The sequence below is a fragment of the Macaca fascicularis genome, chromosome 19, assembly GCF_037993035.2.
Source record: "Macaca fascicularis isolate 582-1 chromosome 19, T2T-MFA8v1.1".
NCBI lineage: Eukaryota > Metazoa > Chordata > Mammalia > Primates > Cercopithecidae > Macaca > Macaca fascicularis.
Genome location: NC_088393.1, coordinates 65,800,781 through 65,906,045, shown reverse-complemented (window position 1 = coordinate 65,906,045; position 105,265 = coordinate 65,800,781). Strand labels below are relative to the sequence as shown.

The following is a 105,265-nucleotide window of genomic DNA, read 5'->3' as shown; positions in this document are numbered from 1 at the left end:
TTTTCTCTGATGAGAACTGACTCCCATCTTTCTTGAGTCTTTTTCTTATTTACTCCTCTGTTCAACAACCATGGAGGATACACACATCGAAAATGAAAGAAATCTGCTCTCAGCAGTATTGAACATTTTCCAGATATTCTTGTTACTACAAATAAAGTATGAGACCAGGCTCATACTTACAATCCCAGCACTTTGGGATGCCAAAGCAGGAGGATCACCTGAGCTCAGAAGTTCAAGACCAACCTGAGCAACATAGCAAAACGTCGTCTGTATTAAAAAAGCAAAAAACTTAGCTGGGTGTGTTGGCACACTCCTATAGTCTTAGCTACACAGGAGGCTGAAGTAGGAGGATCTTGAGCTAAGGAAGTTGAAGCTGCAGTGAGCCCTGATTATGCCACTGCACTCCAGCCTGGGTGACAGAGCTTGACCTTGTCTTAATAAATAAATCAATTTGATATGAAATAGACCTAAGTGCTGTAATAATTGGGAAAGGAAACCTAAAAATGCATTTATTAACATTAACATACTTTAAAAACCCAATTGAAAAATTAAAAAATCAAGATTACAATAAGCCAGGCAGAATAAAAAAGATGGACAAATCAACACCATAAAGCAATGCACAAAATCTATACCTGCAATGGGTATATTGAAATGGAGGTTCCTTTCACAATAGAATCATAAAAACATAAAATGTCTGAAATTAGTTTGCTGGGAAATGTGAAGATAAGTTTTGGAAGAATTACAAGTAAACTTACATAAATGAAAATGCTTATCAAGTTCGAGGATGGATGGCCAAAGAGTAAAGTGTCAGTTACCCAAATTCATCACTAGATACGATGAAAGAGCGCATAGGATTACAACAGAGCCTTTTGGGAGGCTTGACCCTTGAACTTTCGTTTCTGCTTCTCCCTCCTCCAGTGTGAGAGAAAGAACTGATTGCTATTCTTCACATAACCAATTGGCTTCAAACTCATCTTAAAGAGAAACACCTGCAGAAATGACTGGTTCAGGCGTGTTCTTTGCTTTTGCCAAAATTTGGACTTCAGATCCATCAATAGCATACAGTTCTTATTACAGAGCTCTTTAGGGGCCATGGCGAGGGAATCATTTTGTGGTTCAGCAGGTTGACACAATTTATTTTGAATGGAAGTGTGTGATTCTGGGCACCTATTTTCACGCAGAGAGGACCCATGCCACACTCTATGAAGAACAGAGAAAGAGAGACAGCACCCACATCTGCATGGATCTCTTTGAGTCCACCACATCCCAGAGAGTGCTTCCATGTCACATCCTTGGACCTGTGGAATATCTTCTTTCCATTGTTGCAGCCCCTTGGCTGTGCCTCTGAGGCTACCAGGCCCTTCCTTCTGACTGTAGTGGCCTCTGCTCTGCATGAGATGTCTGCCTTACAGGAAGTGTCTCTGAGTCAGGGCAGCAGGGGCCATCCTGAGCCGGCAGAACTGGTTACCTGTGATGGCTGCTTCTAGGAGACCCCAAACCGTGGCTCAGCAAGACCAAACGAGAATTGAGAGCAGAAGCTGGTGGAGAGCAAGAAAGGGTTATCATGTAAGGTGTAGTTTTGGCAGAAGTGACACTACACCACCATTCATTATCTTCAATTTCACTGACTGGACACAGTGGCTCACATCTGTAATCCTAGAGGCTGAGGTGGGTGGACTGCTTGAGGTCAAGAGTTTGAGACCAGCCTGGCTGATATGGCAAAAACCTGTCTCTACTAAAAATACAAAAATTAGCCAGGTGGGGTGATGTATGCCTGTAATCCCAGCTTCTTGGGAGGCTGAGGCATAAGAATTAATTGAACCCAGGAGGCAGAGGTTGTAGTGAGCTGAGATCATACCACTGCACTGCAGCCTGGATGACAAAGCAAGACTCTGACTCAAAAAAAAAAGTTTGTTTTTTTTTTTCATTAAGTCCAGGCTGGGCGCAGTGGCTCATGCCTGTAAGCCCAACGCTATGAGCCCAAGATGGGAGGATCGCTTGAGCCCAGGAGTTCAAGACCAGCCTGAGCAACATACTTGCCCAGTTGTTTGTGTGAGATTCCATCTCTACGAAAACAAACAAAAACACGAGTTGCGCATGGTGGTGTATACCTGTAATCTCAGGTACTCAGGAGGCTGAGGTGGGAGGCTCGCCTGAGCCTAGGAAGTCGAGGCTGTAATCGCACCACTGCACTCCTGCCTGGGCAACAGAGCAAGAGACCCTGTCTCAGCACAAACAAAAATAAAAGTCACAAAACAAAAAATGTAATTAAATCCAGATGTAAGGGCTTCTAGGGCTGACTCCTGGGCTCAAGTATGAGCTGTAGCCAGGCACTGTCCATCCTTTAACTCAGCCCTCCCCAGTGTATGGCCTTGGTTTTTTCGGAGGCACACATCTTTGCAGTCTTAAGATGGTGATTGCAGTTCCAAGTCTAGCATGTAGCCATGCAACATTTGGCTAAAGAAGGTGGCATCAGGAAGTGTATTTGTTTTCTATTGCCACTGTAACAAATTACCAAAACTTTGTGTCTTAAAACAACAACAAATTTGTTGGCTCACAGCTCTGGAAGTCAGAAGTCCAAAATGGGTCTTACTAGGCTAAAATGTCAGCAGGACTGTGGTCCTTCTGGGGGGTCTAGGAGAGAATCCATTTATTGGCTTTTTCCAGCTTCTAGAGACTACCTGCACTCCTTGGCTTATGGCCCCTTCCTGCATTTTTAAAGGCAGCAGTGTAGCTTCTTCAAATCTCTCATTCCATTATCACATCATCTACTCTGATTCCTGCTTCAAGTTATACAAAGACATTTGATTAAATAGGGCCCACCCCAAGTAATCCAGAATAATCTACCCATCTCAAGAATCTGGCCAGGCATGGTGGCTCATACCTGTAATCCCAACAATTTGGGAGGCTGAGGCAGGAAGATCGCTTGGGCCAAGGAGTTCGAGACCGGTCTGGGCAACAGAGCAAGACCCCTGTCTTAACAACAACAACAAAAGTAGCTGGGTGTGGTGGCATGCACCTGTGGACCCAGCTACTCAGGAAGCTGAGGCAGGAATATCGCTTGAGCCCAGGAGTTCCAGGCTACAGTGAGCCATGATCACACCACTGCACTCCAGCCTGGATGACAGAGACCCTGTCCCTAAAACAAACAAAAACAGATCCTTAGTGGCATCTTCAATGTCCCCTTTGCCATGTGAAGGTAACATATATATAGGTTCCAGGGTTTGGAATGTGGACATCTCTGAAGGAAAGGGGGCATTACTCTCCCTACCACAAAGAAGTAATACAACATTTTGGCTGCGCGCAGCAGCTCATGCCTGTAATCCCAGCACTTTGGGAGGCTGAGACAGGTGGATCACAAGGTCAGGCATTCAAGACCAGCCCGGTCAACACGGTGAAACCCCGTCTCTACTAAAAATACAAAAAATTAGCCGGGCGTGGTGGCGGGCGCCTGTAGTCCCAGCTACTCGGGAGGCTGAGGCAGGAGAATCGCTTGAACCGGGAGGTGGAGGTTTCAGTGAGCCAAGATCACACCACTGCACTCCAGCCTGGGCAACAGAGCAAGACAACGTCTCAAAAAAAAAAAAAAAAAAAAAAAAAAAAAAAAAAAAAGAAGTAATACAAAATTTTCAGAAGACTTCTCTGTTGTTGACTTGCTCTGACCCTGTTAGCCAGGATTAACACATGCATCCATGTCCTGGCTGTGAGAAAAGCTGGAAAAGAGTGTAGCTGGTTTTTTTGTCATCCATAGAAGGCGCCGGACTGTGCTGCAATGAAGGTGGGTGGCACAGCCACAGTAGCTGGCACAAAAGTCAGCTTGGGTGGAGCCCATCTACCCCAGAGACCTCTCCTCACATTAAGTTATAAGGCCACAAACCAGATCTGCGCGGAAGTTTCTGGACTTGCTGCCAGCAAAGATCTGGAACTGAGGGTCGACAGCTCATGCCTGCAATCCCAGCACTTTAGGAGGCTGAGGCAGGAGGATCACGTGAGACCAGGAGTTAAAGACCAGCCTGGGCAACATAGTGAGACTCCATCTCTACCAAAAAAATTAAAAAATTAGCTGGGCATGGTGACATGTGCCTGTAATCCCAGCTACTCAGGAGGCTTAGGTGGGAGGATTTCTCGAACCCGGGAGATTAAGGCTGCAGTGAGTTATGATCAGGCCACTGCACTCCAGCCTGGGCAACAGAGTGAGACCCTGTCTAAAAAACAAAAAACAAAACAAAACAAAACAAAAAATCTGGAACTGAGTGAAGTCCCAATATCCAGGGAGCAGCTAGCTACCAGGACATGGGGACCCTGGTGTAGGATTGAATGGGGTGCTGGAAGGGAAAGATGGCATTCCACTGAGGTAAGGGAGAAGTGTAAGCTCTCCCTTGGGTATAGGAGGGAATCTAGAATTTCAAAACATGAGAGAGAGAGAAGAGACAGAGACAGACAGAGACAGAAAGAGACTGAGAAATTGAGAGAAAAGTCTTCATGTGAGGCTGTGCGGTGGCTCACGTCTGTAATCCCAGCACTTTGGGAGGCCAAGGCAGGTGAATCACCTGAGGTCGGGAGTTTGAGATCAGCCTGACCAACATGGAGAAACCCTGTCTCTACTAAAAATACAAAATTAGCCGGGCGTGGTGGCACATGCCTGTAATCCCAGCTCCTCGGGAGGCTGAGCAGGAGAATCACTTGAACCCAGGAAACTGAGGTTGTGGTGAGCTGAGATCGTGCCACTGCACTTTAGCCTGGGCAACAAGAGTGAAATGCCATCTCAAAAAAAGAAAAAAAAAAAAGATTCATTTATGAGACCTTTCCACTCATCCCTTTCCTCAAATACACCCCAGAGCATCCTCAGAACACCCCAGATACCCTTTTGGGCAGCTATGGGTGAAGTTGCCCATCAATCTCAGCTCCAGGGGATGGCCCACTGACCTCATTCTGTCTCCGTTGCTGCAGTGATTAATCCACGGGCATCGAAGCACTGGTCCAAGCCAGTCAGTGCAAGGCACCCTCCTGTCCATGACAAGTGTCAAAGCAATGAACATGAACGGAGAGTGAAGCCCAGGACTTTGATTAAAAGTTAGGAGAGTGTGTTAGGCTGAAAAATGGCCCCCAAAGATGTCAGGCCCGAATTCTGGGAACCTATGAATGTTGCCTTATATAGGGACAGGGGCTGCATATGTATTTAAAGATCTTGAGAGGGGAGATGATCCTGGATTGTGCATGTAATCACATGTATCTTTACAAGAGGGAGGCAGAGACAGATGAGACCGCACATACGCAGAAAAGGAGAAGGTGATGGGACTGTGGAGGCGGACACCAGAGTTGTGCAGCCACAAGTCAAAACATGCCAGCAGGCCGGGTGTGGTGACTCACGCTTGTAATCCCAGCACTTTGGGTGGCTGAGGCAGGAGGATCACCTGAAGTCAGGAGTCTGAGACCAGCCTGGCCAACATGATGAAACCCCGTCTCTACTAAAAATACAAAAGCTGGCTGGGCACAGTGGCCCACGCCTGTAATCCCAGCACTTTGGGAGGCTGAGGTGGGTGAATCACAAGGTCAGGAGTTCAAGACCAGTCTGGCCAACATGGTGAAACCCCATCTCTACTAAAAACACAAAAATTAGCCAGGCATGGTGGCAGGTGCCTGTAATCCCAGCTACTCGGGAGGCTGAGGCAGAGAATTGCTTGAAGCTGGGAGACAGAGGTTGCAGTGAGCCGATATCATGCCACTGCACTCCAGCCTGGGTAACAGAGTGAGACTCCCTCTCAAAAAAATAAAAATAAAATAAAAATAGGCCAGGCGTGGTACCTCACACTTGTAATCCCAGCATTTTGGGAGTCCAAGGCGGGTGGATCACGAGGTCTGGAGTTCGAGACCAGCCTGGCCAATATGGTGAAACTCGGTCTCTACTAAAAATTTAAAAATTAGCTGGGCATGGTGTTGTGCGCCTGTAACCCCAGTCACTGGGGAGGCTGAGGCAGGAGAATGGCTTGAACCCAGGAGGCAGAGGTTGCAGTGAGCTGAGATTGTGCTACTGCACTCCAGACTGGGTGATGGAGCAAGACTCTGTCTCAAAAAATAAATAAATAATAAAATAAAATTAAAAATACAAATACAAAAATTACCTGGGTTTGGTGGCATGTGCATGTCATGCCCCCTACTTGGGAGGCTGAGGCAGGAGAATTGCTTGAACCTGGGAGGTGGAGATTGCAGTGAGCCAAGATCACGCCGCTGCACTCCAGCCTGGGCAACAGAGTAAGATTCTGTCTCAGAAAAAAAAAAAAAAAAGGAAAAAGCCAGCAGCCACCATAAGCTGGAAGAAGCAAGGAATGAATTATCTCCTGGAGCCTCCAAGAGAAGTACAACCTGTCCAATAGCTTGATTTTGGCCCAGGTATGGATTTCATGCTTCTGGCCTTCAGAAATGAGAGAATCTATTTGTCTTATTTTAATATTTATTTTATCTCTTGTTTTAAGACACTGAGTTTGTAGTGATTTGTTACAGTGGTGATAGGAAACTAATACAGAAAACAAAGCCCAGTCTCTTGAAAGAAGCCGAGCCACATTGGCCGGGCGCAGTGGCTTACGCCTGTAATCCCAGCACTTTGGGCAGCCAAGCCGGGTGGATCACCTGAGGTCAGAAGTTCAAGACCAGTCTGGTCAACATGGTGAAACCCTGTCTCCACTAAATAGACAAAAATTAGCCAGGCGTGGTGGTGGGTGCCTGTAATCCCAGCTACTCAGGAGGCTGAGACAGGAGAATCACTTGAACCCGGGAGGCAGAGGTTGCAGTGAGCCGAGATCGTGCCATTGCGCTCCAGCCTGGGTAACAAGAGTGAAACTTCATTCCAAGAAAAAAGAAGCAGCAGCTGAGCCATATTGCTGTCAATGGGAGCCAATTTAAGAATAATCAATATTGCAGACCGCTGATGGGAAAGGTGGAAGGAAACTAAGTATTTGAAGACATTGTTGAACTGCTGGATCATACTGATCCTGAAGCTATTCTGGCTGTCTAACTCTCCAGGCATGTGAATAAAAATTATCTGATGAGGTGGGCTAGTTGCTACCAGCCCAGCAAGCATCCTGACTCATAGCACAGCAGCGGCAGATTCATTTGCTTTATCTTTTCTTTTGAGACTGTTTAAAATGGCAGCATAAGTCCTTTGGATCCCATCATCCCATCAGCTTGATATAGGTCTCTCTCTCTCTCTCTCTCTTTCTTTCTTTCCAGACAGACTCTCGCTCTGTCACCAGGCTGGAGTGCAGTGGTGCAATATCGGTTCACTGCAACCTCCGCCTCCTGGGTTCAGGTGATTCTCCTGCCTCAGCCTGCCAAGTACCTGGGACTTCAGGCGCTCGCCACCATGCCCAGCTCATTTTTGTATTTTTAGTAGAGACAAGGTTTCACCATGTTGGCCAGGATGGTCTCCAGCTCTTGATCTCATGATCCACCCACCTCGGCCTCCCAAAGTGCTGGGATTACAGGCATGAGCCACTGCACCCGGCCAGCTTGCATATAGTTTTAAAACTGTTATTTATTTATTTATTTTTTTATTTTTTTATTATTTTTTTTTTTTTTTGAGACGGAGTCTCGCTCTGTCGCCCAGGCTGAAGTGCAGTGGCCGGATCTCAGCTCACTGCAAGCTCCGCCTCCCGGGTTCACGCCATTCTCCTGCCTCAGCCTCCCGAGTAGCTGGGACTACAGGCGCCTGCCACCTCGCCCGGCTAGTTTTTTTTTTGTATTTTTAGTAGAGACGGGGTTTCACCGTGTTAGCCAGGATGGTCTCGATCTCCTGACCTCGTGATCCACCCGTCTCGGCCTCCCAAAGTGCTGGGATTACAGGCTTGAGCCACCGCGTCCGGCCTATTTATTTATTTTTGAGACAGAGTCTCGCTCTGTCTCCCAGGCTGGAGTGCAGTGGCACGATCTCAGCTCACTGCAACCTCCACCTCCTGGATTCAAGCGATTCTCCTGCCTCAGCCTCCGAGTAGCTGGGACTATAGGCATGGGCCGTCTCGCCTGGTTAATTTGTGTATTTTTTAGTAGAGTCGGGGTTTCACCGTGTTGGCCAGGATGGTCTTGATCTCCTGACCTCGTGATCCGCCCATCTCAGCCTCCCAAAGTGCTGAGATTACAGGCACGAGTAACCACGCTCGGCTGTTTTAAAACTTTTAAAATTAAAGTTTAGTCCAGGCATGGCGACTCACACCTGTAATCCCAGCACTTTGGGAGGTCAAGGCATTAGGATCACTTGAGGTCAAGAGTTCCAGACCAGCCTGGCCAACATGGTGAAACGCTGTCCACTAAAAATACAAAAACTAGCCAGGTGTGGTGGTACTTGCCTGTAATCCCAGCTCCTCAGGTGGTTGAGGCAGGAGAATCACTTAAACCCAGGAGGCAGAGGCTGGAGTGAGCAGAGATCACACGACTGCACTCCAGCCTGGGCAACAGAGTGAGACTGTGTCTCAAAACATTAATTAAATTAAAGTTTGTATATAAACTTTATATACATAAACTATATAAACTTTAAACATATATATACATATATATAGGCATAAAGTCCAAATTGTCACAGCTTGATGAGATTTTTTATGTATGTCTAAATATATAAATATTTAATACCCATATATAAAAATCCATCACACAGGTCAACAGAAAATATCTTTCCAAAACCCTGTACCACTTCCTGGTTAATATCTCCCAGAGTTAACTACTATCCTGATTATCATCCTAAGTTTGTTTCTGTCCTCAAACTTCCTATCAATGGAATCATATAGTCTATGGTTTCCTGTGTCTGGCTTCTTCCAGTCAGCACAATGTGTTTGAGAGTCATCTAAGTTGCTGCATGTATCAGTAGTTCATGTTTGGTAAATTGCTGAGTAGAATTCCACTATGGATGGACCACAGTTTGTCCATTTTATTATTGATGGACTGCTGGGCTGTATCCAGTTTTGGCCGCTTATGACTAATGCTTCTACGAATGTCCTTTTAGATGTCTTTTGGGGACATGGCTCATACTTCCATTGTGAGAAATTACTATTATGTTCTCTTGGGCAATTTTTCCAGAAAGAATACAAATTTTGAATGCTAACAGGTCTGTAGTGCTTACTCTCTCCTCATATATGTGAATGATATATTTGCTGAGCATCAAATCCTGAAATCAGAGTCTTCTTGTTTCTGGAATCTTCACTTATCTTCTGATGTCCAGGGTTTCAGAAGAGAAACCAATGCTGCTTATCTCCTGTGCCCTTTGTAAGAGATTTTCAATGAAAGTTGGGAAGTTTGCACTAGTTTTGGAGTATGGGTACTTCACCAGGCTACGATGTCTTTTTAACCCTGCCAAGACACTGGACATGCCCTTAGAAATGTGAACATACATACAACTTTTTCTTTTTTTTTTAGACGGAGTTTTGCTCTTGTCACCCAGGCTGGAGTGCAATGGCACAATCTCGGCTCACTGCAACCTTCGCCTCCCGGGATCAACGGATTCTCCTGCCTCGGCCTCCAGAGTAGCTAGGATTACAGGCATGTGCCACCACACCCACCTAATTTTTGTATTTTTAGTAGAGACAGGGTTTCACCATGTTGGCCAGGTTTGTCTCAAACTCCTGACCTCAGGTGATCCTCCTGCCTCGGTCTCCCAAAGTGCTGGGATTACAGGTGTGAGCCACCGTGCCCGGCCAACATACAACTCTTTATGATGCCTCTATTTAAGTAAGTAGCAGAATGCCATTGGCAAAGTATTGGCAAGTTAGTATAAAGCTCTCTGATTTGTTTGGAGTGATAATATTTGGATTATGCAGGAAAAAAACTGATAGCATATCCTTTAGCCCTCATCTAGGACTATCATAAAATCATACACATAATGACACCCATGACGCTAAAAGGTGTATGATTTCTGCACCACTCTTCAAGGTTGGTGGTTCTTCTATTCATATGTGATGTAGAAAAATAGAAAAGCTGTTGCCATTGATAACATTTACATGTGATTACCTATGACAACCATTTCTCTTCTTTTTTCATTTTTTAGACAGGGTCTCATTTAGTCACCCAGGCTGGAGTGCAGTGGTACCATCTTAGCTCACTGTAGCCTTGACCTCCTCAAGCAATCATCACTTCCCAAGTAGCTGGGACTACAGGAATGCACCACCACGCACAGCTAATTTTTGTATTTTTATTAGAGATGGGGTCTCTCCATGTTGCACAGGCTAGTCTTGGACTCCTGAGCTCAAGTGATCCACCTGCCTTGCCCTCCGAAAGTGCTGGGATTACAGGTGTGAGCCACCGTGCCCAGCCGTGATTATCTACGGCAACCTTTTTTTTTTTTTTTTTTTTTTGAGATGGAGTCTTGCTCTGTCGCCCAGGCTGGAGTGCAGTGGTGTGATCTCGGTTCACTGCAACCTCCACCTCCTGGGTTCAGCTATTCTGCCTTAGCCTCCTAAGTAGCTGGGATTACAGGCATATGGCAGACATTTCTTTTTCTTTTTCTTTTTCTTTTTCTTTTGAAATGGAGTCTCGCTCTGTCCCCCAGGCTGGAGTGCAGTGGCGTGATCTGGGCTCACTGCAAGCTATGCCTCCCAAGTTCACACCATTCTCCTGCCTCAGCCTCCCAAGTAGCTGGGACTAGAGGCGCCCGCCACCGCACCTGGCTAATTTTTTTTTGTATTTTTAGTAGAGACGGGGTTTCACCTTGTTAGCCAGGATGGTCTTGATCTCCTGACCTTGTGGTCCACCCGCCTCGGCCTTCCAAATGCTGGGATTATAGGCGTGAACCACTGAGCCCGGCCGTGTATATGACAGACATTTCTATCAGACATTGTTTATCAGGCCTAGACCCTGAGTCCCCATCAAATGGGTGTTTCTATGGCAAATTAGGGACATATGTAGAGTAGAACTTATCCCTGCTGATCTGTGGCTGCAGGGAGTCACAAGTTTGCAGTCTGGTTACATTCAGGTACTTAAGAGTTAAAAAGGCCGGGTGCGGTGGCTCAAGCCTGTAATCCCAGCACTTTGGGAGGCCGAGACGGGCGGATCACGAGGTCAGGAGATCGAGACCATCCTGGCTGACACAGTGAAACCCCGTCTCTACTAAAAAATACAAAAAAAAAAAAACTAGCCGGGCGAGGTGGCGGGCGCCTGTAGTCCCAGCTACTCGGGAGGCTGAGGCAGGAGAATGGCGTGAACCCGGGAGGCGGAGCTTGCAGTGAGCCAAGATCACGCCACTGCACTCCAGCCTGGGCGGCAGAGCGAGACTCTGTCTCAAAAAAAAAAAAAAAAAAAAAAAGAGTTAAAAAACAGATGGTGGCTTTTGCCTCCTTTATAATTTATCCCTGATGTCAAATAAAATGGAATTCCAACCAATAGCTTTTCCACATTGATTTTTTTTCAATGAGTTTTTCTAATTTGTATGAATTTCCTGGTGTCAAATAAGGTAAAAGCCATGGTTGAAAGCTTGCCAACACTGACTACATTCATAGTGTTCTCCAGTATGAGTCCTCTTATGTTCAATAATATGAGAAAAACTCCCAAATGCTCTTCACGCAAATTACATGTACGGGGTTTTCCTCAGTATGAGTCCTCTGATGTCACATCATAAGGGCTAGGCTGCATCTGAAGCCTTTCCCATGATGACTATATCCATCGCTTTGCTCTCCAGTGTGTCTTCTGTGATTTTTGAGTAGTGGAGGAGCAAAGTGTAAAACCTTTCCCTGAATGATCACCTTCATAAGGTGTCTCTATAGATTCTTACCTATAGGGTAAAACTGTTCACTTCTTTAGAAGAATTTCCTAAATTCACAGCAAATATATAATTTCCCACAAGTATAAATTGTCTCATATTGAATAAGGTATAATTTGTGTCTACAGCCTTTGCTACAGCGATTACATTTATAGTATCGTTCTCCTGTATAAGTTCTGAAACATACTGAAAGAAATATTTCTCCATAAAGACTCTCCAACACTCAACACCTTTGTAAGGTCTATTTACTGAGAGAGTTTACTCATACGCCACTGGGGTTGAGCTCTGTTTAAAGACTTCTCTACACATATTACATTTATATGGTCTCTCTCCAGTATGACTTCTCTGATATCAGAAAGTATTTACCATAAACAGGGATTTCTCACAATTCAGAACATCTGTAGGGCTTGTCACCTGTGTGAGTGCTCTCAAACCAAAGATGAGAGGAGCTCTGAATAGACTTTCCCACATTCCTGACATTCAACTGAACTCTCTCTAACCTGAATTCTCTTACATTGACTGAGGCTTGTGCTACACTTAAAAAATTTACTACGTATATTTCATATATAAGGCTTTTCTGCACTGAACTATTTGCAAGTCTAAGAAGTTGAGTGTTTTGACCAAAAGCATTCCCAAAATCATGATTTTCAGGGTTTTTTCCCTGTGCATTTGTGGTTTATTAAATCTGAACTTTGTTTTACAATGAATCATGTATGTAGTGGTGTTTTCTGATAAGAATATTGATTAGTGGGCTTGGCACGGTCGCTCACACCTGTAATCCCAACACTTTGGGAGGCCAAGGAGGGTGGATCACGAGGTCAGGAGTTCAAGACCAGCCTGGCCAAGATGGTGACACTTCCATCTCTCCTAAAAATACAAAAATTAGCCAGGCGTGGTGGCAGGTGCCTGTAATCCCAGCTACTTGAGAGGCTGAGGCAGAGAATTGCTTGAACCCAGGAGGTGGAGGTTGCAGTGAGCCAAGAACATGCCACTGCACTCCAGCTTGGGTGACAGAGTGAGACTCTGTCTCAAAAAACAACAAAGCTGGGTGCAGTGGCTCACGCCTGTAATCCCAGCACTTTGAGAGGCCGAGGCGGGCAGATCACGAGGTCAGGAGATGGAGACCATCCTGGCTAACATGGTGAAACCCTGTCTCTACTAAAACTACAAAAAATTAGTCGGGCTTGGTGGCGGCGCCTGTAGTCCCAGCTACTCAGGAGGCTGAGGCAGGAGAATGGCGTGAACCCAGGAGGCGGAGCTTGCAGTTAGCCAAGATTGCGCCACTGCACTCCAGCCTGGGTGACAGAGTGAGACTCCATCTCAAAAACAAAACAAAACAAAATGAAACAAAACAAAACAGAATATTGTTTAGTGGAAGAAGGCTTGAATTCTACTTGACATTAGCTGCACATTTCTTATTATTTCAGCCTCCCTCCCGAATCAGTGTTGCTCAAGCATCATTTGTTCCACCCATCCCTCCTGGTCTTCCTTCTGCTTCTCTAAGTGGACCTTACAGTCCTGGTTTCTTCCAAATGTGAAGAAATGAGTTCATTCTTTGTGAATCTTTCCATTTTCAGGATGGCATTTTTGTTGTTGTTGTTGTTTTTGGTTTTGTTTGTTTTTGAGACGGAGTCTCACTCTGTCACCCAGGCTGTAGTGCAGTGGCGCAATCTCGGCTCACTGCAACCTCTGCCTCCTGGGTTCAAACAATTCTCCTGCCTCAGCCTCCCAAGTAGCTGGGATTACGACACACACCACCATGCCCAGCTAAGTTTTGTGTGTGTGTGTGTGTGTGTGTGTGTGTGTGTGTGTGTATATATATATATATATTTTTTTTTTTTTTTAGTAGAGACGGGGTTTCACCATGTTGGCCAAGCTGGTCTCAAACTCCTGACCTTGTGATCCACCCACCTCACCCTCCCAAAGTGCTGGGATTACAGGCATGAGCCACCATGCCTGGCCTGGGATATGGTTTTAAGATAAATGTCTTCCTTCCTGGTTATCTCTTTACTTTTGATGATAGTTTCACAATCTGGAAAAAAATCAGATAAATTTTTACACTTCTACAATTGTTTATTGAACAAATAAATTATGGCTTGTTCAGTCTATTTAAAAACCATAATTTTAAGAGCTGGAGAGAAAATGCTGGGATTCAGCAGATCCAAAGCATGTGGATTGGTTTCCAAATCTGTCTTGCCAGGAGTGATTGAGCAAATAAGAATAAGCCCAGTCTCTCCAGGTGGCTGATGAGAAAACAGATCAATATCTGCTACTAGTCACTCCTCACTCTCTTTTCTTGTCTTGTCTTTTTTTTTTTTTTTTGAGATGGAGTCTCGCTCTGTCGCCCAGGCTGGAGTGCAGTGGCATGATCTCGGCTCACTGCAAGCTCCACCTCCCGGGTTCACACCATTCTCCTGCCTCAGTCTCCCGAGTAGCTGGAACTACAGGCGCCCGCCACCACGCCTGGCTAATTTTTTGTATTTTTAGTAGAGACAGGGCTTCACTGTGTTAGCCAGAATGGTCTCAATCTCCTGACCTCGTGATCTGCCCACCTCGGCCTCCCAAAGTGCTGGGATTACAGGTGTGAGCCACCGCACCCGGCCCCTGTTTTTGGTTTTGTTTTTGTGACAGGGTCTCACTCTGTTGCCCAGGCTGGAGTGCAATGACACAGTCTTGGTCACTGCAACCTCTGCTTCCGGGGTTCAAATGATTCTCCTGCCTCAGCCTCCCGAGTAGCTGGAATTACAGGAGAGCACCACCATGCTTTGCTAATTTGTTTTAGTAGAGATGGGGTTTTATCATGTTGGCCAGGCTGGTCTTGAGCCACCGCACCCGGCCTAAGCTGCTATGTTTTGGGGTAATTTCTTACAAAGCAGTGGATAATTAACACAGAACCTCTCCCTGTTCCTTGCCTTGGGACTAAAACACATGAGACTAGCTTTAACAAACAGGATGTTAGCTCATGTGTGTGAATAGAGGTGTGAGGTATGCCCCCCAATAAACCTTTTGCAGTTCCAACTCCATCTCAGTATCTACTGATCCTTAACTGTGACGCCTGGAGAAGCCAAACAGAAAAAAATCAGAGGAAAAGGAAGCAGGGAGCTGTTACATAAAACTTAATGCGCAGCTGTGAGACAGACTCCAGCACAGACATGGGTGAACTATATGAAGTGGCCAGTCTCCTCAACAATTGGGTAGCTAATGAACAGACTTACAGGACATGTGCAAATTTGCTGGTTATTAAGAACATGCAGGCCGGGCGCAGTGGCTCAAGCCTGTAATCCCAGCACTTTGGGAGGCTGAGACGGGCGGATCACGAGGTCAGGAGATTGAGACCACCCTGGCTAACACGGTGAAGCCCCATCTCTACTAAAAAATACAATAAAACTAGCCAGGCGAGGTGGCGGGTGCCTGTAGTCCCAGCTACTCGGGAGGCTGAGGCAGGAGAATGGCGTAAACCCGGGAGGAGGAGCTTGCAGTGAGCTGAGATCCGGCAACTGCACTCCAGCCTGGGCGACAGAGCGAGACGCCGTCTCAAAAAAAAAAAAAAAAAAAGAAGAACAACAACATGCAAGTTAGGCCAGGCGTGGTGGCTCAAGCCTGTAATTCCAGCACTTTGCAAGGCTGAGGCAGACAGATCACCTGAGGTCAGGAGTTTGAGACCAGCGTGGCCAGTATGGAGAAACTCTGTCTCTACTTAAAAAAAAAAAAATTAGCCAGGCATGGTGGCATGCACCTGTAATCCCAACTACTAGGGAGGCTGAGACAGGAGAATCACTTGAACCTGGGAGGCGGAGGTTGCAGTGAGCCAAGATTGTGCCACTGCACTCCAGCCTGGGCGACACAGCAAGCCTCCATCTCAAACAAACAAACCAACCATGCAATTTAAATGAACAATACATTTCAATTTCTGGGTTGTATACTGTGACAGAAAAAATTCTATGGTGGTACCTGTGGCACTTCCTATTGTGACACTATGATTAGTTTAGGTTATCTGGCAAAGCTGAGGGATTTTGCAGATGTTCCAAAACAGTTGAAAGTCTTTGAAACAGGGCTTGGCCGATGGTAGTGGCTCACACCTGTAATCCCAATACTTTGTAGGCTGAGGCCAGTGGATCACTTAAGGCCAGAAGTTTGAGACCAGCCCGGGCAACATAGTGAGGACTGGTCTCCACTTTTTTTTTTTTTTTTGAGACAGAATCTCATTCCGTCACCCAGGCTGGAGTGCAATGGTGCAATCTCGGCTCACTGCAACCTCCACCTCCTGGGTTCAAGTGATTCTCCTGCCTCAGCCTCCCAAGTAACTGGGACTATAGGTGCATACTACCATGCCCGGCTAAACAAAAAAATTTTTTTAAATTAGCCAGGCATGGTGGTGTGTATGCCTGTAATCCCAGCTATTTGAGATGCTGAGGCAGGAGGAATGCTTGAGCCCAGGAAGTTGAGGCTGTAGTAAAGTATGATTGCGCCACTGCAGTCCAGCCTGGATTACAAAGTATGGTGAGGTTCTGTCTAAATAAATAAATGAGAAGGCTTAGTTACCGACTCTTGCTGGTGGCCTGAAAAAAGGAACCTACTGTGAGCTCTACAGCTGCAAAGAAATGGATTCAGCCAACTGAATGAACGTGAAAGTAGATTCTTCTACAATCAAGTCTACAGATGTGAATGTAGCCAGCTGATAGCTAGATTGCTACTTCTGGAGATCCTAAATGGAGGGCCCAGTTAAGCTATGCCCAGACTCTTGACTCACAAGAACAGTGAGATAATAAATACATGTGGTTTTTCCCGGGAGGTGGAGCTTGCAGTGAACCGAGATGGTGCCACTGCACTCCAGCCTGGGCAACACAGCGAGACTCTGTTTCCAAAAAAGAGCAGAAAAAAATATGGTTTTTAAGCTGTTAATTTTGTGGTAAGATGTTACACAAAAACAGAAAACAGGCCAGGCATGGTGGCTCACGCCTGTAATCCTAGCGCTTTGGGAGGCTGAGGCAGGTGTATCACGAGGTCAGGAGTTCGAGACCAACCTGGCCAATATGGCGAAACTCTGTATCCACTAAAAATACAAAAAATAGCTGGGTGTGGTGGTGCATGCCTGTAGTCCCAGCTACTCAGGAGGCTGAGGCAGGAGAATCGCTTGAACCCAGGAGGTGAAGGTTTCAGTGAGTCGAGATCGTGCCACTACATTCCAGCCTGGGTGACAGAGCAAGACTCCATCTCAAAAAAACAAAACAAAAAACCAGAAAACAATAGAGACATGCAAAGCTTAGAGAACATGAGTCTCTGCTGGGTGAACGTGGGTGGCAGTGACCTTCTCACACTGATGGTAGAAGACGTATGAAAGGAAATTTCATAGTATATGACTAAAACTATTTTAAATGTTTATGACATTCTTTCTAGCTTCTAGGAATTGTACTTGTAGCAGTTCTTCCAAAATGTGCTTCAGTAATTAAACAGCGGATTTGCATTGAAGGTTTACCATGCAGAGCACACAGGTATTAGCTAATGCAGTCCTCATACAGCAATGTATGTTATACTCTGCTCTGATGGTTAAATGACAAAGTTTTAGAGAAATGAAATCTTTTGACTCAGTTTATGCAACTAGAAAGCATATGTGCTAATAAGCAGATGCTAATTGGCTTGAATCCATTAGTCACTCTTTTTTTGTTTGTTTGTTTTCTCTTGTGAGACAGGGTCTCACTCTGTCACTCAGGCTGAAGTGCAATCACAGCTCACTGCAGCATTGATCTCCTGTGCTCCAGTGATTCTCCTGCCTCACCCTCTCAAAGTGTGGGATTACAAGCATGAGCCTCCACGGCTGGCCCATAGTCACTCAGTCCCCTGTTTAATTACTATCGAAATAAATGCAATAATGGATACTTGGCTCAAGCATATATTGTTGAATATTAATTATCTAACCCAGGGGCTGGATACAATTCTTTTTTTTTTTTTCTTGTGAGACAGAGTCTCACTCTGTCATCCAGGCTAGAGTGCAGTGGTACAATCATGCCTCAACATCCCAGGGCTCAGGGGATTCTCCTGCCTCAGTCTCCTGAGTAGCTGGGACTACAGGTGCGTGCCACAAAGCCCGGTTAATTAAAAAAAAATTTTTTTTTAGAAATGAGGTCTCACTATGTTGCCCAGACTGTTCTCGAACTCCTGAGCTCAAGCGACCCTCCCTTCCCAGCCTCCCAAAGTGCAGAAAGCACAGGTGTGAGCCACTGGGCCGGGCCCACACAATTGTTTCAAATTTTCTGCCTGTTTGAAAATGTTCTTAATATAATGTTGGGGTAAGGTAAATGCAATATTTATTTTGCAGTTCTTACCTCTTTGGCTGAGGGAATTGCTTGCTCCTCAGAGACTCTTTCTTTCTCTTTTCTTCCTTCCTTCCTTCCTCCCTCTCTTTCTCCCTTTCTCCCTTTCTTTCGCGACTGAGTTTCACTCTTGTTGCCCAGGCTGGAGCGCAATGGCACGATTTCGGCTCACCGCAACCTCCGCCTCCCGAGTTCAAGCGATTCTCTTGTCTCAGCCTTCCTGAGTAGCTGGGACTACAGGTGCCCGCCACCACGCCCGGCTAATTTTTTGTATTTTTGGTAGAGACTATTTTTTGTATTTTTAGTAGTTTCACCATGTTGGCCAGGCTACTCTTGAACTCCTGACCTCAGGCGATCCGCCCGCCTCGGCCTCCCAAAGTGCTGGGATTACAGGCGCGAGCCACCGCGCCCGGCCCTCCTCAGGGAGTTTCTAAACTGTCAGTAAGCCACTGGTTTTCCCTGTATTCATAAAAAAACTGACAGGAACGCCCAGGATCCTAAAGTGAGCTTCAGTCTCAAGATAGTCAGCGACCGCCCTCCGGGCCAGCGTCGGGGCCTTGAGGGGCCTCTGGAAAGTGAATCACAGGGAGCATCTCGGGGTTTCAGGATTTTGGCTGTCCGCTGCCCAAGCCTTGGCATCACGGGCGTTTTTCCCTCTCACGTTCAGGTCCCTTCAAGGTCGGCGCCAGGTATCCTCCCAGAACACGGGCACACAGCCACGCCCAGGACCCCCACTGCCTACCTGCTGCCGCTAGAGGGCGCCATCGTCGCGGCTAACGCAACCTGAGGAAGGAAGCGGTGGAGCACTACATCGCGGGGTTTTCTGGGAGATGGCGGCGGTGGAAGCATACGCATGCGCAGCGACTGCGCCGCAGTGGGCGCGCATGTGCAGCGGAGGGTCCGGCGTCCGCCTTGGCGTAGGGGCGTGATGACCCGGAGTCTCCAAGCCACCGCAGAGTAGTGCGGGGCGGGGGCTCTAAGGGGTAGCCGCAACCTGGACAGCCCGGGACACAGCTGCGGGTTCCGGCCAACAGGCCCGGAGTCGCGGCCTCGGCTCCGCTGTGGGTGCACGGGCTGGGGCTGCGGCGACTCCTGTGCGCTCCGCGTCTGCGGCTGGTAGGAATGGGGATCGTCCCCAAATCCCGCCTTCCGGGCAGGGCCTCCCCTGCCAGCGATCCTGCCCACAGTCCAAGCACCCTCCTCGCTTCTCGTGGACTGCGGTGTCAGCCGCCCGAGCCGGTCCCCGGACACCTGGCCAGGTGACGGCCCCCAACCTCCGCCTGGCGGGGGGTGGTCTGCGAGTCCCCCTCATCCCCGGCAGACGTTCCCGAGCTCCGGAGGGAAAAAAAGGACGAGGAAGGGGCTGCTTATGAGTCTGTCGGTGTTGATTTAGTAGTTGTGGAATGTGAGCCCTGGGGAAATAAGTGGAAGAGGCATGGACCGTGTGGCTCCACTGGGGCGTTCGCGAATGCCTCCTGGAGGAGGAGACCAACCAGAAAGAAGAGGCAGCGTCCAGCAACTGGACAAAGGCCAGAGGGCCTTTCTGGCAAGAGGACTGGGGTGAGCAGAAGCTGATCCGGCTCTTTATCCCTGGGCGCAAGTGCCGTGTGGCATAGGTCAGTGAAGGCCTGAAAGGGGTGTTGAGCCAGCAACAAAATGCCTTGAGTGCACCATTAAAGAAGCAACAACTATGGCTCACGCCTGTAATCCCAGCACTTTGGGTGGCCCAAGCGGGCGGATTGCCTGAGCTCAGGGGTCCAAGACCAGCCTGGCCAACATGGTGAAACTCCGTCTCTACTAAAAATACAAAAATTAGCCACGCTTGGTGGCACGGGCCTATAATCTCTGCTACTGGGAAGGCCGAGACAGGAGAATCGCTTGAACCGGAGATGCAGAGGTTGGAGGCTGCAGTGAGCCGAGATCACGCCACTGCACTGCAGCCTGGGCTATAGAGCTAGACTATCAAAAAAAAAAAAACAAAAAACCAAAAACGGAAAAAGATCACATATGTTGGCCAGACAAGGTGGCTCATGCCTGTAACCCCAGCACTTTGGGAGGCTGAGGATTACTTGAGCCCTGGAGTTTGAGAGCAGCCTGGGTAAAATAGTGAGACCCCATCTCTACTAAAAAAATTAGAGGCATGGTGGTGTACACCTGTAGCCCCAGCAACTGGGGAGGTTGAGATGGGAGGATTGCTTGAGCCCATGAGGTTAAGGCTGCAGTGAGCTATGATCATGTCACTGGACTACATCCTAGACAACAAAGACTCCATCCCTAAGAAAAAAAAAAAAAAAGTCATTTTGTAAATGACTTCTTCTGGGATGCTTATCTTGATGTAGAAAATCTCCTACCCCAAGAACAAACACATAATTCCTGAACAAGGATTGGCAAACAATGGCCTCAGTGGGCCTTCTGTTTCTGTAAAGTTTTATTGGAATGCAGTCACACTCGTTTGTTTAGTATTATCTAGGCTGCTATCTGGCAGAGTTGGGTAGTCATGGCAGAGACCTTATGGTCTGCAAAGCTGAAAATATTTATTACTGTGCTTTTTACAGAAAAAGATAGCCTACCTGTGACCTAGAAGAATATACACTTGTGGCCGGGCGCAGTGTCTCACGCCTGTCATCCCAACACTTTGGGAGGCTGAGGTGGGTGGATCACCTGAGGTCAGGAGTTCGAGACCAGCCTGGCCAACAAGGTGAAACCCCGTCTCTACTAAAAATAGCAAAATTAGCTGGGTGTGGTGGTGTGCGCCTGTAATCCCAGCTATTCTGGAGGCTGAGGCAGGAGAATCACTTGAACGTGGGAGGTGGAGGTTGCAGTGAGCTGAGATCTTGTCACTGCACTCCAGCCTGGAGGACAGAGTGAGACCCAGTCTCAAAAACTACAAAAAAGAATATACACTTGTGCCAGCACAATACTTAGCACTAAGGATTTCTTTTTTTTTTTTTGAGACGGAGTCTCGCTCTGTAGCCCAGGCTGGAGTGCAGTGGCTGGATCTCAGCTCACTGCAAGCTCCGCCTCCCGGGTTCACGCCATTCTCCTGCCTCAGCCTCCCGAGTAGCTGGGACTACAGGCGCCCGCCACCTCGCCCGGCTAGTTTTTTGTATTTCTTAGTAGAGACGGGGTTTCACCGTGTTAGCCAGGATGGTCTCGATCTCCTGACCTCGTGATCCGCCCATCTCGGCCTCCCAAAGTGCTGGGATTACAGGCTTGAGCCACCGCGCCCGGCCAGCACTAAGGATTTCTCTTTGCCACTGAACAGAAAAAACACCCTTGTTGTTATTAATGATGTTATGCTTTATTGTTAACTTTATTACTAGATGATTACTTTTACTCATCTCTTCTTTCATACTCTTCTATTCTTCTGATATTTGTGTGTTTTAGTGCCTGTTTTAGCCCATCTGCTTAATATGGTACATTTTAGTATCTAATAAAGGGTGCCTGACTTTTTTTTTTTTTTGGAGACAGAGTATCGCGTTGTCACCCAGGCTGGAGTGCAGTGGTGCGATCTCAGCTCACTGCAACCTCCGCCTCCCAGGTTCAGGCAATTCTCCTGCCTCAGCCTCTTGAGTAGCTAGGATTACAGGTGCCCGTCACCACACCTGGCTAATTTTTGTATTTTTAGTACAGGTGGGTTTCACCATGTTCACTAGGCTGGTCTTGAATTCCAGACCTTAAGTGATCTACCCACCTCGGCCTCCCAAAGTGCTGGGATTATAGTCGTGAGCCACCGTATCCGGCCTCTGACTATTTTAACCAGATACTGTTGGACTTTTTATATGATCTTTAAGTTGTTTTGTTCTGTGAGCTGGCAGGGGCGGCGGGGGGAGTCTTTGAATTGGAACTGCTATAATTTTGTTTAGTAGTTTTGTGAAGATCTTTTTTTTTTTTTTTTTTTTTTTTTTGAGACCGAGTGCTAGGAATGCAGGCGTGAGCCACCATGCCCAGCCAATTTTTATATTTTTAGAGATGGGGTTTTACCATGTTGGCCAGGCTCATCTTGAACTCCTGACCTCAGGTGATTCCCCCAGCCTGGCCTCCCAAAGTGTTAGGATTACAGGCGTGAGCCACTGTGCCCGGTCTGATATTTTAATACTTTAAAAAAATATGTAGGCCTTCATGGAGAAATTTTAAAAAAATACTTTCCATTCAGGAATAATATGTCAGTGTGTTCTGAACTTAACTTTAGGTCTGTTAATGAGGTTTTTGTATTTTCTTCATGAAAATCCTTTATTGCTTTTGCTAATTGATTTCCAAGTTGCTCCCAGCATCACTATTGTGAGTGACAATTTAATCACTATTCTGGATTACAATTTTTTTTCCAATTTTCATTTCAAAATTGTGAAGTATTTCAACCTGCGGAGAGGTTTGGAGAGTAATAGAATAATATATAAATAATAAAGATGACACCCATGTATCATCGAGATTTTACCTGTGTTAACATATAGTCAGATTTTCAGATTTTGATTTGTTTTTTCATATCAAGCATCACAGGTGTAACTTTGTCTCTTCCCCAACTCTTTCCCCTCTCTCCCCTCAGGTGCTACTTTCTTGAGGTTGGGCAATCGATCTAGTCCATGTTATTGTTACTTTACTACTTATGTATGAATCTCTGTATAACGTAGAGATTTTGTGTCTTTTATTTCCACGTAAATTGTATCATGTGGATAAGTGCACAGTTTACTTTTTGCACTCAGTTTTTGGAGAACTGTCCATCTTGTATATATGTTAGTCTTTTTTTTTTTTTTCTTTTGAGATGAAGTCTCTCTTGTCCCCCAGGCTGGAGTGTGATGGTGCGATCTCCGCTCACTGCAACCTCTGCCTCCCGGGTTCAAGCGATTCTCTTACCTCAGCCTCGCGAGGAGCTGAGATTACAGGCGCCTGCCACCACGCCTGGATAATTTTTGTATTTTTGGTGGAGACGGGGTTTCCCCATGTTGGCCAGGCTGGTCTGGAACTCCTGACCTTAGGTGAGCCCAGTCCGTTTGTTTTAACCACCCCCTATTGCTCCTTTTCTCATACCACAATTTCTTTCTTCCCTGCCACTAAATATTTAGGCTTACAATTTTCCCATGCTAAAGTTTAAGAGAATCACTGAAAGAATGAAAACAATGTGTAGTTTTCATTTTCAACCGGCTGTTACTACAGAGGAAAGTTACTGGCTTTGTTTACATTTCTTAGATCTAGTCATTTTAACAAATTAGTCCTCCCAAAATGCTGGGATTACAGGCGTGAGCCACGCACCCAGTAAATAATTATATTGCCAATGAATAATGAGTGTACTTATTCTGAATTTTAACATTATCTCAAAAAAAAGGTTATAGATATAGAAATATTTTAGGAAATTATGCAGTAAGTAAAAGGAAGGCTCTATAACAAAATAATGATAGCATCGGGTTAAAAATCAGCGGAGGCCATAGGAGAAAGTAAACTCCTGCGCGTCCGCCCCCAGGCAAGTCCACGGGGCTAATAACCCAGTACCCGCGGCAGCTCCAGCGTTGGGCTGGGGAAGCTCGGGGACTCCGCGCACGCGCACATCCGTGTCCCGGCAGCCGCGCAAGCGCAATCGCCATTGCCCGAACATGGCTGCCGCCGGCCGCCAACTGTAAGTGCCGACACATCTCAGAGCCCTGCGCTGGCTTCGTTTCCCCCGGGGGGACGGCTTGGCGGGTGGAGGCCCGCCGGGTCCTTGTGGGGAGGCGAGGGTCGCGTCCGCGGGTGGGTTTCACGTGGGTAGTGGGCATGTCGGGCTCGCTAGGGCGAGGGTCTGGCCGGGGGCGTAGTTGTCCTGGCGGGTGGGGACGCTCTGTGGCGATTGGGGTCACTCCTCTGAGGGCGAGGTCGCTCCCGGGCTGGTCTGGACGCCCCCGCTCTTTCCTTAGAGTCACCCGTGAGTTCCGTGCTCGCATCTCTAGCCCGCCCTACCATAGAGACAGTTTTGCCGCGCCTGCTGGGGTCCTGGTCCGTCCCTGGGGTAACCCCCGAGTCTACCGCTTTTCTACTGGCTGGTGGGAGGGGCAGTGTAGGCTTGGGTCGGCCTCCGGCTGAATTGGTGGCCGTGAGCCAGGGGGCTGAGCTGCTTCCCCTTTCAGTCTCGCAGGTGTTAGATCACCTGTGTGTTTTTCCATTTGATATTGCAAAATCATGTTTTACCGCAGTTCTCAGTGAGGGCCGCATTTTTGCACCTGTTTAGTGACCATTTCGCTGTCTTTTTCCTTGGTTTAGTGGCTTATTTCCTTTGTGCACTCTCCCAGTCTCAATATTTTATGACAGAAAATGTTGGTTTAGATAGAGAAGCTGAAAGACTCGTGCAGTGAAAGACCCCGTTAACATCTGCTGAATTTACTGTATCCCTTACCTTTCCTTCTGTCCATCCTTTCAGCCATCCATTAATCCACCTATTTTTGGAAACATGTCAAAGTAAGCCGCATATATCACAATACTTCTCCCTCAGACAGCTCACTATGCTTACCATGAATTAGAGTTCAATAGTGCTTTTTAAAATTTTTTGAGCCAAAATTGACTTTCAGTGAAATGCACAGATCTTCACTGTACCATTGATGAGTTTTGACAAATGCAACCTAAACCTTTATTAAAATTACCATCAGCCCGAAAAGGTCCCTTATTTTTTGCCAAGTAAAAAAATTTGGCTGTTGGAACTTGGGCTTGTTAAAGTACGTTTTGAATACCCAGCTTTTGTCTGTTTTTCTTTTCCCACAGCAAGTGACTTTCCTCTATTCTACTGCTTGTTTCCCTCTCTCTTCACCCAGCTTTTCATTTTGAAAAGTTCCACAGTTGCATAAAAGTTGCAGGAATAGTTTAACACTTGTAAAACCATCCAGATTCTCAAATTATTAACACTTTTTGCCACATCAGCTTTCTCTTCTCCCTGCCTCAAACACATGCATAGGTGTTACCAGAAAGGGGGACCGGAGCTATACCCCAAGAAAGGGTTCTTATATCTTGGGAAAGAAAATTCAGGGCGAGTCCACAGAGTAAAGTGAAAGCAAGTTTATTAAGAAAGTAAAGGAATAAAAGAATGGCTACTCTATAGATAGAGCAGCCCCAAGAACTGCTGGTTGCCCATTTTTATGGTTATTTCTTGATTCTGTGCTAAACAAGGGGTGGATTATTCATGCCTACAATTTTTAGGCCATGTAGGGTAACTTCTGATGTTACTATGACATTTGTAAACTGTCATGGTGCTAGCGGGAGCAGGACTAGAGGTCACTCTCGTCGCCGTCTTGGTTTTGGTGGGTTTTAGCTGCCTTCTTTACTGCAAGCTGTTTTATCAACAAGGTCATTATGACCTGTATCTTTTGCCAATCTCCTGTCTCATCCTGTGTCCTAGAATGCCTTAACTGTCTGGAAATGCAGCCCAGTAGGTCTCAGCCTTATTTTACCCAGTCCCCATTTAAGATGGAGGTTTGCTTTGGTTCAAACACCTCTGACATAGGGTTCTCTTTTTTTTTTTTTTTTTTTTTGAGATGGAGTCTGGCCCAGGCTGGAGTGTAATGGCACGATCTCCGCTCATTGCAAACCCTGTCTCCTGGGTTCACACCATTCTCCTGCCTCAGCCTCCTGAGTAGCCGGAACTACAGGCGCCCGCCATCATGCCCAGCTAATTTTTTGTATTTTTAGTAGAGATGGGATTTCACTGTTTTAGCCAGGATGGTCTCGATCTCCTGACCTCGTGATCCGCCCACCTCAGCCTTCCAAAGTGCTGGGATTACAGGCGTGAACCACCACGCCCGGCCAAAGATAGAATCTTACCCCGTCATCCAGGGTAGAGTCCGGTGGTGCAATCTTGGCTCACTGCAACCTCCACCTCCCAGGCTCAAGTGATTTTCCTGCCTCAGCCTCCCGAGTAGCTGGAATTACAGGCGTTGTGCCACTATGCCCAGCTAATATTTGTCTTTTTAGTAGACATGGGGTTCTGCCACGTTGGCCAGGTTGGTCTTCAACTCCTGACCTCAAATGATCTGCCTACCTCGGCCTCCCACAGTGCTGGGATTACAGGAGTGAGCCACTGCGCCTGGCCCCAGGTACTTTATTATCGATACAGAACTCTTGTCTGATATAGTTTGTATGTAGCTGATATAGTTTGTATGATTTTTTGGGTATTTCTTTTGATCCAGGATCCTGTGTTACATTTACTTGTCATGTTATTTTAGTCTCCCTCAACCTTGAATGGCACTCCCCTTTCTTTTTTTTTTTTTTTTTCATGAAATTAATATATTTTTAAAAGACCCAGCTGGTGGTTGTGTAGATTGTCACTTGATGTTCAGTTGATGTTCCCAATATTAAATTCAGACTCTCATCTTCGGCAGGGTGATGTCACATGGTGTCTGAGTGACATCATGTTCTTCTTGGTGTGTCATGTCAGGAAGCATGTGAGGCTGGTGGTGATCAGACTTCTGTCATGTGGTTAAAGTGCTCTCGCCGGGATCCTCCACTTTTTCCCTTCTGTAATTGATAAGCCATTCTAGAGATGGTACTTTGAATGTTCTTTTATGTTCATGATGTATTACTCATTTTGATATAGTAAGATGTTTCAAATCTTTTTCTTTATGTTTTGTTACTTTTATGAGTTGTTTAAGAAATTCTTTGGCTTGGCGCGGTGGCTCACGCCTATAATCCTAGCACCTTGCAAAGCTGAGGCAGGCAGATGACTTGAGGTCATGAGTTCAACACCAGCCTGGCCAACATGGTGAAACCCCGTGTCTACTAAAAATATAAAAATTAGGCGGGTGTGGTGGCAGGCACATGCAATCCAAGCTATTCGGGAGGCTGAGGCAGGAGAATCGCTTAAACCCAGGAGGCGGAGGTTGCAGTGAGCCGAGATCATGCCACTACACTCCAGCCTGGGTGACAGAGTGAGACACTGTCTCAAAAAAAAAAAAAAAAAAAAAGGGAAGAAAAAAAATTTTTTTGGCTTGATGCAGTGGCTCATGCCTTAATCCCAGCACTTTGGGAGTCTGAGGCTGGAGGATCACTTGAGCTCAGGAGTTTGAAACCGGCCTGGGCAACATAGTGAGACCCAATCTCTGCAAAACATTAAAAAAAAAAATGGCTGGGCGTGGTGGCTCACGCCTGTAATCCCAGCACTTTGGGAGGCCAAGGCGGGCAGATCACGAGGTTGGGAGATCGAGACCATCCTGGCTAACATGGTGAAACCCCGTCTCTACTAAAAATACAAAAAATTAGCCAGACATGGGGGAGGGCGCCTGTAGTCCCAGCTACTAGGGAGGCTGAGGCAGGAGAATGGTGTGAACCCAGGAGGCGGGGTTTGCAATGAGCCAAGATCGTGCCACAACACTCCAGCCTGGGCGACAGAGCAAGACTCAGTCTCAAAAAAATTAAAATAAAGTAAAAAGTTAAAGTAAAGTAAGGTAAGGTAAGGTAAAAGTAAAATACAGCCAGATGTGATGGCATACTCCTATGGTCATAGCTGCTGAGTCCAGGAGTTCAAGATTGCAGTGAGTCATGATCATGCTACTGCATTGAAGCCTGGGCATCAAAGCAAGACTCTGTCTCTTGTTTTTTTTTTTGTTTTTTTTTTTTGAGACGGAGTCTCACTCTGTCGCCCAGGCTGGAGTGCAGTGGCCAGATCTCAGCTCACTGCAAGCTCCGCCTCCCGGGTTTACGCCATTCTCCTGCCTCAGCCTCCCGAGTAGCTGGGACTACAGGCACCCGCCACCTCGCCCGGCTAGTTTTTTGTATTTTTTAGTAGAGATGGGGTTTCACCGTGTTAGCCAGGATGGTCTCGATCTCCTGACCTCGTGATCCACCCGTCTCGGCCTCCCAAAGTGCTGGGATTACAGGCTTGAGCCACCGCGCCCGGCCAACTCTGTCTCTTTAAAAAAAAACAACAAAACAAATTCTTGGCTGTGCGCTATGGCTCCTGAGGTCAGGAGTTCGAGATCAGCCTGGCCAATTTGGTGAAGCCCCATCTCTATTAAAAATATAAACAATTGCCGGGCGCGGTGGCTCAAGCCTGTAATCCCAGCACTTTGGGAGGCCGAGACGGGCGGATCATAAGGTCAGGAGATCGAGACCATCCTGGCTAATATGGTGAAACCCCATCTCTACTAAAAAATACAAAAAACTAGCCGGGCGAGGTAGTGGGTGCCTGTAGTCCCAGCTACTCGGGAGGCTGAGGCAGGAGAATGGCGTAAACCCGGGAGGCGGAGCTTGCAGTGAGCTGAGATCCGGCCACTGCACTCCAGCCTGGGTGACAGAGAGAGACTCCATCTCAAAAAAATATATATATATATATAAACAATTACCTGAGTGTGGTGGCGCATGCCTGTAATCCCAACTACTTGGGAGGCTGAGGCACGAGAGTCACTTGAAACCAGGAGGCGGAGGTCGCAGTGAGCCGAGATCGTGCCACTGCACTCCAGCCCAGCTACAGAACGAGACTCTGTCTCAAAAAAAATAGATAGGTAGATAGATATAGATATAGATATAAAATTAGCTGCATGTGGTGGCAGGTACATGTAGTCCTGGCTACTCAGGAGGCTGAGGCAAGAGAATCACTTGAACCCAGGAGGTGGAGGTTGCAGTGAGTCGTCATCACACCGCTGCACTCCAGCCTGGGCCACAGCGAGACTCCATCTGATAAAAAACAAACAAAACAACAACAACAACATTTTTCTACTCTGATAACTCAAAGATGTAGTTCTATATTTCTTTTTCTTTTCTTTTTTTTTTTTTTTGAGACGGAATTTCACTGTTGTTGCCCGGGCTGGAGTGCAGTGGCACAATCTCGGCTCACTGCAAGCTTCACCTCCCGGGTTCCAGCAATTCTCCTGCCTCAGCCTCCCGAGTAGCTGAGATTACAGGCACCTGCCCCCATGCCCAGCTAATTTTTGTATTTTTAGTAGAGGCAGGGTTTCACTGTGTTGGCCAGGCTGATCTCGAACTCCTGACCTCAGGTGATCCACCTGCCTTGGCATCCCAAAGTCCTGGGATTATAAGCGTGAGCCACTGCGCCTAGCCTAGTTCTATATTTCTAATCATTCAAAAAAATTTTTTTCTCACATACTATGTAGGTCTTATAAGCATGTGGGCGAGTGTGAGTGAATTTGGAATTGTAATTATTTTTCCGTCCGAAAAGACAGCAAGAGATATACTTACTTGTGCTAATGTGTGAGGCCACCTTTCCCACCTTCTAAATTATTATATGCCTCCAAGTCTTTTTGGGGCTCTGTCCTTCCTGTACCTTCACTGGGTTGCTTGCTTACTGGAACTTTAAGGAGAAGCGTTGACTTTTGGCAAAACAACTACTCCCAGCTCTTCTTCTTCTCTTCCTTTTGTTTTTTAAGGAGTTGTCATGGATATTCAGGAGCTGTCGTCTTCAATGTGAATTTTGTCATGCTTCAGTAAAATTATTCCAGAGATTTGCTTGGAAGGCATTGCTTTTACAGGTCTAGTGAGAGTTGTCCTGGTTTCAGTACCTGGCCCTTTCATCTGTGTACCTGGTCTAGCTCCTCACTTACTCAAATGCCCTTTGAGGTCTTGAGTAAACTTTTTCAAGTTGATACTACATAATTTTTTTTTTTTTTTTTTTTTTTTTGAGACGGAGTCTCGCTCTGTCGCCCAGGCTGGAGTGCAGTGGCACGATCTCAGCTCACTGCAAGCTCCAATGCCCAGGTTCACGCCATTCTCCTGCCTCAGCCTCCCGAGTAGCTGGGACTACAGGCGCCCACTACCGCGCCCAGCTAATTTTTTGAAGTTTTCAGTAGAGACAGGGTTTCACCATGTTAGCCAGGACGGTCTCGATCTCCCGATCTCGTGATTCACCCGCCTCGGCCTCCCAAAGTGCTGGGATTACAGGCGTGAGCCACTGCGCCTGGCCGATACTATATAATTTTTGTTAGTTTTTGTTTTCTCTTTTTTGAGACAAGGTCTTGCTGTCTCACCCAGGCTGGAGTGCAGTGGCACAATCACAGCTCACTGCAGCCTTGAGCTCCTGGACTCCCAAGTAGCTGGGACTTCAGGTATGCACCATCACGCCTGGCTAAAGGCGTTTCACTACATTGTCCAAGCTGGCCTTGAACTCCTAGGCTCAAGCGATTCTCCTGCCTTGACCTCCCAAAGTGCTGGGATTACAGGTGTAAGCCAGTGCACCCGGCCTTGGCTGGGCTTTCTTTGTGATTAGATATTGGGGTTGGGGTTGGGGCTTGCATAGTTTGAACTTCCTGCTGGCACCAAGGAGGAAACATTCATACTTTCTTGTTAGCATGCCCAGATGAGAGGGAGAAAGAGAAAGGGGTGGGGGCTTGAAAGCTGTCAGCAACCATCCAAAATGGAATCAGACTATCGCACTTGTAATCACGTGACTGACTTTATCAGGATGGGAGTCAAGTTGGTAAATGATTTATTTTTGTTAAAAAGTTGTGAACAAGTAAAGTAAACATTATTATGGGTGTTCCACAGAGATGGCTGGAGCCGTGTGGATGGGCGTAAATGGCTAATGTCCAGCGGCCATCGATGTCAAGTATCCACGCACCTGGCCTGAGTGGATCCCTCTGCCTTTCAGAGGTGAGTGCCAGAGAATGGAAGTCTACATGAACTCAGCACAGCCCTGCAAGGACTGTTATTTCCCTCATAAAGTCCTAAAATACCGGAAATATGGCAGATGGGGTCTAGACCAGGGATTCTGACCCTTACAGACTCGACACATAGTTACTCTTTTAAATAGCTTTATTGAAATATAATTCACATAGCGTACAATTTACACTTTTAAGTGTACAATTCAGTGGTTTTTTAATTATATTAACTAACTTGTATATCCATTGCCACAGTCAGTCTTCGAGTGTTTTCATCACCCCTGAAAAAGAAAACCCATACCATTAGCAGTTACTCCCCCATCTTTCCCATCCCTTCCAGCCCTAGCTAATCACTAATCTACTTTCTGTCTGATAGATTTGCCTATTATGGACATTTCATGTAAATAGCCTACAATATGTGGTCTTTTGTATGTGACTTCTTACTCTTAGGAAAATGTTTCATGTTGTAGCATGGATCTTTTTTTTTTGAGATGGAGTCTTGCTCTGTCACTCAGGCTGGAGTGCAGTAGAGCTATCTGGGCTCACTGCAAACTCTACTTCCCAGGTTCAAGCAATTCTCCTGCCTCAGCCTCCCCAGTAGCTGGGATTACAGGCGAGGGCCACCACACCTGGCTAATTTTTTTTTTTTTTTTTTTTTTTGAGATGGAAGTTTGTTCTTGTTGCCCAGGCTGGAGTCCAATGGCACAATCTCGACTCATTGCAACCTCCGCCTCCTGGTTCAAGTGATTCTCCTGCCTCAGCCTCCTGAGTAGCTGGGATTATAAGCATGTGCCACCATACCCGGCTAATTTTGTATTTTTAGTAGAGATGGGGTTTCTCCATGTTGGTCAGGCTGGTCTCGAACTCCCAACCTCAGGTGATCCAATTTTCTAGGCCTCCCAAAGTGCTGGAATTACAGGTGTGAGCCACCTTGTCCAACCTATGCCCGGCTAATTTTTTTGTATTTTTTAGATAGAGACAGAGTTTCACCATGTTGGTCAGGCTGGTCTTGAACTCCTGACCTCAAATGATCCACCCACCTCAGCTTCCCAAACTTCTGGGATTGCAGGAGTGAGCCACCATGCCTGGCCAGCATGTGAAGAATACTCCATTGTTGCCGGGCATGGTAGCTCACGCTGCACTCCAGCCTATGTGAAAGAGTGAGACTTTGTCTCAAAAAAAAAAAAGAATATTCCATTGTGTAGACAGAACATATTTTGCTTATCCATTCATCTGTTGATGGACATTTAATTGTTTCCACTTTTTTTTTTTTTTTTGAAATGGAGTCTCACTTTGTCACACAGGCTAGAGTGCAGTGGCACGACCACAGCTCGCTGCAGCCTTTGCTTCTGGCTCAAGCGATCCTCCCACCTCAGCCTCCTGAGTAGCTGGGACTACAGGTGTGCATCACCATGCCTGGCTAATTTTTGTATTTTTTGTATGGAAGAGGGTTCGCCATGTTGCCCAGGCTAGTCTCGAACTCCTGGGCTCAAGCAATCTGCCTGCCTTGGCCTCCCGAAGTTCTGGGATTACAAGCATGAGCCACTGCCCAGCCAAGAGTACATGTTTTAATTTCTTTTGGGATAGCTACCTAGGAGTAGAACTGATTACAGCTATCTTACTGGGTGTGAAGTTGTATCTTATTGTGGTTTAGATTTATATTTTGGCCAGATGTAGTGGCTCATGCCTGTAATCCCAGCACTTTGGGAGGCCAAGGCAGGGGACTGGCTTGAGCCCAGGAGTTCAAGATCAGCCTGGGCAACATGGTAAAACCCCATCTCTATCAAAAAATACAAAAATTAGCCAAGTGTGGTGGCACATGCCTGTAGTCCTAGCTACTCAGGAGGCTGTGACAGGAGGCTCGCTTGAGCCCTGAAGGTGGAGGTTGCAGTGAGCTGAGATCGTGCCACTGCACTCCAGCCTAGGAGACAGGGCAAGGCTCTGTCTCAAAAAAAAAAAAAAGATTTTAATTTCTATGATGGTTAATGATATTGAGCATTTTTATTTATTGAATATTGTCTATTCAGACCTTTTGTCCATTTATTAAATGAGTTTTGTGGTTTTTTTGTTTTTGTTTTTTGAGACAGAGTCTCCCTCTGTTGCCTAGGCTGGAGAGCAGTGGTGCGATCTCGGCTCACTGAAACCTCCTCCTCTCGGGTTCAAGCGATTCTCCTGCCTCAGCCTCCTGAGTAGCTGGGACTACAGGCGCATGCCACCATGCCTGGCTAATTTTTTGTATTTTTAGTAGCGATGGGTTTCACCGTGTTAGCCAGGATGGTCTTGATCTGACCTCGTGATCCGCCTGCCTCGGACTCCCAAAGTGCTAGGATTATAGGCGGGAGCCACCGCGCCTGGCCTGAGTTTTTTTTAATTATCGAATTGTGACACTTATATTCTGAATACTAGTCCCTTATCCTATATGTGATTTGCAAATATTTTCTCCCAATCTGTGGGTTGCCTTTAACTTTCTTGGTGATATTCTTTGAACCACAAAGTTGTTTTTTTTTTTTTTTAATTTAAATTTAATTTTTTTTCTTTTTTCTTTTTTCTTTTTTTTGAGACAGATATTTACTCTGTTGCCCAGGCTGGAATGCAGCAGCATGATCTCAGCTTACTGCAACCTCTGCCTTCTGGGCTCAAGTGATCTTCCTGCCTCAGCCTTCCAAGTAGCTGGGACGACAGGTGCGTGCCACCATGTCTGGCTAGTTTTTGTATTTTTAGTAGAGATGGGGTTTCACTGTGTTACCCAGGCTGGTCTCGAATTCCTGAGCTCAAGTGATCCACCTGTCTCAGCCACCCAAAGTGCTGGGATTACAGGCATGAGCCACTGCTCCCGTCCAAGAGCGTTAGGCCAGGCCAGGTACGGTGGCTCGTGCCTATAATCGCAGCACTTTGGGAGGCCAAGGCAGGCTGATCACCTTGGGTCAGGAGTTCAAGACTAGCCTCACCAACATGCAGAAACCCCATCTCTACTGAAAATACAAAAATTAGCTGGGCGTGGTGGTGCATGCCTGTAATCCCAGCTACTCGGGAGGCTGAGTCAGGAGAATCGCTTGAACCTGGGAGGAGGAGGTTGCAGTGAACTGAGATCACTCCACTGCACTTCAGTCTGGGCAACACAGTGAGACTATCTCTCAGGAAAAAAAAAAAAAAAAAAAAAAGTGTTAGGCCAGGCGTGGTAGCTCACAACTGTAATCCCAGCACTTTGGAAGGCTGAGGTGGGAGGATTGCTTGAGCCCAGGAGTTCAAGACCAGCCTGGCCCATAGAGTGAGACCTCATCTCTACCAAAAAAAAAAAATTTAGGCTTGGTGTGGTGGCTCATGTCTGTAATCCCAGCACTTTGGGAGGCTGAGGCATGCAGATCACTTGAAGTTAGGAGTTTGGGACCAACCTGGCCAACATGGTGAAACCCTGTCTACTAAAAATACAAAAATTAGCTGGGCATGGTGGTGTGTGCCACTTAGGAGGCTGAGGCAAGAGAATCGCTTTAGCCCAGGAGGTGGAGGTTGCAGTGAGCTGAGATCATGCCACTGTACTCCAACCTGAGACAGAGTGAGACTCTTTTTCAAAAAAAAAAAAAAAAAAAACATTAGGTGTGATGGTGTGCACCTGTGGTCCCAGCTACTCAGGAGGCTGAGGTGGGAGGATCACTTGAGCCCATGAGATTGAGGCTGTGTTGAGCCGTGATTGCACCTTGCAGTCCAGGCTGGACAAAAGAGTGAGACCCTGTCTCTTAAGAAAGAAAAAAAGGGCCAGGCGTGGTGGCTTATGCCTGTAATCCCAGCACTTTGGGAGGCCGAGGCAGGCAGATCACGAGGTCAGGAGATCGAGACCATCCTGGCTAACACAGTGAAACCCCGTCTCTACTAAAAAAAAAAGTACAAAAAATTAGCCAGGCATGGTGGCAGGTGCCTGTAGTCCCAGCTACTCGGGAGGCTGAGGCAGGAGAATGGCGTGAACCCGGGAGGCAGAGCTTGCAGTGAGCCGAGATCGCACCACTGCACTCCAGCCTGGGCGACCGAGTGAGACTCCGTCTCGAAAAAAAACAAAAAAGAAAAGAAAAAAAGAGTTTTATAGTTTTAGCTTTTATGTTTAGGCTGATCCATTTTGAGTTAATTTTTATGTAATGTGCACTGTTTATAATCTGTTTTGCAGTGCACTCTTAATTTACTGGTATTATCAAATATCCATATAATTTTTAAAATTCTAAAGCCCTAAGTTTGTGTAAAGAATCAATAAAAAAAAGACATTTGTATTAAAAATTCATGTTTCTGTTTTTAAATGCTTGGACATAGCTACCCCAGAAGACATAGGAAGCATTTAGTTGTTGGATACTATGTTTGGAATAAGAGAAATAGAACAGTCAGAATTCACTGTCTCCAGTGGAACTGGATGAAGTGAGTGAAGAATAAGTAGATGCGGCTAAAACAGTGAATGTTAGGGAAATGGATGCAGACCAGGTGGATTAAGTAGGAAAGGAAGAGAGACAGTACCTTGGTGAAAACAGGTTCTAAGTACTAAGCAGGTTGCAGCAAGACAAACAGGTTGTCTTTTCAACAGGCAATGAGTCAGTCGCTCCTTGTGTTCTGACCTGGAACAGCACTGGGGCAACTTCTCACACAAAACAGTTCTCTCCTGAAGTCTCTGCGTGTGCTGGGACAGTATTCGGTGTGTAGAAATTCTTGGAGATAGCCGGTCACAGTGGCTCACGCCTGTAATCCCAGCACTTTGGGAGGCCGAGGCAGGTGTCTAAGTTGAGACCAGGAGTTTGAGACCAGCCTGGACAACATGGTAAAGCCCCGTCTCTACAAAACATAACAAAACATTAGCTGGGTGTGGTAGTGCATGCCTGTAGTCCCAGCTACTTGGGAGGTTGAGGTGGAAGGATTGTCTGCGCCTGAGAGGTCGAGGCTGTAGTGAGCGGTGATCACACGACTGCAGTTGCAACAGAGTGCAACTCTGTCTCAGAAAAAAAAGGAAGGGAAGGGAAGGGCAGGGCAGGGGGACGTGGGGTGGGGCGGGGGAGCATTGGAGATCACTTCCACTAATGACAATAGGGAAGAGGACAAATTGGGGAAAGAATCAGTAATACTGGGGGCTTCAGAGAGTGTATGTGATGGAGAGTGTCAGAGGAAGAGGGAGAAAATAGGAAACCCCCAAAATATGTGAGCTACCATCAAGATGAATTTTTTACAACATAATTTTTGTACTGGCCAAGTGTGGTTGGTGGCTCACACCTGTAATCCCAGTACTTTGGGAGGCCTAAGCGGAAGAACTGCTTGAAGCCAGCAGTTCCAGACTAGCCTGGGCAACATAGTGAGACCCTCTTTCTACAGGAAAAAAAAAAAAAAAAAATTAGCTGAGCATGGTGGCACACACTTATAGTCCCAGCCGCTTGACAGGCTGAGGTGGGAGGGTCGCTTGGGCTGAGGAGGGTGAGGCCGCAGTGAGCTGTGATCTTGCCACTGCACTCCAGTGAATATAATAATATTCACAATCATAATTTTTTTTTTTTGCCATTGTATGGCTAAAAATAATAGATATTTTTAAATAATCCTAATTAAATTGAGATTTTTATATTAAATGTCCTAATTTACACTATTTTCCTTAAGCCTGTCCTGATGTTCTCCTGTGTACGTGTGATCATCTGTTACTTCACGATGGCACTCAGGCCCTCATCGATTGACAATGTCTTAATCTGTTCAGGCTGCTGTAACAAAATACAATAAACTGGGTAGCTTATGAACTACAAAAATTGATTTTTTACATATCGGGAAGCTGGGAAGTCTTAAGATCAAGGCACTAGAAGATTCAGTGTCTAGTGAGTGCCCTTGCTCACTTTCTGCTTCATAGATGATGCCTTCTAACCGTCCTCATGGGATGGAAGGAGCAAGGGAGCTCTCTGGGGCCTCCTAAGTGCACTGATCCCAATAGTGAGGGCCCTACCTCCATGATATGATCACCACACAAGACCCACCTCCTAATGCCATGCGTTCGGGAGTCAGGATTTCAATATGAATTCTGGGGAGGGACACAGACATTCAGACTATAGCAAGGGATGTAGTTGGAATAGCCAAGTTTCAACAAGAAGAGAGAATTTAGAGTGGGATATGAGTCCATGAATTCAGGGCAGCATCTGGATTTGCTATATGCTTCCTTCTCCTAAAAAGGAAGGCACCTTCCCCCAATGTCTTGTATAGCCCATGTGATGTTCTGTTCTCAAGTACCTTAGGTGGCTACCTGCAGGAACCTTGGTCCACAGGATGGTCAGGCATCATGTGGGCTGGTCCTGAGCATGGTACGCTGTCTGGTATCCTCAGCCCAGGCTCATCAGATCGTAGCAGCTCCCCCTGCCTCAGTCTTTGTGACAACCTAACACCTCTGGAGATAACCAACCATATGCCCTTCTGGGTAATACTGCCAAGGTGAGAAAGAGTTGCAAGTCAGGCTGAAGGAGACTTGCCCGCCTACAGGGCACATGTGCGTAGCATTCCTAGCACTATTCTTGAACGCTTCTATGCACTTACTACAGATTTGTGGAGATACTCATATACTATATGATTCACCCATTCAAAGTGCACAATTCCGTGGTTTTTAGTGTGTTCATAGAGTTGTGCAACCATAACCACCATCTAATTTCAGAACATTTTAATCAGTCCAAAAAGAAACCTGTACCCATTGGCAGTTAATCCCTGTTCTCCCCACATCTCCCCCAGCCCCTGACAACAACTGGCCTACTTTCTGTCTATGTAGATTTGCCTGTTCTTGACAATTCATGTAAATGAGATCCTACAATATATGGTCTTTTGTGTCTGGCTTCTTTCATGGACCTTAATGTTTTCAAGATTCATCTGTGTTAGAACAGGGATTAGTACTTTATTCTTTTTTTATGGCTGTTGTATTCCATTGTGTGGATATATCACATTTTGTTTATCTGTTCATCCATTCATCCGTTGTTGGGCATTTATTTGGATTGTTTCCTCTCTTTTGTTTTTTATGAATAGCACTGCCATGAACATCCATCTACAAGTTTATCTGTGGACATATTTTTGCTTTTTTCTTGAGTAGATACGTGAGAGTGTAGGTACGAAAACTTAGTCCATTTTGTGTTGCAATAAAGGAATACCTGAGGCTGGGTAATTTACGAAGAAAAGAGGTTTATTCAGCTCATAGTTCTGCTTAGTTTCTGGTGAGGGCTTTTATGTTACATCAAAATATGGCAGAAAAGGTCAGAGGGGAAGTGGGCACATACTAACGGGAGCCAAACCCAAGGGATGTCCTGGCCTTATAACAGCCTATTGTTGGGGGCACTAATTCATTCCCCCCAGAACCAATCCAGTCTCATGAGAGCAAGAACTCACTACTGTGAGAACAGCACCAAGCCATTCATGAGGGTTCCACCTCCATGACCCAAACCCTTCCCGGTAGGCTGCATGTCCCCACACCACCATGGTAGGGATTAAATTTCAGCATGAGATTTGGTGTGGACAAACAAACCATATCGAACCCATAGCAGGCGGAATAGCTGCATCATGTGATAACTCCATATTTTCCTTTTTGAGAATCATCAGACTGGTTTCCAAAGTAGCTACACTGTTTTACATTTGCACCAGCAGTGAATAAAGATTCCAGTTTTTTCATATCCTTGCCAATACTTGCTACTGTTTTTGTTTTTAAATATTGAACATACTAGTGAGTGTAAAGTGATGTCTCACTATGGTTTTGATCAGCATTTCCCTAATACCTAATGATGTTGATCATTTCATGTGCTCATTGGCCATTTGTATGTCTTCTTTGGGGAAATACCTATTCAGAACTCATATGGGGTAAATGTAGTATCCCCTCAGAATTCGTGTGTTGATGCCTTATCCCCACTGTGATGGTATTTGAAGAGGAGGCCTGTGGGAGGTAATGAGGTCACGAGGGTAGAATCTTTTTGAATGAAATCAGTGCTCTTATAAGAGGAGACAGGAGAGCTCTCAGGAGCTCCTGCTTCCTGCTCTGCCCTGTGAAGGCACACTGAGAAGGTGGCCATCTGCAAACCAGGAAGAGGACTCTCACCAGAACCAATCATACTGACACGCTGATTTTGGATCTCCTAGCCTCCAGAACTGAGAGAAATAGATTTCTGTTGTTTAAGCCACCCAGTGTATTTGTTGTAGCAGCCTGAACTAAGACACGATCCTTTGCCCATTTCTAAAAGTTGGGTTTTTGTGTTTTTATTATTGAATTGTAAGAGTTTTCTATATTCTAGATACACATATATAAATCTTTTCTCCCATTTGATGGGTTGTGTTTTCACTTTCTTGGTGGTGTTTTCTCCCGGCCCGCGGGATAGTCGAAGCAGGCCCTGGAGGAGGGGGTGGGAATTTGGGGAACAAGAGATACGAGAAATGGAGACAAGACAGTGCTCTGATCAAGTCTCTTTTAATGGCGGTAATGCAGTGCCTTATATACACTTGGAGGGAAAGGGGTTGGGCCAGAGGCGGAGATGATCTCATCGCAAAAGGCGTGACCAAGTAGGTATTGGTTTCTCTGGTCGAACGTCATGTTGCACCTGCGCTGTCAGGTAGTAATTTTCGCGGGCGCGGGAAAAATGGGTGAAGAAGAAGCAGGAAGAGCGCCATCTTTTATGAGGTATTAATACAGGGAAAAAAGGCAGATCTAGGGAGAAGGCGTGGGGTGGAAATGAATAGAGCTCAGGCGTTCCCAGTCGTCAGCTATCATTCGCTATGGCCGGGGCGCACAGCTCCGGACAGGTCCCCCTTTTAATTATTTTATGATGAGAAAACGACCCCTCGGGAACTGCGCCTGTCTTAGGTTGGGTCAACTCATCCCCACCTTCTAGGCCCGTCATGGGATAAGGCAGCAGCAAAGGCGGCCCTCCTGTCTTAGGCTCCGATGGAGATAGTGTCCTCTTACCCGTCATTGACTGTCCAGTTCAGCACACAGGGGAGGTGGTCTTATTAAGGCAAATAAGACTCACCATTTTCAGTCATCTCAAGGCGATGATAATGGACCTGTATAGGTTTGGCCTGGAAGGCCTCGATTTGTTGTCTGACGAATGCCATAAGCTTATTAAAGATTATAGGCCCGAGAGTGAGAAAGAGTAGAAGAGTAGGTAAAGGACCAAGAAATGGCAGGAGATAGGGGAGAAGTCCATCGAGTCCAGTCCACAAGGGATTAGCGACCAGACCTTTTCTGCGCTCTTCTAGTTCTTCCTGTAAAGTCTTTATCTTATCTCTGACGATTCCGGATTTGTTGGCATAAAAACAGCACTTTTCATTTCCATGAGTGGTCTGGCATTAGGTAAGCTGTCTTGCCCGAGCAAGTCACCTGGGTGATTCTGTCTGACGGAGGTTCAGATACCTGTCCCCCTCTGCAATCACAAGGCTGGCCGTATTGTTTTCGTAATAATTCTCTTGCCTTACGAGGGTCACCAAAACCTGCATAGACTGTCACTATGTTATATAGAGCGATTATTCTCCAAAGGAATCTCATGTTAGGCTTCATTTTCTGAAAAACAAAAAGGAAAGAACTTCTCAGGGAGATTTATCTTCCCTGGACTGACAATGGTTATGATTTATTTGTCTTACCAATCTTTCAGGCAGCCATCTGGCTGCATCATTTTTTTGTGAGAAGATGCATACTGAACCTCTTCCCCAAATTAAAACTGGATCGGGGCCATGCCATGAATTATCAAGTGGATCTTTCCATTTTACCATTGCAAACTGTTTTTGAGATTCAGGATGCCAGAAACGATCGGCAGCCGATTTTCCATGACTGTCCAAATTTTTAAAAATTAAGGATAAACAGGGCATGATTGAGTATGTTTCTAGGGGTACCCTTCACGGGGTACCAGCTCCCCCCTTTTAATTTTGTGATAACAGTTTTTAAAGACAGATGAGCTCTTTCTACTATACCTTGTCCTTGGGGATTGTAGGGAATACCTGTGGTATGTTTAATTTGTAGGGTATTACAGAATTGTAAAAAGGTTTTGGCTATATAACCAGGGCCATTGTCTGTTTTGATTTGTTTGGGTATTCCTAAAATAGAAAAGCAATGTAATAAATGAGCTATGACATGTTTGGTGGCCTCTCCTGTTTGGAGAGTTGCAATAATGAATCCACTATAGGTGTCTATGCATACATGGATATATTTTAGCTGACCGAATTCTAAGTGGTGAGTAACGTCCATTTGCCAAATTTCGTTGGGGATGAGTCCTCGGGGGTTAACTCCTAGATAGGGAACAGGTAAATACGTTATGCAGTTGGCGCATTGTTTAACTATTTGTCGAGCTTGTTCTCTGGTAAGTTTAAACATGAGTCTTAAGGTTTGGGCGTTTAAATGATGCAAGGCATGTGCTTTTTGTGCTTGTTGTAAATTGTCTGTAGTGACTGTGGCTATGATTTTTGTTGCCGCGTCAGCTGTTGCGTTACCTTGTGTTAAAGGTCCCGGTAATCCTGAATGTGCTCTAATATGCCCAAGAAAAAAGGGAGTAGTCCTTTTTCGAATAAGTTGTTGACATTGTAAAAATAGGTCAGCTGTGTCTGAAATATGTTTAATTTGAGGCACAGTCTCTAAGAGGGGTATTGAATGAGCCAGGTAGGTGCTGTCTGTATAAATGTTAAGTGGCTGACAAGGAAAAGCTGATAGTGCTGCAATTATAGCTTGCAATTCGACCAGCTGAGCTGATGTATAAGCGGTCTGGAATTCAACGACTACATTATTGTAGGTGTAAGCGGCAAGTCCTGTGGAAGATCCATCAGTGAAAATTAATAATGCGTCATTGAGAGGTTCTTTACTGGTAATATGGGGAAACACAAACGCATGAAGTTTGCAAAATTGAATGAGTTTGTTAGGTGGGTAATGGTTGTCAATTGAGCCAGTATAAGAAGCGCAAGCAATTGGCCAGGCTTCCGTATTTTGTAATAGCCAATGAATGTGTGATTGAGTGTAGGGCTGTATAATGGTAGAGGGTTCTATTCCAAAGTATTTTCTACTGTTTTCTCTTCCCAAGATAATTAGATCAGCTATGGCATCATAATAAGGCAACAAAACCTTTTTAGGGGAGGAGGGCAGGTGTACCCACATAATGGGATTGTTCTGCCAAAATAGGCCAGTAGGGGTTATTGTTGTGTTAAAAATAAGGAATATTAATGGCTGAGAATAATCAATACTGGTAACAAATTGTGTTACAATGGCATGTTCTACCTGTTGGAGTGCCATTAATGCTTCTTTAGTAATGGACCTAGGAGATTTTGGATTAGAGTCTCCTTTTAATATATCGAAAAGAGGTTTTAACTCTCCTGTAGTGAGTTTTAAGTACGGCCGAAGCCAATTTATGTCTCCCAGTAATTTTTGGAAATCATTTAAAGTTTTTAAATGATCACGACGTATAACGGCCTTTTGATTAATAATTTTGGGTCCATTAATTTGAAAACCAAGATAGGTGTATGGATCTTGTAATTGTACCTTTTCTGGGGCTATTTGTAGTCCAGCTGCTGCTAACTCTTGTTTGAGTTGAGCAAAGCACTGTAAGACTTGTTCGCCAATTTCTCCTGCTATTAAAATATCATCCATATAATGTATAATATACATTTGTGCCCACGTTTTTCTGACTGGCTCTATAGCGGCAGCTACATATTTTTGACACAAGGTAGGACTATTAGCCATACCCTGAGGTAAGACTTTCCATTGATAGCGTTTCATTGGTTGTTTAAAATTTGTAGATGGAAGACTAAAGGCAAATCTTTTCTGGTCAGCAGGGTGAAGGGGAATTGTAAAAAAGCAATCTTTAAGGTCAATAATGATTTTAAAATATTTTTGAGGAATCGCAACCGGTGAAGGTAATCCTGGTTGTAAGGCACCCATAAGGATCATAGTGATATTTACTGCTCTTAAATCTTGCAAGAGCCTCCATCTACCAGACTTCTTTCTAATAACAAAAATAGGTGTATTCCAAGGAGAATTACTCTCTACAATATGTCCTGCTATCAGCTGTTCCTGCACTAACTGTTGAGCAGCACTTAGTTTATCATTGAGTAAAGGCCACTGATCAACCCAAACGGGCTCATCTGACTTCCAAGTAATGGGGTCAGCGCACCTTTGGGGTGCAGGTATGTCAGTGGCCTGAGCTAAAAATTTCCAAACCCCTTTTTATCAAGTTGTCCTGAAACCAATAGAGGCTGTGGGATACCGTTTTCTCCTTTTCCAAGACCCTTACCAGGGGTGTATCCTTGAGTTAACATTTGTGCAGTAACTACCTCATTTGGACTACACATTATAATTTTCATTTGAGAGAGCAGATCTCGCCCCCAAAGGTTAACAGGTAGGTAAGGGATGACAAATGGCTTAATAAGGCCTGAATTGTTTTCTTTATCTGTCCATGTTAGGTATTTAGAACTTTGTTTAGGATTACTGCTTTGTCCAATTCCTCTCAAGTGAGTTAAAGTCTCTGTAGTAGGCCAATGAGAGGGCCAATCCTCCTGCTTAATGATCGTTACATCAGCCCCTGTGTCTATTAGTCCAGTGAATGCCTTCCCGTCCAACCATAAGGTTAGAGAGGGTTTTTTATTTGTAATTGGTTGCACCCAATATATATCTGATGATCCGAAACCTTTTATATCTCTATTAGAATATTGAATATTATTATCTGTTTTAACCAAAGGTAGCAGGATTAACTGAGCTATTCTAACTCCTTGAGGGACAGTAATAATATTATCAATAGCTCTAGCCATAATTTTAATTTCTCCTTCATAATCATTATCGATAACTCCAGGGAGGACTTGTAAGCCTCTCATGGTGACACTACTTCTTCCTAAAAGTAGCCCAAAAGTGTTAGGTGGTAAGGGTCCATATATTCCGGTACTTAAGGTTTGCGGTCCCATTTCAGGTGTTAATACTGTGTGAGAAGTGGAACTGAGGTCCAATCCTGCACTTCCTGGGGTTGCTCTACTGTTTTGAAATGGATTGCTGTTGCTGGCTGGAACAAAGCTGACTGCCCCATATGCTTGTTTCGGGGCCTGGGGCTGGCCCCTCATCCCGTTTCCCTGCCTGGGGGATAAAGGATTTCCTTTACTGTCAATTTTAGATTTACATTCGTTTGCCCAGTGCCTTCCTCTTTTACACCTTGGGCAAAGGCCTGGGATTTTTGCTTCTGGACTCTTATTTTGGTTTTCACAGCAATCTTTTGCAAAGTGTCCCCTTTTACCGCATCTAAAACATCCCCCTTTATCTTTACCTTTGTTAATGAGGAAGTCTCTTACTGTTTGGCCTCTAAAAGCGGCGGCCATTGCTAGGCCTTGTTGATATGAGGGCCCAATATCTGAACAAAGGCGAATGTATCCTGTTAAATCTGTTTTCTTTCGATAGGGTCTGATTGCCGCTTGGCAGGCGGGGTTAGCATTTTCATAAGCCAACTGTTTAACATAATCTACACCCGTTTCTGCATTTCCAAAGATTCCACCTGCCGTGGTCATAAGTCTATGCACAAAGTCTGAAAATGGCTCATCAGGTCCTTGTTTAACCGCTGTGAGCGAGGCCCCTGGATCTCCTTTAATGGGAAGTTTTCTCCAGGCTTTTGTAGCAGCAGCCTGGATTTGTGAGAACAATCCAGGATCATATTGCATTTGAACCTGAGTGTCCACATAATTACCTGAACCAGTTAACATATCAAAATCCCAACCATTTCCTGCCTGTTGATTTCTTTTAGCTGTATCTCTACAATTTTCAAAGAACTCTGACTTCCAAATTAAGTGGTCTCCCCCAGAAAGGACTGCCCTAAGGTATTCCAGTCTGTAGGAGTGAGCCAATTCTCAGCTACAGATTCCACTATAGCAAGAGTATATGGAGCAGTAGCCCCATACTGAGAGGCAGCAATTTTCAACTCTTTTATAATAGTAAAATCAAATCCAGTATGATGCCTCCAAGCCTGTCCCTGCTCATCTATGGTTTCAGTGACCGGAAAAACATCTTTGGGGGAGGAGTCTTCTCTATGTCGGCTAGCAACTAACCCCCCTCTTAGAACATGTTGTCCAGGCCACTGAGGTGGGCGCAAGGAACCCTCCATAGCGTCTGAGTTAGGTACTTTTTCATTTCCTGTTTTTAGCTTTTGGAGCCTAATTATCAACGATTGATGTAACTCTTCAAGTTTAATTTGTTCTTCTAGTTGAGCAATTTTTTGTTTTAATTCTTCTTTGGGATCTATTGCTGCCATAACAATGGGCGCAGAAGCCTCATTATGTGTTTTATTATATGGAGGCAGGTATGAAATAAAGGGAGGCAAATCAGGGCTGTGATATTTAGCCGCCTCTTCCTCCAAATCATCCCAATTTATATCCGATTGATTAGGCTTATTAATTTCCTCCTCTTTTTCAAGCATCTGTAAAATTGGGTATTTTTTTGGTTTGTTTTCGCGTGGCATTTCTTTATCTGTTACAGAAGGAGACTTGATTTCCTCATGATCACTTTCGAGGGAAATGAGATCCTCCTCCGTATCTTGCGGAGGCTTTGCAAGGTTAGAACAAGAGCTCACCTTTAAAATATGCTCTGTCTGAGCGACCGCAGCCATGACTTGCGGATCGACCTCCTTCCTATCTATTAAATCTCTAATGAGGTTCCAATAAGAGAAAACGGTCACAGGAATTTTTTCTGGCCCAAAAGTATTATAATAGTCCTGAAGACAATCCCCTACTCTACGCCATATTTTGATATCAATAGTTCCTTCCTGTGGGAACCAAGGGCAAGTATCTTTTACAAAATCAAAAAATTTAAACAAGTCATTACCTTTAACCTTTACTCCTCGTATCTTTAAAGCCTCTTTTAATTGTCCTACATATATTTGATGCTGGCTTAATTCTTGTCCCATTTCGGATGCCTCACTTACCTTCGATCCTGACGCGGCAGGTTCCCGCGGTGATCAGTTTAATTCCTTTTGTCTTTGTTAGCGGTCAACCATCCTTTGGCGTCCTCTTCCTCACAGTGTCCCTCGTTTCCAGGTCCCTGTTCGGGCGCCACGTCTCCCGGCCCGCGGGATAGTCGAAGCAGGCCCTGGAGGAGGGGGTGGGAATTTGGGGAACAAGAGATACGAGAAATGGAGACAAGACAGTGCTCTGATCAAGTCTCTTTTAATGGCGGTAATGCAGTGCCTTATATACACTTGGAGGGAAAGGGGTTGGGCCAGAGGCGGAGATGATCTCATCGCAAAAGGCGTGACCAAGTAGGTATTGGTTTCTCTGGTCGAACGTCATGTTGCACCTGCGCTGTCAGGTAGTAATTTTCGCGGGCGCGGGAAAAATGGGTGAAGAAGAAGCAGGAAGAGCGCCATCTTTTATGAAGTATTAATACAGGGAAAAAAGGCAGATCTAGGGAGAAGGCGTGGGGTGGAAATGAATAGAGCTCAGGCGTTCCCAATCGTCAGCTATCATTCGCTATGGCCGGGGCGCGCAGCTCCGGACAGTGTTTAAGTTTTGTTTCAACAAAGGAAGTATCTGTTATTGATGAAATGGACATGCCTTTTGTTCCTCAAGGTGAGTTAGCCTCCCTACCCCCAAGAGAGACATAATCGAAGTCTTGGCTGGTGTCTTACCAAGGCATTGCTGTATTTTTATTTATAAGAGAATATTTTATGTGTCTGAAAAATTTCCATAAATGATACCACCCTGTATATGTCTGATTTATCTTATCTTTTATTTCCTTTCTTTTTTTTTAAATTTTGAGACACAGTCTTGCTCTATCTCCTGGTCTGGAATGTAGTGGCACAATCTTGGCTCACTGCGACCTCCACCTCCTGGGTTTAAGCAATTCTCGTGTCTCAGCCTCCTGAGTAGCTGGGATTACAGATGTGTACCACCATGCCCAGCTAATTTCTGTATATTTACTGGAGATGGGGTTTCACCATGTCAGCCAGGCTGTTCTTAAACTCCTGGCCTCATGTGATCAGCCTGCCTCAGCCTCCCAAAGTGCTGGGATTACAGGCGTGAGCCACCGCGCCCGGCCTGTTTTATTTCTTTTAACTGTACATGTGCATCCTCGCTTCACAAACCTTCAGGGAGGTGCTTTCAAGTCTCTTGTTTTCACAGGATGGCCACAGACCATGCCAGACCCCAGTCTATGCAGAAGGTTCAGAACAGGAAGCATGTCATGTGGCAGGGCAGCTTCAGGAGCCCTTTCCACAGGAGAGGTCCTTGCAGCACCCAGGGGTGACAGCTGGGAGCATGGTCCTCCTGACTGGCTGACCCCTGCACATCACTGCCGAATGCTGTGCACATAGCAAGTGTCCAAGGTCTTGGCCTGGACTTGAAAGTAAATGATTCTGATGTTTCCTGTTTTCTGATGTTTAAGGTGTGATGTTCACATTAATTCCCTGTGACCCTAATTGTGAAGAATTTTCCTTAGGAGTCTGAGGTTTCCTTAAAGTACTTTTTGAATTTATTGAGTTAAAGGATCCATTACTTGAATCTGAGAGTATTTTGATCATGTGTCTTGGTGAGATTTTCTTATATTACTTTCTGAATGTATTGGGATAAGGTGTAAGGGAGCTGTCTTCTACTTTAATCTGGTAATATGGGGAATTAATAGATGTTCCAGTGTTTCCTAGTCCTTACATTCCTAGGATAAATCCAACGTTGCCATTTTGCTAACCTTCCACTGTTAGTTAAACCTCCGTCTGACAATTAATATCACTTAGTTGTTCATTTTTGCTTTTTAAAACATTTTATTTATTTATCGAGACAGGATCTTGCTCTGTCACCTAGGCTGGAGTTCACTGCAACCTCTGACCCCCAGGCTCAAGCAATCGTCCCACCTCAGCTTCCCAAGTAGCTGGGACCGCAGCACATACCAGCACGCCCAGCTTTTTTTTTTTTTTTTTTTTTTTTGTATTTTTTGCAGAGATGGGGTCTCGCTATGTTGCCCAGGGTGGTCTCAAACTCCTGACCTCAAGCAGTTCACCTGCCTCAGCCTCCCAAAGTGTTGGGATTACAGGTATGAGCTACCATGTCTGGCCTTTTTCTTGCTGTTTTTTAATGGCGTCTTTCATTAGTCTTTTCAAATGACAGACTTGGTTTTCTTCATGTTCTCAACTGGTTTCTTGTTTTTAGTTTCCATAATTTCTGCTGCAATTTTTTTTTTTCCCCGAGACAGAGTCTTGCTCTGTCAGCCAGGCTGGAGTGCAGTGCTAGGATCTCGGCTCACTGCAACCTCCGCCTCCTGGGTTCAAGTGGTTCTCCTGTCTCAGCCTCCTGCGTAGCTGGGACTACAGGCGCCCACCACCACGCCCGGCTAATTTTTATGTTTTTTTGTAGAGACGGGGTATCATCTTGTTGATCAGGCTGGTCTCGAATGCCTGACCTCAGGTGATCCACCCGCCTCAGCCTCCCAGAGTGCTGGGATTATAGGCGTGAGCTGCCGCTCCCAGCCTCTGCTGTGATTTTTGTTAATACTTTCTTTCCACCTCCCATTGGTTTAGTCCATAGTTCTGTCCCATAAGTTGTAAATTGAACAGTGAGGTCACTAGTCTTCCGTCTTCTTTTCTTTTAGTCAATTATAATCAAGTTAATGATGAGCCCTAAAAGTACAAATACATAAAAAGTCCCATTTTTTACATGTTTAAACTGTTTTTTTATCATCTGTACTTACAAGGTGTTGAAGGTGGGACTTACTCCTGAATCTTCTTTCTAGTGGTGGAATAAGGTACATGTTGTTCTGGAGTGTCTCTCACTTTGACTTTATGGCTTGTCCAATGAGTTTACAAGCAGTAGATTGTTTATTGTTGGGGGATCATCAGTCATACAGTGAAGCCAACAAGACCATTCTGAGGGCACTATGCATTACCCACATCCCAGAATGTGTTATTGCCATTCATTTCAACACCATGACTGTTGACTTGCTGCCATCTGAAGCTTCAGGACCCACAGTACTTCATCTTTAGTCCTTTTTTTTTTTTTTTTTTTTTTTTTCTTTTTCTTTTTTTGGAGAGAGGTCTTACTCTGTCACCCAGGCTGGAGTGCAGTGATGCGATCAGGACTCACTGCAGCTTTGAACTCCTGAACTTCTGGGCCCAAGTGATATTCCTGCCTCAGCTTCCCCACTACCTAGGACTAAAGGCCAGTGACACTACCACACCCAGCTAATTTTTTTTTTTCTTTCATAGAGACACAGTCTTACTATGATCATCAGGCTGGTTTCAAACTCCTGGCCTCAAGTGATCTTCCTACCTCAGCCTCTAAAAGTTCTGGGATTACAGATGTGAGCCACCATGCCTGACCGAGCCTTCTTTTTAAAATACAGGCATTAAAGACCAGCATTTTCAGTCTAGGAACTGTTAGCTGCATTCTGCATTCTCATTTGCCACGTGTTTTGAGATGTGCTGTTTTCTTTTTTTTTTTTTTTTTTTTTTTTGAGAGGGAGTCTCGCTTTGTCGCCCAGGCTGGAGTGCGGTGGCGCCATCTCGGCTCACTGCAAGCTCCGCCTCCTGGGTTCATGCCATTCTCCTGCCTCAGCTTCCAAGTAGCTGGGACTACAGGTGCCCGCTACCGCGCCCAGCTAATTTTTTTTGTATTTTTAGTAGAGACGGGGTTTCACCGTGTTAGCCAGGATGGTCTCGATCTCCTGACCTCGTGATCCACCCGCCTCGGCCTCCCAAAGTGCTGGGATTACAGGCGTGAGCCACCGCGCCCGGCGAGATGTGCTGTTTTCATCATTGTGTAGTTGTAGGTGTTTTCTTTTTCTTTTTTTTTTTTTTTTTGAGACGGAGTCTTGCTCTGTCACCCAGACTGGAGTCAGTGGCACAATCTCAGCTCACTGTAACCTCTGCCTCCCAGGTTCAAGCGATTCTCCTGCCGCAGCCTCGCGAGTAGCTGGGACTACAGGTGCATGCCATCACGCCTGGCTAATTTTTGTATTTTTAGTAGAGATGGGGTTTTACTATATTGGCCAGGCTGATCTTGAACTCCTGACCTCGTGATCCACCTGCCTCTGCCCCGCAAAGTGCTGAGATTACAAGGCATGAGCCACTGCGCCTGCCCTGTTCTAGGTGTTTTCTAATTTCTGTCAATTTTTTTCTTTGATCTGTCAATTACTGAGAAACAAGTTTTTATTTTTCCAAATAAATAGGGGTTTGCTTTACTTGTTGTTTTCTTGTATTTGGTTTTCTTTCTGTTACTGGCTTTTAACTTGCTGCCTTGAAGTCAAGAGGCTGTAGTCTGGGCTTTGCTGAACTTTTTCTTTGACCTGGTCAGTGTTCGCAAATGTTCCACTTGTGCTTAGAAAGCATTTTATTCTAATTGGTACGTAGATTTTCATCCAGCTGTGTGATCAGATTGGCTAACTACATTCTGGCCTGCATAACTCTTTTCTGTTCTTCTGAGTTTTCATTTCTAAAAGAGGTTCATTAAAACCTCCCACCTGCCAGGTGCAATGGCTTATGCCTATAATCCCAGCACTTTGGGGGGCCGAGGCAGGCGGATCATGTGAGGCCAGTAGTTTGAGACCAGCCTGGTCAACATGATGTTAACCCCTCTCTACTAAAAATACAAAAATTAGCCAGGCGTGGTGGTGGGCACCAGTAATCCCAGCTCCTCGGGAGGCTGAGGCAGGAGAATTGATTGAACCTGGGAGGTAAGGTAGAGGTTGCAATGAGCCGAGCTCACGCCACTGCACTCTAGCCTCGGTGACAAGAGTGAGACTCCGTCTCAAAAAAAAAAAAAAAATTAGGCCGGGCATGGTGGCTCACGCCTGTAATCCTAGCACTTTGGGAGGCCGAGACAGGCGGATCACGAGGTCAGGAGATCGAGACCATCCTGGCTAACACGGTGAAACCCCATCTCCACTAAAAATACAAAAAATTAGCCGGGCATGGTGGCGGGCGCCTGTAGTCCCAGCTACTCGGGAGGCTAAGGCAGGAGAATGGCGTGAACCCGGGAGGCAGAGGTTGCAGTGAGCCGAGATTGCGCCACTGCACTCCAGCTTGGGCAACAGAGCGAGACTCCGTCTCAAAAAAAAAAAAAAAAATTAAATAAATAAAACCTCCCGCTATGGCTGGTTGCAGTGGCATGTGCCTGTAGTCCCAGCTACTCATGAAGCTGAGACAGGAGGATAACTTGTGCTCTGGTGTTTGAGGCTAGCCTGGGCAACATACTGAGACCCCCATTATAAAAATTAAACAGTTACATTAAAACATTTTTTAAAATTTAAATACAATCTGAAGTATTTGATCAGGAAAAAAACTCAAAAAACAGATAAATAAAATTTCCCACTATGCTTTGATTTGCTATTTTCTTCCTACAAACCTGCCTGGCTTTGCTGCATATTTTTTTGTTGTTGTTTGTTTTTGTTTGTGTTTTGAGTCGGAGTCTCGCTCTGCTGCCCAGGCTGGAGTTCAGTGGCTCGATCTTGGCTCACTGCAACCTCTGCCTCCCAGGTTCAAGCAATTCTCCTGCCTCAACATCCTGAGTAGCTGGGATCACAGGCATGTGCCACCTTGCCTGGCTAATTTTTGTGTTTTTGTAGAGACAGGGTTTCACCATGTTGGCCAGGCTGATCTTGAACTCTGACTTCAAGTGATCATCCGCCTGCCTCAGCCTACCAAAGTGCTGGGATTACAGGTGTGAGCCACCGCACCTGGCCTGCTCTGTGTTTTGAGGCACATTGTTACTGGTACATTGCCCTGTGATCGTTACTTCAAATTTTTCTTTGATTTGTAAAGAGCCATAAAACCCGTCTTCGGTTGGCATTGACCTGTCCCATCCTTTCGCTTTTGGCTTTTATGTCCTTTTGCTTTAGGGATGCCTGTTACAAACATGTTTTTTATTTTATTTATTTATTTTTTTGAGACGGAGTCTCGCTCTGTTGCCCAGGCTGGAGTGCAGTGGCCAGATCTCAGCTCACTGCAAGCTCCGCCTCCCGGGTTTACACCATTCTCCTGCCTCAGCCTCCCGAGTAGCTGGGACTACAGGCGCCTACCACCTCGCCCAGCTAGTTTTTTGTATTTTTTAGTGGAGACAGGGTTTCACCGTGTTAGCCAGTATGGTCTCGATCTCCTGACCTCGTGATCCACCTGTCTCGGCCTCCCAAAGTGCTGGGATTACAGGCTTGAGCCACCGCGCCCGGCCACAAACATGTTTTTTAATACAGTCTAATGCAGTCTTTATCTTACCTATCAAGGCCATTTATGTTTATTGTAATTGCTGATACCTTACTTTATACTTTCTATTTAGCCTGTCCTTTTTGTGCTGTTTTTTACCCCGTGCCAGCTTTCTGGATTGATCGTGTTTTTTATTTGTTTGTTTTTGTTTTTAATTCTGACCCCTACAATGTTTTTCAACTTCAGTACTATGGACATTTGGGGCTGGATCATTTTGTGTTGTGGAAGGCCATCCTGTGCATTATAGGATATTTAGTAGCATCCCTGGCCCCTGGGAACATCTGCCCCCTAGTCAGACTGACAACCAAAGTCATCTCCAAACATTGCCAAGTATCTTCTGGAAGTAGAATCATCCCTGGTTAAAAACCACTGCTTTGTGGGCTTAGAAGTTTTATACTACATTTATTCTTTTATTTCTGACATGAGCAGGTCTGACATGAATCATGAAAAACCTGAGGACTTCAGAACACTTGATTTTGTTGCCGCATTCCCACCTCATTGGCCGCTGTTGTCCAGTATATTAGTCTATTCCATTAATTCTAAGTCATGATTTCTGCATTTCATATGGTCATCACTGGATTTGATTTAAATATACATTAATCAATTTTTTTTTTTAAGGAGATGACATCTCACTATGTTGCCCAGACTAGTGGTAAATGCCTGGGCTCAAGTGATCCCCCACCTTGACCTCCCGAAGTGCTGGGATTACAGGTGTGTGAGTCACCACACCCAGCCCACATTCATCATATTCATCAATTCCTTTGTTTTTCCTTCCTTTGTTCTTGGGATTTTTTTGAAGACCAACATTTTCTAATTCCTCTGACTAGTATCCTTGGAAATGAACTCTGCTTTTGCTTTTCTGAATTTTTTTTTTTTTTTTTTTTTTGAAACAGAGTCTCACTCTGTTGTCCAGGCTGGAGTGAATCATAGCTTACTGCAGCCTCAATCCCCAGAGCTCAAGCAGTTCTCCTGCCTCAACCTCCCAAGTAGCTGGGACTAACAGGCACATGCCACTATACCCGGCTAATTTTTGTATCTTTTGTAGAGATGGGGTGTCACCATGTTGCCCAGGCTGGTCTCAGACTCTTGGGCTCAAGTGACCCATCCACTTTGGCCTACCAAAGTGTTGAGATTACAGGCATGAGCCACCACACCCAGCCTCTGAAACAGTCTTTATCTCACCCTTACTCTTGAATGATAGTGTGATTGATAGATTTTTCCTTCAGCACTTTGAAAGTAGCCTTCTATTACCTTTGGTTTTCCAGTTTTTCTGCTAAGTGATCTGTTGTAATAATTTTTGTCAGTCACTGGTGGTTTGTCTTCTCCCTGCTTGCCTTTAAAACCACCTATCGGCTGGACGTGGTAGCTCACGCCTGTAATCCCAGCACTTTGGGAGGTCGAGACGGGCAGATCACAAGATCAGGAGATCCGAGACCATCCTGGCTACTAACATGGTGAAACCCTGTCTCTACTAAAAGTACAAAAAATTAGCAGCTAATTTTTGTATTTTTAGTAAAGATGGGGTTTCACCTTGTTAGCCAGGATGGTCTCAATCTCCTGACCTCGTGATACACCCGCCTCGGCCTCCCAAAGTGCTAGGATTACAGGTGTGAGCCACCACGCCTGGCCAGTGTTTTCACGACATTTCTATTTTCCCTTCATGTAGTACATCTTTGATTACTTTGCCCATTTTTTTCTTTTTTTGTACTGTTCTCTAAGAATCCTCTATAGCTCTTCGGCAGTAATTCTTTCTGCATTTAAATCTTATTTTCTCTCTATCTGCCACTTGCATTTTGTCTCTTATTGTGTCTTTTTTTTTTTTTTTTTTTTTTTTTTTGAGACAGAGTCTTGCTCTGTTGTTGCCCAGGCTGGAGTGCAGTGGCGCAGTCTCGGCTCATTGCAAGATCCGCCTCCCGGGTTCACGCCATTTTCCTGCCTCAGCCTCCTGAGTAGCTGGGGCTACAGGCGGCCACCACCACGCCCGGCTAGTTTTTTGTATTTTTTAGTAGAGACGGGGTTCACCTTTTTAGCCAGGATGGTCTGGATCTCCTGACCTCGTGATCCACCCACCTCGGCCTCCCAGAGTGCTGGGATTACAGGCGTGAGCCACCGTGCCCAGCCTTATTGTGTCTTTTATTGGACGGAAAATTTGAATGCTGATATCAGACTTGTTATTCCTTGTCTGTTTTTTATTTTTTGGTTTTTGTTTTTTGTTTTTAAGACACGGTCTCTTTTGCCCAATCTGGAATGCAGTGGCACAATTACAGCTCACTGCAACCTCAGCCTTCTGTGTGGGCTCAAGTGGTAACTCCCACCTCAGCCTCCCAGAGTGCTAGGATTACAGGCATGACCCCCAATGCTTGACCATATGGTTTTTTGGTTAAGCTTTGTTGATCAAAGTCTGTCACACTTATGGCGGCATACTGCATCATTTAAACTTTGACTTTCTGTTGCAGCCGGTATCATTCTGAAATTTAAATACATGCACACACATATATATACACATATACAAGTATATATATTTAAATTGCCTAGAATGTAGATACATATGTATGTGTGTATTCTGAGGCAAGGGTCTATTTTCATTTTACCTTTAGAAAGAAGGCTGGGCACAGTGGCTTATGCCTGTATTTGCAGCATTTTGGGAGGCCGAGGTGGGATAATTGCTTGAAGTTTTTGTGATTGAGGCTTCAGTGAACCAAGATTACACCACTACACTTCAGCCTGGATGACAGAGCAAGACCCCATCCCACCGAATGAATGAACGAATGAATGAATGGACAACCATTTGTCTTAATAGTGTGAAGTCTGGGCCGGGCGCAGTGGCTCAAGCCTGTAATCCCAGCACTTTGGGAGGCCGAGACGGGCGGATCACGAGGTCAGGAGATGGAGACCATCCTGGCTAACACGGTGAAACCCCGTCTCTAGTAAAAAATACAAAAAACTAGCCGGGCGAGGTGGCGGGCGCCTGTAGTCCCAGCTACTCGGGAGGCTGAGGCAGGAGAATGGCGTGAACCCGGGAGGCGGAGCTTGCAGTGAGCTGAGATCCGGCCACTGCACTCCAGCCTGGGTGACAGAGTGAGACTCCGTCTCAAAAAAAAAAAAAAAAAAAAAAAATGGCCAAGCGCGGTGGCTCACGCCTGTAATCCCAGCATTTTGGGAGGCCGAGGCGGGTGGATCACAAGGTCAGGAGATCGAGACCATGGTGAAACCCCGTCTCTACTAAAAATAGAAAAAATTAGCCGGGCGTGGTGGCGGGCGCCTGTGGTCCCAGCTACTCGGGAAGCTGAGGCAGGAGAATGGCGGGAACCCGGGAGGCGGAGCTTGCAGTGAGCCGAGATTGCGCCACTGCACTCCAGCCTGGGTGACAGACCGAGACTCCGTCTCAAAAAAAAAAAAAAAAAAAAAAAAGTATTGTGAAGTCTGAGTGGACAAAGGATGGTGACAGGAAGATTGATATGCATGAAGACACATGCAGCCATTTACAGAATGCCCTTCATCCCCTAGCCTTGGAGACTGCTTCATACATGATCCAGTTGTTTTTTGTTTGTTTTTGTTTGTTTGTTTTTGAGATGGAGTCTCACTCTGTCACCTCACCTCCCTGGTGATCCACCTCCCTCAGCCTCCCAGAGTGCTGGGATTACAGGCGTGAGTAACCGCACCTGGCTGACATGATCCATTTTTTATAACAACCCTGCAGGGCAGTCATTGACAGTTTTTGTTTTGTTTTGTTTTGTTTTTTGAGATGGAGTCTCACTCTGTCGCCCAGGCTGGAGTGTAGTGGTACGACCTCAGCTCACTGCAACCTCCGCCTACCAGGTTGAAGCAATTCTTCTGCCTCAGCCTGCAGAGTAGCTGGAACTACAGGCATGTGCCTCCATGCCTGGCTAATTTTTTTGTATTTTTAGTAGAGACGGTGTTTCACCATGTTGGTCAGGCTGGTCTCGAACTCCTGACCTCAAATGATCCACCTGCCTCGGCTTCCCAAAATGCTGGGATTACAGGCGTGAACCACTGTGCCCAACTAGGTCATTGACAGTTCTAAGACTTAGACCCAGAACTTTTAGGTCACCAAGCCTGTGCTTTGTCCTATCCATGAATGCAGAACTCTGATCACAGAGCTGGGGTGAGAACTGCTACTTCAGTGCTGTTGTAAGCTCATTGTGAAGTCAGAGCTTTGGAAATGTGTATTGATGGGCAGTGTATGACAGGGACAAGAATGCAGTTGCTGGGATGGAATTCTAGGGGGAGCAGGGATGCTTGGCCTCTGGTCTCCCACATCTCAAACTAATCCTTTTGGTGATGATTTATCCCCAGGACCCTTCCTCCTGCCCGCTCTCTAGGAAGATGAAAATGCTACATGGCTCTTTTGAAATGTGTTCTTGGTTCCATTCCTTGGCTATCATTTTACCTCTTCCATGTATACATTTGAATTTAAAAGAGAAAACAAGTAAAAAAAAAATCTTCACACCTAGCCCATCATCATTGTCTGTTTCTCTTACAGATAGAGCTTCATGTACCTAAGCCTGCATTTTTCTTTTTGCAGTTTGGGATATGAGATTGAAAATGACAACTCGGAATATTCCTGAGAGAGAAGTACCCTGTGATGTAGAAATGGAAGGATTCACAAGGGAAGCTCCCTGCTTGTCCATTTTAGGTGATGGTTGGGACTGTGAGAACCAGGAGGGAGACTTGAGTCAATCAGCTTTAACTCTGGAGAAACCAGGGACTCAGGAAGCAATTTGTGAATATCCTGGTTTTGGGGAGCATTTGATTGTAAGCTCAGACCTTCCACCATCTCAGAGAGTTCTGGCAACCAATGGTTTCCATGCACATGACTCAAATGTTGGTGGTCTGGATTGTGACCCTGCCTTACCCAGCTGTCCTAAAAGTTATGCAGCTAAGAGAACTGGTGGCAGTGATGCCTGTGGAAAAACCTTCAACCATTCCATGGAAGTTATTCATGGAAGAAATCCAGTGAGAGAGAAGCCCTACAAATATCCTGAAAGTGTTAAGTCTTTTAATCATTTTACCTCTCTTGGTCATCAAAAAATAACGAAAAGAGGCAAGAAACTGTATGAAGGTAAGAATTTTGAGGACATCTTGACCCTGAGCTCATCGCTTAATGAAAACCAGAGAAATCTCCCTGGAGAGAAACAGTATAGATGTACTGAATGTGGCAAATGCTTCAAACGGAACTCTTCTCTTGTTTTGCATCACCGAACTCACACCGGAGAGAAGCCTTATACTTGTAATGAGTGTGGAAAGTCCTTCTCCAAGAACTACAACCTGATTGTGCATCAAAGGATCCACACAGGAGAGAAGCCCTATAAATGTAGTAAGTGTGGGAAAGCTTTCAGTGATGGGTCAGCTCTGACGCAGCACCAGAGAATTCACACAGGCGAGAAACCTTACGAATGCCTGGAATGTGGAAAAACCTTCAACCGAAATTCATCCTTAATTTTGCACCAAAGAACTCATACAGGGGAAAAACCATACAGATGTAACGAGTGCGGAAAACCCTTCACGGACATCTCCCACCTTACAGTGCATCTCAGAATCCACACCGGTGAGAAGCCCTATGAGTGTAGCAAATGTGGAAAGGCTTTCCGGGACGGCTCGTACCTCACCCAGCACGAGAGGACTCACACTGGAGAAAAGCCCTTTGAGTGTGCAGAGTGTGGGAAATCCTTCAACAGAAACTCTCACCTCATTGTGCATCAAAAGATCCATTCTGGGGAGAAACCCTATGAATGTAAAGAATGTGGCAAGACTTTCATCGAGAGTGCATACCTCATCCGGCACCAGAGGATTCATACTGGCGAGAAGCCCTATGGCTGCAACCAGTGTCAGAAACTTTTCAGGAATATCGCTGGCCTCATTAGGCACCAGAGGACTCATACTGGTGAGAAGCCCTATGAGTGTAATCAGTGTGGCAAAGCCTTCAGGGACAGCTCCTGTCTGACCAAGCACCAGAGAATTCACACTAAGGAAACCCCGTATCAGTGTCCAGAATGTGGGAAGTCCTTCAAGCAGAACTCTCACCTGGCAGTACATCAGAGACTCCATAGCAGGGAGGGTCCCAGCCAGTGTCCTCAGTGTGGAAAAACGTTCCGAAAGAGCTCATCCCTTGTTCGACATCAAAGAGCACACCTAGGAGAGCAACCCATGGAAACATAATAGTTTGGGGCCACATGAGTCTTCCAGTTAGCGCTCATGCCTGTGTTTAGGAGGCGTGTCTTACATCTGACTCCTCTCTGGTCAGTAGAAAAGAATCCTTTAAGCTAACCAGTGAATTGATGAATGTGAGACATTGCTGAGCCACACTGTTAAGTCTGCTCATTGGGGAACTCAGGAGACACCTTAGGATGGTAGTAAATGCAGAAAAGTCTTTGGGGATGATTTAGTCTGTACCAGACAGGACAGCACACACACTGGAATGAAACGTGCAAACATGGGGGTGACACTTCCTACAGAGAGAGCCTGTGAATGCATTCAGAACATGATTGGAATGAAGAGCCCTGTAGTAGGGAGTTTCCACCTTGTACATAAGCAAACACTGAATCAACTTTTTTTTTTTTTTTTTTCCAGATGGAGTCTAGCTGTGTCACGCAGGATGAAGTGCAGTGGCATGATCTCCACTCACAGCAACCTCTGCCTCCCAGGTTCAAGCAGTTCTCCTGCCTCAGCCTCCCAAGTGGCTAGGATTACAGGTGCCTGCCACTATGCCTGGCTAATTTTTTGTATATTTAGTAGAGACAGGGTTTCACTATGTTGGCCAGGCTGGTCTTGAACTCCTGACCTCATGATCCGCCCACCTCAGCCTCCCAAAGCACTGGGATTACAGGCGTGAGACACGGTGCCCGGCCTGAATCAGCCTTTTTAAGTGTAATCAGAAAGAGAGGCTTTGGCAGGGGCTCTTACTCTGTTTTCTGTATCAACAAAGGTGTACAATGAGAGAGTCCACACAGTGCTGTACCATACACTGCCACAGAATGTGTGAGATTTTCCTGTTTAAATGTATGTCTGCATTATACTTCTGCAATAATGCTGAGGACTTGTTGCAGGAGGGTAAACTAGGTGAATAAATTACCTGTGAATGAACAATGAAGTCGTTCCTCTTAAGACTGAAACAAGCAGGCCGGGTGTGGTGGCTCATGCCTGTGATCCCAGCACTTTGGGAGGCGGAGGCGGCTGGATCACGAGGTTAGGAGTTGAAGACCAGCCTGGCCAGCGTAGTGAAACCCCATCTCTACCAAAAATACAGAAAATTAGCTGGGCATAGTGGTGTGTGCCTGTAATCCCAGCTACTTGGGAAGCTGAGGCAGGAGAATTGCTTGAACCTGGGAGGCGGAGGTTGCAGTGAGCTAAGCGCACCACTACACTCCAGCCTGGGTGACAGAGCGAGACTCCATCTCAAGAGAGAAAAAAAAAGACTGAAACAAGCTTTTGCTAAGATGGAAAGCACTGCTTCCAACAGATGTGGTTTGTTGCTTTAGTTGTTGAAGCAAAAATACTGACTTGTTATGTTTTTGTTATCACCCCACCACTACCTCCATGGTTGTTCATTTAGGATGCTTCTGATTCAGCCACTGTAAACCATTATAAAGGTTTTATTGCCATGTTGAAAATGTTTATAATATGGCAAAAAGGGGCATAACATAAAAGATTTACTATTATTACAGCCATGTAAAGATATGTGCACATATGGATGTGGGTTGAAAGTGGATGATGAGAAATAAAATGTGGTTTTCTTTGGGGACTGGAATTTTGTATCATGTTTTTTCTCTGTTACAGATACTTGTTGGCATAATAATTTGGTAATAAATTAAAAAGTGAAGCCAAAAGGAGGTTAATTTGGGGTTTCTCTGGACCTTTAGTAGTAAGGACTGGATCAGGGCAACAGGGAAGCTTAAGTGTGGATGGAGGGGCATTGGGCAGTAGTGTCTCTGGAATTGGCATCCCAAAGCCCAGGGCATGAGAATAACTTCCTTCTTTGGGACTTGGGTTATAAGGGGGTGTCAGTGTAGAAGAGAGAGTGAGTCTCAGAGAATGGAGAACAGGAAGCCTGTAGGAAAATTTGGGATGACTTTGGAGTGGCCCTTCTGAGGCAGTGCAGTGCTGGCCGAGTAAAAGCCAGTCAGTGTGGCTGACACAGCCTTGAAGCCCCATGAGGGGATCCCCTTGGGATTTTGCCTCTAGACAATTTCCTCTCCTGGGGGAAGGGACAGGTGTGATGATAGTGAAGATTAGTGATGAGTCAGTCCAGGACTGGTGTCTGCCAGGCCCATTGTATTAGCTGGATCAAGGTTCATGTGTGTGTGACGTGGCGTCTCCATGGTGCTGGTATTCTGAGGTCTGGGCCCTCAGGCCAGTCAGTGCTTCAAGCACCCATGCCTCCTTCCATGTGTGTCTTCTCTTTTGTCCGATATCAGCTGTGGCCTCCATGGCACTTGCTCTCTCCTATGAGGCAGCCAACCTTGGTAGGCCTCTGTTAGCTGTGTCATGGGGAGGGTGGGCAGCCAGTCCTGAGAGAGGAATGAGTAGGTAGGTAATGGAGGCATAGAGTGGAGAAGGGAAGAGTGGCCCTGAAAGAGCATTTGGAGAAATAAAGGCCCCCACACACATTCGGATATGGTGATCTCATGGTGAGACGTGCGTGAGCACGGAGGACCAGCAGGGACCCTGGTTGAACCCTCTGGAGTCAGGATGGGGTGGTGCTGTGTCCCAGGGTGTGCTGATGGATGAAAGGGGACCAGGCTGACTTGTGTTCTCCAGAGAGTTGCATTTAAGTATAGCCAACCTACAGAAAAGTGCACTGCAGACTCTCCTTGACCCAACTTAAATCAGGATCCCCTGAGCCCTCTGACCTTGGGCTTCTCCCTTTCCTTGTAGGATCCAGGGAAGATGTTTGAATGGGCACAGTGGCTCACACCTGTAATTTCACCACTTTGGGAGGCTGACGCAGGAGGATTGCTTGAGCCTAGGAGTTCAAGACCAGCCTGGGCAACATAGCAAGACCCTCATCTCTGCAAATAATAATGTAAAAATTAGCCAGGTGTGATGGCATGTGCCTTAAGTTACAGCTTCTCAGGAGGGAGAGTCAGGAAGAAGGCAGAAGAATCTCTTAAGCCTGGGAGTTGGAGGCTACAGTGAGCTGTGATCACACCGCGGTACTGTGGACTGGATAATGGAGTAAGACCCTGTCTCAAAACAGAATCTGATATGGTTTGGCTCTGTGTCCCCACCCAAATCTCATGTCGAATTGTAATTCCCACTGTTAGGGGAGGGACCTGGTAGGAGATGAATGGATCATGGGGGCAGATTTCCTCCTTGCTGTTCTCATGATAGTGAGTTCCCATGAGACCTGCTTGTTTAAACGTGTGTAGCACTTCCTTCTTCATTCACCCTCTTTCCTGCTCTGCCATGGTAAGACATGCTTACTTCTTCACCTTCTGCCATGATTGTAAGTTTCCTGAGGCCTCCCAGCCATGCTTCATGTACAGCCTGTGGAATTGTGAGTCAATAAAACCTATTTTCTTCATAAATTACCCAGTCTTAGGTAGTTCCTTACAGCAGTGTGAGAATGGACTAATACAGAAAGTTGGTAACAGGAGTGGGGCACTGCTATAAAGATACCTGAAGCTACTTTGGAGTTGGGTAATGGGCAGAGGTTGGAACAGTTTGAAGGAATCAGAAGAAGACAGGAAGTTGAGGGAAAGTGTGGAACCTCCTAGAGACTTAAATGGTTGTGACCAAAATGCTAATAATATGGACAGGGAAGTCTGGGCTGCAGTAGTCTCGGATGGAGATGAGGAACTTATTGGTAACTGGAGTAAAGGTCACTCTCACTGTGCTTTAGCAAAAAGACTGGCAGCATTGTGCTCCTGCTCTAGAGATCTGTAAGAGACAGAACTTGAGTTTGAGAGATTGTTTAGTGTCTGGCAGAATAAATTTCTAAGCAGCACAGTGTTGGAGAGGTCACCTGGCTGCTTCTAAAAGTCTGCGCTCAATTGCATAATCAAAGAAATGACCTAAAACTATAACTTATATTAACTGGAAGCAGAGCATGAACATTTGAAAATTTGCTGCCCATTTTCCGGCAGGAATCAAAGGCTGCAGAAATGTACATAAGTAAAGAAGAGCTGAATGTTAATAGCCAAGACAATGAGGAAAATGCCTGCAGGGCATTTCAGAGACTTTCACAGCAGCCCCTCCCATCACAAGCCTAGAGACCTAGGAGAGAAAAATGGTTTTGTGGACCAGGGTCCAGGGCCCCACTGTTCTGTGCATCCTCAAGACTTGGCACCCTGCATCTCAGCTGCTTCAGTTCTAACTGTGGCTAAAAGGGGCCAATGTACAGCTTGGTTCATTGCTTCAGAGGGTGCAAGTCCCAAGCCTTGGCAGCTTCCACGTGGTGTTGGATCTGTGCGTGCACAGAAGGCAAGAGTTGAAGTTTGGGAGCCTCTGCCTAGATTTCAGAGGATGTATGGAAACACCTGGACGTCCAGGCAAAAGTCTGCTGCATGGGTAGAGCCCTCGTGGAGAACCTCTACTAAGGCAGTATGATGGGGAAATGTGGGGTTGGAACCCCCACACAAAGTCCCCACTGGGGCACTACCTAGTGGAGCTGTGAGAAGAGGGTCATCATCCTCCAGACTCCAGAATGGTAGGTCCGCCGTTAGTTTGCACCGTGTGCCTGGAAAAGCCACAGGCACTCAATGCCAGCCTGTGAAAGCAGCCACAGGGGCCGTACCCTGCATTGCCACAGGAGTGGAGTGCCCAAGGCCTTGGGAGCCCACCCCTTGCATCAGTGTGACCTGGATGTGAGACATGGAGTCAAAGAAGATTATTTTGGAGCTTTAAGATTTAATGACTGCCCTGCTGGTATTCAGACTTGCATAGGACCTGTAGCCCCTTTGTTTTGACCAATTTCTCCCTTTTGGAATAGGGGAATTTACCCAATGCCTGTACTCTCCATTGTACCTCAGAAGTAACTCAGTTGCTTTTAATTTTACAGACTCATAGGTGAAAGGGACTTGCCTTGTCTCAGATGAATCTTTGGACTTGCACTTTTGAGTTAATGCTGGCATGAGTTAAAACTTTGGGGGACTCTTGGGAAGGCATGATTACATTTTGCAGTAAGAGAAGAATATGAGATTTGGGGGTGGGACAGGGATAGAATGATATGGGTTAGCTCTGTGTTTCTGCCAAAATCTCATGTCGAATTGTAATTTCCAGTGTTGGGGGACAGACCTGGTGGGAGGTGATTGGATCATGGGGGCGGATTTCCCCTTTTGCTGTTCTCATGATAGTGAGTGTGTCTTCATGAAACCTGGTTGTTTAAAAGTGTGTAGCACTCCCCACTCCACTCGCTCTGCCGCAGTAAGGCGTGCTTCCTTCCCCACCCTCTGTGATGATTGTAAGTTTCTTGAGGCCTTCCTGCCATGCTTCCTGTACAGCCTGTGGAACTGTGAGTCAATGAAACCTCTTTTCTTCATGAATTACCCAGTCTCAGGTAGTCCTTTATAGCAGTGTGAGAATGGACTAATACATAATCCTACTAAGTCATGTTAGCAAAAAATCTTCCCCTTCCTCTTGATATCTGATCAAATTCCTTGTCCCCCACCTTCAATGTCTTCTTCCCTTGGCCTGCCTTCAGGAAAACTTTTCTTGAGTTGGTCTGGCAAGAATTCACCCCTTATCTCTGAGGGTTTGCACTTGATAATTTTTCATCCTCCAGATACCCTGCTGCTTCTCGGCTTTAAGCCTTCACTTGTTCTTGTCCAAGCTGGAGTTGAGTCTGGCCTCCCAAGCCCCTCTGTAGTAGCTTACGGAATAAAGCCTGCCTCACCATGTGTTTGTATGAATGGAATTAGATGCCTGCCTGTTGCACAACATTGTGTAGGTTAGACTCATCCATGTTGCTGCAGGCAGCTGTGGATCCTTCTCTGTGCTGTGTAATATTCCATGGTGTGGGCAGACTTGAACATATGGATCTATTCACTGTGAGCAGTGGTTCTCATCCAGGGGCAATTTTGCCCCCAGGGGACATATGGAGACATCTGAGTGGTCATAATGAAGGGTGGTGTCTGGCAGGTGGAGGCTGGGGCTGCAAGGCTCACAATGGCCCCCACAGCAGAGTTATCCAGCCCAGGTGTGAGCTGTGCCAAGGCTAAAGTGTGTATGTTTCCTGTTCATACTTTCAAAAGAATGAACCCCATTATTGGGGGGGGAAGTCTCACATTCCCAGCATATGTATAGTTATAAGTTACAGATTTGTGTGTCTGTAGAAATGTGTGTATCATAAGACACAAGTTCCTAGTGGACTGTCAGGAACACCCGGGCTGGGCACTTCACTTTGGTGTCTGCAGCTCTCAAGTAAAATATGCAGGGATTGCAGTGTTAGTGTCAGCAGCATCTCCACCTCTTGGTTCCACCTTTCAGATTCTGGGATGGACTCATCCCCTGACCAGTTGTGGTCAGAGAGTAAGCATCCTGAAGAAGTGGTGTCAACTATGATATTGGTATGAGCCTCATGGTTTTGTGTGAATTGTATTCCTCTTGATCTTTAGTGAAAAAAATTTCCTAGCCTGGGCACTGTGGCTCACACTGTGGCCCAGCACGTCAGGAGGCTGAGGTGGGAGGACCACTTGAGTCCAGGAGTTCGGGACCAGCCTGGGCAACAGACAGAGACCCTAACTCTACAAAATGAAATAATAAAAAACAAAAATTTCTTAAATTAGCAGGAATCACTGCTGTAATGAACATATAGTAGTCCTCCCCACCAAATCCAAGGGGGATACATTCCAGTACCATGGTGGATGCCTAAAACCTCATATGACACCAAACCGTATATACAGTTGTCCCTCCATATTTGTGGGAGATTGATTCCAAAACTGCCCTCAGACACCAAATCAGATGATGCTCAAGTCCCTGATATAAGATGGTGTGTACTTGCATATAACCTACATACATCTTCCAGTGTACTTTAAGTAATGTCTAGGCCAGGCACAGTGGCTCATGCCTGTAATCCCAACACTTTGGGAGGCCAAGGCAGGCAGATCACCTGAGGTCAGGAGTTCGAGACTAGCCTGGCCAACATGGCAAAACCCCGTCTCTACTAAAAATACAAAAATTAGCTGGGTGTGGTAGCGTGCACCTGTAATCCCAGCTACTAGAGAGGCTGAGGGAGGAGAATCACTTGAACACGGGAGGTGGAGGTTGCAGTGAGCCAAGATCACGCCACTGCACTCCATTCTGGGAGACAGAGTAAGACTCCATCTCCCAAAAAAAAAAAAAAAAAAATAGTCTAGATTACTTGTGTTCCCTAATACAATGTAAATACTTTGTAATTTTTATACTGTATTGTTTAGGAGGTGATGATGAGGGAAAAAGTCTGCACACGCTCAGTACAGATGCAGTGTTTTTTCAAATACTTTCAATCCAAAGTTGGTTGACTATACAAATGTGAAACCCATGCATATGGAGGGCTAACTGTATACTGTTTTTTCTTTTTCTTTTTTTTTTGAGATGGAGCCTCGCTCTGTCGCCCAGGCTGGAGTGCAGTGGCCGGATCTCAGCTCACTGCAAGCTCCGCCTCCCGGGTTTACGCCATTCTCCTGCCTCAGCCTCCCCAGTAGCTGGGACTACAGGCGCCCGCCACCTCGCCCGACTAGTTTTTTTGTATTTTTTAGTAGAGACGGGGTTTCACCGTGTTAGCCAGGATGGTCTCGATCTCCTGACCTCGTGATCCGCCCGTCTCGGCCTCCCAAAGTGCTGGTATTACAGGCTTGAGCCACCGCGCCCGGCCACTGTTTTTTCTTATACTTACCTATGATGAGGTTTAATTTATAAAATAATTTTTAAAGTAAGGGTTACTTGAACACAAGTACTGTGATACCATGATGGTTGATCTAATAACCAAGGTGGCTCTTAAAAGTGACTGATGGCGGGTAAACAGTGTGGACACACTGGACAAATGCCTGGTTCCCATCCTGGGCGGGATGGTGTGGTACAGCCTGGAATTTCATCATGCTCCTCAGAACAGTGTGCAATGTGAAACTTATGAATTGTTTATTTCTGGATTTTCCATTTAAAATTTTCAGACCACAGTTGACCTTGGGTAACAAAGGTGGAGAAGTGAAACTGCCAATCAGGAGAGGCTACTGTAATTCAATCACAGAGGATAGAAACTCCTGACCAAAGAGGATATGAGATGTGGACTAGGTGAGTTCCAGATGGATTCTGGGGTAGCCTGGGCCATTGCAAGTGTGGCTGAAATGAGTGGGACACAGGATAGAGAAGAAGGTATCCTGGATTTATGTGGATGGTCCCAATCTAGCACACATGCCCTTAAAAGCAGAGATTACAGGCTGGAGTCAGATGCTGAGGAAGGAGCAAGTAGAGAGCTGAAGTGTGAGGACTCTACTCCCTGTTCCTGGCTTTAAAACTGGAAAGGGGCCGGGCACAGTGGCTCACAACTGTAATCCCAGCACTTTGGGAGGCCGAGGTGGATGGATCATGTGAGGTCAGGAGTTTGAGACCAGCCTGGCCAACATGGCAAAACCCATTTCTGCTAAAAATATAAAAATTAACTGGGCATGATGTCATGCACCTATAATCCCAATTGCTTGGGAGGCTGAGGCAGGAGAATTGCTTGAACCTGGGAGGCAGAGGTTGCAATGAGCCAAGATCGTACCACTGCACTCCAGCCTGGGCAAACAGAGCAAGACTCTGTCTCAAAAAAAAAAAAAAAAAAAAACACACACACACAAAAACAAAACAAAACAAAACAAAAACTTGTGTTCATCAGAAAGCAATATTATGCAAGTGAAAGAAGGGCAAGTGACAGAGTGGGAGAAGACCGTTGTAGAGCCAACAAAGGACTGGCCTCCAAATATATAAAGAACTCAGCATCTCAATAAGAATGAAACTTAATAGAAAAGTTGGCAAATGACTTGAACCAGCCCCCTCATAAACAAGGAAAAGTCCAAATGGCCAATAAGTGCATGCAAATGTGCCCAACTTTACCACTCATCAGAGAAACCACACTAATGGCTAAAATGAAAATAACAGTACCAAGTGTTGACAAGAATGTGCAGCAACTGGGAATCTTATACACCACTGTAGGGGGCACTGTAAACTAGTGTTATCTCCTAACCTGAACATGTGCACCCATGAAGAGACAGCTGCAGTCCTAGGCATTCACCCAACAGAAATACAAACCTGCTTATCAAAAGATACACACACAATGTTCATAGCAGTTTCCTTTGTAGTAACTCCCAACTGGAAACAGCCCAAATATCCATTGACAGGAAGGAAAATGAGCAAATGGTGTATTCACAGTGGAACATTTTATATGATCACATAAAATGATTATTGTGCCCTGGAGGATTACACAACCAAGTGAAGTGGTTATTGCACCATGGAAGATTACACAACCACATGAAAGGGTTATTGTGCCATGGAGTATTACACAGCCTTGTAAAGTGGATATTGTGCCATAGAGTGTTACGCAATGGCGTAAAGTGGTTGTTCTGGCACGGAACGTTATGCATGGCAATGGGTTATTGTGCCATGGAGAGTTACACAACCGCATGAAGAGGTTATTGTGCCATGGAGTCTTACATAACCGCGTAGAGGGGCTATTGTGTCGTGGAGTCTTATACAGCGTGTAAATGGGTTATTTTCGATGCAGCATCACACAACCGAGTAAAATGGTTATTGTGCACGGAGCGTTAAACGACCGCATGAAGGTGTCAATGTCCATTGGGTCATTCCACACCCCAGTAGAGAAGTGACTCCAGGCCCCAGTCCCCTACGCCGTGAGAGGAAGGAGACACAGCAGCCTACGAATGGGACCCGTGTGAACGAGATTCTGCTGCGACCACGCGCGACCAGGGTGGTGCAGGCTCGCAAGGGGATGTAGGGCTGGTCAATCTGAGAGACAAGGTGCTCGTCCGCGGCGGCTCAAGGGCAGTCCACAGGCGCTCCCGGCGTTTTTTCGTCTGTTAAACCTCACCTACCAGCAGAGGCGAAGGGCAAAGGACCCTGAAAGGTAACAGTGCGCGCGCTCCCAGGTTCTGGCTGCCAGGCAGCTGCGGACACGGCCCTGCCCCCCCCGACACACTAGGCTTCGCCCCCAGTGTCCGGTGTCGCCGGAAATGTCGCATCCGGGAACTCTGCGCGCCCATACGCAGAGCCCGAGAGCGCGCCGAGGTGGACGCTGCGGCCGCGGGAAGTGAATTCTGTGCTCTCGCGGCCTCTCGGGTCTCAGTTTCCTCCATTCCCGCCCACCAGTCGCGGAGCCGAGACCTAGTGAAGGTGGCGTCAAGGACTCCAGAGCGGCTGGGGCTGGGCCGTGGCTGCGTGGCTGCTCTTTCTGTCTGGGAGGGTACGCGGCAGCCCTGCTCTGGGCAGGGACTTGTTAGGGGCGCCGGCTTGTGGTTCCGGGCGGGGCGGGCGTGAGGAACTGTCTCCGTCAGGCGCGGACCCTCCCGCGTGTCTTCTCCCCTTGGGGCTCGGGCGTTCTACGCGCATCTCCTCGCCGGGCGCGAACCCCTTAACGCCTCTCCCCGCAGGGCGCGAGCCCCCTACTCCCTCCTCTTCATGGGGCGTGGGCCCCCTATCCCCTTCTCCCCAGTGGGATGCAAACCCCGAATCTCCTCCCCTCTCCGCGTGGAGTGCGGACCCTCTAATTCCCTCTCCTGGTGGGCGCAGACCACCTATTCTCTCCGTTTGGGGCGGGGACTCATTTCTCTTCCTCTCCCCTCCCACTGGAGCGGATCCCTTTTTTTTTCTCCCTTCCCTTAACCCCGGACTCACCAGTATTCTTTTTTTTTTTTTTTTCCCTGCAGGCACAGATGGCCTTTTCTAATCTTCCCAGGGTGTGGACCCCTCGTCTCTTCCTGCACAGGTGCGGACGCCCCTCCCTTCTCCCTCTCCTCTCCTCACAAGATTTGGACTTGAACAACCTATTCTGCTTCCCGTGTCTTACTCCCTAGGACGTTTTCCCCATTTTTCATCCTACTGTCCCTGACAACCCTGTTCTTCCTCCTTTTCCTTCCCCCAAGAGATGGCTTCCTCCTCTGCCCCTTTAGGGTTGGTGCGGATGCTTCCTTCCCCTTTCTACCCACTGTGAACATTCCCTGCCAGGCTTCCTCCCTTCCCTGCTGGGTTCTGACTCCACTGACTTGCCCTTCCTCGCTTCCCTGCGGTTGTATACTGGGCTGGCCTCTCCACAAACCTCTGATGCCCGAATGCTGATCCCCAGGGACAGGCCTCTCAGACTTTGGTATCCTCAGCTGAGCATCTGCTCTCCCTCAAACTCAGTCTTTCTAGTCTCCGTAAGGAGTGACTCCTTCCACCCACAATCCTCTTCGTCCACCTGGGTATTTCTCTTTTCCCCAATCCCCACATCGTCTCTGTCCAAAATGCCATGCCTTAACCTTTAAGATATTTCCAGAATTCAGTTAGCTGGGCATTTTACAATGACATAAATAAAAATTCAAAAGTAGTATCAGAGGATCTCACATTTAGTGAGCATAGTTTCATCAAACTTTTGTGCCAGTTAGATATGTATGCAGGTCATCATGTACATGTGTTTCTTTCAACGCTTGTGTGAAAATTTTGAAAACCTCCAGGCTAGAGAAACCCGTACAAGGATACACATTCAACATGTCTCCTAAAGCATGCACTTATAATCCCAGCTGCTCGGGAGGCTGAGGCAGGAGGATCGCTTGAACCTGGGAGGTGGAGGTTGCAGTGAGCCAAGATCGTGCCACTGTACTCCAGCACTGACAGAGCGAGGCTCTGTCTCAAAATAAATAAATAAAATAAAATAAATAAATAACATAACATAACATAACATAATTCCAGAATTCAGCCACATCACCACACCTCTTCTCCCTGGTACAGGTATCTTCTTGCTCCCCTGCCTCTGGCCTCCTCACGATTCAGTGGAAGCCTGTCAGGTCATATCTGTCCTCTAAACACTCTCCTTACTCAGTGACAGGCAGAATCCTCACATGCCCTAGGACTGGGGCTGCCGGGCTAAGGACTGTTTGCTGCTGGGTTGTAGGTGATGATAGAGCTTGCATCAGAGTGAATTTCCGTGCCCTAGCTTCTTCCTTGGGCAGTTCATTCTCTGAGGTTGCTTGGTTTTTGGGTTGTAGGCAGTGGATAGAGATTGGGACGGTCTGGGGCTCTAACTCAGAAACTGGATTGCTGGTCTGTGTGCTTCCTCAGTTTGCAGAGAGTGAGCATTTGATAGTGACAAGATTCTGCAGTTCTTTGCCTATTCCCATACTAGAATGCCTACTCTGAGGTTGAGGTCTTCATCTGTCTGATCCACTGCTGAATTATTGGTGCCTAGAACAGGGCCTGGCATACAGGACGTGTTCAGTAAATATTTGCAGAATGAAAGAAAAAGGGCCATCCCTGTGATTACAGGAAGCTGGCCCTTTTCCCACAGACTTAAGATCACAGAGGAGGTGTGTGATGCATCCACTGCACATCTATCTAGTGTGCCCAGGCCATTTTTTTGTTTTTTTTAGAGCATTTTCCTTTGTAATACCAGTGCCTCAGGCAATATGGAGTATGGGGTGTTTGTGTGTGCTTGCGTGCATATGTTTGAAATTGGCATGCTTTCCGTGTTATGAAACTTTGCAACCTGCTTCTCTCCCCAACCTTGTACTAGGTGAAGCTTTCAGCACACCGGCTTTCATTGCTCTATAGTATCCTACCTTGTGAAAATGCCACAGTTTTTTGTTTGTTTTTTTTTTTGCCTTTCCTGTTGATGAACATCTTGGAAATTTCCAGGTTTTCAGCGTTTCCACCAGTGCTTTAGGGGACATGTTGAATGTGTATCCTTGTAAGGGTTTCTCTATCCTGGAGGTTTTCAAAATTTTCACACAAGCGTTGAGAGAAACACATGTACATGATGACTTGCATACATATCTAACTGGAACAAAAGTTTGATGAAACCATGCTTACTAAATGTGAGATCCTCTGATACTACTTTTGAATTTTGATTTATGTCATTGTAAAAAGGATGCCAGTGTTGATCCACCACATCTCTTAGCATTTAGGATTTTTTATTTCAACCTAGTTCTTCTGAATTGTTGTTCAGAGAGGCTGTGGTATGTCTTACACTAATAAAGACATGTCAACGTTGTGGGAACTACCCATAATATAATGTTAACTAGGAAAAACAAAAAAGGATCCAAGTTATATATACAGGTTGACTCCACCTGTTTCAAAATGATTCTCTGTGAAGAAAAGAGGAAGTAAATGCACCCAAGGCTCAACAGTGGGATTATAGATTATTATCGTTGTACTTATTTATGTTTTCCAGATTTTCTGCAATGAACATGCATTAATTTTGCAGTGATATCTTTAATATAAAATATTTAAACAGAATTTGAAGTTTTATTTAAATAGTAAGCTCCCTGCTGGATCCAGAGTAGAATTCTATTTGCCGTATTTTCACTTAACTTGTCTTCTCAGAAACATACTTAGCTCGCAAAGAGATTAAACGAGATTGAATTTGTATCAGCTGCCAACCACTGGGAGCAGCTAGAGGGCCAGTTAATTCCAGGGTTTGCCACAGGAACCTGTGAGTGCTTTGGACAGCTTTGCCTTGCCCTGACTCCAGTTCTTAGAGGCTGACACTTCTGGCCTTCCTTTACTGTCCTGCAACAAAACCTATTGCCTGGAAAGGGCCTTATAAGTTAGCATTTTCCCAGGTGGTAACTCCATAGTTGTTTTTTAACAGCTTCTGGCTAGCATCATATTTTCCCCCCTTGAACACTTAACAACCATCTCTTGAATGCCTTTTGAGAAACCTGTTATAAGTTCACCTCACCAAGGTGTTAATGAATGATGATCCTGGAATATCTCTCCAGGAGGCATTTCTATTTCCCTTGCCTACTTTATGTTTTGACAAGTTTCTAAAATACTCTAACAGAGAAGTTGAAAAAAAAGAGTATCGTGAATGCCCATCACCCACTCCAAGATTCACCAATTAATGTTTTGCCATATTTGTTTTATATGCCTGTAATATATAACACAATTATATATTATGTATTAATGTATATTTGTGCATATGTGTATACATATTTGTGTATGTATATATTTGTGTGGGGGCATATATGTGTATATATGTATTTTTGTATGATATATGTGTATATTTTGTGTATATATGAGTATGTATATTTGTATATATATCTGTGCATATATGTATTTTTGTGTGTGCATATGTTTATGTATGTGTATGTCTACATGTATATATATTTATTACAAGTATGACACTTTGCTGATAAATATGTTGGGTCATATATTCTAATAATAAAGACATTCTTTTGCATAACCATAATACCATATCACACCTAAGAAAATGAGCAATAATTTCCTGTTATCATGTGATAACCCATCCTTTTCAAAATTTCCCAATTCCTAATTATATTATAGCGTTATTATTATCATCTTTTTTTTGAGACAGAGTCTCAGCCTGTTGCCTAGGCTGGAGTGCAGTGGCACGATCTTGGCTCAGTGCAAACTCTGCCTCCCGGGTTCAAGTGATTCTTCTGCCTCAGCCTCCCGAGTAGCTGGGATTACAAGTGCATGCCACCATGCCCGGCTAATTTTGTATTTTTAGTAGCGACAGAGTGTCACTGTGTTCCCTGGGCTGGTCTCGAACTCCTGACCTCGAGTGATCCAGCCACCTCAGTCTCCCAAAATCCTGGGATTATAGTCATGAGCCACTGCACCCAGCCATTATGGTATTATTTTTGAGCCAAGTCTTGCCACGGTTGTGAAAAGAAATTAAATGTTGGGACTCCAAACTCACTTAGCCAAAGAGAAAAGTCAAGTTGGGAACTGGGTCAAACAAACCTGCCTCCCCTGTTCCTAAATAAGATGGCTACAAGATGAAATGCTACAGGCCTCCCCCATATTTCGCCCACAAGGAAATTCCAGGTGAGCTGTTGTTAAAACTTAACCATGGCAATGCACATTGATATCTTTACAAGTGCAGTCACCCCGGCCTGCCAGACACAAATGCATATCTGATTGTTCTCTTACCCCATTTTGTCTATGTTACCGTAATGTACATTCCCCACATTTTTCCCCTGCCCTTTTTTTTTTTGGAGACAGAGTGTCACCCAGGCTGGAGTGCGGTGGCATGATTTCCGCTCATGCAAGCTCCACCTCCTGGGTTCACACCATTCTCCTGCCTCAGCCTCCTGAATAGCTGGGACTACAGGTGCCTGCCACCACGGCTAATTCTTTGCATTTTTAGTAGAGATGGGGTTTCACCGTGTTAGTAAGGATGGTCTCGATCTGAACTCATGATCCACCTGCCTCGGCCTCCCAAAGTGCTGGGATTACACGCGTGAGCCACCATACCCGGCCCCTGACCCTTTTCTTTACATGAAAATTGTGTTTCTCAATATCCAGCCCGCTCCCCTTTAAATTTTTTTTTTTTTTTTTTTTTTTTTTGAGAAGGAGTCTCACTCTGTCACCCAGGCTAGAGTGCAGTGGCATGATCTCTGCTCACTGCAACCTCCCTCTCCTGGGTTCAAGCATTTCTACCTCAGCCTCCCCAGTAACTGGGATTACAGGCATGTGCCACCATGCCCGGCTAATTTTTTTATATTTTTAGTGGAGACGGAGTTTCACCATGTTGGCCAGGCTGATCTCAAATTCCTGACGTCAAGTTATCCACCTGCCTTGGATAACCCAGCCCCCTTTAAATTTGGAGCCCTTGGCCGGGCACAGTACCTCATGCCTATAACCCCAGCACTTCAGGAGGCCAAGGCGGGCAGATCACGAGGTCAGGAGATTGAGACCATCCTGGTCAACATGGTGAAACCCTGTCTACTAAAAATACGAAAATTAGCCGGGCGTGGTGGTGGGTGCCTGTAATCCCAGCTACTCCGGAGGCTGAGGCAGGAGAATTGCTTGAACCTGGGAGACGAAGATTGCAGTGAGCCGAGATTGCGCCACTGCCCTCCAGCCTGGCAACAGAGCGGGACTCCATGTCAAAAAATAAATAGATAAATTAATTAAATAATTTGGAGCCCTCAAAATCACTTTTGGAGAAAGCCATAGACCTGTCTACTGGACGCATCCTTAACTTTAGCAAATAAATTTCCTAAGATGATTGAGACTTGTCTCATCATTTTCCTCTATTGACAAGGTTTTTGCACTGTTGTGGTTTTTTGCTTTTTATTTTGAAATAATTAGGATTCACAGGAGGTTACAAAGAAACATATAGAGAGGTACTGTACACCTTTCAACTAGCCTCTCCCAGTGTTAATATTTTTCATATGGGATGCAGTGATTTGTTGTATCAAAACCAGGAAATTGACATTGGAACAACCTACAGAGCTTATCAGATTTCACTAATTATATATGCACTCATTTGTGTATGTTGTCGTTGTGTGAAATTTTATGCTGTGAAGCTTTGTGTAACCACCATAATCAAGATTCTTGACAGTAGCTCACTGCAGGACCCCTTTGTGCTCCTCTTGGGTAGCCATCCTCACACTCCCATCCCCAACCCCTAACTAAAAAGCAAAAAACTTCTTTTTTGTTTTTGTTTTTGTTTTTTTGTTTTTGTGTTTGAGACAGAATCTCGCTCTGTCGCCCAGGCTGGAGTATAGTGGTGTGATCTTGGCTCACTGCAACCTCCACTTCCTGGCCTCAAACAATTCTCCTGCCTCAGCCTCCCGAATAGCTGGGATTACAGGCATGTGCCACCACAGCCAGCTAATTTTTTTGTATTTTTACTAGAGATGGGGTTTCACCCTGTTGGCCAGACTGGTCTCGAACTCCTAACCTCAAATGATCTACCCACCTTGGCCTCCCAAAGTGCTGGGATTACAGGCATAAGCGCCTGGCCCTGTCGACTATTAGTCTGTGCTGCGTCTCTGTAATTACGTTATTTGGTAAATGTTAGGAAAGTGGAATCATGAAGTATATATATTTTTGAGATCGGCTTCTTTTTACTCAGAATTTCCTTGAGGTCCATCCAAGTTACTGTATCAGTAGTTCCTTTTTACTGACAAGTATTCTATGGTATCTTAGTTTATTTTTTACTGCTATAACAATACCTGAGACTGAGTAATTTACAAAGAACAGAAATTTGTTTTTTGTAGTTCTGGAGGCTGAAAGTGCAAGATCAAGGCACAGGTATTTGGTCTGGTGAAGGTCTGCTTGCTGTGTCCTCACATGGCAGAAGGAAGAAAGCAAACTCCTCCTGCAAGCCCTTTTTGTAATTGCATTAATCCTTTCATGAGAGCAGACCTCTGAGACCCCTCATGACCTAAACGCTTCCCAGAAGGCTACACCTCCCAACACTCTTGCATTGGGAATTTAATTTTCCAGCACATGGAGCCAGGTGTGGTGGCTCATGCCCACAATCCCAGCACTTTGGGAGGTTGAGGTAGGAGCATCACTTAAGCCCAGGAGTTGAAACCAGACTGGGCAACATAGGGAGACCTAGTCTCTAACAGTAACAACAAAACATCTACGTATCTATCTATATTTATATATACATACACACATATGTATATATTTTTCCCAACTTTGGAGGGCATGCATTCAAATCATTGCACATGGTATGAGTGTACCAAGGTTTGTTTAACCATTCATTCATTGGAAGACATCAGGATAGTTTCTAGTTACTGGCCATTGTGAATAAAGTGACCATAACTTTAGTGGACAGGTGTTTGTGTGAGCCTTTGTAAGTCTTCTATGAACGTGTGACGTCTTTTTGTTTATTTGTATCATCTTTAACTTCATTGAGCAGTGTTTTGTAGTTTCCAGTGTATAAGTTTTTTGTCTCTTTAGTTAAGATACTATTATAAATGCAATTTTTTCTTAATTTTCTTTTTGGATTGTTCATTGTTAGTGTATAGAAATGCAACAGATTTTTCTGTGTTGGTTTTCTTTTTCTTTTTCTTTTTTTTTTTTTTTTTTGAGACAGAGTCTTCCTCTGTCGCCCAGGCTGGAGTGCAGTGGCTGGATCTCAGCTCACTGCAAGCTCCCCTCCCGGGTTTATGCCATTCTCCTGCCTCAGCCTCCCGAGTTGTTGGGACTACAGGCACCCGCCACCTCGCCAGGCTAGTTTTTTGTATTTTTTAGTAGAGACGGGGTTTCACCGTGTTAACCAGGATGGTCTTGATCTCCTGACCTCGTGATCCACCCGTGTTGGCCTCCCAAAGTGCTAGGATTACAGGCTTGAGCCACTACGCCTGGCGTCTGTGTTGGTTTTCTATTCTGCAACATTGCTGAATTTGTTAGTTTCAACAGGTTTGTGCGTGTTGTAATCGTCGGTGTTTTCCCTATGTAAAATCACATTATCTGTGAATTGAGATAATTTTACTTCCTCTTTTCCTTTTGTAGATGTCTTTTATTTGTTTTTCTTGCCTAATTGTTCTGGCCAGAACTTCCAATACATACTACGTTGAATAGAAGTGGTGAAGGCGGCCATAATTCTCTTGTTTCCGATCTTAGAAGAAAGTTTTATTTATTTTGTGTTTTAGACAGGGTGTCACTGTGTCCAGACTGGAGTGCACGGGTGCCATCATTGCTCACTATAGCCTCGAACTCAGCCTCAAGTGATCCTCCTACCTTGGCCTCCTGAACAGCTGCCACTGCAGATGCATGCCACCATGCCCAGCTAATTTTTTTACTTTTTGTAGAGACAGTGTCTCACTCTGTTGCCCACATTAGTCTCAAACTCCTAGGCTCAAGCATTCCTCTCACCTCAGCCTCTCGAAGCACTAGGGTTACAGGCATGAGTCACTGCACCCAGCCAAGTTTTATTAATGTCCTTCACCATTGAGCATGATGTAAGATGTGAATTTTTCATATGTGTCCTTTATTATTTTGAGGTAGTTTCCTTCCACACCTAGTTTATTGAGTGTTTTATTTTAATCATGCCAGGGTGTTAGGGCTGGGTGCAATGGCTCACACCTGTAATCTGGGCATTTTGGGAGGCTGAGATGGGCATATCGCTTAAGCACAGGAATTTGAGACCAGATTAAGCAAGGTGGCAAAACCCCATCTGTGCAAAAAATAAAAAATTACCGGGAGTCATGACTTGTGCATGTAGTCCCAGCTATGGGGAGACTGAGGTAGGAGGGTCACCTTACCCCAGGGCAGTCAAGGCTTCAGGGAGCCATGATTGCACCACTGCACTCCAGCCTGGGTCACAGAGTAAGACTGGTCTCAAAAAAATGAAATAAAAAGTAAAGAAAGGCAGGGGTCGGGTGCTGAATTTTGTGCAGTGCTTTTAATGCATCATTTGAGATGGTCATGTTGTTTTCTTTATCCTGTTACTGTGATGTATTACATTAATTAATTTTCATATGTTGAAATATCCTTGGATTCCATGAATAAGTCCTACTTGGTCATGGGGTGTAATCCTTGCAATACACTGATGAATTCGGTTTCCTAGTATTTTGATGAAGATTTTCCATGAACATTTAAGGGATATGGTTTCTAGGTTTCTTGTAGTGTGCTTGCCTGGCTTTGGTATCAAGGTAATGCTAGCCTCATAGGATGAGTTAGGAAGTGTTCCCTCTTCATGTTTTGGAAGAGTCTGAGAGGAATTGGTATTAATTATTTTTTAATTGTTTGGTACATGCTGGTCATGGTGGCTCATGCCAGTAATCCCAGGACTTCGGGAGGCCAAGGTGGGAGGATTGCTTGAGGCCAGGAGTTCAGGACCAGCCTGGACAACATAGTGAGACCATGTCTCTATTTAAAAAAACTTTATAAGTAGCTGCACATGGTGGCGCATACCTATAGTCCCAGCTACTCTGGAGACTGAGGCAGGAGGATTGATTGAGCCCAGGAGTTGGAGGCCACTGTGAGCTGTGATCACACCACTGCACCCCTGCTGGGGTAGCAGAATGAGACCCTGTCTTAAAAAATTTTTTTTCGGGGGGTTCAGTTTTAACCATGCAAACAACCCTGAGAGCTACTGTTGAATGCCACAGGTCCAAGACAAGAGCATGTGGATGGTGCAGTCCTGCTTACGTGGAGTTCAGGGCCAATCAAAGCAGTCTGTAGTAATGGTAGTAATGGAGGTTAGAGCAGTGATTACCTCCAGAAAATGGGAATTTTTTTTTTTTTTTTTTTGGGACGGAGTCTCGCTCTGTCCCCCAGGCTGGAGTGCAGTGGCGCGATCTTGGCTCACTGCAAGCTCCACCTTCCAGGTTCACACCATTCTCCTGCCTCAGCCTCCCGAATAGCCGGGACTACAGGTGCTTGCCACCACGCCCGGCTAATATTTTGTATTTTTAGTAGAGACAGGGTTTCACCATGTGGATGAGGATGGTCTCAATCTCCTAACCTTGTGATCCACCCGCCTTGGCCTCCCAAAGTGCTGGGATTGCAGGTGTGAGCCACCGCGCCTGGCCTAAAAATGGGAATGTTTTATATCATGGATTGTCCTGGTTGCCCAGCTGTGTACACATATGAAAACTCATGAAAATACATCTAAAGACTCAGTGAGTCATCCACTTTGAATTTATTCTGTTTAAATTATGCTTCAGTTTATAATAAAAAGGTGGTTACAGCTTGGACCACAGTGGTGGAGGAAGTGTAAATTGGTAGGATACTGGGTGTATTTGAAAGTCAGAGCTGACAGCATAGGTGTGACTTTTGAGAAGAGGGAGAGTGGAGAATGGAGGATGTCCATCCCAGTGGAGCAGGTTTCTAGTCCCTTCCACTGAGAAAATGGGGTGGCTGTGTACTGGGATAGGGAAGACTCAGGGAGAAGCAGCATGGGCCATGCCACAGCCTTTGGTCTCTTCAGGGTGTAATGACGGGCAGAGTTCTAAGGGTTGGGAGGCCTAGACAGTCCAGTATGCATATCTGGATTCAGAGGAGGCAAGTGGGTGGGACAGGTGAAGTGAGAATGGTAATGGGAGTGGAGAGGAGAGTGGAAGATGATTTGTATTTGGATAGACAGAAAAGCAAAGCATCAGGAGACACTGAAGAAGCATCTTGGGGACAGTTGGAGATCAAGTTCTCTTCAGTGAAGGGACTTCAGAAATACAGCTAGAGGATGGGCATGATGGCTCACGCCTATACTCGCAGAACTCTGGAAAGCTGAAGCCAGAGGATCACTTGAGACCTGGAGTTTGAGACCAACCTGGGCAAAATAGACCTATCTCTACAGAAAATAATTGTTTAAAAATTAGCTGGGAGTGGCCGGGCGTTGTGGTTCATTCCTGTAGTCCCAGCACTTTGAGAGGCCAAGGCAGGGGGATCACGAGGTCAGGAGATTGGAACCATCCTGGCTAGCATGGTGAAACCCTGTCTCTACTAAAAATACAAAAAAACTAGCCGGGCATGGTGGCGGGTGCCTGTAGTCCCAGCTACTCGGAAGGCTGAGGCAGGAGAATGGCATGAACCCCGGAGGTGGAGCTTGCAGTGAGCTGAGACTGCGCCACTGCACTCCAGCCTGGGTGACAGAGCGAGACTCCATCTCAAAAAAAAAAAAAATTAGCTGGGAGCGCTAACATGCACCTGTGGTCTCAGCTACTTAGGAGGCTGAGGTGGGAGGAGCCTAGGAGATTGAGTTTAGGCTGGGCAACATAGCTAGACCCTGTCCCTTTTTAAAAATCATAATATCTAAAGTGATATTTATTTGCTATCCTTCATCCATCTTCATATTCTCTTCCTACCATGCAAGTGTATAACTCAAAATCTGTATATACCTGGTTAATTTATTTTGGTAGGATGTGTGTGTGTGCACATATGATTTTGTAAAAGCTTTCTTTGGAAATACGATATACATGCTAAAAAAATACATAAACATAAAACTAAAAGTTTTCACAAAGTAAATATACTGTACACTTTCAGTAAATATACTTCCTCTTTCATATGCCTAAGAAATGTACCCATATTTTTGTGTACTCTTAGTTTATTCACTTTTGTAAATGTGTGGTATTTTACCATTCCCCAGTTGGTGACATTTGGGTAGTGTCTAGTCTCAGGCTATTATGAAGAAGGTTTCTATGAACATACATACACATTTCTCTTTGTTGTACACTTGCAAGTGGAATTGCTGTGTCACAGAATGGGCACAGCATCAGATATAGTAGATACTGGCCTGGCTGATGTTAATATTTACACACTACCATTCTAACTCTAGCAGCTTCTCTAAGGATTCACAAATTTTCCCCTTTTCCTGTTCAGCCTGGGAAACAAAAGTCAAATGGAAACATTAACTCGGGATGTTTTTGGGAAAGAACCATCCAATTTTGTGAACATGAAAAGGTTCTTCGGGGATGATTCATGTTTATCTGCATTAGGAGAAGTCTGGGAATGTGAGGACCAGGTAGAAATGCTCCATAGAAATCCAGAGGTGCATTTGAGGCAAACGGCATCCACGCACAAGGACCCAGAGCATCTGTGAGGGGCTGTGGTCACCGTGACCATTGTGGTCATCTGCTCAGTCCTAGCTGCATGTCAAAGAGGTCCTTGAACAACAGGTTTATGTGAACATGATTCAAAGGTTAAATATATTAGTTACATACATAATTGTCAGAAAGGCTCTAAAGGTCAAATTCTTGAGGAAAATGATGACTGTAGAGCAGCCATCAGCCAGGGTGGACAACCTAGGCACCTGGATGAAGATCTAACAAGGAGATGAGCCTTCAAAATGTAACGAAGGTGGTAACTCCTTCAGCCTTTCTGCGCACCTTAGTGAACATGTAATTGCCAGAGAAAGGAACAACACAAAGGAGAAGGACATGAGGTGGTGTTTGATAAGGACACATGTCCTTATGAACACAATGGCAGTATCTCTGAAAATGAATAAAATGACTGCAGTGAATGTAGACTATCTGTTAGAAATCTCATTTCATCAGTGACCAGAGGACTCATACTGAAGAGAGCCCTTATACCTGTAATGACTGCAGAAAATCCCTCTCTAAGAATTACAACCTGATCGTACATAAAAAAATCACAGGAGAGAAATCCCATAAATGCAATCAGTGGGAAAGCCTTCAATGCTGGTCCGCCTTTACCAAGCATGAGAAGACCCACATAGGAGAGAAGCCCTGTGAAAGGAATCCCAGCTGTGGGAAGGCCTTCAGCTGCCACTCTTCCCTTGTTTTGCATCTCAGAAGTCATACTGGGGAAAAACTATTCAAATGTAATGAATGTGAAAAATCCTTTTCTGATGTCTCCCACCTTATTGTCCATCTGAGAATTCACACGTGAGGAGATCCCTGTGTATGCACTGGTTGGAGAAAGGCCTTCACTGATCACACATAACTTATTAAACATGGGAGGATTCACATTGGAAAGAAACCCTCTATGTGTATGGAGTGTGGAAAATTCTCCAACCACAGCGGTCACCTCTTTTGCATCCAAAAAATCATTCTGGAAAGAAATCTCGTGAGTTAAACAATGTGAAAAAACTTTCATCGGGATTATGTACCTCATAAGGCACAAGAGGATTCATACTGGTGAGAAGGTCTGTGGCTGTAACCAGTGTCAAACTTTTCAGGAACATCATGGGCCTCATCTGTCACCGGAGGACTCATACTGGTGAGAAGCCCTACAAGTGTAATCAGTGTGGCAAAGCCTTCAGGGACAGCTCCTGTCTGACCAAGTACAGGAAGGTACGTGCTCAGGCAACCTTGTACCAGTGTGTCTAGTGTGGGAAAGTTCCCAAGTATCTGTGCTCTTGCTGGACACCAGAGTTGACACACTGGACTGACACCTATGGGGATTCAGTGAGCATGTGTGGCAGTGACTGATCTGATTCTCTTTACTTACGCGTTGTCAGAGACTTCATGTTGAAGAGTTTATGTTGTTTGAAAATAACGAATCTGTTTTTCCCTGTATAAATGGAAGAACAAAGCCTGGATGACAGCACGTGTTTACAGCATGGTGCACTCAATATTTTATTTTATTTATTTTTAAGATGGAGTTTCACCCTTGTCACCCAGACTGCAGTGCAATGGTGCGATCTCAGCTCCCTGCAGCCTCTGCCTCCTGGGTTCAAGTGATTCTCCTGCCTCAGACCCCTGAGCAAGTAGCTGGGATTACAGGTACCCACCATCACACTAATTTTTTTGTATTTTTTTAAGTAGAGACACAGTTTCACCATGTTGGTCAGGCTGGTCTTGAACTCCTGACCTGAAGTGATCTGCCCACCTTGACCTCCCAAAGTGATGGGATTACAGGTATGAGCCACTGTGCCCGGCCTGTACTGAATATTTTAAACCCGCTGTTGAGACTTCCTCAGAATAAAGATTCCTTTCTTTTTTTGTAGGGGGACGGAATCTCACTCTGTCACCCTAGCTGGAGTGCAGTGGCACAATCTTGGCTCACTGCAAGCTCCGCCTCCCAGGTTCATGCCATTCTCCTGCCTCAGCCTCCTGAGTAGCTGCAACTACAGGCGCCCGCCACCACACCCGGCTAATTTTTTTGTGTTTTTAGTAGAGACGGGGTTTCACCGTGTTAGCCAGGATGGTCGCGATCTCCTGACCTCATGATCCACTAATTTTGACTTTTCAGTCTTATTATTTAAGAACAGATGTCTTGGCCAGGCACGGTGGCTCACGACTGTAATCCCAGCACCTTGGGAGGCCAAGGTGGGCAGATCACGAGGTCAGGAGTTCAAGACCAGCCTGACCAACATGCTGAAACTCCATCTCTACTAAAAATACAAAAAAAATCAGCTGGGCATGATGGCGCCCACCTGTAATCCCAGCTACTCAGGAGGCTGAGGCAGGAGAATTGCCTGAACCCGGGAGGCAGAGGTTGCAGTGAGCAGAGATCAAGCCACTGCACTCCAGCCTGGGCGACAGAGGGAGACTCTGTCTCAAAAAAAAAAAAAAAAAAAAAGTCTTTTGAGACATGATCTCTTTCTGTTGCCCAGGTTGGAGTGCAGTGCTGCAACCATGGCTTGCTGCAGCCTCGACCTCTAGGCCCCAGATGTCCTCTCACCTCAACCTCCTACATAGCTGGAGCTACCAGCATGCACCACCTCGCCTGGCTAATTTTTTTTATGTTTTGTAGAGTCAGCGTCTCACCATGTTGCTCAAGTTGGTCTTAAACTCCTGGGCTGAAGTGATCCTCTTGCCTCATCCTCACAAAGTGCTGGTATTACAGGTGTGAGCCATTGTGCCTGGCCTAGAATGTTCTTAATGGCATCTAGCATAGTGAATCATTTCCAGAAGGTTTTTAATTTACTTTCCCTGGATCCATCCAAGGAATCACTACTATCTATGGCAGCTATAGCTTACAAAATACATACTTTTTTTTTTGATAAGGAGTCTCACTCTGTTGCCCCGGCTAGAGTGCAGTGGTGTGATCTCAGCTCACTGCAACCTCTGCCACCTGGGTTCAAGCGATTTTCATGCCTCAGCCTCCTGAGTAGCTGGGATTACAGGCACTCGTCACCACGCCTGGCTAATTTTTTTGTATTTTTAGTAGAGATGGGGTTTCGCCATGTTGACCAAGCTGTTCTCGAACTCCTGACCTCTGTCTCCCAAAGTGCTGGTATTACAGGCGTGAGCCACCACACCCGGCCCAGACTTTTTTTTTTTTTTTTGAGAGAGTCTCGCTGTGTCGCCCATGCTTGAGTGCAGTGGCACTATCTCAGCTCACAGCAACCTTCATCTCGCCTCCCAGGTTGAAGCAATTCTCCTGCCTCAGTCTCCTGAGTAGCTGGGACTACAGGCATCCGCCACCATGCCCAGCTAATTTTTGTATTTTTAGTATAGGCGGGGTTTCACCATGTTGGCTAAGCCGGTCTCAAACTCCTGACCTCAGGTGATCCACCCGCCTGCCTCCCAAAGTGTTGGGATTACAGGTATGAGCCACCGCGCCTGGCTGGCCCAGACTTTTCTTCTGCATCTTCCTCACCTCTCAGCCTTCACAGAAATGAAGAGTCAGGACCTTGCTCTGGATTAGGCTTTGGCTTAAGAGAATGTTAGCTCTCTTTGGGTAGTTTGATTTCCTATCCAGACCATTAAAGCTCTCTCCCTATTGGCAACAAGGCTGTTTCAGTTTCTTGTCATTCATATATTCACTGGAGTCACGCTATTCATTTCCCTCAAGTTTTTCTCTTGCCATCATGATTTGGCTGTTTGGCACAAGAGGGCTAAGTTTGGGCCTTTCATTTGACACACCTTCCTCACTAAGTTTAATCATTTCTAGCTTTTGATTTGAAGTTAGAGGTTTGGCTCTTCCTTTCACTTGAACACTTAGTGGCCATTGTAGGGTTATTAACTGGCCTAATTTCAATATTGTTTTGTCTCAGGGAATAGGGAGGCCTGAGGAAAGAGAAAGAGACAGAGCGTGTGTATGAGTGAGCAATAGCACGTTGGTAGAGGAGTCAGGACACACAATTATCTGCTAAGTTCATTGTCTTATATACGTGTGGTTCCTTTCACTCCAGGACAATTACAATAGTTACAACAAAAATTACCACAGATCACCATAACAGATAATAATAATGCAATAGTTTGAAGTATTTTGAGAATTACCAAAATGTGACACAGAGACACAAAGAGAGCATATGCTGTTTGATAAATGGTGACAATAGACTTAATTGACACAGGTTGCCACAAACCTTCAACTTGTAAAAAATGCAGAATCTGCATAGGATAATTAAGCAAAGTGCAAGAAAATAAGGTAAGGCCTATACCTGGAAGTTAGTCCTGACACAGAACCCTAAAGACTTACTGTATTTCCTTTATTCTGTGATGCATATCTTGCCATATTTTAACATCTGAAATCAAATCAGGTTAATCAATGACGTGGTTTAATTGGCAGCCTTTTTTTTTTTTTTTTTTTTTTTTTTAAGAGTCTCACTGTGTCATCCAGGCTGGAGTACAGTGGTGCAATCTTGGCTCACTGTAGCCTCCGCCTGCCAGGTTCAAGCAATTCTGCCGCCTCAGCCTCTCAAGTAGCTGAGATTAGAGGTGCACGCCACCACACCCAGCTAATTAAGGTATTTTATTAGAGACGGGGTTTTGCCAGGCTGGTCTTGAACTCCTGACCTCAGGCCACCTCGGTCTCCCAAAGTGCTGGGATTACAGGTGTGAGGCACCGTGCCTCAGGCAGCCTTTTATTGGCACATAAAATGTACATGTTACCATCTGTTGTCTGGGAATCAATGAAATAAGAGTAATATCAGAAAGAAGAATTGAATGATTAGTGAGATTAGTCCATTTGAGGAGAAATAGAACTCTCAAGGAAAAAATCTGTTGCTGAGATGACAATATTGACATATATGATACAGTACAAAATGGCGAGTCTGTGTGCCATTGTAGTCCCTCCTACCTTGCTGAATAATCATTGTTATCCCCCTTCTTTCTTACAGCCTGTGTCAGCCATGATTGTTATTTTCTTGCAAGATTTTTAAAGTTCATAATGTGGAGGGAAGCCAAACAGCACAGAAGAGTATATGTTGTTTTGTTTTTTTTTTGAGATGGAGTCTCACTCTGTTGCCCAGGCTGGAGTGCAGTGGCGCGATCTCGGCTCACTGCAAGCTCCGCCTCCCGGGTTCACGCCATTCTCCTGCCTCAGCCTCCCGAGTAGCTGGGACTACAGGCGCCCGCCACCAGGCCCGGCTAATTTTTTTGTATTTTTTTTTTAGTAGAGACGGGGTTTCACCTTGTTAGCCAGGATGGTCTCGATCTCCTGACCTCGTGATCCACCCGCCTTGGCCTCCCAAATTGCTGGGATTACAGGTGTGAACCACGCCAGCTGAGTATCTTTTTTTCTTTTTTTTTTTTTTTTGAGACGGAGTCTCGCTCTGTCATCCAGGCTGGAGTGCAGTGGCCAGATCTCAGCTCACTGCAAGCTCCGCCTCCCGGGTTTACGCCATTCTCCTGCCTCAGCCTCCCGCGTAGCTGGGACTACAGGCTCCCGCCACCATGCCTGGCTATTTTTTTTGTATTTTTTAGTAGAGACGGGGTTTCACTGTGTTAGCCAGGATGGTCTCGATCTCCTGACCTCATGATCCGCCCATCTCGGCCTCCCAAAGTGCTGGGATTTCAGGCTTGAGCCACCGCTCTTTTTTTCTTTTTTAGATGGAGTTTTGCTCTTTTGCCCAGGCTGGAGTGCAGTGGCCGGATCTCAGCTCACTGCAAGCTCCGCCTTCCAGTTTCCAGCGATTCTCCTGCCTCAGCCTCCCAAGTAGCTGGAATTACAGGCGCCTGCCACCATGCCTGTTAAATAAGCTGCCTAAACAGGGAAAAGTCACCATCCTTATGGAGCTTCTACTGTAGCTTTTAAACTGAAATACCTTTTGGTCACTATCTATGTGTATGCATGTGTGCATTTTGAGCCTTTTATTTATAAAAGAAAACATAATATGCCTGGTAGCTAATAGGTGCTCATTTAAGTGTGTGATCTCTGGCTGCTCAGAAGGCCTATATAGGAAACTCAACCCTAATTAAAGAAAAAAAGTATGTGAAATGACATGAACACATTGGTGCAGGGCCGTGCAGCCTGGTTAGGAGTGAGACTCCCTCTCAAAAAACAAGAGAGAAAAAAAAAGGCCGGGCGCGGTGGCTCACACCTGTAGTCCTAGCACTTTGGGAGGCCGAGGTGGGCGAATCACCTGAGATCAGGAGTTTCAGACCAGCCTGGCCGACATGGTGAAACCCCGTCTCTACTAAAAATGCAAAAATTAGCTGGGTGTGGCAGCGCATGCCTGTAATCCCAGCTACTAAGGAGACTGAGGCAGGAGAATTGCTTGAATTCAGGAGGCAGAGTTTGCAATGAGCTGAAATTGCATCACTGCACTCCAACCTTGGCAACAGAGCAAGACTCTGTCTCAAAGAAAAAAAAAAAAAAAAGAAGAAAAAGAAAAAAAAAGTGTTTATGGGAAAGCACAAGACTCAGAATAGCTAAAATAATTTTGAAACACAAAAAAAGTGGGAGGAATAACTGCACCTGATGTTGTTACTCTGTAGCCATGGTAACCCAGTGTGGTGTTGGCTGACACATAGATCAGTGGAACAGAATCGAGAACCCAGAAATAGACCAACAAAGATATTCCTGATTTTTTAAGGAGCAAAAGCTATTCAATGCAGGAAAGATAGCCTTTTCCAGATGGTGCAAGAGCAGTTGGCCATCTGTGGTGTAATAAAACCTACATTTGATCTTTTTTCTTTTTTAGATGGAGTTTTGCTCTTTTGCCCAGGCTGGAGTGCAGTGGCGTGATCTCAGCTCACTGCAACCTCTGCCTTCCAGGTTCCAGCGATTCTCCTGCCTCAGCCTCCTGAGTAGCTGGAATTACAGGCTCCCGCAACCATGCCTGACTAATTTTTGTATTTTTAGTAGAGACAGGGTTTAACCATGTTGGCCAGGCTGGTCTTGAACTCCTGACCTCGTGATCTGCCCGCCCGCCTCCCAGAGTGCTGGGATTACAGGCGTGAGCCACTGCACCTGGCCTTTACATTTGATCTGTATCCCTGGTTCCTGGCACAGAGCTGAAAGCCTTGGAATTTTGTGAGTAATAGGAATAGGGTTTGTAATTCATAAGGAGCCCCTTTCGACCACACCTGAGTTTATGCTAATGAGGTGACTCCAGTGGGACCCATAGGTATCTTCAGGATGGGGATAGTCACCTTAAGGGTGTGGACCCTCTGCCCCACGATGGAGAGAGCTGGGTTGGTGAACACATCCGAGTGCTGGGAGGCTGGCTCACCCAGAGGGCGCATGGACGCACTGCACTTTCAGTGCCCCCACCCAGACCTTACCTATGCATCTCTTCCATTTGGCAGTTCTTGAGTTATATCCATTAAAATAAACTGGGAAGATTGGCCATGGGGGCTCATGCCTGTAATCCCAGCACTTTGGAAGGCCAAGGTGGGAGGCTTGTTTGAGCCCAGGAGTCTGAGATCAGCCTTAGCAATATAGTGAGACCCCATCTCTTAAAAAAAAAATTACCTGGGCATAGTAGCGCACACCTGTAGTTCCAGCTACTTAGTAGGCTGAGGTGAGGATCACTTGAGCCTGGAACGTCAAGGCTGCAGTGATTCATGATGGCACCACTGCACTCTAGCCTCAGTGACAGAGTGAGACCTTGTCTCAACAACAAAAGCTTTCAAAACTGAACAATTTTTTTTTTTAAATTAGAAAACAGGCAAAAGATATGAACAGATACTTTAATGAAGAGGGTATACAAATGCCAAAAAAATCATGAGAGTGTGCTCAACCTTGTTAGCAATTAAAGGAAATGCAAATTGAAACCACAGTGATCCATCAGTATACACCTATCAGAATGGCCAAAATAAAAAATAGCAAAACACAAATGCTGATAAAAATGTGAAGTGGATTCGCACATTCATTGGGGGTGGGAGTGTAAAATGGTCCAGCTACTCTGGACGAGAGTATGGCAGCTTCTTACAACACTCATAAGCACGTGTTCACTTTGTGACCTAGCAATTGCACTCTTGGGCTTTTATCTCAGAAAAGTGAAAACCTACATTCACAGAAAAATCTGTACACGAATGTTCATAACAGCATTATTTTTAATAGCAAAATACTGAAAACGATCCTAATATCTTTCAGTGGGAGAATGTTTAAACTGCCGTATACCATAGAATACTACTTATCAATAAAATGGAATGAACGTTGATACATACTGCTTCAGTGCATCTCAGAGGAATTACGTTCAGTGAAAAAGCTAATCTGAAGAGCCCACATACTGTGTGATCCCACTTATATGACACTGTGAAGGCAAAAATGTAGCAGCGGACTACTTAGATTGGCTATTTCCTGGGGGTGTGGGTGGGGAGAGAGTGACTACCAGGAGGCAGCAGGAGGATTTTGGGGCAGTGGAGCTATTCTTTGTCCCGAGTTTGTTGGTGGATATGAGTTAAAATTCATAGAACTGAATACCAAAATGTACGGTGTATGTAAATTTAAAATAAAATATATAAACTGTTCAGATACACATTTTAAAAATCAGTTCAAAAACGACTAAAATGGCATCTTCATAAGCGCCTCTATCTGGAAAACTGAAATAGGAAGCAGCTCCTGGCCCTGTCCTGCCTTCCAGGGTGGCTACATTTATATAGGACTTTGTCAAAGCCCTCTCCCCGGCTGCCGCTCACGTTTCCCTCATTTCAGCAGCTCCTGAAATCCTGGGGTGGGTAATCTTTGAGTTCTATCCACTCCCTGAAACTGCAGAACCCATTTTAGCGCATCAGTGTCTCTTGTCTCCCCAGTACTGGGTCTGCCAGTCCCTGTCTCTGTATCTCTGTCCAGATCTAAGCCTCGAGTGCTCCTCTTCTCTGGGTCTCTCTTTTCCTGAGCCTGAGCTGGTCTGTCCCTTTCCGTGTCCGTCTCTGTACATCTCTGTTTCTGGGACCCCAGAGCGTCTTGGTCTGCCCCCGAGCGTCTGTGGGTCTTCATGCTTCTCTCCCTCCCGGTCTGCGCGTCTTTTTGTCTCTGTTTCTCTGTTTCTCACCGTCTTTGTTTCTCGGGTCTCTGGTTGTCAGGGGCCTATTATTTACCCGCTTGTTTACCTCGTTGCCATGGTGCCCAAAATGACGCAGGCGCCGGAGTGGGCGGGACGCCGGGAGACCACGCTCGCGTCTGATTGGCCGCGAGCCCTGTCACGGCTCCTTTGTTCGCCCCCCTTCGCCTCACTGTCTCGCGGCATTGTGGGAATCGTAGTCCGCGGTGAGGCCCAGTGCGCAGGCGCAGTTTGCCGGCCGCCATCGCGCACTGGGGCTCCGGGCGGCTGGGACCGGCCTGGGGTAGCTGCGCAGCAGGTGGGTCGGTCCCGGGGCCGCAGCGCGGGGGTCAGGGAACGACCCCGTCGGGGCAGACGGTGAGGACGCCTCTGGGGGCAGCGTTGGAGGAAGGGGCCAGGGTGTTCCCGGGGTTGGGGTGCGAGCCCCCGCTGTGCGTCCAGCAGGCCGAGGGTCTGGCAGCCCTCGCGTGGAGTGCGCGGCAGGGGCCGGGTCCCCTCGCGGGTGGGGCTGAGATCGGGATCGGTGAGGGGCCCTGCAGTCAGGTAGGGAGCTAGTGCAACCCCCACCCAGTGTAGGCTCTGGGAGGGGAGGGGCTTAGGGGACCCTGTGGGTGGGAGACTAGGAAGGGGCGGCTCCTGATGGGAGAGAGATGGGGGAAGGGGAGGCTCCTGATGGGGGAGAAAGAGGGGAGGGAGAAGCTGCTGAGGGGGAAGAAAGCGGGGAGGGGAAGGCTCTTGAGGGGGGATAAAAGGGGGACTGGGAGGCTTCTGAGTGGGGAAGAGGAGGGAGGGGGAGGCTCCTGAAGGGAAGAGGAGGGGAGGAAGTGGGGGCTGAGGGTGTGAGGGTGTCCCTGGTTGGGGGAAGCTGGGCAGGCTGTGGCCCCAGGGGCTGGAGCAGGGAAGGGGTGGAGGGCGCGGGGACCAAAGGGGAGCCTAGGATGGGCATTGTCTCTGTCGCCCCCACCCTTGGGATATCTTGCCTCTCCTCAGTGACCTGGGGGTGGTTTCTGTTTGAGTTAGGTGTCTGCGCCCACCTCGGAGACCCCTCTCGTGGAAGAGGCAAGAGTGGGGTTACTGGCTTCAGGCCTGACTCGGGGGGTTGGGGTGGGGGCCTGACTCACCCTCCCATCACTCCTTCCCCATCTCCTTTCTCTCACCTTCCCCGGTTCCTCCTTCCTTTTCCCAGTCCCCCACCCCCTTCCATACTGTCCGGCTTTCCCTGCTCCTGCTCTTTCCTCTCCTTTCTCCTCTCTCCCTGCTTCCTTCCCTCCCCGCTTCCCTCATTTTTGTCTGCCCTCCTTCCACTTTCGCATATATGCACCTGTGTCCTTGCTGATTCCTGGGGGAGGCTGAGTGGCACAGTCACTTGGTTCCATGTCACCTCCTCGGTTCCATGTCACCTCTTCCATCCCATCGTGTCCTGCAGATGGTTTCCTGCCCTGGAGTCACAGCAGGGCCACGTGTCGAATCGAGTTACTGTTTTCTCTGCATGATGCTTGAATCTGTGACTTCCTGGGTATTTCTGGCCTTGGGCTTTTGGGGATCCTAGGCCAGTTGCCAGGACCTCTCTCTGGTTCTGTGTGTCCTGGTGAGTGGATCAGGGACCACAAAAGGCAGCTGAGATGTGAACGACGACCCCCACTCCATGTTTTTTCATTCTTTTGAAAGCACCTTTACCCCCTTTTATAATGAGTAAGTGATCTGTGGATGAAGCCAGGGCAGACCCTGGGAATATCCGGCGACCCATCGAGAACCATGCCCCATGCATTGAGCTTCATTGGCTGATCCTCAGGCCTGTGGCTGTGGGGTGGTTTGCTAGACCCTGCCGATGAGTGGGGTGGGATGGAGAGCTGTGACAAATATTCCTCAGGTGGCCAGGGCTGGGCCCACGGAGGGCCAGACCAGGCTTGAGCTCTGCTCAGCCTGGGATGAAGGGGATTTGCCACAGGACTCTGGAGACCCACCAGGCTTGGGGCCCCTCAGCTCAGCCACCCCTCACCCACCATGGCTCCCTCTGCCTCAGCTTCTGTATTCCAGGCCTCCGGGTGCGGCAAAGCCTACAGGACTGGCTCAAGACTTGTGCAGACTGGCCGGGCGCGGTGGCTTGCGCCTGTAATCCCAGCACTTTGGGAGGCTGAGGCGGGCGGATCACGAGGTCAGGAGATAGAGGCCATCCTGTCTAACACAGTGAAACCCCATCTCTACTAAAAATACAAAAAAATTAGCCGGCCGTGGTGGTGGGACCTGTGGTCCCACCTACTCAGGAGGCTGAGGCAGGAGAATGGGGTGAACCCAGAGGCAGAGCTTGCAGTGAGCCGAGATCGAACCACTGCACTCCAGCCAGGGTGACAGAGCGAGACAAAAAAAAAAAAAAAAAAAAAAACTTGTGCAGACTGCTTCATTTGCTGAGGCTGGGGGGCTGGGCTCCAGGAAAATCCTATCTGAGGCAAATCCTGGACGGTCCCAAGATTTGGGGGATGGAGGTTTGCCCAGTGACCAAGCCAGACCCCAGAAAGGTGTGGCCTCATTCCAGCAGGCTGTGGCAGGAAAGGGTCCCAGTGGTGTCTCTTTTTTGTTTGTTTTTGAGACACGGGCTCATTCTGTCGCCCAGGCTGGAGTGCACTGGCCAATCATATATCACTACAGCCTCCAACTCCTGGGCTCAAGCAATCCTCCTGCCTAAGACTCCCCAGGCTGTGGGATTATAGATGTTGGCTGCCGCACCTGCCCTGGTGAGATCTCTAAAAGGAGAGTCCTTCTGACAGTGTGACCAGGGATGGGGCTGAAGGAGGCAAGAAGACACAAGGCCAGAGATTTCTGGAGGCTCCTCAGATGGCCTCATCCTCCTGGCTGTGAGCATCAGGGTCCCAGTAGGAAGGGAGATGAACATGGAGAGGCTGTTTTCACAGGACGCAGCAGCTTCCTTGCAGTTGGGCATTTTAGGAGATCCCTGGTTCCATGGAAGCCTCTGCTTTGCAGGTGAATGGAGGGAGGGGAGGCAGAGGTGGCTTCCCAGAGAGGCTCACGGGGGAAGGGCACAGAGGAGAGGAGCTCCCGTGCTTGTCCCCAGCGGCTGATGTGTGTCCCCCACTGTCTTGGCCAGTGACCCAGCCAGAGGGTGTCCCATCCTCCCCACCTCATCCCACCCCTGCCAATGGCCAAGGACCCTTGCTCATTCTACCTAGACCCTGATGCCTCCACCATGCTCAGAGCTGGGAAGCTGGAGCAGGAGGAGAGGGGCTGGGGGGAGCTGGCTGGGACCTGCCCACTGTGGAGGCCATGAGGGCTAGAGGGGAGGGCTGGCAGGAAGCCTCTTAAAGGGTGGGCTTATGGGCCTGGAGGGGGAATGACGAGTGGCAGCATCACTTTGCAGGTGGGGTCCCAGCCTTAGTGCTTGCCTGCCTCATGCCTCTGTTTCCCCACCTGCACCTTGGGGCTGCTGCTGGTTCCTACCCCTCTGGGATTGTGAGGTCCTGATGAGGGAAGGTTCTGTGCACACACATTATGGAGCTCACAATTTGTTTTGTGGAGACAGGTTCTCTGCAAGGTGAATGTGCCTCTGGCGTCCTAAGAAAGCCAAAATCACATGCCCGCAGGACCACACCTCTGTCCATACACCAAGTAGAGCTCTGTGCCTCCATTGCCGGGGGGTAGAGCTGGCATCACGCTTCCCCTCAGGAGAGGCTCCAGAACAGGGGTTAGCATACCCACCTGCAGGCCAGCAGTGACCTGTTTTCTTTGTATTTATTAGAGACAGGGTCTTGCTGTGTTGCTCACACTGGAGTACAGTGGCACAAACTATGGCTTACTGCAGCCTCCAACTCCTGGGATTAAGGGGTCCTCCCACTTTAGCCTCCCACACAGCTGGGACCACAGGTGTGAGCCATCACGCCTGGCTAGTTTTTTGTTTTTGTTTTTGTTTTGTTTTGTTTTGTTTGCGACAGGGTCTCATCCTGTCACCCAGGCTGCAGTGCAGTGTTGTGATCACAGCTCACTGCAGCCTTCACCTCCTGAGTTCAGGTAATCCTCCAACCTCAGTCTCCAGAGTAGCCGGGACCATAGGCATGCACCACCGTGCCCAGCTAATTTTTCTGTTTGTTGTAGAAACGAGGTGTTGGCATGTTGCCCAGGCTGTTCTCGAGCTCCTGGGCTCAAGCTATCCACCCCCCTTGGCCTCCCAAAGTACTGGAATTACAGGTGTGAGCCACCACCTCTGGCCACCTGTTTTTGTAAATGAGGGTGTGTAAGAACATGCCAAACCTGTGGGTACACACAGGGCTCTGGCTGCTTACTTGCCACAAGGGAGAGTTGAGTAGTTGAAACTGAGACTGTCTGGCCCTTTATATCTGCTACTTTCTGTTCTTGGAAGATGAATAAGAGGATGTATTTTTCTTTTTTTTTTTCTTTGGGATGGTGTCTTGCTCTGTCGCCCAGGCTGGAGTGCAGTGGTGCAGTCTCGGCTCACTGCAAGCTCCACCTCCTGGGTTCACGCCATTCTCCTGCCTCAGCCTCCCAAGTAGCTGGGACTACAGGCGCCTGCCACCATGCCTGGCTAATTTTTTTTTTCTTTTGTATTTGTAGTAGAGACAGGATTTCACTGTGTTAACCAGGATGGTCTCAATCTCCTGACCTCGTGATCTGCCTGCCTCAGCCTCCCAAAAGAGAGGATGTATTTCTAATCCCAAGGGAAAGAAACCGTTTTTAAGTGGGTTTCTGAACTCAGAAGTCCAATTTAAAAAATGGTTGAAGACTGGGTGCAGTGGCTCATGTCTGTAATCCTGGCACTTTGGGAGGCTGAGGCGAGTGGATCACTTAAGGTCAGCAGTTAGAGACCAACCTGGCCAACATGGTGAAACCCCATCTGTACTAAAAACACAAAAATTAGCTGGGCGTGGTGGCGAGTGCCTCTAACCCCTGTGACTCAGGAGGCTGAGGGAAGAGAATTGCTTGAACCCAGGAGGTGGAGGTTGCAATGAGCTGACATTGTGCCGCAGCGCTCCAGCCTGGGCGACAGGGCGAGACGCCGTCTCCAAAAATAAAAGAAATCGCATTAGATAGTAAGAAACATTAGAGCATTACCTGTGACCAAAAGACAGCATGGAGTGAAAAGACAAGCCACAGATGGGGACAGTGGCAAGATGGAGCCAGACAGGGAACTCGTTAACTAGTTCATAGAGCTGTAAAGAAAAAGTCACGGGAAAGTGGGCAGTTTACCCACCTCAGAGATTAAATCATGAGAAAGCGCTCCGTCACAGAGCAGGCAGGTGCTCGGGTCTGAGGGTCCTCTGGCAGGGGGTGGAGTGTGTGAGGAGAGGGCACCCCGGCGGGGGCTGCCGTAAGTAGGTTGTCCCCCGTGCCCTAGCTATCCTGCTTCTCCATATGTCCTTTAAATAGATCAGAAAGGACCCCACAGAGATGGACATGAGGGTCCACAACGGCCAAACACAAATGAGGCACTGGCAGCACACCCCTCAGCAGAACTGCACTGTTTGTGCAATCCACACACACTGAGCCAGCTCTGCCCAGGCCCAGGGACCTGCCCAGGCCCAGGGACCTGCCTGTGAAGAACCCTTGCTCTCCTGGGTACACATTCCAGGCGGGGAGGCGGTCAGTAGGGAGGTAAAAGGCGGAGGCAGTGAGCAGTGAGCAGTGAGCAGGTGTCGGGTGGGGGCATGCAAGGAGTGCAGAGGAAAGGTCTCCCGAAGGGGCCAGTTGAGAGCTCAGACCTATGAAGTAACAAAAGGGTGGGGCTGGGTGCGGTGGCTCACGTTTGTAATCCCATCGCTTTGGGAGGCCCAGGCAGGCATATCCCTTGAGTCCAGAAGTTACAGACCAGCCTGAGCAACATAGTGAGATCCCTGTCTCTACAAAAAAAAAATTAAAAATCAGCCAGGTGTGGGTAATGTGCACCTTTAGTCCCAGCTACTCGGGAGGCTGCGGTGGGGGGATTGCTTGAGCTCAGGAGGTTGAGGCTGCAGTAAGCTATGATCATACCACTGCACTCCACCCTGTGTTTAAAAAAAAAAAAGGAGGGGGGGCCGGGCGTGGTGGCTCACGCCTGTAATCCCAGCACTTTGGGAGGCCAAGACGGGTGGATCATGAGGTCAGGAGATCGAGACCATCCTGGCTAACACGGTGAAACCCCGTCTCTATTAAAAAATACAAAAAAAAAAAAAATTAGCTGGGCGTGGTGGTGGGCGCCTGTAGTCCTAGCTACTCGGGAGGTTGAGGCAGGAGAATGTCATGAACCCGGGAGGTGGAGCTTGCAGTGAACCGAGATCGCGCCCCTGCGCTCCAGCCTGGGCGACAGAAAAGGCAGAGGTATCGTGGTGGTGGTGGTGATGGCATGTCATGGGTCTGTTTTGCTTGAGTTAAGTGGAAGCTTGTGTAGAATGTCTTCCAACAGCACTTAGAGTTCTGCAGTTCCCTTTAAACTCTGCTAGCCACAGAGAGAGAGGTTGACAGTTGTTTCTCTGCAAACTTCTGGTTTTTTCTTTTTTTTTTTGACAGAGTCTTGCTCTGTCACCCAGGCTGGAGTGCAGTGACATGATCTCAGCTCACTATAGCCTCCACCTCCCAGGTTCAAGAGATCCTCCTGCCTCAGGCCTCCTGAGTAGCTGGAATTACAGGTGCCCACCACCACACCTGGCTAATTTTTTTTTATTTTTAGTAGAGAGGGAGTTTTACCATGTTGACCAGGCTGGTCTTGAACTCCTGACCTCAGGTGATCTGCCTGCCTTGGCCTCCCAAAGTGCCGGGATTACAGGCATGAGCCACTGTGCCCAGCCCTGTTTCTTTGTTTTGTTTAGTTTTTTAAACAGCTTATTAATTTATATACCATGAAGTTTACCTATTTAAAGTGGACAGTTCATTGGTTTTTAATATACAGTACTCACCATTGAGCATTTTCACCCCTCAAAGAAGAAATCCTGTACCCATTAGCAGTCCCTCCTCATTTCCCCAAATCCCAGCCCCTGGCAACAGCTGGTCTATAGATTTTGTCTCTATAGATTTGCCTGTTCTAGATGTTTCATTTCTGTGGAATCACACACCCCGTCCCACCCCACAGCGGCGAGGTCTTTGCGCCCCATATCCTGTTGGAGCAGAACCTGACAACCTGAGAAGGGCTCACAGCACCTGGCCTGGTGCGGTTTACTCTGGTTTTCCCTGTAAAACTGGGCTTCCTGCAGCTGTGGGAAGTCCCCTCCCAGCTGGCTCTGTGGACCTTCAGACCCAGGCGGGTCCTGGGAGAAGCTGGACAGCTGCAGTTCACACCCTTGTGTGTCTGTAGCCAGTGACATGAGAGCCTGAGGCCGACGGGAGGCCTGGGCAGCTCTGACCCGCTGGGTTCTGTTTAGTGAGCTCATTGTTGGTGCACAATTAAAATCAAGGGAGCTCATCCTGAATACTGGCCCCACTTGAATGATGGGGCCGCCCTGTATGCGGGGATTCAGCTGAGGTTGGGGCACGGGTTGGCAGGACCTAAACTCTCCCAGTCATTGTGGTCTCCCCCACCCCCCACCCCCGTTGTCACTGCTCCTGGGTACTTCCTGCCCCTCCTGCCTGGTTCTGTGGATGCTTTGGTAGAGGCCTACATTCTGCACCATTTCTAGAAACGGGGGTTCAGTGGCCTCCAGAGGGGGCCCCCCACTCCCTACGCTTTTTTCTAAATAATTTCATTTCAGATTTGTGGTGGTTTTAACTGCAGGAACAGTCTTGACACAGCTCCTTCATGTTATTAGAAATTGACATCCCCCTAATCTTTTTTTTTTTTTTTTTTTTTTTGAGACAGAGTCTCACGTTCGCCCAGGCTGGAGTGCAGTGGCACAATCTCTGCTCAATGCAACCTCTGCCTCAGGGTTCAAGCAGTTCTCCTGCCTCAGCCTCCCAAGTAGCTGGGAATACAGGCGCCCACCACCACGCCCAGCTCATTTTTGTATTTTTAGTAGAGATGGGGTTTCGCCAGGTTGGTCAGGCTGGTTTCAAACTCCTCACCTCAAGTGATCCACCTGCCTCGGCCTCCCAAAGTGCTGGGATTACAGGTGTGAGCCACTGCACCTGGCCTACATAATATATCTTTTAAATGTAAACAGACCTTGCATTTCTGGTATAAACACAAATCTAGAATGAAGCATAAAGCATGCATGGTTAGGATGGGTTTACTACTATTTTAAGGGTTTTTTTTTTTTTTTTGAGATGGAGCTTCACTCTTGTTGCCCAGGCTGGAGTGGAATGGCACGATCTCGGCTCACTGCAACCTCCGCCTCCCGGGTTCAAGCAATTCTCCTGCCTCAGCCTCCCAAGTACCTGGGATTAGAGGCGTGCGCCACCACGCCCAACTAATTTTGTATTGTAGTACAGATGGGGTTTTTCCATGTTGGTCAGGCTGGTCTTGAACTTCCGACCTCAGGTTGTTCACCTGTCTCGGCCTTCCAGAGTGCTGGGATTATGGGCATGAGCCACTGCGCCCGGCCTATTTCAAGGTTTTTACATGTAGGTTTACATAGAGATTGTCAAGTAATTTTTCATTTTCATCCTATTCATGACTGATTTTTAAAAAATTGTGGTAATGATGCTGGGTACAGTGGCTCACACCTGTAATTCCAGCACTTTGGGAGGCTGAGGCGGGTGGATCATTTGAGGTCAGGAGTTTGAGACCAGCCTGGCCAACATGGTGACACCCCATCTCTACTAAAAATACAAAAAGTAGCTGGATGTGGTAGTGCATGCTTGTAATTCCAGCTACTGGGGAGACTGAGGCAGGAGAATCGCTTGAACCCAGGAGGTGGAGGTTGCATTGAGCCGAGACTGTACCACTGCACTCCAGCTTGGGTGACAGAGGGAGACTCAGTCTCAAAGAAAAAAAAAGTTCTGGTAATGCACAGAATGAGTTACCCTCCACTTAGATGCTACTTTTTATCTACACAAGTACAACACTGAGGTTCTGATGCCTAACAAGCAGGTTTCTTGGAAATCTGCATGAACTCTGGGTATGGTGTCTTTGTTCTCTGGCAGCTGGGGTGGCTGTGCCCTGGCCTTATGCAAGGCCATTGTCTTGTCCGTGTCCTCTGCAGGTCTGTGGGTTCTGGCACCATCTGAGCCCCCTGGCAATCCCTGGCACCTCTGCTTTGGAGCCACCTTGTCCCTGGTTAGACAGTGTCGCATTTTCCAGTGCCGTTTTGGAAAGATGCTGCCTTTGGAGAAGGCGTTTGCCTCCCCCAGGAGCTCCCCAACCCCCCTGGATCTGCCCACGCCAGGGTCAGCAGCCGGAGCCCAGCAGGAAGAACCCGAGACCATCCCTGAGAGGACCCCTGCTGACCTGGAGTTCTCCCGCCTGCGTTTCCGAGAATTTGTCTACCAGGAGGCTGCCGGGCCCCACCAGACCCTGGCCCGCCTGCATGAGCTGTGCCGCCAGTGGCTGATGCCTGAGGCGCGCTCCAAGGAGCAGATGCTGGAGCTGCTGGTGCTGGAGCAGTTCCTGGGCATTCTGCCTGATAAGGTCCGGCCCTGGGTGGTGGCACAGTACCCTGAGAGCTGCAAGAAGGCAGCCTCCCTGGTGGAGGGCCTCGCTGATGTCCTGGACGAGCCAGGTGGGCTGCCCCAGAGGAGAAGCATGGCTCAGAGGAGATGGGGAGGGAGTCCTGGAAGGCCCTAGTGCCAGCTATGGCTTGCCTGAGATAATTAAGTTTCCCACGCTGGTGAGGCAGCTCCTTGGTTCTCAGGGGCCAGGACAGTTGCTTGGGCTCCTGCCTTCACATCTGCCTTCTGGATGTAAGGGAGCCAGAAGAATGAGGGAAAGGGACCAGCCTCTTTTTTTTTTTTTTTTTTTGAGGCAGAGTCTTGCTCTGTCACCAGGCTGGAGTGCAGTGGCGCAATCTCAGCTCACTGCAACCTCTACCTCCTGGGTTCAAAGCAATTCTCCTGCCTCAGCCTCTCAAGTAGCTGGGATTACAGGTGCCCACCACGATGCCCAGCTAATGTTTGTATTTTTAGTAAAGATGGGGTTTCACCATGTTGGCCAGGATGGTATCGATCTCCTGACCTTGTGATCTGCCCACCTCGGCCTCCCAAAGTGCTGGGATTACAGTTGTGAGCCACCGCACCCAGCCCAGCCTCTTAACAGTAAATATTCTGGGTGCTTTGCAGGCCGGAGGTCTCCTGGTCCAAGGATGAGGGTGCAGGATGGGTCGTGATGGGGCCCTGGAACCTGCAGGTCCCTGTGGTTTAACTGTGTGATTGTTGTTGGCGCGTGTCCTGACCTCTTGGGGTCACAGGTCCCTCCATTGTTGACAGGGATGCTGCTGGGCTCCCCTGCGGGCTCATCCTCAATTCTTAGTGATGGAGTGTACGAGAGGCACATGGACCCTCTGCTGCTACCAGGCGAGTTCGAGAGCCCCAGCCAGGCCCGCGGAGCTGGGGAGATCCCAGCACCTTCTGAGACACGTGAGTGCCCAGCCAGCCTGGCAGCCTCTGCTGGGCCTTAGGTGGTGGGCAGAGGCCTGTGGTTGGGAGAGGGCAGGAGAGCAGCCAGGGAGTCAGGGGCCCCATGGTCCACGCTATCATTGGGACATCCTCCTGTAGTTCCTCTGAATGTTAGACATTGTTTATTAAATTAGTCTTCAGAGATTATGCAGATAATCCATACTTGCCACAAATAGTGAAAAAGCATCAATACATAAAGAAAAGAATCTCCCAACCCCCCACCATGCACCCTCTGAAAATAAAGGGTCTCAAGTGTCCTGATGCAAGTCCCTCATGTCTCCCTGCACATCACACATGCACATTCAGGGCCTGGGGTCGGGCTCCCTGTGTATGGTGTGCTGTGTCTGAGTGCTTGCTGTTCAGATGGGGTGGGTCCTCCAGGCTGTGGTTGGGTCTGGTTCTTTAGTTGCCCAGCATCATGTGCTTAGCCCATCTCCATCCTAGAGGTGGACTCTCTGCCCCTTGGAGTGAAGCTGCCATGACACCTCCTGACTTGTGTGCCCCATATGTGAGGCTCTGGGCACTGTGGGTGGGCTCCTCAGGACCGCTGGGCAAATGGTGTGTGAGTTCGACATTTCACATAAAATAGAAACTTCCATGTGGTTTTCCAGAAGTTTTGTGGCTGTTCATTACCAGCATGGGAGGCGCCCACTGGCCTGGATACAGCCCAGCACTATGTGGTGTTGCTTTTTAGGATTTCCACGAAGGCCAGGCACGGTGCCTCATGCCTGTAATCGCAGCACTTTGGGAGGGCAAGGCAGGCAGATCACTTGAGCCCAGGCATTCGAGACCAGCCTGGGCAACATAGGGAGACCCCATCTCTACAAAAAATACAAAAATTAGCCGGGTGTGCACTTGTAGTCCCACCTACTTGGGAGGCTAAGGTGCGAGGATCGCTTGAGTCCAGGAGGTGGAGGTTGCAGTGAGCCAAGATCATGCCACTGCACTCCAGCCTGGGTGACAGAGCAAGACCCTGTCTTTAAAAAACAAACAAACCAAAAAAAAAAAAAAAAAAAGATTTCCACGAATCTACTGGACTTGAATGGGCATCTCTGGGGCCACCCAAGCCCTGTGGCCACCGCCCTGCTTTGTAAATCAGGGACAGATGTAGTGTCCATTGAGCCTTGGGTGCTGCTGTCATATAAGCACACTGGGGCCTGTGTGGGAGGCAGTGGGGACTCCTTGACCCTTGGGGGAACCTAGCCACAGGGAGCTCGTTACCTCAGCTCTGCTTCCCCCTCTCCCCAGCCTGGCTTTCTCCAGACTCCCTGTTTCTGGAACAGAGGAGGGTCAGAGAAGCAAGGACCGAAGAGGCCAGCCCTGCCAACACTGAGCAGGTGAGTGGGCATGAGTCCCAGGGTGAGGGGCTTGGCCTCAGCTTAGAGGCATTCCCCTCCCCATCACCAGTGCTCAGCAGAGGGCTGTGGCCCCAAATGTCCACAGCGCGGAGGCCCAGAACCCAACCTGGTGGGAGCGTGAGGGTGGAATCTTTGTGGTGTGAAGGGGGCTGCTTCCTGCAGTGCACCTGGGTTGGAGCCCCTGACCGGGGCTGACTCCTAGCCGGCTCCTGTGGCTGTGGGGCTGCGGTGGGTCCTCCCTTCTCTAGGGCAGGTGGAAGTCTCAGCCACGGCTGTACGGCTATTTCAGAAGCTGAAGTCCTTTCCAGAGGAGCCTCAGCACATGGAGGAGTGGGGCCACCTGGACCCTGCCGAGGAGAACCTGAAGAGCTACCGGAAGCTGCTCCTGTGGGGTGAGACTCACCTGCCTCGGGCTCACACCTCACTCCCCAACCCCTCCCGCAGGGGTTGGTGCAGGAAACTGTGACCCCAGGGGCTTTGGCTGGGACACTGTAATGTCTTACATGGATTTGAACTTGAACGTGTTTGAGCTTGAATTTATTTGCCAAAGCTCCCACCCTTTCTGATCTAAACATCTGAGTTCTGCCCAGGCCCTGCCTGTAGGACTGAAGTCTCGGAATTTGGAAAGGCCTCCTGGCCCCAAATTGCCACCCTCCTTGCCCAGAGACAGGGCCTCACCTGCATGGCCTGGTCAAGGGTCTCCTCTTTTGTAGACATTCTTGCCCCAGAAACCCTCCTTTTAGGGAGGTCCCCCCACTCAGACTCCTGAGCATTTTTTGTCTTAATGTCTTTAACTTTGCTTTCCCTGAGTTCTGCCTCCGCCTGCCCTGTCGCCCTTCCAGCGTTTCCTTCTTTGCTCCACTGTCCAGGGGCCTGACAGGGAGGTGGCCGTGGTGGGGATCCCAGTGCAGAGAAGAGGAAATGGGCTGCAGCCTGCCGTGGCTGGTCCACAATACACGACACCCATCAGCTACTCTGTGTTGATGCCTCTTTTATTTCTTTGGTTTTTATTCCCACTCAGGGTATCAGCTTTCCCAGCCTGACGCTGCCTCCAGGCTGGACACTGAGGAACTCCAGCTGGTGGAAAGAGATTCACAAGGAAGCGGCCTCCCAGGTGAGGTTGGGTTGAATTGGTGTTAGGACCGGGTGGGGTTTGCTTTTTCTTCAGAGGCTGAGGGGTCCCCTCCCAGTGCCGTCAGCTCCAGCAAAGACCTCAGCATCGACTGCTTCACCATTTTCCCACCACCATGTCGGAGTGAGGCAGGAATCCAGTTACATCCATGGTCTCTTGCTGCATGACAGATCACTCCAAGAGTTGGTCAGTGGAAAGGCAGTGGTGTTAGTTACCAGGATCTGTGTATGGGTCCCAGGGGGTGGCCGTTCTGCCGCATTGGAGGTTCTGTGCCAGCACACCAACGAGAACACCTACAGGCGGACTTGGGGTGGTGGGCCCCGGGTGCCTGTCGCTAGGGAGCTTGTCGCTGGGGGTTTGGCCGTAGCTATTGACACCGCTCTCTTCGCTGGCAGCTGGGCCCCTCCCTCCAGGAGGGTGCGCTCTGAGCAGGCTCTGCTTGCATCGTGCATCTCATGGCCAAGCTAGTGGAGGGGTGGAGACCTCCAAAGCCACGGTTTCCAGAGCCCGGGCTCAGTGGGGCTGTCCTTCCTGTCCTGTCGGTGGCCTCCATTGTTGGAGGCCTCCAGGTCCCACATCTGCAGCAGCAGGCGTGGGGCGCGTGCTGTAGGGCAGCCTGGGAGGGACAGCGCTGCTTCCAAACAGCCGTGAGCCCCGCGGGAATCCAGAGCCGGGAGCCCTGTGTCCTGTTCCGGCAACTGAGGCTCGGCTGGGTCCTCCACTCCCTGGTCCTGGGCGGGGCGCTCACGCTAGGGCTCTGACCTTGTTCCAGAAGGCGGGAGGCGGCAGGAGACCGCTGGGTGCGCCTGCGAGGAGGCCGCCCCCGCGCGGGTGGTGCCTGAGCTGCCTGCGGAGGCGCCCCCAGGGGACGCCCCTGCCGATCCCCCGTCGGGCACCACTGAGGAGGAGGAAGAGCAGCCTGGGAAGGCCCCGGACCCGCAGGACCCGCAGGACCCGCAGGACCCGCAGGACCCCCAGGACCCTCAGGACCCCCAGGACCCCCAGGACGCGGAGTCTGGCTCTGCCTCCGACTCGGAGAGGCGGCGCATCATCAAGCAGCCTGCCCCGGACACGGACACGGGCGCGGCGAGGCTGGGAACCAAGAGGCCGCACCCTGAGGATGGCGATGAGCAGAGCCTCGAGGGCGTCCCCGGCGACGGGCAGAGCCTCGAGGGCATCTCCGGCGACGGGCAGAGCCTCGAGGGCGCCTCCGGCGAAGGGCAGAGCCTCGAGGGCGCCTCCGGCGACGGGCAGAGCCTCGAGGGCGTCTCCGGTGACGGGCAGAGCCTCGAGGGCGTCTCCGGTGACGGGCAGAGCCTCGAGGGTGTCTCCGGTGATGGGCAGAGCCTCGAGGGTGTCTCTGGCGCCGGCCACAGCGCAGGGCTCGCGGCCGGGCAGGGCCCCGGGGCTGACGAGCTGGGCTTGTCCCGCGGGAAGCCCTACGCCTGCGGCGAGTGCGGGGAGGCCTTCGCGTGGCTTTCGCACCTCATGGAGCACCACAGCAGCCATGGCGGCCGGAAGCGCTACGCCTGTCAAGGCTGCTGGAAGACCTTCCACTTCAGCCTGGCCCTAGCCGAGCACCAGAAGACCCACGAGAAGGAGAAAGGCTACGCGCTGGGGATCGCCCGGGGCCCCCAACCGTCCACCCGCGAAGCCCAGGCAGGGGCTGGGGCGGGCGGGCCCCCGGAGAGCGTGGAGGGCGAGGCTCTCCCCGCACCCCCAGAGGCGCAGAGGTGAGCCCCTGTGCTGTCCCGGAGGGGCCGCCCTGCCGGCCGTGAATCCCAGACGAAGCATCGGGCCCTTCCACGCCCCTGGTGGCGGCTTCCTGTGGTGTCTGTGGACGTCATCTGCCTGTGCCCCGAATCCGCCCCTGAGGCTAAGCGCTCCCAACGAGAAGGGTCCACGGGAAGCCCTCACCTCTGTAAACACACCCTGGGCCAGCGCTCACATCCGAGGGGAGCCGCCGGATGTGGAAGAAGACTCCGCTTTCCTGCAGCCATTTAGTGCCGCCCCACGCTAGGTTATTTGACATTGTGCAGTGTAGAGTTGCCTTAAAGTGCGTGATCTGCCAGTGCTTTCTTCAAGTCGCCCTTGCCCCGATTCCTCCTGTTTGCGCTCCCCAGGGTTGCTCAAGTGGAAATTTTGTCAATTGTTTAGCCTTTTCGTACTTGCGTGATGTCAACTTCACTTCTAATCTGCAAAAGCAGAAGTTGTTTCCTAGTTTACCTCACGTGTCTTTACCTGTATGGAGTAGCTCGCAGAGATCACAGAAATGCTTGCAGCATAAGGCAGGGTTTTCAGACCGTGGGTCCCAGCCCATTAGTTAAAATGGGAAATCAATTAGCAAGTGGCCACCAGCATTACACAGCAATGAATCAGAATAAAGTAGGCCAGAATGCATCATGTAGTAAAGGCAAATACTGTTTTGTGAAACTTTTCACCCATACATCTAAATGTGAGAACTGGTTGCAATGTAAGAGATGTATTTCTTGCTGGGAAGTTGTGATCAAAATAAGTTGAAAACGCCAATAAAGATCTGTCTGTCTGAGCAAAGAAGACTAAACTCCTTGGGTTACATAAGATGATCTTTTGATTGATTGCATTTATTCTCAGATTACAGCATTATTCCCATTGCCTGCGCATAAACTTAATTGCTCCCTGCTCATAAACTTAACTGCTCCCTGTAGATACAGAAACTGGTGCCTCTTTTTCTGTCACTGTGTTTGAGCAGGCAGTCTGTTGTAATGACCCCCAAATCACAGAGGCTTAACATAGTATTTATTCATGGGCTGAGCGTGGTGGCTCACACCTGTAATCCCAGCACTTTGGGAGGCCGAGGCAGGTGGATCATGAGGTCAGGAGTTTGAGACCAGCCTGGCCAACATGGTGAAACCCCATCTCTACTAAAAATACAAAAAATTAGCCAGGCATGGTGGTGCATGCCTGTAATCCCAGCTGCTCGGGAGGCTGAGGCAGGAGAATCACTTGAACCTGGGAGGCAGAGGTTGCAGTAAGCTGAGATCGTGCCACTGCACTCTAGCCTAAGTGACAGTGTGAGA

At 47.2% G+C, this 105,265-nt stretch overlaps 2 protein-coding genes and 1 long non-coding RNA gene across 53 annotated transcripts; 2 read left to right on the top strand and 1 right to left on the bottom strand.

Annotated features, from left to right (window-relative positions):
* Positions 1–480: 480 nt before the first annotated feature.
* Positions 481–18,820, bottom strand: LOC141409164 (uncharacterized). 2 transcript variants are annotated; one of them, XR_012428062.1, is made up of 3 exons: positions 18,058–18,820; positions 2,885–3,139; positions 481–1,538 (listed from the first exon to the last, which is right to left on the bottom strand). It is a non-coding gene; the product is annotated as an uncharacterized lncRNA (long non-coding RNA). The 2 variants fall into 2 exon arrangements; XR_012428061.1 differs by lacking the exon at positions 2,885–3,139.
* A 115-nt stretch (positions 18,821–18,935) lies between these two features.
* Positions 18,936–61,299, top strand: ZNF329 (zinc finger protein 329). Of its 41 annotated transcripts, none has more exons than XR_010583504.2 (6): positions 23,611–23,653; positions 30,493–30,597; positions 47,500–47,592; positions 56,298–57,656; positions 58,343–58,464; positions 60,647–61,299. XR_010583504.2 is itself a non-coding variant. In XM_065536026.2 (5 exons), exons 3-5 carry the CDS (start codon positions 47,502–47,504, stop codon positions 60,664–60,666), a joined length of 1,470 nt encoding a protein of 489 aa, XP_065392098.1. In that variant the 5' UTR covers positions 23,611–23,653; positions 30,493–30,597; positions 47,500–47,501; the 3' UTR covers positions 60,667–61,299. The 41 variants fall into 41 exon arrangements, 23 of the variants coding, with proteins under 23 accessions (XP_073881136.1, XP_073881137.1, XP_073881135.1 ...); XR_010583503.2 differs by having other exon boundaries at positions 56,298–58,011; XR_012428058.1 differs by lacking the exon at positions 47,500–47,592 and adding an exon at positions 25,972–26,093 and having other exon boundaries at positions 56,256–57,656.
* A 6,729-nt stretch (positions 61,300–68,028) lies between these two features.
* On the top strand, positions 68,029–104,759 carry ZSCAN18 (zinc finger and SCAN domain containing 18). Of its 10 annotated transcripts, none has more exons than XM_074025029.1 (8): positions 68,029–68,077; positions 68,611–68,669; positions 98,309–98,824; positions 99,528–99,677; positions 100,965–101,053; positions 101,364–101,466; positions 102,096–102,188; positions 102,982–104,759. In XM_074025029.1, the coding sequence occupies exons 3-8, from the start codon at positions 98,422–98,424 to the stop codon at positions 103,941–103,943; spliced, it is 1,800 nt and encodes a 599-aa protein (XP_073881130.1). In that variant the 5' UTR covers positions 68,029–68,077; positions 68,611–68,669; positions 98,309–98,421; the 3' UTR covers positions 103,944–104,759. The 10 variants fall into 10 exon arrangements, with proteins under 10 accessions (XP_073881130.1, XP_065391168.1, XP_073881129.1 ...); XM_065535096.2 differs by having other exon boundaries at positions 102,979–104,759; XM_074025028.1 differs by having other exon boundaries at positions 68,029–68,147.
* The last annotated feature ends 506 nt before the right edge of the window (positions 104,760–105,265 follow it).

Coding starts and splice junctions, on each gene's coding strand:
- ZNF329 (XM_065536020.2), top strand. CDS start 47,502: ATGGGGTCTCGCTATGTTGCCCAGGGTGGTCTCAAACTCCTGACCTCA. Junction 47,593..56,297: donor CCAAAGTGTTGGGATTACAG/GTATGAGCTACC, acceptor TTCTTTTTGCAG/TTTGGGATATGAGATTGAAA.
- ZSCAN18 (XM_065535096.2), top strand. CDS start 98,422: ATGCTGCCTTTGGAGAAGGCGTTTGCCTCCCCCAGGAGCTCCCCAACC. Junction 101,054..101,363: donor GCCCTGCCAACACTGAGCAG/GTGAGTGGGCAT, acceptor CGGCTATTTCAG/AAGCTGAAGTCCTTTCCAGA. Junction 101,467..102,095: donor CCGGAAGCTGCTCCTGTGGG/GTGAGACTCACC, acceptor ATTCCCACTCAG/GGTATCAGCTTTCCCAGCCT.